This window comes from Elephas maximus, chromosome 2 (genome assembly GCF_024166365.1).
Source record: "Elephas maximus indicus isolate mEleMax1 chromosome 2, mEleMax1 primary haplotype, whole genome shotgun sequence".
Lineage (NCBI taxonomy): Eukaryota > Metazoa > Chordata > Mammalia > Proboscidea > Elephantidae > Elephas > Elephas maximus.
In genome coordinates this window covers 106,566,133-106,710,311 of record NC_064820.1, presented here as the reverse complement: position 1 = coordinate 106,710,311, position 144,179 = coordinate 106,566,133, and the positions used below count along the sequence as shown (strand labels likewise).

The window sequence follows — 144,179 nt, the reverse complement described above, 5'->3', positions numbered from 1 at the left end:
CCAAACTGTATTTTACTAGGACTCAGGATTCTTGAAGGAGCCTACAAGGGTTCTAAGATGATGGAGCATCTCTACTTTTACCTCTTTAGCTTCCTAAGATTCTAAGCAAGCTTTTGTTTGAGCAAGCTTTTGCTAAAAATAAAGTTTTTTTTTTTTTTTTGAAAATCACTACACTACTACATATTGTCCAGAGGGAATATGTAGCTATCCCTCACATACAGTTTAAATATTCTACCAAGAAAATGGTTCAACACCACCTGAACATTTAACAGGTTTCTTAGTAGATGCTATGGTTTTAGGATTTGCTTCTCTTTTTCATGCTTGCAGAATTTTAAAAGTATACTGTCCATGTCTGAAAGCCAAAAAAAGATAACATGTTCCACTTATTGACCTCAAATTCATGTGCTGAAATTACAGGAAAAAAAAAAAAAAAAAAAAAAAAAACTTGGGTAGATAATTTTACTTATCAGCTAAAGACAAATCTACTTACATTCAAAAACATTTCTGGCTAGTTTCTTTTTTGAATATTTTATTGTGTTTCCGGTGAAAATTTACACAGCAAATTAGGTTCCCATTTAACCATCTCTATTTTTAATACAACTTATTGGGAACCCTGGTGGCGTAGTGGTTAAGTGCTACAGCTGCTAACCAAAAGATTGGTAGTTCAAATCTACCAGGCGCTCCTTGGAAACTCTGTGGGGCAGTTTTACTCTGCCCTTTAGGGTCGCTATGGGTCGTAATCGACTCAATGGCAATGGGTACGATATACAATTTGTTCAATGATATTGGTTACATTTCACACAGTGTATCAACTTTCTCATTATTTCCATTCTGATTGTTCTGTTTCCAGTAATCTTGTTTCCTTGGCCCCTTGCCTGCTCCTCTTTGCTTTAGAGTGTTAACTGTTTCATCGCATATAGATGATTTTTTTAAAGAAGCACAGTACTCACAGGTGATACTGTTGATGAGCCAATCTGTTATTTAGCTAAAAGATGACCTCATGGATCAGTTTTGGTTCAAGGTTTAAAGAGTACCTCTGGGTGATAGTTTCAGGGCAGTCTCAACTGATCAGAAAGTCTGGACATTTTAAGAATTTCAGTTCTGTTCCACATTTTGCTCCCATTCTACCAGGATCCACCTATCATGTTCCTGATCAGAACGGTCAGTTGTGGCAGCTGAGCACCACCTAGTTCTGGTCTCGGGGTAGATGAAGGTTTCTGGAGACTATTAGTCCTGTGGACTAGTTTTTTCTCTGAGTCTTTTGTTTCTTTCATTCTCTTTTATTCTGAACTCGTACAGACCAATAGTGGAATTTTTAGATGGACACTCCCAAGCTTAAAGGCCTCAGATGCTACTCATTAAATTAGGACGTAGAACATAAACTTTATGTACTGTATTATGCCAACTCACTTGAGATGTCCAGTGAGACTATGATCATAAGACTTCAGAGCCCCTAAACTAATCCCATGTTTAGTAAGTATCTGTGTTTGTGCCCCCATGTTCTTTATTATATATGTGAATATATATGGCTACATACACTTACACATATATACACCTGCATAGAGATATACAGGCAATCCCTGACTTATGGAGGGGTTCCGTTCTGATGACTCTCTTTTAAGTTGATTCTGATGTAAGTTGAATACCACATTCTTTTTTTAGTTTTCGTTATTATTGCCTTTTACTATCAGTATCTTTATAAATCCAATCTTTGTCTTTAGGGTTGGAAACACTATATATAAACTTCCAGATATATTTTAATACATACATACAAAAAATACACATTATAAAAATTTACTCTGAAACAATGAAAAAGAATTAGGACAATGTTAGCATTTTGTCTGTTGTGATAACAACTCCACTTGTGGAAGGTTCTGGATCATCTAGATTATCCCTGAGAATGTGCATGGTGTTTCTAGTCAGAAAATTAGTGAGAGTTGTTTGTATTATCCTTTTTTCTTCATATATTTAGCAGTAACATCTCACTGCTTCTCAAATCTGCCTATTGACTTTAGCAAAGTCATCAGCATTTGGGTCCATGTTTTCAAGCAACTGAAGCCCCTAATTTAGGAAAAACTAGCAAATTACATGTTGCAACATTCTACATAGTACCTGTTGCTAATGATAAGATGTCCAAAAAAAAAAAAAAAAAAACTGGCAAGTCATAAGTGCGTTGCATCATGACTCGAATACGTGGTAACTTGGGGACAACCTGTATATATCCCCACCCATATGCACAAATATACATACCTGCACACTTGTATACACACATTAATACAAATGTGTTCACACTCCTATTAAGTTGTTGTTGCACCATTGTATATATCCTGGCATTTACCAAAAATGTGTTTTTCTTATGTACAGCTTAGTGACATCATTTGCCTTGGCCCAGCTGTGCACACATCACTCACATTTCCTGTTATATTTCCCACTTCCCAAAATAACAAGTTCTACTACCTAGAGAGTGATCCTTTCCCACCCCACCCCCCACTTATCCCTGGTAACTACTGGTGAATGTTGGTTTCAGTATGTATACCTATTCTTGTCTTTTCATAGAGATCTTACAGTATTTATCCTTTTGTGATTGACTTATTTCACTCAGTGTAATGTCCTCCAGTTTCATACATGCTATATTTCTAGAACTCACTATTATTCTTTATGGCTGCATAGTATTCCATTGTATGTATCAAATTTTGTTTACCCACTCATCTGTTGACTGGCACTTAGGTTGTTTCCATGTTTTTGCTATTGTGAATACTGCTGCAATGAACGTATGTGTACATATGTCTGATTGTGTCTTCAGTATTAGATCTCTAGGGTATATGCTTAGCAATGGGATTGCTGTATCATAAGGTAGCTCTATTTCTAACTTTCTGAGAAAAACACCACACACTATGTTTACCATAGTGGTTGTACCATTTTACAATCCCACCAGCAGCAAGGAAGGCTTTCAATCTCTCCACAACCTTGCTAGCATTTGTTTTTTTTTGATCAATGCTATTTTTGCAGGGGTGAGATTTGGTACCCAACCACAGTTTTGATTTGCATCTAATGGCTAATAATTGCGAGCATCTTTTCATGTGTTTGTTGGCTCCCTGAATGTCGTCTATGGTGAAGTGTCCATATCCTTTGCCCATTCTTTAATTGGACTGTTTGTCTTTTTGTTGTTGAAGTTTTCTATGTATTTTACAGAGTTGACCATCAACAGATATGTCATTCTCATAGATTTTTTCCTAGTCTGTAGGTTCTCTTTGTACTCTTTTGATAAAGTCTTTTGATGGGCATTAAGTATTAAATTTTTAGGAGGTCCCAGTTATTTAATTTGACTTCTGCTGTTCATGCATCAATAGTTGTTTGATAATTTTTTTTTTTTTAATTAGGCCCCATAGTTTTGTCCCTATGTTTTCTTCCAATAACTTTATAGTTTTAGCTTTAATGGATGTTTGATGCATTTTGAGTTACTTTCTGTGTATGGTGTGAGGTTCTGACTAGTTTCTCTAATATTAATCTGAATTGAAAATTGAGAAGTATCATCTCTCGAACACTTCACTTTTTAAATATAAAGTTTTAAAAGTAAAATTGTACCAAAAGGACTAATAAAGATGCCTTCTTTAATTTGCATACTCTAATATTCACTAAACATAAATTTATACTAATATTGAAATTAAAAAGAGCTATATCTCACATTATCATGTCACATTGTTTACATTATCTTTTATTGAATTTATAATTTTTTTTGGTCTTGAATTTGCTTTTTCTTGAAATTAAAGGGCACCATTGAATAACATACAACTTAATGGTTGATTAAAAAATAAGTTTTGAATATTTTGTGTTCAATTTGTGAAATAAATGCTTAATCTCATGACAGAACCACTGGAAAATCAAATGAACCATCTCAATTTGCATGCTTTATAAATGTGGAGCTTATGTTAGTGGTGCTAAATGAAAGAATACCTGTATGTATGCATTTTACTTCAGTAAAATTTTTTTTTCTAAAAAGTTATGTGTAAGGTGAATTTTTGTAAAAGAATATATAATTTCACATCTCTATTTTCTTAATTGTTAAATTATTTTCAATCAGTCATGGTTACTGCCCCCAACATTTCAAGTTTCTCTGTCCTTTATATTCTCTATCCAGTAATTAATGATATGGGTAAATATTTAAATCCCTTATAACTCTCCTGTTATAGCTATAAAACCAAACCCAACCCATTGCAGTCGAGTCGAATCCGACTCATAGCAACCCTATAGGACAAAGCAGAACTGCCCCATAGAGTTTCCAAGGAGCACCTGGTGGATTCGAACTGCTAACCTTTTAGTTAACAGCTGTAGCACTTAACCACTACACCACCAGGGTTTCCGTTATAGCAAATACTGACTGAATGCCCAATATACATGTATTTTTTATAGCTATAGATATATGTATATTGGGCTTTCAGTCAGTATTGATTTTCAAAATGAAAAGAGAAACTTACAACAAATTTGTTACAGATGTACAGTACGAATAGGGTAAATCTTGTTCCAAATGTGCTAATGGCATAAATGGTCATTAGTTTTGTTCTATGGGATTATTTTATTCTGTTTTGATCTTGTATTATTTACGTTCCTAACGGGTTTGATTTTTCTCCACTTTAAAACACCAGACTTAGCACACCAGAGAGAATTTTTAAACCAAAAATTATACAAATCAGATAGCAGTATTCATTCCATTTGTCCCTGTCTCTCAAGGGCCTTTCTGATACTGATTACTGGGATGCTCCCTTAGATTGCCATTAGCTATATCTTCTGGTTATTATCTAGCTACCATTTCACTTTAGGAATGAGGCCAACAAAAGGCAGGGTATACGAGATCAGATGGGACTGGTCTTGAAGGAGTCAAAAAGGCTGCGTTGGCACCTGAAGTGTACAACAGGATTACTAAATGTCACCAAAAGGCAGTTGGGGTAATACGAGTTGGGTGCAGATACTAGAGCAAAGCTCTTTCAAAGTCATTTCAGTAAGTCTACTTCTGTAGGAACTCTGACTTTGTCAGGTCACCTACCGTGGAGCAATAAATGTTGCTGGTAAATATTTAACAACCAACTCTTCAAAATGCAAAGGCCCCAAATTGTAGCATTTGTTTTCTGTGGTAAAATCCCTCCCACCAGCCAGTTTCAAGCTACCAACCTGATTTCAATGAATGTAGAGTTGGGAAGAGATACGCAGCAGCACAGCATTATATAGCATCTCTACCAGAGAGATACAAGAGATGTAAATAAATTCAAGGGCACAGATCAGGGATCATTAAATTTGTTCTGTAAAGGACCAGATAATAAATATTTTCAGATTTGCTCAACTCTGAGCTCATAGTTGCTTGGAAACAGCTATATAAATGAACGGGTATGTCTGTGTTACAATAAGACTTTATTTATGGCCACTTAAAGCTGAATTTTGCAGTTAATTGGCTTAATATTGTTTACTGCTTCTGTTCTACTTCCTAGTTTATTGCATGGTGCTGGGGTGTTAAAAGCTTGCAAGTGCCCACCCAAGGTACAATTGGTTTCTACTGGCACAGTGCTTAACAGCTGCTAACTAAAAGGTTGGCAGTTTGAATCCACCAGCTGCTCCTTGGAAACCCTATGGGGCAGTTCTACTCTGTCCTACAGAGTCAATATGAGTCAGAACCAACTCTACAGCAATAGATCTGGTTTTGGTTTGGAGCAACAGAGCAAGACGCAGAGTCAGGAACAGGAAGGAGGAGGATATGCCTCCATAAATAACCACTTCCTTTGCCATGAGGCCAGAACTGGATGGTGCCCAGCTACTGTTACTGAAATTTTGATCAAAGTTTCTATAGAAGAATCCTGATCAAAGGGAAAATGCAAAGCAGAATTTTGAATTGTCACGGAATCCAGATTTTCTGGAGCCATGAAGGCTGGTGCCCTGGTTGCCCAGTGGTTAAGAGCGCGGCAGTTCGAATCCACCAGCCACTCCTTGGAAACCTTGTGGGGCAGTTCTACTCTGTCCTATAGGTCACCATGAGTCGGAATTGACTAGACAGCACCGGGTTTATAGATATATACAGAAAGAGAGAGAGAAAGTGAGAGATTTAATTCAAGGAAATGGCTCACACAGCTTTGGAGCCTGGCAAGTTCCAAAATCTGCGTGACAGGTATCAGGCTGGAGGCTTCTGCTTACTGATGTGGTTGCAGTAGCTGACGAACCCAAAATCGGCAAGTCAGACGGCAGGCTGCTGGCTCATGTACCAAGCACCAGAGGCCAGAAGATGATGTGTTGGATGCCGGATGGAGAGCAAGAGTGAGCCTTGCTGAAATATCCATTTATACACTGGAGGCAGGCCACACTCCTAGGGAAACTCCACTTTCAACTGATTGGCCACTCATACCAGATATCATCATAGAAGTGATTACATTAAATCAGATCTCATCATGGAAGTGATTGCATTATATTACATTATGGAAGAGCAATCAGTCCAGTGTCTGTCAAACCACTGAGAATCACAGCCTAGTCAAGGTGACATATAGTGTTAACTAGCCCAAGCCCTTCCTATCTTTTCAGTCATATTTCCACCTCTTGCCATTTCTCCTCACCCTTTCTCTTTTCATGCCAAACCAGAGAGATCATGCTTCTTCTCTGATCCATGATGTTGCCACTCTGTCTGGAATAAACTTTTCTTTTTCGGGGTGATTAATTTATTGTCCAAACTGGGACACATTTGAGTGTGAAAGAGGACAGAAACAAGATGGGGCAATGCGCAAAGAGCTGCAAACTCAGGTTTTTGTGATTGTTAGGCACAGCTGAGTCAGTTTCAACTCATAATGACCCTATGTACAACAGAATGAAACACTGCGCGGTCCTGTGCCATCCTTACAACCACTGATGTGCTCGAGCCCATTATTGCAGCCACCGTGTCAATCCATCTCCTTGAGGTTCTTCCTCTTTTTCACTGACCGTCTACTTTAACAAGCATGATGTCCTTCTCCAGGGACTGGTCCTTCCTGATAACATGTCCAAAGTACATGAGACGAAGTCTTGCCATCCTTGCTTCTAAGGAGCATTCTGGTTATACTTCTTTCAAGACAGATTTGTTCATTCTTCTGGCAGTCCATGTTACTCAATATTCTTCATCAACACCATAATTCAAAGGCATCAATTTTTCTTTGGTCTTCTTTATTCATTGCCCACCTATGAAGTGACTGAAAATACCATGGCTTGGGTCAGGTACACTTTAGTCGTCACAGTGACATCTTTGCTTTCTGACATTTGAAAGAGGTCTTTTGCAGTAGATTTGTTCAATGCAATACATCATTTGATTTCCTGACTGCTGCTTCTATGGGCATTCATTCTGGATTCAAGTAAAATGAAAATCCTTGACAACTTCAATCTTTTCTCTGTTTAACATGATGTCACTCATTGGTCCAGTTGTGAGGATTTTGTTTTCTTTATGCTGAGGTGTAATCCATATTGAAGGCTGTAGTCTTTGATCTTCATCAGTAACTGCTTCAGTCTTCTTCACTTTCAGCAAGCAACTTTGGGTCAACTACATATCACAGGTTGTTAATGGGTCTTCCTCCAATCCTGATGCTGCATTCTTCACATAGTCCAGCTTCTCGTATTATTTGCTCAGCCTACAGATTGAATAAGTATGGTGAAAGGACACAACTCTGATGCATACCCTTCCTAATTTTCAACCACGTAGTATCCTTTTGCTCTGTTCAAACAACTGCCTCTTCTTCTACACACAGGTTCCACATGAGCATAATTAAGTGTTCTGGAATTTCTATTCTTTGCAATGTTATCCATAATTTGTTATGATCCACACAGTCAAATACCTTTGCATAGTCAACTAAACATAGGTAAACATCTCTCTGGTGTTCTCTGCTTTCAGCCAACATCCATCTGACAGCAGCAAAAGCATTTCTCATTCCATGTCCTCTTCTGATTCCAGCTTGAATATCTGTAGCATAGTACAATTAAAAATTTACCATTAAACACTTTTAAAAAAACAAAAACTTCACATTTCTTACACTTTGACTCTACCTCTCCTCCTCTGTCTACTCCACTTACCCTGCCTCTATTATTTTTAAATTGCCTATATTAAATATTCTTTTTATATTTCATCTACATTAAAATAGTAATTTAAGGTATAATTTAAAATGGACTTAATTTAAGATTCTAAACTTTATTAGGTTTTTAAAAAAAAAACTAATTAAAACACATGGTCATGAAACCAAATACTTTTGACAGGCTTAAAATTAAAAAAAATATATACACACACACACACACACACACACACATCTTGTGCCTCATCCCTCCTCTCCCCATCTCTGCCCTCTATTTCTCAAAGGCAAACACTTTTCAGCTATTTAGATTGCTTCTTCTGGTAGCAAGCTCCATTTTTCTAGGTAAGATATATTGATAGCTATTTCTCCACATATGTATTTTAGACGTTACCTATTGACTTCTTGTTAAGAGATGGTAGGATTTTTCAGCTAGGATGCCTCAGCTTCTAGTAACACAAATCCCAATTCCTTCTGGTTTAAGAAAGACGACTCTTTAATTTCCACTACCTGAAGCCCAAAATTTATGAAAATCCTCACAGTCAGCTTCATTTAGTGGCTCTGGTTCAATTTCTCTATGGTTCTCTCAGTTCTGTTCTCCTCTGTGTGATGTCTTCATCCTCAAACTGCTTCTTTTATGGTGGCAAAAGAACTATGACAGTTCCTGGTTTCACAATGACATACCCAACATCCAGAGGAAGAAAGAGGTTCACTCTCTGACCTTTCTCATTAGAATAAAGAAACTTCTTTTCCTGAATTCCTTGACCTCTTCTCCTGGCTCTTTACTCCAAACTGTGTCACATGTCCATTCCTTAACCATCCATTAGGACCAAGGGAATGACATGCACTTACTGGCTTAAACTTGCCCATCCATAAATTTATTAATGTGTCAAGAGGAATGGGATTATGGTAATCAGTTTAGATTAATCAAACCAACCTCTGAAGCTGGATTGTATGGCTACCATGTAATGAAGGAAAGGTGAAATGGATGTTAGATCAACAATGCCAACTTACACTATGGGCATGCAACCTCACACACTACTTTTATCTCCTTCTACCACTCCAATAAAGTTATATCACCATATTTAAATCAGTAAGTGTTTATTTCATTATTATGATGAAGATGATGGCACTAGGCTACTATAATTTCCTTTCTATATAACTTTTATGCTTTACTTATAATTTTTAAATCCTGTAAAATTTATTTTTAGCATATCCTTAAATTTCCCAAATGTTTCACATCAGTTTATCAGGGTTCTTATCTTCTAGTGGCAGAGAAAATAATAGATAAGGAAGCGAATAAGGTTAACCCTGAATCATGATCATCTAAAGGAAATAAATGGGGTAACTATAAAAAGTAGGTGAAGAAAGCCCCTTTAGATAAAGTTGTGAAGGCCTCTTTGAGGATGTGCTATCTGGCCTGAGACCTAAAACATGAAAGAAGTATTCCAGGTATAGAAACAACCAGAGCGAAAGCCTGAAAGAAGTAATTGGGCAGGTTTGAGGACAGAAAGGCCAAGTGGCTGCATGAGTGGCGGGGACAATGACAGGGGATATGAATTTAGAGAGTAAGATGGAGTGAGACCATGCAGGCTCTTGTAAGGCCATGGAAAGGAGGGTGGACTTGTTTTCCTAAAGGATGTTAAATAGTGGAGCAATATGATTTATTGTATGTTGTTAATTACTCCCTTTGGTTTCTATGTGGGGACTATATTTGGCGAGTGAGCAGGGCTGAAACACCAAAAACGCCTGTTGCCAATGTGTCATTTCTAACTCATGGAGATTCCATGTGTGTATAAGAGTAGAACTGTGCTTCATAGGGCCAAAGTATGAAAAACAAGCAGGATACTACTGCAGTAGCATAGCAGAAAGATGAATGGCTGTTGTTGTTGTTGGGTGTCATCGAGTTGATTCTGAGCCATAGTGACTATCTTAGTTATCTAGTGCTGCTATAACAGAGATACCGTAAGTGGGTTGCTTTAACAAACAGAAATGTATTCTCTCACAGTCTAGGAGGCTAGAAGTCTAAATTCAGGGTGTCAGCTCCTGGGGGATGCTGTCTCTCTGTCAGCTCTAGGGGAAAGTCCGTGTCATCAATTTCCCTTGGGTCTAGGAGTTTCTCAGCACAGGGACCAAAGGATGTACTTTGCTCCTGGCTCTTGTTTGGTAGTCGGAGGTCCCTCTCCTTTCTGCTCACTGCTCTCTTTTATATCTCAAAAGAGATTGATTTAAGACACAATCCAATCCTGTAGATTGTGTCCTGCCTCATTAACATAACAGAGGTTAGGATTTACAACACAGGAAAATCACATCAGATCACAACCACACAATATAGGGAATCATAGCCTACACAAGTTTTTTTTTTTTAGACAAGTTAACATACATATTTTTGGGGGACACAATTCAAGCTACAACAGTGACCCTGTGTAACAGTAGAACTGCTCCATAGGGTTTTCTTGGCTATAAGCAGATCTTCTCCCAAGGAGTCTTTGGGTGGGTTTGAATCGCCAACCTTTCAGTTAGCATCCAAGTGCTTAGCCATGGCAAGAATAAGGGACATGGCAGTAGAAATAGAAGCAGAGAGTTGGGCATACAGTTTAGAGGAAGGAAAATAAAAAGGACTTGCTGACAGAGTTGATGCCTAGATAGATAGTCAGATAGATAAACAGAAGGTAGATAGACAGATGGAAGCAGTAGTTGTTCAGTGGTAGTCATTTTCCACGTGGGAGATCTGGGTTCAATGCAGGTCAGGCGCAGCTACCATTCATCTCTCAATGGAGACTTGTATGTTGCTATGATGCTAAACAGGTTTTGGTGGAGCTGGCAGACTAGGAAGAAAGGTCTGGTGATTTACTTCTGAAAAATCAGCCAATGAAAACCCTATGGGTCACAATGGTCGGATTCTACTGTGCATGGGGTGGCCATGAGTCAGGGGCCAACTCACTGACAGCTAACAACAGACAGACCAATAACATACAGAATAAAAATCTAAGTGCCAGGAGCATTGGGAAAAGTGCTATTGGTTTTTAACAGAGGGAGAGACGAGAGTATTGGTGTGGTCAGAAGATTCATGGAGCTGAAGCCTTAAAAGATCAAACAGAATTTTTATTATAAGAGGTGGGGAATTCTAGGTAGGGGGGATATATGATCCGCAGAAGAAGGATTAAAAATACATATTCTGGCCTTTGTAACTAAATAACATGTGTAGGAAAGCAGTGGAATAAAGTTGGAAAGCAGAGTATGACAAGTTGTGGAGGATTTTCGATGAGCCAGGCAAAGGAATTTCAACTCTCACTCACCAAATCACTACTGTCACTTTGTAATTAAAAAACGAAAACCGGATAACTTGTGCAAATTTGTGATGTAATAAGTAAGTAGAGGTGAAAGATCTATTTACATTACTGAATTAGACATATATAGCCCTAAAGGAAAAACAGAAATATCAATTTAAAACAATCACATTAATTAGGCAACCAGGGTAAAGCATTAATTAGGGTCATGCATTAGATGGGAGGCCAGCCAGAGGGTTTAGTCTTTTCAATCACAAATTTTAAGTAATCACTTAGTTGGAATAATTTGAAATTAACCATGTCATCTGTAGGCCCCATCCCTACGTCAGGATAAGGCTCAACAATATCTACAGTTCATGCACGTCTTCAGAAGTATCCTCACCACTGGGGCTTGTAGTATTGAGGTTTTTAGGTGAGAGAGCAGGAAAAAGTGCTAATTTATATCAGAATAATTAGTATTTTAGCATTTACCTAGGATTAAGAATTGCTATTGCCAAGAAAATCATCACCATCACAATTGATGATATAAATATTTGTTTTACATATTTTTTGTTTAAATAGATAATATACTCACAGGATTCAGAAAGTGCAACAAGATGTAAAGTGTTACTCCAACCCTTATGCCCCCAAGTTCCTTCTCTGCACAGCCACTACAAGACACCTTGCTTATTTTTAATTTCTTGCGTATCACTCCAGCGTTCCTTTAAGCAGAACTAAATTCAGTCATATATCACCCAAAGGCAATGTTATTTTTATTGAGTTAATTTATACTAGGATTATCCATTACTCTTTTAGAAGCCATTTAGTGCATCATTCTATAAACTTTTCCACTATTCGTGGACATCATTATGGACTGAATTGGGTCCCCCAAAAAATACGTGCTGTAAATCATAACCTCTATGCCTGTGGTTGGAGACCTGGTGGTGCAGTGGTTAAGATCTATGGCTGCTAACCAAAAGGCTGGCAGTTTGAATCCACCAGGCACTCCTTGGAAACCCTGTTGGGCAGTTCTACTTTGCCCTACAGGGCCACCGTGAGTTGGAATTGACTCAAGGCAATGGGTTTGGCTTTTTTTTTTTTTAATGTCTGTGGCTGTACCTCATTTGAGAATGGGTTTTTTTTTTTGTTATAAGACAGAATTAGTGTGGGGCATGTTTTAAATCAATCTCTTTTGGGATATGAGATTAAACAAGCAAAGGAAAGAAAAGAAATGGGGAAAGAGAGCTGGCAAGCCATATGAAGATGGTCTAGGAGCAGAAACTGAAGAGACAGGGACCTTCCTCCAGAGGCAACAGAGAAAGTGGTGTTCTGAATTCAGACTTCTAGCCTTCTAAACTGTGAGAAAATAAATTTTTGTTTGTTAAAGCCAACCACTTGTGGTATTTCCGTTGTAGCAGCACTAGATAATTAAGACAGAATTCAGTACCGAGAAATGGGAGTGCTGCTCTAATAAACACCTAAAATGTGGACGTGGCTTTGGAATTGGGTAATGGGTGCAGGCTGAAGGAGTTTCTGGAAGTGAGGATGGTGAGACACTGTCTCTCACACTTTGGAGATGTTATCAGGAGTGATCAGTCCCTTGAGAAGAACCTCATGATTGGCAGACACTCACTGAAAAAGCTGAAGACCCTCGATGAGATGGACTGATACAGTAGCTGCAACAATGGGCTCAAACATAGCAGTGATTGTAAGGATGGCACAGGACCAGGCTATGTTTTGTTCTGTTGTACGTAAGGTCGTTACTGAGTTGGAACTGACTTGATGTCACCTCACAAACAAACAGTAAAAGCCTAGATTGCCTTGAAGAGATTGTTAGTAGAATTAAGGATGTCAAAGGCAATTCTGGTGAAGGCTCAGAAGGAAGTGAGGAGAGACATAGAGGAAGTCTCCATCATTTTAGAGAATACATACGGTACCAGCGACAGAATGCTGGTAGAAATGTGGAATTTAAATGTGCTTCTGGTGAGACTTTCAAAGAAAATGAACATGGACTGGACAATGGAGGAAGGTGGATCCATTTTATGCAGTGCCAAAGAACTTGTCTTAATACGTTCAAATGTTTGGTAGAAGATAGAACTTGTAAGTGATGAACTAGGTTATCTGGCTGAGGAGATTTCTAAGCAAGATCTTAAAGAAGCTATGTGGTTTCTCCTTGTTGCTTATAGTAAAATGTGAGAGGAAAGAGACAGACTTAAAAATGAACTGTGCAAAATGAAAACAAAACTTAAAAGATTTGAAAAATTCTGTTGTACAAACTAAGGACACGTGTCCTAGAATTTTCACCAAGGATGTGGCTATACAATCTTTTGTTAAAGATATTAAGCCTGTTGAGTCTAACCAACTAGCACAGCAGAAAACCTACCAGCTCAGGCTGAAGGGGACAGAGAAAGAATGAAAGGAAAGAACATTGTTTGCCTCTTAGAATTCTACAGGCAGGGAACACACCAGACAAGCTACATCTGTTGCCCTCCAAGAAAAGAAAAGTACCACCCCTGGAGCAACTCTAAGATCAGCAGAACTGTTGGAAGGAGCATAGGAAGCAGGGCCTTCTTGGTTTCAAAGAGTGAGGCTGTGGTCTTCTGGATCTCAAAAGGTGGGGCCACAGCCTCCTAGGTTTCAAAGAGTCACATCTTTGCCAACTTGATTCAAGTGCAGGGCTGCCATTAAGGTGTGACACAGGGATAGGGCTGCTGCCCAAAGCTGAGGGGATGGGGTTGACATGCCCAAGGGGCAGGACAGGGCCTGCCAGGGCTGAGGAGGTGGGGTTGCCACTCAGATAAACTAGGAGTATGGGACCACCTGAAGCCAAAGGAGCAAAATCGTCATACTTGGAAGGCAGAGCTGAAACCCAGGGCCTAGTGGCCTCCATCCAGAATCCAGAAGGTATGGCCAACACCCAGAGTTAGGAAGGTAGGGCCACCACCCAGATGGTCTCAAAGAATAGAGCATTATTTTCAAATCTTGAGATAATGTAAATTGTTCCTCTGGGTTTCAGACTTGCTTGGAGCCCATTATCTCTTCTTTTCCTCCGATTTCTCCCATTTGTAATGTAAACGTATATCTTGTGCCTGTTCTGCCATTGTATTTTGAAAGCAGATAACTTGTATTCTAGATTTGATAGGTTCTCAGATGAAGAGTTTTGCCCCAGGATGGAATATGCCTAGTATCGCAGCCATATTTGATTTAGATAATTCTGAGGATGAGACTTTGGACTTAAGAGTTGATTTAAGATTTTTGGGGATGATGTGATGGAGTGAATTTGTTTTGCATAAGGCAAGGACATGAATTTTTGGGTGCAAAGGGGTAGAATGTTATGGATTGAATTGTGTCCCCCAAAAATATGTGTTGTAAATCCTAACCTCTATGCCTGTGGTTATAATCTCATTTGGGAATGTGTTGTCTTTGTTATGTTAATAACAGGATTAGTATAGGGTATGTCTTAAGTGAATTTCTTTTGCCATATAAAAGAGGTTAAACAAGCCAGGGAAAGAAGAGAGATGGAGAAGAGAGGTGCCAAGCTACATGAAGACTGCCCAGGAAAGGAAGCTGAAGAGACACAGACATTCCTCCACAGCTGACAGAGAAAGCCTTCCCCTAGAGCCGGCACTTTGAATTCAGACTTCTAGCCTCCTAAACAGTGAGAAAATAAATTTCTATTTTTAAAGCAATCTAATTGTGGTATTTCTGTTATTGCAGCTGTAAATAACTAAGACAGATACCTAAAACATATCCCCCAACCCACTCTCTTTCTTGTAGCAGCTCTACTGAATTTTTTCTCCTATGATATAGTTTTAAAAAGAAGTTTGTTTGAACAGTTTTGAAGATGTCTAATTATACTTATTAATACGTATTGTCATTTAAGACCTCAGCTGCCAACCAAAAGGTCAGCAGCTCAAATCCACCAGCCACTCCTTGGAAACCTATGGGGCAGTTTTACTCTGTCCTATTGGGTCACTATGAGTCGGAATCGACTCAATGGCAATGGGTTTGGTTTTGGTTTTTATTGGGTTGCTATGAGTCAGAATTGACTTGAGGGTAACAGTTTTTTTTTTTAATTAATTTAAATATGAAGATTTATTGTTATTGTTGTTAAGTGCCATCCAGTCGGTTCCAACTCACAGCGACCCTCTGCACAACAGAACGAAACGTGGCGTGATCCTGCAGCATCCTCACAATTGTTCCTATGCTTGAGCCCATTGTTACAACCACTGCATCAATACATCATGAAGACTTATAGGACATCAAATTTTAATAAGGTAATTGTAATATTTTCAAATATACCTGTTTGTTTTGGCTAATTATTTCAGATGAGTCATGTAGGCTCTACCACTTTCTCTGAAAGTTTAGTGACATATATGAAAATCTCCTATTTCATACAATTTTTATTTAAATTTTGCTAATTAGAGTAATATTAAAAGCAGTTGATCTCCAGCAACAAATTATATTAAGACTCTGGAAAATCAAACTGAAAGAAACCTTTTTTTAAAAAAAAGCATTCATGCCACATCATAACTGCTATACCATGTGTCCAACTACAAATTTCAGGGAGCTGAAAAATTAACATCTATGGAGAACTTAACACATGAAAAGAGACTGAGAAGCTCCTAGCTAAATGAATAGTCTTACTTCCTCAAATTAGCGTTAATACAGAAATTAGTACATGAGTGCCCCTCCACTGAATCCTTACTGATTTCTCGCAGTTCCACAAATATACCATGCATACTCTGGCCTTCAGGCTTTTGCCCTTGCTCCTCCTCTATGTGGAACTCCCCTGCCCTTGCCAAATATCTGTAAGCCTCTCTTTTTTACATTATTCAGATGTTGGCTCAGATGTCTATTACCTCATCGAAGAGGCTCTCTTTAATGCTGTTTAAAATCTTGTCTACACTACTTTCTATTCCTCTCAATGTGTGTCTTTGTGTGTGTTTTCCTTCATGGCACTTATCAGTACCTGATGTACATTTATATGTTTACTTTCTGGCTTCCTTCACAGGAATATAAATTACAAAAATTCAAGGACTTTGTTTTGTGCTTGAGTGCTAGATCTCAAATGCCTAAAACAAAAGATATAATACACAGATGGTGTTCGAAATACAGTTTTTGAATAAAACATGTCCTTATTAAACTAAACCTATATTCTTAGTATTATCTGAATCTAGGCTGTCTTAAACTAAAACTGATACAACTATATTCTTTTCAAATGAAGACTTTTTTCTCCTATGTCACAAATTTCAGGGTCAGGAGATGGGGCCAGTGTCTTTCTTGTCCACAGGACTATAAGCTCCTTTGGAGCTAATGTCATCAGCACAACCATTTGGCAAATGCTCTACTGTCATCCAGTCCCAATCACTGTTATTTATTACCAACTTTAGTTACTAGTTTACTACCATATTTTCCTTTTCTAAGCCTACATAGAGTCATTTTTGGTGACTTTCAAAACATATGTACATGACCCACCCGCCATCATAATCTCTTAATTTTTAACCTTGTCACTTCCAAAGACCATTAATAAATCCCTCATTGTTGTTGTTGCTGGTGTTAGGCACCATCGAGTTGGTTCCGACTCATAGCGACCCTATGCACAACAGAATGAAACACTCCCCAGTCCCACCCCATCCTCACAATTGTTATGCTTGAGCCCATTGTTGCAGCCACTGTGTCAATCCACCTCGTTGAGGGTCTTCCTCTTTTCCGCTGGCCCTGTACTCTGCCAAGCATGATGTCCTTCTCCAGGGACTGATCCCTCCTGACAATGTGTCCAAAGTATGTAAGACGCACTCTCACCATCCTTGCTTCTAAGGAGCATTCTGGTTGTACTTCTTCCAAGACAGATTTGTTCATTCTTTTGGCAGTCCATGGTATATTCAATATTCTTCGCCAACACCACAATTCAAAGGCGTCAATTCTTCTTCAGTCTTCCTTATTCATTGTCCAGCTTCCACATGCATATGATACAATTGAAAATACCATGGCTTGGGCCAGGCGCATCTTAGTCTTCAAGGTGACGTCTTTGTTTTTCAACACTTTAAAGAGGTTCTTTGCAGCAGATTTGCCCAATGCAATGCATCTTTTGATTTCTTGACTGCTGCTTTCATGGGTGTTGATTGTGGAGTCAAGTGAAATGAGATCCTTGACAACTTCAATCTTTTCTCCTTTTATCATGATGTTGCTCATTGGTCCAGTTGTGAGGATTGTTTTCTTTATGCTGAGGTGCAATCCATACTGAAGGCTGTGGTCTCTGATCTTCATTAACAAGTACTTCAAGTCCTCTTCATTTTCAGCAAACAAGGTTGTGTCATCTGTGTAACACAGGTGGTTAATGAGTCTTCCTCTAATCCTGACGCCCCATTCTTCTTCATTTAGTCCAGCATCTCAGACTATTTGCTCAGCATACAGATTGAATAGGTATGGTGAAAGGATACAACCCTGACGCACACCTTGCCTGACTTTAAACCACTCAGTATCCCCTTCTTCTCTCTGAACAACTGCCTCTTGATCTAAGTAGAGGTTCCTCACGAGCACAATTAAGTGTTCTGGAATTCCCATTCTTCACAATGTTATCCATAATTCGTTATGATTCACACAGTCGAATGACTTTGCATAGTCAGTAAAACACAGGTAAACATCCTTCTGGTATTCTTTGCTTTCAGCCAGGAGCCATGTGACATCAGCAATGATATCCCTGGTTCCATGTCCTCTTCTGAAAACGGCCTGAATTTCTGGTAATTCTCTGTTGATATACTGCTGCAGCCGCTATTGAATGATCTTCAGCAAAATTTTGCTTATGTGTGATATTAATGATATTGTTCTATAATTTCCACATTCAGTTGGATCACCTAGGTGTAAATACAGATCTCTTCCAGTCAGTTGGCCAGGAAGCTGTCTTCCATATTTCCTGGCATAGACAAGTGAGCGCTTCTAGCACTGAATCTGTTTATGCTATCCTAACTCTAGACCATGTGAGCAAAGATAACTGTGCTACCTCTGAAATATCAACTTTGAGCATCGTATAAGACCACCATCTCCCATCGTTTCATTTCAGCTAATGTGGCAACAAGTCTTCATCCTCCAACCCATAGACTCCACTAGTTTTTCATCATCTGTATTCACTCCCATTTTTACCCAGCTTAGATTTCATGGCTCATTATTGTAATTATTGCTTTTAAAACACAGTCAAATACCCTGGCACCCATCCTTCTCAGCTGAACTCACTTGGCAAAATTGCAAACCTGCTTGAACTCAATTATTTGGTTCTCCGTGCAAAGGCACAAACAACTTAATAAAGAAATATAACTTGCTGACTGGTTTCTCTTTAAATTCATGATCTCAGACTGCAAATGAGCCTTCAAACTAGCAATCCTATAATGCTTCTCAAGGAAGGTCCTCTTCATATTCTCTGATGTAAAACATGTCATGCTTTCCTATTTTCTCACACCCTAGACCCTATCCATTCTCAGCTAATGGTCCTACTCCATAATTCATTACAAATACAGAAAACATCAACAAATATTCAAACCTCTCTGTATCATCTGCACTCACTTTCTGTCTTTTAAAATTGAAAAAGTGTCATTTCTCCTACCATGAGCAATTCCCTCTAATCTCTGACAACCATCTTTTCTCATCTTCTCAATACATTGTTCCTTCAGTTATTCCATCCACTACATATTATCAAGTTTTTACTCACTGCTTATTCATGCCAATCTGCCAACATACTTTAAAAAATACTTGACTTCTTCCATTTACCACCACACACCTCTCTACCCTTTTCACAGCAATACCTTTTACACACTGATACTTTACAAATACACATATAATAAACAATTTGATAACTAGATGATATAGAATGGCTTACAATAAAAACTAGAAGGGGAAAAGGGGAAGTTTTTGCTTAAGGGGCACTGAATTTCCGTTAAGGGTGATGGAAAAAATTGGAAATGGATAGCGGTGATGCTTGCACAACACAACGTTAATTACTGCCAATGAATTGTACATGTAAAAATGTTGAAACAGCAAATGGTTTTATTTATATATATATATATGCAGATTTATTTTTGTTGAGAATATACACAGCAGAATATACACCAATTCAACAATTTCTACATGTGCAATTCAGTGACATTGTTTACGTTGAGTTGTACAACCATTCTCGTTTTTCAGAGTGTTCCTCCCTACTGACATAAAATCATTGCCCCGTTTACTATCGTTTGAGTTGCTTTTGTCAATTTGATCCCACATAGATAGATCTTAAAAGAGCACAATGCTCAAGGCAGACATTCTTTACTAATTACAATAAACTACTGTTAGGCTTTAAAATTTCAGGGGATATTTTTGATTTGAGGTTTAAAGATTATCTCAGGGCAATAGTTTCAGGGGTTCATCCAGGGTTCACAGTTCCAGAAAATCTAGATTCTATGAAAATTTGAAACTCTATTCTGCATTTCCCCCCTTTTGGTCAAGATTCTTCTATAGAATCTTTGATCAAGATGTTCAATAATAGCTGGGCACCATCAGTTCTTCTGGCCTCATGGCAAAGGAGGCAGTTGTTTATGGAGGCAATTAGCCATACATTCCATTTCCTCCTCCTATTCCTGACTCTTCTTTGTTGCTCCAGGCAAATAGAGACCAATTGTTGTGCCTGGGATGGCCACTTGCAAACTTTTAAGACTCCAGGCACTACACAACAAACTCAAAGGTAGAACAGAAGCATTGAACATATTATTAGGCCAATTAACTAGGATGTTCCATGATACCATGTGTCATAGATTAAATTGTGTCCCCCCAAATATGTCAACTTGGCTAGGCCACGGCTCCTAGTATTATGTGATTGTCCACCATCATGTCATCTGATGTGATTCTCCTATGTGTTGTAAATCCTATCACTATGATGTTAATGAGCTGGATTAAGGGCAGTTATGTTGATGAAATCTACAAGATTAGATTGTGTTTTAAGCCAATCTCTTTTAAGACAAAAAGAAAGAAGTGAGGAAAGAGACAGGACCTCATACCATCAGGAAAGAAGCACTGTGAGCATAGTGTGCCCTTTGGACCTGGGGTCCCTGCATTGAGAAGCTCCTAGTCCAGAGGAAGATTGATGACAAGGACCTTCCTCCAGAGCCTACAGAGAGAGTAAGCCTTCCACTGGAGGTGACACCCTGAATTTGGACTTCCAGCCTACTAGACTGTAAGAATAAACTTCTTTTTCTTAAAGCCATCCATTAGTGGTATTTCTGTTACAGCAGCAATAGATGATCAAGACACCATAATCCTAAATCTCAAAAACAAGGAACTTCATTGTGTGAGGTATTTGCTTGTACATATACAGCCTTAGGAGCTGCGTTTTTCTTTCATAAATGTATCACACAACTTCTATCAATTGAACTTTTTACAGGTGTACAACTTATGGACAAGAATTAATCAGCTGTGCAACCCTACCCTTCATCAATACAATTTTTCCATCATGGTAAACCTAACCTCTCCCCACTCCCGCCCAGTCCCTGGTAATCACTAAGAAATTTTGATCTCTATACATTTGCCTGTTGTCTTTCTATATAAGTGAAGTCATACAATATTTGTCCTTTTGTGATTGACTTATTTTACGCAGTATGTCTTCAAGCTTCATCCATATTGTAACAAGTATCAAGACTTCATTACTCTTACTTGGATGTGTAGTATTCCATGGTATGTATGTACCACATTTTGTTTATCCATTCATCTGTTGATGAATATTTAGGTTGTTTCCACCTTTTTGACTACTGTGAATAGTGCTGTAATGAACATTGGTATACAAGTACCTGTTTGAGTCTCTGCTTTCAGGTCTTCTGGGTGTACACCTAGGAGTAAAATTGCTGGATCATATGGTAGTTCTATATTTAATTTTTTGACACAGTTTTCCATAACAGCTGTACCATTTTGCATTCCCACAATGAATAATGGTTCCATTTTTCCCACATCCTTGCTGACATTTGTTAGTTTTTAAATTTTTAATAAATTTTAGCCATCCTAAAAAAGAAATTTTTTTTTTTTTAATGGTAGTGAAACAGTATTTCATTGTGGTTTTGATTTGCATCTCTGTGATGGCTAATGATGTGCAGCATCTTTTCTGTGTTTGGTGTCCATTTGAATGTCCTTTTTGGTGAATGTCTATTCATGAACTTTGCCCATTTTATAACAGGGTTATTTACCTTTTTGTTGTCAAAGTTTTATAAATATTTAGTTATTAGATTCTTATCAGATACCTGGTTTCTAAAGATATTCTCAGTTGGTAGCTTGCCTTTTCATTTTTTTGTAAAGTCTTTGATGAATAGAAGTTTTTAATTTTTATGATGTCCCATTTGTTCATTTTGACTCTGCTGTTTGTGATTTTATTATTAGATAATCCATTGCCAAAAGCTAGGCCTGACAGTATTGCTCCTGCTTGTTCTTCTAAGAATTTTATGGTTTTAGTCTGCACATTAGGTCATTAATCCATTCTGAATTTTGGTTTTTTTTTTTTTTTTTTGGTATAAGGCATGGATCCTGTTTCATTTTTTTCTGCATGTGGAAATCCAATTTTCCCAACATCATGTATTGAAGAGATTATTCCTTCCCCATCGAATGTACTTAGTCCCTTTGTCAAAAATCAACTGACCATAAATGTGTGGGTTCATTTCTGGACTCTCAGATCTATTCCATTTGTCTATGTGTCTACGGATATGCCAGTACCAAGCTGTATTGATTACTGTAGCTGTATGTTTTAATATCAGGAAGTCAGTCCTCCTACTTTGTTCTTCTCATTCAACATTGCCATTCCATATGAAGTTGAAGATTGGTTTTCCCATTTCTGTAAAGAAGCCTGTTGGAATTTTGATCAGGATTGTATTGAATCTATACATTGCTATGCGTAGTACTGACATTTTAACAATATTAAGTCTTCCAATCCATGAACATGAAACAGCTATTTTTGTCTTCTTTAATCTTTCAGCAGTGTTTTATAATTTTCACTGCATAAGTTTTTCACTTCCCTGGTTAAATTCATTCCTAGGTATTCTCTTAGATGCCCTTATAAATGGGATCATTTCCCTAATTGCCCTTTCAAACTGCTCACTGCTGGTGTACAGAAACACAACTGATTTTTGTTTGTCGACTATGTACCCTGCAAATTTGCTAAATTCCTCTATTAGCTCTAGAATACTAAATGTATTCACGATAAATTTTTAAAAACCCACTATCATTACCAATAAAATGTTAAACAAAAACGAATTAGCAGCCATCTCACTCACCCCTCTCCAGTCTCAACTACCCCCATTTCTAGATGTTTATCACCACATTTCCAAACAATGTTTATGTTGTTATTTAATGATTTACAGATATTAGCTATATGGTAAATAGAGACCTCAGCTCAAATCTTGCTACTTCTACATCCAAAATTTATCTTGATCTTCTCTATATCGCCAAAGTTATCCCTCTACTACAATAGCTTCCCAAAAGCCAGAGAGTGAAGAGCCACTTCCACCCAAGCTTCTACTATCCATTCTCTGCACAATTGCTAGAATAATCTTGTAAATAGTATATCAGGTTTTTATGACTTGCAACTGATGTTCTTCTGTGTAAAAACTTTCAATGCCATCCTTTTGTGTTTGGAATTAAACCCAAAATACTTTCCATACCACACAGGCTCTGGATCAAAGGGACCTCTTTGACTGTTTCAACCTAGTATCAACTTGACTTCTCACTCATTATGCTATACTTGTTTCCTTTTTTTTTTTTCAATGTGACAAAATCCCAGTGTCTTTACCTTTGTCCTCTCTCCTGCTCTTCCCATGGTTCTTCATCTCATCCTTCCAGTTACAGCTTAAAGTCATCTCTCAACTCACCCTACCAATCCTCCCATTTAAGTATGTCTCCTTACTCTTTATGACATTACCCTTTCCTTTACAGGATCCGCCCTAATTTGTAATCTTATTTCCTTATTCATCTATCTCCTTCCCCTTCCTCAAACTGGAACGTCAACTCCATGTGAGAAAGACCCTTGTTCATCTTAAATACTGTTTTCCTCATACCTAGCCTGATAGGTAGGCATATATAAAACACCCAAGAAATATTTAAATGCATTTTGCAATTCGTAGTTCGACTGGACCATATACTGCATGCAGCAGGAGTGGGGTAGTAAATAATACACCCCTGAAATCTTACAAGGCTTGAGTTTATTGACCTCTTCCTAGTCAATTTTCCAGAAAATCTGGCTGTATCCAATGTGGGTTCCCTTTTACAAAGTCCTTCAGGGCCACTCCTGAGAAGGGACACTGAAATTCCTCATTTGGGGCAGGGGTACCCACTTCTGACTTGTGCAGATTTCTTTGTAACGGAGAATGCGAGGTGCTTGAGATCCATCTGTGGTCTGAGTGTACTGCAGACTTTGGGTTTTTATGGCTTGCAACTGCTCTACTGTGGAGCGCTGCCTGTCAATTTCCTTTTGGGGAGATTTCTTTCATATTTAGTTAATGGTGAAGATCTTATTAGGTCAGGTTTCTTCTTAAGTTGTCGGTGCTTCTGGACTTGGGTTTCTTAGCATCGGCTGAGACTCTGTTCATCCTTATTGTTCTCTGCTTTTGCCTCAAAGCAAACAAGAGAAAAAGTGGGCATGCCAGCTTGTAGTTTGCCCTTCAGTAATATCTTCAGACACACAGTGCATTCCAATTCTAGTGGCTATTCATAAAAAAAGGCTATTCATAGGTAATGAGAGTGATCATTGCATTTTTGTAAAGTGTGGAAGGGGACGGACAGTGGAAAGTGTTTTGGAGGGAGCTGAGGAATTGGAGTTCCTTAATACATTTATACTTGTCTTAAAGTCTACTCTTATTGCCAACATTCCCCTTTCAATGTAAATTATTCAATGTAAAAACTCTAGTGTTAGAAACACTATGGCAAAAAATTACGTTGTAATTCAATGAACCCCGAGTAGTTTATCTTGATCTGGTCTTCGTATTCTCAGACCATAGGCTATAGGCAGAAACACCTTCAGATAATTGCCAAATCTGTCCAATTTGGAGCCGATTGCCAAATTTGTTCCAATCTACTTTCACCTGTGACCCTTTAGAATTTCTTCTCCAATGTACTTTTCAAGAGTCCACAGATAGTAACCAACACATTCTTTGACATTTTTATATTTGGCTACTAAGTTCTCTAACACTGAATATATAGTCTGAGTTCCAAGACACTATTGCCTTGGCAAAAAAGATTCACCACTACATAACACAAGTTAAAAATCCCTATCTTAGGAGAGAAAAGCTTATATTTTCCCCTACCCCACCTTGATTCAACAAATTTCAGTTTCCCTGAGGTTAGTTATTTGCAACCCAACTCATAGTCAAATGCTGAAGTAGGATTTTCTGTTGTAATTGGCTGAAATCCACTCAATTTGGCTTAAGCAAATACACTAAATTTTATTGTAAGGATAAATTATAGTAGATAATTCAAAGATGGGGAGTAGAGTCAACCAACCCTCTCAAGGGACTGAGACCAGGAACCAGAAAGCTATCAAGAACTAAACCAAAAAAAAAAAAAAAAAAATCCAAACTAAACCCACTGCCTTCGAGTCATTTCCGACTCATAGCAACCGCACAGGACAGAGTAGAACTGCCCCACAGGGTTTTCAAGGAGCAGTTGGTGGATTCGAACTGCCCAGCCTTTTTGATTAGCAGCCAAACCCTCAATCACTGTGCCACCAGGACCCCATCAGGTATCAAAGGAGGTATTATATCTGTGTCTGATGTGTTAGCACTGCTTCATAAGAGCACAGACTCTGGAGTCAAACTCCCTGTATCTGTATTCTAGCTTCAGCACTTACTTTAGGCAAGCTTCTCAGTTTCCTCACTTGAAAGTAGGATTAACAGCATAACACATTTACAGCAGTTAGAACACTGTGGCACAGAGACACAGTAAGTAATCTGTTTGGGATTATTCGTATTCTGCAAACTGGCTCTCTGATTCTCCACAGGCTACTACCAAACAAGGTAGCCCTAGTCTAAAACTTAGTATTTTCTTAGTGTAAGGTATCAGCAGTTTGATAAATTTCTGTCAATCCCAATTCTAAATTCCCAGGACAATCTCACTGGTCCAGATTTGATTCAGTTGTTTACTCTAACTAAAGCTAGAGGCAGTTGGTCACTTAATACCTATATAGCTGCTGAGGCCTACCCCTCAACAGGTGGGCATTTCTCAGTGGTAGGGGATCACGAACCAAGGTTAACATCCAAAAAAAAAGTTTTCTGTACTTCTTTACCCACTGATCCTTTTTTCTTCCATAACCACAAAAAGTCACACAAAAAAGTAACTTGCTTAACCCTTTAGAATTTCTCTTTCCAATGTACTTTTCAAAAGTCCACAGATAGTAACCAACACACTCTGACATTTTTATATTTGGCTACTAACTTCTCTAACACTGATAATATAGTCTGAGTTCCAAGACACTATTGGATATGGATAAAGCTGTGGCTCAAAACTAGATTTGACTGCAAATCCAATATTCCTTTTCACTAAACTGCAATGCACTAGTTTACATTTATTAAAAACATACGTGGTAACTGACCCTGTATTTAATCACTTTAGACACTTAGAAGACTTCAAATGGTCAGGCAGTCCCTGGCTTACGACTATATTCAAGTTACAATGAACTGCACTTATAACTGTCTTTTTTTGGTACACCTTATTATTGTAATATGTACTACATACAATGCTGTAACATGTAATTTACTGATGTTACCATTCTCGTATGTTCAATGTTATGATTTATAAAGATACTGATAACAAAATGCAATAATAATGAACACTAAAATACAAAAAAAAAAAAAAAGGATGAAGTATTCAACTTATGTCAACTGACTTATGGTGGAGTCCTCAGAACGGAACCCTGTCATAAGTGTCGGACTAAGTGTTATTCAAAATTGGATTTCCTGTTTTTTTTTTTTTTTCTAATTTTTTTAAAAATTGAGGTACAGCATACATATGGTAAGGTTCACAAAATTTGAAAGTACAATTCAGTAACTTTTTCATATTATATACCCATATAACCACCTAGATCAAGATACAGAACATTTCCATTACCCCAAAAAGCTCCCTTTTGCCCCTTCCAAGTTAATAACCACCTCCAGAGAACTAACTACTAGCCTGACTTCCATCATCATAGTTTTGCTTGTTCTTGAACTTCCTATAAATGGAATTATACAGTACATACTCTTTTGTATCAACACAATGCCTGTGAGACTCAGCTGTTACTGCGTGTAGAAGTTTACTTTTTATTGCTGGGTAGTATTCCATTATATAAATATACCACATTTTTTTAAAATTTATTCTCTTAATGGACATTTAGGGTGTGTGGTGCTATAATAAACTATAATGAATCAAGCTTCTATGAATATTCTTTAACAAGACATTCATTCCTTTTGAGTGTACACTTAGGAGTGGAACTGCTGAGCTATAAGGTAAGCATAAGTTCAGTTATAATGGATACTGCATATCAATGTTCCAAAGTGGATGTAACCAATTTACCAGCAATGAAAGTTTAATTTGCACTATAAACTTTTTTTTAACAAGGAAAATAATACTGTAGTTTATGTTACACTTTTTAGTTCTACAAAATGTATTTGAAGTTTTTTGCTCTTTTTGCTGGTTTTAAGTAAGTTTGAGTTACTTTAAATTGTGAGGTTAATTGTCATTCATTAGCACCTTTATAAAACCACAACCCTCACTCCTGTTAAGATCTCACTGAAAAATACTACCTAGTCTGCCATCTTCTACAGCAAGATTTCTCACAATTAACATTTAGACCAGTTCTTTTTTGTTGAGGTGCTGTCCAATGCATTGTAAGATCCTTAACAGCATCCCTGGCCTCTACCCACTACATGTCAGTAGCACCCTCTGCCCTACACTGTCACACACACACACAAAAACACACACACATGCACAAATTTCATACTCTCTCCCGTCAAATCCCCTGTAACAGAAGTCTAGACTCACTGATTCCATTTCTTCATCATTTATCATACTCCACTCCAATCTGCCTTCTGGCCCTACTACTTCAAAAAATAGTTTGCTACTGTAAGTGATTATCATGTCACTAAATCCACTGTATAGTATTCAGGCCTCTTTCGCATGGCTTCCCAAAAGCGTTGGACACTATTAATCATTCTTTTCTTGAAGCACTTATTCCTTTGTCCTTCAATTGCACAACACCCTTCTAGCATACCCAGCTCATCTTCTTTTACTGAGTCAAAAATTAACTGAAGTTCTTCACGATGCACCCCTAGGCTGTTTTCTATTTCATGTACATTCAAAATTGTAATTTCTCCCTACACGCTTGACAGTTTTTATTTTCAGTCTAGGTTTCCCTTCTCAGCTTCTGGTTTCTATCCAAAAGGCTCCTCGATGATTGATAGGCATTTGAAACCCAGTAAATTCTAAACCAAACCAATGAACACTCCCCACTCACCTCCAAATATATTACTATTCAAGTGAATATTATCACTATTCAGCTGCAAATGTTCAGCTTCCCTGCTCCTCCTACCCGAGTCCAATCCCATCAAGTTCTGTTGAGTTTCCCTTCCAAGTCTACTTCTCTAAGACACTCCACTATACTACCCTGGTCCATCATGTCATTTCTAACCTTTTTTACTTGCCATAGCCTCCTAACTCACTTAAGAATATTTTATCTAATTTAATCTTCCTCTGATCCTTTTTTGAAACCTACAGCTAGAGAAAATTTTTCAATGTTGTAAATACTTTCATTATCACTCTGCTTAAAACCCTTCGTTAGTTTCCCATTATTCCAAACGTAGAATCTACTCGTTCACCTGGCCTTTGGGTCCTGAACAGACTGGCCTATATGCAGCCTCATCTACCTCGTTGCTTTCTCTGCCAGCGGTATTGTGCTTCTCATAATCCCTGATTTTGTGGCTATGCAACTCATCATCAAAACTACAACATTTTTAAAGTGAAAAGAGTTGTCCTTGGTAAAGTGGGATGTGTTAACATTATCTGAATCCAGAATTTCTGACTACGTTATTTCTTCTAAGTAGAAAGCTTTCCTTATCCCTCTTTTGCCTATCTAATTCACACTAATTATTCAGTCCTCAGATTATGTCATTTCCTTAGAGAAGATTTTTCTGACTAGGGTTCTCATAGCACTATATGCTTCTTCATGCTATTTTTTTCAGTTGCCATTTTACGCTGTTGTTTCCTGCACCAGATTTTAACTGTGTCTGCTTTTGTTCTACTAAAATTCCCCACCTGCACCACAGCACCTAGCAGAATCCTATGGGTTGCAATAAATTCTTACATATTTATTGAGTAAATGTTAATACAATGTGCTGGGGTCACAGAAGATCTCTATGCTCAAGGAGCTCACAAAGTAGAATGGAAACAAATGCTGTAATACAACATGCTGCACTTGAAGAATGCTCAATTTGATGCCCTAAAAGGGAGGCTAGAGAGCTGCCTGACAGTCTTGTAGGGTGTCAGTACAATTGTGTCACGGCACTCAACAATTCTTGATCATTTACAGCAAACCTACCAATCCGTAAGATAAGACAAACTATAACCATTTACAGTGAGACACCTTTCCAATGATCTGAAGAAATGAGATTCAGTGTGGCTAGGGTGTCAAATGTCACTAGGTATAATGGAAGGTGATGCTGAGGTCAGACTCAAAATGCATATACACACACACACACGATATATCTAAAAATGTGTGCGTGTGTACATACATATGTGTGTGCGTATATATATATGTGCATATTTTTTTTTAAGCAGGGGCATGATTTCATTATATTTCAACTCTGAAGGGAGCCTAAAATTTGAGCTAAAGGGAAAATGAATGATATTTGGACAACAATGAATAAGGGATCTGAGGGAAAGGAAGGATGCATCAATTTCATATTTTGAAGTTAGCTACTTAAGCATTTTTTTCCTTAAACTCTGCACACTTAATTTTGTAAGAAGTGGAATCTTTGTATCCACCTCAGTGCCTATTTTATGTTGTACACAGTATCATCTATAAGATATTTCCATTTGAAAGTTCTTACTGTAATTGAGAATTTTTCCCAAATACAGTGCTCATAAACGAGGTGGATGAGCTGGTTGTGGATATCAGGATAATCTGGGAAATTCTTCCAACTACTACCTGGAAACCGGAAATTCTGCATCTATCAGAAAAGATCAGAAATGAGTGTCAGACATGTGTAACTTGAAAAAAAACTTCCTAGGTGACTAACTCCTGCCACTTGTTCTAACCTGGAAACCACATCTCCTCTAATTTTTATGATCATTACAAAAATAGAAACTATACAGTGCATCTTCACTACAAAATAACGCAAGATTTCATGAGATCTATTCATAGAAGACTGCACAGTTAAGTATCGTACTTGGAAAGGTCTTCGTTTGGGGATGATGAAATGAGTAGAGATTCTAGGGTATTTTAACACTGCCCGTATTGCTTAAAGGCTTCTCATATGCAAATCTTCTAGGCATCAAAAACATAATTCGGGAATTAAAATCTCCTCTTGGCATTCAAAACATTAACAGAAAAAGAAGAGTTATTGTATTTATTTTATAAAAAAAAATACATCTCACAATTCTGTTTAGGTGGTTCTCAGCCTATCCCCTCCTAATGATACCCACAGGTAACTAGCCCTCGTAGAGCATATCAGAATAAAGGATCCCCAAAGTGCTGTCCTAGATTTTGTAAAAGTAATTATCTTTCCATATGAAGTTTTGCAAATGGGAAATTAGATAATATAAAAACTTCCCAGTTAATGTTAATTTTCAGAGGTTTTTGCTAGTCGTGTGCTGAGAGTATTAACTGTTTGGCTATTGTTTTTAGTACTAATAGGTAGAGAAAGAGAGGGTTTACACCAACAAAGTGAAACTAAGAATTATGCAGATAACAAACGTCCCACCCCCAATCCTTTTGCCTTATCAGTTGACTTTTTAAAAACTGAACATAGCAAAATTGTTGTAATTTTCCACATTCTAAAATTCTGTGGAGCTATTACGTATACTGGAAACCCTGGTGGCATAGTGGTTAAGTTCTACGGCTGCTAACCAAAGGGTCGGCAGTTCCAATCCACCAGGCGCTCCTTGGAAACTCTATACGACAGTTCTACTCTGTCCTATAGGGTTGCTATGAGTCGGAATTGACTCGAAGGCACTGGGTTTTTTGATTTATTACGTATACTGTTATTTTACCTGAAATGTAAATCTCCATGGTTCAATATTTTATTAAAAATTGGGCAAATTGTTTTCCTGGAAAAAAGTCACTAGAGCTCTTATAAATACCATATCACATCAAATGGCACAATTAGCAGTTAAAAATGGCTTAACATAAGTTTTCAAAAAAAAATAACCATAAAATAAGTCGTTAGAGTAATTCTTTTTCTAACACAATGACAAAATGTAGTAGTTACAATTGGGGACTTAAATCTTCATCTGCTACAGTTGCTGTTTTTCTGGAACTTTTATTTCTTACTTACCATTCTAATAATCTAAGAAAGAAATTAACTCAAGGCACAGAAGTTCTCCTCATTAAGGAACCTTTATCATTTTTTTCAAATAATTAATAATTAAAAAATAAATGTTAATGCAAAAATGGTTGCAGCAATACTTCAACAGAGAACTGCCAGAAATTCAGGTCAGATTCAGAAGAGGGCGTGGAACAAGGCACATCATTACTGATGTCAGATGGATCCTGGCTGAAAGCAGAGAATACCAGAAAGATGTTTACCTGTGTTTTATTGACTATGCAAAGGCATTCGACTGTGTGGATCATACCCAATTATGGGTAACACTGTGAAGAATGGCAATTCCAGAACACTTAATTGTGCTCATTCAAAACCTGTACATATACCGAGAGGCAATCACTCCAACAGAACAAGGGTATACCGTGTGGTTTAAAATCAGGAAAAGTGTGTGTTAGGGTTATAACCTTTCGCCATACTTATTCAATCTATATTCTGAGCGAATAATTCGAGAAGGTGGACTATATAAACAAGAATTCGGCATCAGGATTAGAAGAGTCATTAACAACTTGTGATACGCAGAATACGGAAACCTTACTTGCGGAATCTGAAGAGAATTTGAAGCACTTACTGATGAAGATCAAAAACAGCCTTTGGTATGGATTACATCTCAACATAAAGAAAACAAAAATACTCACAGAGAAAATATTGAAGTTATCACGGATTTCATTTCACTTGGATCCACAATCAATGCCCAGGGAAGCAGCAGTCAAGAAATTAAACGATATATTGCACTGGGCAAATCTACTGCAAAAGACCTCTTCAAAGAGAGTTAAAAAGGGACTAAGGTGCACCTGACCCAAAAAATTTTCAATTGCCTAATATGCACCTGAAAGCTGGACAATGAAAAAGGAGGACTAAAGGATTACGGTGTTGGTGAAGAATACCGAATATACCATGGAGCCAAAGGAACATCACACTTGGGAAAAGGTCAGTGAAAAGGAGGAAGGCCCTCAACAAGATGGACTGACACAGTTGCAGCAACATCGGGCTCAAGCATAAGGACTGTGAGGATGGCACAGGACCAGGCAGTGTTTCATTCTGTTGTACTCAGGGTCGCTATGAGCTGGAACCGACTCTATGGCACCTGACACCATTTTCTTAAAGATTAATATTTAAATTACTACTTAGTTTATAATACTTTTAGGGACTTCGGAAATAGAGATCTAGCTATTCCTCACCCCTCAATAACTAGGAAAGAAGGAAAAAAGAGAGATGGAGCACAGACCATTTTGCAAAGGATGGTAATGTTCCACCTTCTTTCGCTATGCAACGAACAGATAACTATACTTTTTTCTTGATTAGGGATGTGTACTTTTATCATCTTCCCTCCCTCCCCGTGGCTACAACCAATGGGCATATATTTGGAGTTACGTTTGGAGGTCTCTTGGAAGGTTTGAACCAAAACTATTTTAACGACTGATAGACTAAAACTTTGAACATTTTCAGCATGCAAAAATAATTTTGGAAGGGAATGCACTTTACCACAATCAAACTCATTTGACTTGAAAGGTGGGCCTTTATACCAAATAGGATAACTTGAAAAAAAATAAGAAAGTTTTAAAATGAATCTCGAGTGACTCAAGACTGATCTGTCAGCCTGAAAAATTAAATTGTAAGACAATTTTGATAAAAACAACTTTAAAAAACAGTAAAGCAGGACGCCACCATGCTCGAAAAGTGTTTCCTTCAACACATCGAAAGGGCTCTGAGGCCCGCAGTTACAGTTATGAAAGAAACCGTCAACTAAATTGCAGCGCGTTAAACTGCGACAGCTACTAACAACCCTCGAGTTGCTTTTTTTATTACGACTCAGCGCCGTACCCTTCACCCCGCCCTCCAGGGAGAGTCCTAGAAAACAAAGGTTCTAAAGTTGTTTCCCACCACCGCCCCCCGTCCGGAACCAGGCATGGGCCACCCACAAACCAATCACTAAGTGTCAGAGAATGTCAACAACTAAGTCTCTATTTTCTCTCACTCCTCCTTTGCCCCATCCGCACAGTACTTTAGGACCCACAGGGAGTCTCTGTCGCAGGACGCCCGAGCGTAGGAGGCGGTGAAGTGACCGCCGTTGCCCAACAGTCGGGTTCCCAGGCTGCCCGGTGTGACGCAGCAGCCCCCGCCCAGCTCCTCCGGCCGGGCGTTCAGACAGTGCGGGGCGCCCCAGGAAGGACGAGCCGACGCCCGGGCGACCGGACCCCAAGTGCGACGGGTCCCGAAGGGCTCTGCCTCTGTCGCAGCTCGCCAAGCCCCAACGCCGTCTCCAGACTCTCCCCACCCCCGCCCTTTCCCGGTTCCTTCTCAGTCTCTCTGCCGCGACTTCCTTGCGCAACCGTCCCGAGTGACAGCAGCGCCCATACCCGCGCAGAGCGAGCCTGCAGCTCCCACTTCCCGGAATCCAACGCCAGGCCGCTAAGGGCAGGAGCCCGAGAGAGGATCAGCGGGCCACGGCCGGAGCCCGGCGGCCTGCGCGCGATTGGTGTACGCATTCCCTTCAGTGCCCGTGCGCGCACTCGCTCTCCGCCCCGCCTCCACCAATCGCTTTTTCTCTACGCCCCGCGACTCCACAACGTAGTCCCTCCCATCACCCGCGCGCCAGGCGAAGAGGTTCAGCGTGCGCGCGCTCGCCCGCCCGCCGCCCGCCCGCTCGCCTCGCGCTGTAGGGAAGGGGAGTGAGCAGAGGAGCTTACGTCGCGCGGGAGGCGGAGGCGACGGCGACCTCGGTGGCGGCGGCGGCTACGACGGGGACGGTTGCTCTCGCTCGCTTTCTCGGCGTCATGGCGGCTGCCGGGAGCCTATAAGCGACGGGAGCGCGCGCGCGACGGCGGTGGCGGCGACGACTCGTTACTTATCTCTCTGGCTGCCCTCGCCGTTGGTGCTTCAATAATGAATTGATTGTTGGATCCGCTCCGCAGAGGATCGCGCGTTGGTGCTGGGGGCCGGGGCTTCCCCTTCCCCTCTGCGTCCTCCCCCCCTCACGGATTCCTGCTTACCCCGAGACACCCGGAGCTCGAGGACTCGGCGTCGGAGACCGCGGGCCCGGCGCGGGGGAGGCTGCCGACCCGAGCCGGCTCCGTCTGCCCCGCGAGGCCCGCCCGCCCGCCGGTAAGAAAGGGGCCGGCGGGCGGGTCAGGATGTGGCGGGGAGGACGGGAGCCGGAGGGCGGGGGCGGCGCGGTGTCCGGGCGGCGGCCCAGCAGCCCGGCGCCGGGCGAAGGCCGGGGCGGCTCTGCGAGGGCCCACAGCGGCGGCCGGGCTGGGCGCGCGGGGGGCGTGTGAGCGGCGAGAGCCGGCTGGCGGCCGCCGAGCGCATCCTCGCGCGGGGCGGCCGGGCCGGGCCTTCTCGGTTTGAGGCCGGCCGGACCGCCCGGAGAGAGTCGCAGGCACTTGGCCGGTGCGTTGGTCCTGCCGCTACCCGGGTTCCCAGCACGTGGGGATCGGCGGGGAGGGGGAGGGGGCGGTGGCTCCGGCGAGCCCGGGAGGGCGCGGGGCGGGTCTGCGGGAAGTTTGAGGCGGGAAGAGAGACTGTGGGACCGGGATGGAAGCCTTGTGAGAACGCGGGGGGCGGGGGTGGGGGGTGGGCGTTAGGGAGGGAGGCTGATTGGAGCGAAGCTGCGATGGACTGTTGAGGGAAGAGGAAGGTTTTCAAACCCCTGTGGAGTACCGCTTAGAGAACTTGGCAGGAGCAAAGCAACTCTTAAAAGACGGTGCCGAAGAGGAGAATTCAAGCGATTTAACGACCTAGGGAAGAGTCATTGTTGGGACGTGAGGAGCTAGAGAGCTGCGTGCGCTCGGAGCTTTAGAACTTAGGGTTGTGAGAAGGGTCTCAAAAAGGATATAGAGAAGGGAGATGACGGAGAAAAGGAAGTTCCAGTGTACAGAGAAAGCCATTTTGAGGGTCGAAAGAAGAAAAGGAAAGAACAAAAAGGAGTGAACTTTCTTAACGAGGAGAGACTTTCGGAAAGGAGACAATTTGTTAAGAGTACTTAAATTTTTAAGAGTTAACTGTGTAATAGTAAATTGCTTTGAGTAGGGTTGGAATTAATATTTAGCATTAGAAAAAAATGCTGAGTCGCATGGTCACTTTTTAGAGAACCTGTACTTGCGAACACTCTCCTGGACTGTACGTAGTCCCCAGAGAATTAAAAGCCTAATCCACATGCAGAGTTTGTTGTTATTGAGTTGGCGACAGCCTATTTTCCTCCTCTTTTTTGTGGAATGGAAATAATCTCAGGAGTGAATTCTCTTTGCTGAGGTCTGAGGACAGCTCTGCTCTCAGTAGGCTGTCTCGGTACTTTCTGGCTGGGGAAGGATCTGACGTCTCCTTCCCCCGCTTCTTCCTCTCCCTCCCCTGCCGGAGATCTCCTTTGTTTATTCGTAGATGGCTTGTAGGTGACTCTCCAGTGTTGTGCTGAAATCTTGAAAGGTGGAAATGCTGTGGCCTTGTCCTTTATTTCAGCCCAAACTCCTTATTTAAAAATTCAGATACACTGTATAGAAAATCTGTTACCTTTAAAAAAAAAAAAATTCACGGAGTCTCTGCATGTCCAAATGGGAAAAGTAGTATTAAATTTTATCACTCCACTATCAGTTTGCCTGTGAAGGAACATATTTATTTTGACCTGTGCATTTTTTATAAGATTATAATAGTATCATTCTTTGTTCTTCTCATGAGATAATTTTCAAAACTTTCCCTCGCTTGAGTGTATGAAGTTCTTGGTGATAAGAAATGGGACTTGATTTAAAGACAACTACCCCCTTTCACTTGATTTGTTTGACCAAGTATGTAATAAGGTTCTATTTTCGTTCTTGGGGTGCATGTGTTTCACATAGTATCACTTTGCTTTATTGATCTAAATAATGCTACATAGTTGCAGTTTACTTCTAAAGTTTATGAATATTTTAATTTCTGTCAAAAATATATTCCCAGCGGTGCTTAATTCTAGTAAGTAATCAGACATACAGTTAGTGGAAGTCTAGATATTTTAAGTAAAAGACTCCTCTTCTTCCTTACCGTCTTTAGTCAGTTGGTCTTAGGTTTGTGCATGTTCTAAACAGGCTAATTTATCTTTTTTTTACAGGAATTTTTCATACTTTCTTAATGTATTTTCTTCAGGTGAATCAAAACAGTCCCAGGAAATCTGAATATTGAAGAAAATTCATACGCATTTTTGATATTCAAGGAGGAGTCAGTATTTATATTTATCTTTTAAACTGGGAAGATTTATATTTTATTTTAAAACTTCTGATATTTACAATGAATGGACACAGTGATGAAGAAAGTGTTAGAAACAGTAGTGGAGACTCAAGGTAAGCACTTTATTTATTGTGAAACATTTATTATGAAGAGTTTTGAAAACTTGTTTGACACTTTGCTTCTCCCCATAAGCAGCAGTTTTCAGATTCTTCCTCTTAGCTATCCAAACAGTAAAAGGTTTCTAGTGTATCTATTGAAATTTTGTTGATAATACAGATTTTAATTTTTTTTTTTTTTCATTCTGATGTACCAAGAATAGTTTAAATATGGAAAGTTTTGGCGTACGTTTTGGCATACTTAAATCTATTGGAAAGTTTGTATTGTTTGGGTTAGTAATTGAACCTGCAGCAAGTTTTAAAAATTTTTTTAATTTATTTGACTACTTAAAGTTATGTATTATAGAAAATTACTCAGGTCACACTGGGCACATTTCAAGTGCTCAATAGCCACGAATGTTTATGATATTGAACAGCACAGATATAAAACATTTCCATAGTTGCAGAAAGTTCTGTTGGGCAACACTAATATGGACATGTGTTGAGATATTGCTGCAACCCAATTTTTTTTTTTCTGTTTTCTTTTTAAATTGGAGTTTTAATTACCTGTGAATAAGAGTTGTTATTAAGGCCATATCTTTGCAAAGAAGATAGGATTTATGGGAGAAACTATGTTACACTATTTTAATGTGTAAACTCCCTTAAATGAAAAGATCCTAAATTTTTTTGTAGCTCCTAAATTTTGACTTACGTACACAGTAATAGAATACATAGTTATATGGAAACCCTGGTGGCACAGTAGTTAAGAGTTTGGCTGCTAACCAAAAGGTCAGCAGTTCAAATCCACCAGCCGTTCTTTGGAAACCCTATGGGGCAGTTCTCCTCTGTCCCATAGGGTTGCTGTGAGTTGGAATCGAGTCAACGGCAATGGGTTTGGGGTTTTTTTGCAGGGGGGGGTGTATAGTTATATGTACTCATAGTATGTGTAGATTTGGGACATGGACGTTGGAGTCGCACTGCTTAGTTCTACCTTTTATTAGTTATGTGAATTAATCTCTTAGAGTCTGATTTTTACACCTATAAAATGAGGATTGCAGTATTATTTAAAGTTGAAAGTTAAGTGAAATGCTACACGTAAAGGGCCTAAAATAGTTTCTGTTGTAATAAGCACTCAATATTATAATCAACATCATGTTTTATGTAACAGGATAATACGTAACTGAAACATTAAGTACAGTGATGAAGAAATGGGGTGGTAAGAAACAGGGAAGTTTTGGCAGTTACAGGAGAGTTTGTGAAAAAGTGTTGGACAGAAAAAACAGTGGCATGTTTGACCTGTGATTTGGAATTTTCTGTGCGTGCCCCATTTCAATATTCATTTCCATGTCTTTCTAGGTACACATTAGTTGCTTTCACGGACAGACTGTTATCTAGGGATAATAAGTATATCCTATATGTATTTTCTTTAAAAAAAAAAAAAAATAAGGAGCAGTTATGGGAGTAGCATGAATTACTTGAATCAGTATTGGTTTAGGAGTTACAAGATGAGTTAACGTCATTTCTAGGTCTAGTTAACGTTATAACTAGGTCTCTGATGATTTTCTGAAGTGTAAAATGAGAAGGGAAGTGATTGAAGTTTAAACCTACCACTTAATTACAAAGTGTAATAAAGTTTCAGATAGTAAGGGTTTGACTAATATCACCAGAGTTGATAGGTTAAATTAGAAGACCACTGAAAATCAGCTTTGAGTCCCAGATTTCTATAGATATTTGACTTTAGTAGGTGAGTAGAAGAATCCCTTGATTGACAACATTCTTTTATTCATAAATGGGCAATGAAATAGTTCATAGATAGGGGTATCTAGAGGAAACAGGAACCAAGCTACCCATAAAATAGAACATAAGACTCTTGAGAATAAATCTTCTAGTGGAGTATACAGAGAGATCACATGTTACAATCTGACTTACCTGTCAGAGTAACCTTTTATATATTTTGTTGCCCGCAGCCCTGTCTAAAGCAAGGGGAAGTAATATGGCAAATTAATGGGATTTTTTTCAACAAATAACCGTTTTATATACTTGCAAAATAATTTCTGTAATTATTATGTCATTATTTCTATAATTTTATGGCTTCTGAGAAGAGTGATTGTCGGGTTATCTTGTTCTTGGAACTACCTTGAAGTTTGTCTGGAGGAGAGAGACTTGATTTTATTTTGCTTTCGTTTTCTTCCTTGCTGCTGTTTTGCTATGCATTTCCTTTGCCTCTAGTGTCATTGTTACTAATCCTCAATTCCTATCCCCTCCCACAAAGCTTCCATAATGAGGCAGTACAGATAAGGGAAATTGTGCTTCATTTAAAGACTGAGGAGGTGAACTTTATAGATATAGGGATTTCCATGTTTAATAAAACAAAGTTACCATAATTGAGACTATTAATATAGAATAATGAGAGGAGAAATACACTCTGCTTTTAAAATTAATATACATTGTAAATATTTTTTTTACAGAAAAATCGGTATTAATAGGCTAGAATTTTTAAATCTAATTTTGCTTCAGAATTTTTTTTTTTTTAATGGAAGTTGATTACATGAAATGGAATTAAGCAAAATGTCCTTTGGTGTTTTTGATAGGTTAAATTCACAACTAAAAAATGCTTTCTTGATTCTTTTGTGTGGAGAGCTCTCTTTAACCATTGACTGAAAGGAATAAGAATACATGGGAAAATAGGTCTCTTTGTATATGCTGTAACTGATAATTTTGAATCTTATTTACTAAAAAATGTGGGCCAGGATGCACCTGTATAACAGTTTCAGCTCAACACAAAGTTTCATATAACTGAAGTTAGCTTTCTAAAGATAATTCTGTAAGATTTAAAAGCATGAATTCCCAGCTGCATGGATTTGTGTTATTACTTGCAACCAAGTTTTTCAAATCCTGGTTAGACGTATTCTATTTTAAAATTACCTTGGATGATGATTTGCTCCAGGAATAGATTTATGGGTAAAGATCGGAAACACATGGTCATATTTTGCTCAGTTTTGGATGATTGAGGAATGCTTAATACTCAGAAGAATGTCTCTGCATACATGTAGAGACTTTTCAGTAATGTAATGTAAATTTGAGAATTTATTTGAATCACTTTAAATTAAGTAGGCCCAAAAAAAAAAAAAAAAACTTTTTTTTTTATATAGATTATAGAGCCCTGGTGGCGTAGTGGTTAAGAGCTCAGCTGCTAACTGAAAGTTGGCAGTTCAGATCTACCAGCTGCTCCTTGGAAACCCTATGAGGCAGTTCTACTCTGTCCTGGAGAGTCTCCATGAGTTGGAATTGACTCAACAGCAATGGGTTTGCCTTTTTTTTATAATATACATCATGTTTTTGAATAATTCTTACAGAATGGGGGGAAATGGTGATGTGCTATAATGGTATTAACTATTATTTTTCTATAGTTGGCAATGAAGCTTTGTTGACCTGATTATATTTATTTTAAATTCCATTGTAACTTTCTATACCATTAATGGTGCTTGATTTAGTATATTTAAAATACGTATATATGTGCAAATTTTTATTTACACAGAAATTCTATGTAGCACTTGAGTTTCCTTGGCTTGTAGAATGTTTTAGTTATTGTTTTGTACATCAAGAATCTTTGCATATCAACTTTCAAAGTATTTTGGGGAAGTAGTCTTGGGTGGGTAGTGAGAGGATATAGGATCAGTGGAAACATTTTTAATATAAATCTTTTTAGAAATTCACAGGCTTTAAAGGCTTTTAAAAGACTTTGTGAAGCCCTGTAGTATAATTAACCTGTTAAATATAAGAAACACTGAGTCAAGGTTAGTTTGAATACAGACCATGTTTTTCACCATATATCTGAAAGTCAGTATTTAAATTTCAAAACTCTAGGCTAAAAATCATTTTTAGGAAGACAAGAAAATGTGAAATCACAAAGCCTTTTAAAGGCAAGAAATTGAGTTAAGTAAACTGGCTTTTTAAATTTTCTGTGATGTCATTAATTATAGGAAAGTATGACTTCTACATTTCATTTTTTGTCAATCCCTGTTTCTCAGTTCAGCGTGCGCTTTCTTCATCTTTTCCTATTACTTTTTTCTTTCCCCAAACGTCTTGTACATGCTGTACCCATTGCTGTCGAGTCAGTTCCGACTCATAGCAACTCTGTAGGATAGGATAGAACTGCCCCATAGGGTTTCCAAGGCTGTAAGTCTTTACGCAAGCAGACTCCCGCATTTTTCTCCCTCAGATTGGATGGTGGGTTTGAACCAGTAACCTTTCGGTTAGCAGCCAAGCGCTTAACCACTATGCCATCAGAGCTCCTTTCTGTACATGCTACCGAATCCAAAAAATCCAATTCCTTTTTTTTTCTTTTTTAATATTTTATCATGTTTTAGGTGCAGATTGTTCCATGCCGTTGGTTACAGTTTTTACAATGTGTCAGCATTCTCAGTATTTCCATTCTGTTTTTTTGTTTCCATTTATCTGGCTTCTCTTCCCCTCCTTACTGTCTCAGCTTTTGGGTAATTGTTGATAGTTTGGCCTCATATAGTAAATTGTTTAAACGAACACATTACTTATAGGTTATGTTGTTTGTTTAATAAACCAGACTTCTATTTGACTGAAAGGTGACCTGCAGAAATGGGTTCAGTTCCGTGTTCAGAGGGAAAACCATCTCTTTTTTCTCTGAAAATTCAAACTGCTTAGCTGGAGATTTAATAGTAATAGGTATCTCTTTCAGGGCTTTGAACTGATTAGTTCTGGTTTGAACCCTTGCTAAGTATTTGCATTTCTACCTCAAACCAAACTCATAGCCGTCAAGTCTATTCCAACTCGTGGTGACCCCGTAGGACAAAGACTGCCCCATAGGGTTTCCAAGGAGGGCCTGGTGGATTTGAACTGCCAGCCTTTTGGTTAGCAGACATAGCTCTCAAGCACTACGCCACCGGTGTTTCCATTTTTACCCCAGATGCAGCGAATCAGAATCTACATTTTAACAAGCTCTGCTTAAAAAAGAAAAAAACTACTGCTGCTTGTGTAATAAAATTTGAGAACCACTGCTCTACTAGTGGCTCTCAGAATTGGTTCCTAACCAGCAGCATTAACATCCTCTGGGAATTTGTTAGAAATGTAAATTCTCAGCAGGGGTTTGAACCAGAAGGACCAGTTTCAAAGCCCCGATTTGGAGAAAGAGAATCTCTCCGTGGAGAATTTACTAATCACAGAATTTCCTATGATTATGACTAAACTAAGTTACTGTAAAGTACTTCAACTTAATTTTAACCGGGAAGAATAAGGGAATTGTACATGACTTGAGACTTTCAAAGACATATAGGCAAACATTAATGGGAAGTTGCTTCTTTATATACTGCTTCAGTAGTTGCTTATTTAAGATCTAGGTGATAAGCTATATCTGGTACTGATTTGTGTTTAAAATTCAGAGTATTTGTGGTGAGGGGATAAAGAAAAGATGGAGGAAACTTTTTTTGGTTTTAACACATTTTATTATGAAGAATCTAAAAAATATACATAAATAGAAAAGTTTTAACCCCAGTTGTGATCCTTAGACTAGCAGCATTGGCATCAACGGGGAGCTTTTTAGATTGTAGAATCTTGGGCTCAACCCCAGACCTGCTGAATCATAATGTTTATTTTAAGGAGATTCAAAGGTGATTTATATACATATTAAATTTGTGTGTATGTGAAGGACTTACTGATGAATATCGAAGACTACAGCCTTTGGTATGGATTGTACTTCAAAATAAAGAGAACAAAAATCCTCACAACTGGACCAGTAAGCAACATCATGGTGAACAGAGAAAATACTGATGTTTTCAAGGATTTCACTTTACTTGAATCCACAATTAATGCCAATGGAAATACCAGGCAAGAAATTAAAGAGCATATTGCATTGGGAAAATCTGCAGCAAAAGACTCTTTTAAAGTGTTGAAAAGCAAAGATGTCACTTTGAGAACTAAGATGCACCTGACCCAAGCCATGATATTTTCGATTGCCTCATGTGTATGTGGTGGCTGAACAATGAATTAGGAAGATCGAAGGAGAACTGATGCCTTTGAATTGTAGTGTTGGTGAAGGATATTGAATATACCATGGACTGCCAGAAAAATGAACAAATCTGTCTTAGAAGAAGTAGAGCTAGAGAATTGGAAGTGAGAATGGCAAGATTTCATGTCATGTACTTTGGACATGTTATCAGGAGGGACCAGTCCCTGGAGAAGGACATCATGCTTGGTAAAGTAGAGCAACGATTGTGAGCGTGGCGTAGGGCCAGGCAATGCTTCCATCTGTTGTACATAGGATTGCTGTGAGTTGGAACTGGCTCGACCACACCTACCAGCAACAGCAGCAGAGTCACCCGGAGTCATTCAGCATCTTGCTACTTTTTTTTTTTTAATTGATGTGGTCACACATGCTTTTTATTTGCTGGGAACCCTAAGGAACAGCCATGCCAGAAAGAAGCTGGGTGAATTTCTTCTCTCTGCTGTGTGCCCCCAAGTCAATTCCAATTCATAGGGACCGTGTATGACAGGGTCATCTGTAGTCTTCACGGAGGAGCCCTGGTGGTGCAGTGGTTAAAGTGACGAGCTGCTAACAGAAAGTTCAGTGGTTCAAATCCACTAGCCGCTCCGCAGGGGAAGATGCGGCAGTCTGCTTCCATAAGGATTTATAGCCTTGGAAACCCTATGGGGCAGTTCTAAACTGTCATGTAGGGTTGCTGTGAATCATCATTGACTCAACAGCAATAGTTTTTTGGTTAATCTTTACGGAAGCAGATTGCCACATCTTCCTCCCGGCAGCTCTTAGTTTGAACTGCCAACCTTTCTGTTAGCAGTTGAGTGCTTAAGTATTACTCCAGGCCTCCTTTGCATCTCTCTAGAAATAGTAATGATGGCAACTGATGATTATTGAGCTCTTTCTCTGGGCCAGGCATGGTGCACATAGTGCACTGTGCGTTACATGGATTACCACAATTCACTCTCACAAAACTATTGTAACATACACAGGAAGGTGGGTCCCGCTTTTCAGATGAGAAAACTAGTTGTATAGCCATTTTTAAAACCTTTTTTTAAAACTATTAACTAAACTCCAGACTTTACTTGGATTTCATTCTTTTTGTTCTGGGATTCATCTAGGGTACCACATTGCGTTTAGTTGTCAAGCCTCCCCTCTCTCCTCTGATCTGCAAGAGTTTCTAAGTCTTTCCTTTTTTTTCATAACCTTAATAATCGAGGTGTACTAGGCAGGTATCTTATAGAATGTCCCCCAATCTGGGATCATCTGATGTTTTTGTGAGGACTAAACAGAGATTGCGTTTTTGGAAAGAACACTGAAGAGGTGCAGTGTGCTTCTTGTCGCATCATATAGGGAACTTAATACCCATATCACATTACTGATAATGTTAACCTTCATCCCTTGATTAAGGTACTATCTGCCAGGTTTCTCCACTGTGTAGCTCCTGTTTTTCCATGCCCATACTGTGTTCTTTGGAAACAAGTCGCAAAATCTATATAGCTCACTGCCAAGGAGAATAGGTGGGAATTTTGCTCCGGTTCCTAGAAGGGGGAGTATCTGCATATTTTAAATGGAGTTCTGCTGTAAGGAAGATTTGTCTTTTATCCGTCATTTGCTTAACCATGTACTTATATCAGCATGGATGTATGTATATGTATTTTATAGTTGGGATTATAACCCAGTACGTTACTTATTTTGTTGTTCTAGTCTTAGTCACTGCGAGCTCTTTCACCTTGGCTCCTGTGTCCTTTTTACGTGCTCCCATTCTTTTGTTTTTTGAACACGTCCTTACATTCTGGTACTACAAGACGCTCCAAGTTCATCTTGTATTTCCCTTGCCCCAGCCTTAGAATCAGTTGTTTATCCAAGGATCCCTGTTTATTTATTTACTAAAATCAATTAATTAATTTTTTATTTAACAATGTTTTGCTGTGTTTTTGGTAAAACATTACACAAGAAATCAGGTGCCCGTTTAATGATTTCTGTGCATACCGTTGAGTGACATTGTTACGTCTTTCACAGTGTGTCAACATTCTCATCATTTCCATTCTGGTTGTTTCATTTCCCTTAATGCTAGCCTCCCTGCTAACCGCCCCTGCCCCAATCCTCTTTTCTTTATATTAAAGTGTTGACTGACCGTTTGGTCTCATACAGTTTTTTTTTGTAAAGAGCACAGTACTCAAGGGTGTAGCCGTGTTTACTATTTTTGGAAAATGTTATTAGAAACCAAGGTCTGGGAGCTGGGTATGCTAGTCGCTACTCAGGTGTCACGGTTTCTAGGCCTTTTCAGTGGACAGAGCTAGCTAATATATGTATATATACTAAGGGATGCATATACATGTATTTCTGTTGTCCTTTATGTACATACCAAGGTAAACATGAGTTAACATGATATCTCCAATTCTAATCCAGTACAGTCGCCCTTTGGTGTCCTCTGCAGAATTGGTTCCAGGAACCCCTGCAGAAACCAAAATCAAGTCGCTTATGTAAAATGGTATATAATATTTGCATATAACGTATACATATCCTTCTGAATACTTTAAATCATCTGTTAGATTATTTATAATTCTAATACAGTGTACATAGTTGTTTCATCACAATTGAAGACTTGCTCTGGAAGGTAGCCTTTCTCTACTGTGAGTTCCTTGAGCTCTTCTGGGAATGCTGTTGCTGCCTTGGCATCAGCCACTTGTCCGGTGATCCTTTAAGTTCTTGAGGCCGTAGCAGTTTACATAGCTAGCCAGCCATCCCTTACTAGCCTTAAACTTATCCTCGCTGTCCTCAACCCCCTTAAACTTAGCATTTGAGGGATTGCTTTGACCATTTAATTGCTTTTTTGGAGCCATTTTTTCACAAAAATAAAGGTGCACACAAATAGCGAACTAATAAGATGTGAGGCAAACAGCACTCAGTGAGTGCTAGAGAGAGGCTGAGGATCATGAAATGGCAGGAGGCAACAGCAGGGTATGCCTACACATCGATTCATTTGTGTGGAATCAGCATAGTGCTTGGTGCTTGGCAAATTCAAGTATTGCTTTTTGGAACTTTTTTTTTCCCTGAATATTTTCCATCTGTGGTTGGTTGAATCCACAGATGCGGAACCCATGAATACGGAGGGCCAACTGTACTACACTGGGCAAATCTGCTGCAGAAGACCTCTTTAAAGTGTTAGTTAAAAAGCACAGATGTCACCTGGAGGACTTAGGTGTGCCTGACCCAAGCCATGGTGTTTTCATTTGCCTCATGTGCATGTGAAAGCTGGACAACGAATAAGGAAAACCAAAGAAGAATCGATGCCTTTGATTTACGGTGTTCACGAAGAATATTGAATACACAATGGACTTCCAGACGAAGGAACAAATCTGTCTTGTAAAAAGCACAGCCAGTGTGCTCCTTAGAAGCGAGCATGATGAGACTTGGCTTCGTATACTTAGATACGTTATCAGGAGGGACCATTCCCTGGAAAAGGACATCATGCTTGGTAGAGGGTCAGTGAAAAAAAAGAGGAAGACCCTCAACAAGATAGAGCGGCACATTGGCTACAACAACAGGCTCAAGCATAGCATGGATTGTGAGGATGGTGCAGGACCAGTGTTTCGTTCAGTTGTACGTCAGTCAGAACTGACTTGATGGCACCAAACAGTAACATGGTTCATTCTAACCTTCCTTTCTTGCTTATCTGTAACTTTAATCTCTGATTGTCGGAAACCTGCCTCCCACCATCCACTGTCTGCTCACTTAGCCTCGGTATACATGTAAAGCAGTTTCAGAATTTTCAGCTCCTCTGCCCATCAAAAGCATGTACAATGTTTATGTACGGTTTAAAGTTCCTTTTATATTTAGCCTTAACGGTTTTCAGTCAAGACACTGTTTTCCAAAGTTAATCAAGATAATTCCTTTTGTCCCCACCTCATTCAAAGTGGTTATGTCATAAATTTGTAAAGAAGTTAAATTCATTTGTCATGGTCTGCATTTCATCCTGGGATCCCCACTCATCCTGGTTTGTTTTTTTTTTTAAAGCATATATTACATTTACTTTGTGCTGTATTATTCCATGGGTTCTGACAAATGCATAGTCATGTATTTTCCACTCTAGCACCATACAGAACAGTTCCTTCATCTTAAAATTTCCCCTGTCCATCCTAAACCCAGTATCCTAGGTCTACTCAATCAGAATTTTCATTTTAACAGGATTCTCAAGTGATTTTTATGCATATTAAATTCATATGCATATATATGAAGCTATATTCACTTTGAGTCACCAAGCATCTTACTATGTTTTAAAGTTATAAAGTGAACTTCATAAAGTTATAAAGTAAGCCTGTGATAGGTGGGGAGCCCTGGTGGTGCAGTAGCTAAGAGTTTGGCTGCTAGCCAAAAGATCAGCAGTTCGAATCCACAGCCACACCTTGGAAACCGTATGGGGCAGTTCTCTTCTGTCATATAGGGTCGCTATGAGTCAAAATTGACTCAATGGCAACGGGTTTTTTTATGATAGGCAGTAATGGTATAGCCATCATTGGTTAAGTGAGATACTTAAATTCATTGGGCCATACAGGCAAGTAAGGTGAAAGAAAATGTGATGGGCAAATTCTGGAGTAATGTTATAGGCTATATGGGGAGGTTTTCATGGAGCTCTTTAAGTTTTGTAATCTTAATGTTGAGAAATGATGTGGTTTGGGGAGAAAGGAAATAAAAATTGTATATGTATTTTCAATTCTGAAGAGTAACGAAGAGGAAGGTTTTATGAGATCATACTTCCCCAGTAAAGAAGTACTAAAAAAAAACAAAAAGTACCCCAATAAAGAGAATATGCTGGACATCTTAGTTTTCTAGCTCTTTACTCTGAGGTTTATTCAGGGTTATGCTGAAGTTTTTGTATGGCTTAGTCCTAGGTAGAGGAAGGAGAAAAAGGGAAAGCATAGCAGAACATTCAGGGGCACTTTCGCACTATATATGCTTTTTCAGATACTGTCCCATTTGTTGCTGCTTTCATCTTTGAGAAATACATGTATTGAGAGATACCCAGGAGTGTGTATTGCTCACATTAATGGGCTGGTCAGAACCACTGTTTTTAGGGAGAGTCCCCAGGAATCTATTGTACCAGAATCGACTTTAATTTTTTATGTGCAACTAACAAAATTTTGTTTGCAATTTTAAGTATATTATTTGTCATTGTGAAACGAGGCGACTGTTTAGTCAAAAGTGAACTTTAAGTAAACCTTAAACTGCATTCTAAACTTTGGTCTGAATAGATTAAGTAAAGCCTAAATTATCATCGTGATTGAAATAGAGAGACAAATTTTGGCCAAACAACATTGGCTTCTTGCGTTGAATGTCTATGATGTCTCAGAGCTGAGGTATAGACACAGGGATAGTGGGGAGTTAATTTCTTAATAAAAATTACTCCAGTTAGCTATTTCTCAGTTCTCTTATTGTTGAGAAATAACTGTTGTTCAGCAATACAGTTCTCTTTCCCACGTAATATAGTTGACTGGTAAACTACTATGTGATAGTTACTGTGAGGTACTCAAATTTGAGTTCTTTTAAAACTTAGAATCAAAAAAACATAAGCCTTCACCAGTTTTTGTAGTTATCAGGTGGATGTGTAAATGCAGTGAGATACAAAGTGCTGCGGTAGTTCAGAGATAGGAGAAGGAGGTTTGGAACATAAAGACAAATGTTTAACGTTGGCATAAAGTGCAGTATTAGAATGAAGCTGATTTTTAGAGTCATACATATGGAAAGATATTTTCCAGATTTTCTCGAACCTTTTATAGTATTTTATCACTTGTAGTAAAATGGATATTGTTTGTAGTGAGATGGATAATAAATTCTAATACAGTGTAATTTATAGAATTTAAAGATGGATCTGATCTTAGTATTTATGTAGCCGAACCCTTCTCATTTTTCTGAATAACTTGATTTAAGCTAATGTATTTTAAACAGTTGTAATCTGTTAGTCACAATCAAAAAAAATTTTTTTTTATGAAGGAAATAATGTAAAATAGAATACGAAGTATAATATTCCTCTTATAAAGTATTATTTCAGACTTTTTACTTGGGTGTGTATTGGATCATGATGTAAAATGTATTTGTTACATAGGTCATGGTTGAGAAAGTTTGAAAGCCATTGCCTTTGTCCACCCAGTTTCTCATTAGTTCTATGCATTTACTCATTACCTACTACTTTCCAGATGATATTGTCCAGTGGGTAATGGTCTATAAAAATAACGAAAAAAAAAAAGATCCCAACTTAATGAATTCCAGGATCTAGTACGCAGAAGATACAGGCATAATAATATTGGGAAGGAATTATTAATAACACATGAGGAAAATATTGTTAGAAAGAACACAGGCTGGGACAGTGATGTATGCCTGGGGAAATCGGGAAAGGGTAGCTAAAGGATATGATATTTTTGAGTTTTGTCAGATGCTTAATTTAGCCCACTGGCAAGGATACCTTGCCAGAGGTTTAAGAGAGGAGGTATATGTATTCCAGGCAGAAGGAAATATATGTGGAAAGGTATGGAGGCTCAACTCTAAAATCACTTCTTCTGTGAAGCCTTGCCTTTGATTCCATTTCCCCGTCTCCAGTTCCTCAATCTGGAATTGACCCATCTTTATTTATTTGATTCTTATAAGTTTTTCTTTTTCCCATGGTGACGACAACAACCGCCTTGTCCCTAGTAGGAATCCATCCATGCTCGATACTTGTTAGTTGAAGAGCTGAGCAAGTAAATTCAAATTAAATATGCAAGTAGCCTGTTCTTTCAAAAATGTTTGCCACACAGCCATTATTACAGTGTAAGTTAGAGAAGCAGTTAAGGTGCTCTACCAGAGACCTCTAAACGCAAGTACTCACGTAAAATTCTTTTTTGCTTTCATGTAATAGCCTAAAGCGGGAAAGTGAATTCTGTCTTTTGCGGTTATCCAGGTACGCGTCCATTGGGTCAGCCCTGCCATCTTTAACATAAGGCTTCTAATGCTTCAGTTGTTGCCATTTCTAGCCAGCAAGAGCAAGATGGGAATGTGGAGGGTTTAAGGCAAACCACTTCTTTTTAAGGTTATGACAGAAATATCCATCCCATTGGCCAAAACTGTTCACATGGTCACATCTAGCTAAAAGAGAAACTGGGAAATCTAATCTTTAGCTAGGTAGGCATGTACTAACCAAATCTAGCTGGAGGGAGATCTACTACTAAAAGGCAAAAGAAAATTGATAAGTCGGGGTTTTGGGGAAGGGACAATGAATAAATAGCTTTTTCTGTCATGGATGTTAAGGAATATTCTTTTCAAATTAATTCACTGCAATTGTTCTAGGAAATTAGTGGCTTTTATTCTTACGAATTTTCAGTTCTCCACGTACACTTGTTGTCATAGTGTTGTTTTACTGCTTTCTTCACTTAGCCTTCTTGAGCCTCTGTTTGTTTGTTTGTAAAATAAAAATGAACAAATTAAATGAGAACTGAATGTCTGGCATGTTATCATTTCATCATCATCATGTCTTCTTTTCCCCCGTTAAGTAATTTTATTTTGAAAAATTCAGCGTAAGTATAGGTTTTATCCGTAGAGATTTTATGTATTTATGCTTTTAATTGTGGCAGTTCAAAGAACACCCAAAGCAAACTTTGAAGTAATGGTTCTGATCTTGGACTCAGGAGAACAATGATTTTTTTTTTTTTTTTTTTTTTTTATCTCTAGTAGCTCTCTATTGCAGACTCCTACTATATGTTAGGCAGTATGCCTTACATCTTTTTTAATCTTCACAGTAATCCTGTTTTTTATTACGTCCATGTTGCAGAAACCAGAGGCTCATCTAATGCATATACGGGCACAAATATAGTTACAGTGAGAAGAAAGGTTAGAGATAGAAAATAATTCATGGTTGAATTTGAGAACACTGTTAGTCCTGGATCTCCCCCACAAGTGTCTGTACAAAAATTCTTTCAAAAGCTCCCACAAAGAAGCCCTTTTGAATACATTGATGCTTAAGCAGTAGTTAAAGGGGAGAGAAGGGACAGACATAGAGTGAGAATTTTGTGCAGTATGCTCATTCTTTAGAATAAATAAAATTATTTGATTTGTATATGTGTAGCTCTATTTGCAAGGAGCCCTAGTGGCACAGTGGTTAAAGCACTTGGCTGCTAACCAAAAGGTCATTGGTTTGAACCCACCAGCCGCTCTGCGGGAGAAAGACGTGGCTCTATTTGCCAGGTATGTAGTACTGTACTAAAATATTTCAGCGGAAAGTTTATCTTCTGTCAGGGTATCCTGTAGTATCCCCTTTCCTCTTCCCGAAATCTACTCCCTCTAAGTACTGCTACCAGTTTTTGAAAAAGTAGGGAAATGAGATGAACAAGAAAGAAAATCTTTTTGTGCTAGTAACAAAAGAAGTAAACAATGGGTACATTAATTAATAGAATTAAGATGAGAAATCATAGCTCCGAAGCTTTGGTACAGGTAGCCCAATTTACATGTAGTACACGTAAGCAGTCTTTTTTTATTCTTTAGTGCTGCCATTTTGAGATGTTCTTTTCATACCCCTTCACTACCCTCACAGCCACTCCACACATCACTTCCTTGACTTTTTCATTCTACTTCAAGGTTTATTAGAGTAAGTTTCTTCTATTGGTGATCTGGTGGTAGGGAAAACAGCTACTTTTTGCTACCATTTTCTTAGAAAGTCATTTATTATTGTGTACGTTTTTCCTTTAAGTTCCATTGTAAACTAGTTCCCGGTTCCTGTGATTACAAAAGCGAGGAATACCTGAAGATTATTTTTTCCTCTGCTATAGGAGAATCTTGGTTTATTTCCTTGAGAACCCATTGTTTTCAAGCATACAGTATAGGTCTTAATGTATTAATTCACAAATTTGTTTTCAGTTTATTATGTCAAGTGCAGTGCTAGAGATTAGGGATACAGTTGTTACGTGGAACACCTCCTGCATTCATACGAGCTTATGTTAAGCATGTATTATGTGCCAGACACTGTGTTAAGTGCTTACTTTATATTTGCATTTATTACCTATGAAATACAGGTACTGTTATGATCCCTGTTTTATAAATGAGGAACATGTTGTATGGAGTGATAGCAAGGGAGAGTTTAATCAAATACTTAGTTAAGTCTGGTATGGTACTCCAAAGTGTATTAAGTGCTATGAAGGAAATGTGTATCCCCTATGAGTATTGGTGAGAAGCCTTACGAGGTCTAGGAAAAGCTCAACTTGAGAAGTGAAGGAGGAGTGGAGTAGAAGTACTAGGGGAGAAGTTGGAGTGGAAATAGATAAGCTTTCCAGGTAGAGAGAACTGCTTGTACCAAGGCTGAGAAGTGGGAAAGAACATGACAAATTCAAGGGCTGAAAGAAAGCAGGGAGGCTGTAGGAGGCAGAGAAGGAGATGGGAGACTAATTTGAGATGAAGTAGAGGTAGGTAGAGGTCAATCTTAGTCATCTTATCCCCAAAACAACAGACAGCCAATAAACAAACAACAACAAAAAAAAACCCGTGCCGTGGAGTTGATTCCGACTAATAGCGACCCTATAGGACAGAGTAGAACTGCCCCATAGAGTTTCCAAGGAGCACCTCACGGATTTGAACTGCTGACCCTTTGGTTAGCAGCCATAGCACTTAGCTACTACGCCACCAGGGTTTCCAGACAGCCAATAAAAAAAAAAAAAAAGCTTTAAAATCAGCCTTAGTGCAGACTTCCCCACAGGGTTTAATAAGTCTGGGATGGAGCCCACCAATAACCGGTTGTTGATTTGATTTCCACTCATGGGGACCCCATTGTGTGAGAGAACTGTGCTTCCTAAGGTTTTCTATGGCTGATCTTTCAGAAGTCACGAGGCCTTTCTTCTGTATTGCCTCTGGGTAGACTCAAAACACCAACCTTTAGGTTAGCAGCAGAACTTTAATTGATCTTGCTACCTAGGACTCCAAAGGATGGGGCCCAGGAATACGCAGTTAAATTAGGGGATGATGGTAATCTTAGTGTGGACTAGAATTTGAGAAGCAAATTCCTCTAAGCTAAGCCATAGGTATATATATGTAGTATTTCAGTTACGTGGAACTTGTGAAGGGTGAACTATTGAAGATAATGATATTAAAACTCTTAAAAATTTAACCTTAGAAGTAAAAAATGAATTTCATTTTTCTCATTGAACGGAGTATTAATTTTTTTTCTTCAGATCACTCAAGTTATTAAGAAGATTGATTTACAGTAACTTTAGGATTACTGGAAAATAACATTGGCCTCTTTACCAAAAGAAGCTATGCAGATGTGAATTTTGCACACTGAGATTTATTTTTCCACTCTTTTCATGCTTTAAGTTGCAAACTTTGAAGGAAAAGCAGGAGGGCAAAACAGGGAGCTCCTCCTAGCTGAGTCAGCCCCCTTAAACAGCCTTCTAGGAAGTACAGTACACTTCTGCTTATGTCTCATTTGTAAGAACTTAAGCTTGTGGCACACTTAGCTGCAGGAGGTTTGCATTATCCACTCTTTTATACTAGGTAGCCATAACATTTGGATTTCTGTTTTTAAGGAAGTAAGAAGACATGTTGAAGTAGCCAACTAGCATTTTCTAAGGCAATTGTTATATACATTTGGCATTTAATTTCCTTAATATTTATCTTTACCTTTTCCGGTCTCTTGAGGAAAAGTTTTATGTAGTTCTCCTATTTCTACCTGCCTATTTTGCCCATTTCCTTGATTGATAGTGTATATTTTTATTCTTCCTATCACTTAGTGTTTACTTACTTGCCTGTTGTATTCATTTGACTTCTGTGGCTTTAAATTTCCTCATCTTTGTACCTTTTACTATCTGCAAATGAGATTTCATAACAATGACTATTAATGAAGGAAGCTTGTAGTATTGAAAAAATATTTTTTATTAACTTTTTTATTTTGAATTAGTTTCAGATTTCAGGGAAGTTTTAAGAATAATACCAAGAAATTCTTTGTCTTTTGCCCAGATTCACTAATTTTTAGCTTTTGCCACGTTTGTCTGTTACCATTCGTTCCTTATAGCACATTATGTATATAAAAATATATATACATGGTATATATTTAATACATATTTATTTTTTGTGAATCATCTCAGAATAGTTTGTAAAATATGCTCCTTTACATACCAGTACCTCAGTATTGTGTTTCCTAAAACAAAGCTACTCTCTTACATAAGCACCGTATAGTTGTTAAACTCAGGAAATTTTTTATCGGTACCATACTTTAATCTTCAATTTGTAGTCCAGTTTCGACAATCCTAATTATTTTTTACTACAGAGTCCAGTCTAAGTTACTACACTCGACTGTTGTGTGCTCTTTAACCTGGAACAGTACCTCTTTCTTTGTCTTTTGTGTATTGACATTTTTAAAGACGAAGGCCAGTTATTTTATAGAACATTTCTCAATTTTGAGTTGTTCACTTATTATCAGATCCAAGTTATCTCCTATCCTATGCATCCCCAACCAGAGTATTGTGTTAAATGATACATCGTTCTCAGAGGTATCACATTTAGAGGCTCATAATGCCTGTCTGCCTCCTGCTGGTGATGTTCATTTTGCTCATCAGGGCAAAGTGTCTGATTTCTCCACTATAGTTTCTCATTTTCCCGTTACAACACATAAGCAGTTTGTGAAGAGATACACAAAGCCATACAGATATTTTGCTTATCAAACCCTCCCCCTCGATTTAGCATCCATTGATGATTCTTGACTGGATCAGTATTTTCTATGGTGATTGCAAAATGGTAATTTTCTACCACTGCTACCCTGTCCACATTTATCAGTTGGCAGTCTACTCTAAGGAAGAACCCTCTTCCATTTGTCTGCCTGTTTGTCTGTCTGTTTACCTATCTGCCTACCTACCTACTTAACCTGTTTATCATCAGCATGGACTCCTGGATTTCTTTTTTATTTAATGGGTAACCTTTACTGTCTTTATGTCAGATTTGGCCAGTAGAAGTCCCTTCAGGGTATCTCCTGTGTCTTTTTTTTTTTTTTCTCTTTGTCCTTTTGACATGCTTCTTCCGTATTTTCTTTCCTTTTTTTTTTAAATATATTTTCTTACTTTTTGGCACAACAAGACAGTTTAGGCTCATCTCGTACCTTCTCTTTCTCAACCCTAACAAAACCAGAAAACCAAACCCATTGCTGTCGAGTCAATTCCAACTCATAGTGATTCTGTAGGACAGAGAAACTACCCGATAGGGTTTCCATGGAGCGGCTGGTGGATTCGAACTGCCGACCTTTTGGTTAGTAGCTGAGCTCTTAAGCAGATTCAGGTGTTTTTTCAAAGAGCTCTAGTTTCTTACCTTGCTGATTAGAAACCCACCCCTGTTTATATTTCTAATACTGTCGTAGTTATCTAGTGCTGCTGGAACAGAGATACCACAAGTAGACGGCTTTAACAAAGAAGAATTTATTCTCTCACAGTCTGGTAGGGTACAAGTCCAAATTCAGGGTGTCAGCTCCAGGGGAAGGCTTTCTGGAGGAAAGTCTGTGCCATCAAGCTTCCCTTGGCCTAGGAGCTTCTCTGTGCAGGAACCTCAGGTCCAAAGGACACACTCTGCTCTTGGCGCTGCCTCCTTGCTGATATGATGTCTCTGTGTCTCTCTGCTCACTTCTCTCTTTTATATCTCCAAAGAGATTGGCTTAAGACACTGTCTGATCTTGTAGATCTCATCAGTATAACTGCCACTAATCCATCTCATTACATCATAATGATAGGATTTACAACACATAGGGAAATCACATCAGACGACAAAATAGTAGACAGTCATACTAGTCTGAGAATCATGACCTGGTCAAGTTGACAGATATTTTTGGGGAAACACAATTTAATCCATGACAAGTAAAAACCAAACCCAGTGCCGTCGAGTCGATTCCGACTCATAGCGACCCTATAGCACAGAGTAGAAATGCCCCATAGAGTTTCCAAGGAACGCCTGGCAGGTTCAAACTGCCGACCCTTTGGGTAGCAGCCATAGCACTTACTCACTATACCATAAGGGTTTCCCCATGATAAATACCCAAAATAGAAACATTACAATAATAACCCTTTGCCAGTAGGCTAGCCTCAGGCTGTTTGCCCTGATTTCCATCAAAATGATCCCTTCCTAAAGAATATAAAAGGAAAGATTCCTGCTTTTTTAAAATTTTTGATTTGTTAAGCAGTTTTGACTACCTGGAGGAGCCTTAGGATAGCAAATGGTTAATACTCTTCCCTCTAACCAAAAAGTTGGAGGTTCGAATCCACCCAATACAGCTTCATTGCCATCAAGTCGAATGCTGACTCGTAGCAACCCTATAGGGCAGTAGAACTGCTGTATAGCATTTCCAAGGCTGTAAATCTACATGGGAAACCCTGGTGGCGTAGTGGTTAAATGCTACGGCTGCTAACCAAAAGGTTGGCAGTTCGAATCTGCCAGGCGCTCCTTGGAAACTCTATGGGGCAGTTCTACTCCGTCCTATAGGGTCGCCATGAGTCGGAATTGACTCGACAGCAGTGGGTTTGGGTTTTTTAAATCTATGTGAAAAGAGACTGCCACATCTTCCTCCCGTGGAGCGGCTGATGGGTTCAAACGGCCACCCTTTCGGTTAGCAGCAGAGTGCTTAACTGTTATGCCACCAGGGCTACTAGTCCACCCAAAGACGCCTCAAAAGAAAGGCCTGATGATCTACTTCTGAAAAATCAGCCATTGAAAACCCTATTGAGCACAGTTCCACTCTGACAAATGTGGAGTTTTATGAGTCTAAATTGACTCAACAGCACCTGCTTGGTTTGTTGATAGGTTGATTGATTGGATCCATCTTGAATGACTAAACAAGATATAATTAAGAATACAGGCCCATAATGGTCCCCAGAATTTCGTTGTTCATCCATCTACTTTTCAAGTATTTATTGAACACTCACTTGTGTAAGGTACTATGCCGGGAACTTTGGAAAAAAACATACAGTGCTTTCAAGATGTTTTTGGTCAGTTGAAGAGACACTCTGTGCTTTAACTCTTCTAACCAATTAGTTCAACCACTCTTCCTTCTAAATGTTCCCAGATTACTCTATCAGGCTTGATTGTATCTTCAGTGCTCCTCATAGCACCTGGATCAAATATCTTAAACGTAGCCCAGAATAGTATTTATTGGTTTACGTGACTGTCTCCTTATACCAGCTTACTTCTTTAGTGGCGAAGACGTTTGTCTTTCCCCTCTGTCTCCCCAGTTCCAAACACATAGTAGTACTGAGTAATGTTTTTTTAATAAATGAAAGTCTTGTTTTGTTTTGTTTTTTTACCTAGTGAGTTGAAAGAGAAGTAAAATTGTGTGTCAGGATGAAATACCTTCTCTAATACTCTTGCTGAAATTTCTCTCAAGGGACTCAAGTAAAATTTGTTGTTGTTAGATGCCATCAGGTCAATTTCAGCTTTTAACGACCACATTCAACAGCATAGAACTGCCCCATAGAGTTTTCTAGGTTGTAATCTTTACGGGAGCAAATTGCAAGGTCTGTTTCCCTTGGAGCTGCTGGGTAGGTTCAGGTTGCCAGCCTTTTGGTTTGTAGTCAAGCGTTTAACTGTTGAACCACCAGGGTTCTTTAAGTAAGTTAAAAAAATGAATAAATAATACTATGCTGTTTTTATGAGGCAGTTCAGTGGTAGAATTCTCAGTTTCCATGCAGAAGACCCAGGTTTGATTTCTGGCCAGTGCGCCTCATTCTACTACCTGTCTATCAGCGGAGACTTGCGTGTTGAACAATAAGCAGAGCTTCGAGATCAAGATAGGCTAGGAAGAAAGGCTTGGTGAACTTCTGAAAATCAGCCAGTGAAAACCTTGTAGATCACAACGATCCGCCCTGCAGCCGATCATGCGGCTGGCCCAGGAGTAGGCAGTGTTTAGTTCCATTGTGCATGGGGTTCCCGTGAGTTGGGGGCTGATTTGATGGCAGCTAATAACAACAGTGCTTCTTTTGGATATCAGAACCATGTGACCAGAGAGTAGGAAAAAATAGTGACAAAGATGATCTTGGTATCATAGCTTCTCAGAAAATTTAGTAAATTTTTATTTACTAAAACTTTATGTAGAAAAACATTTATTACATTAGATTCCTTGATTTAAAAACATAGATATGCTTGTCGACATTTATTTAAGCTAAACACTGTAATTTATATCTAACTTCGAGAATCAAAAGTCTTCCAGCAAACTTTTGTTTCTGTGCTTCCATGCAGAAACTATTAGCTCCTCCTCGGCATTCATCAATTCTTCCTAGTTGCCCTTTCACTCAGTTTCTGACATGGCCATTCCTATCTTGTCACACAGCCTCTTAGTAGTTGTCTCTGCCCCTTTTAGGCATGCCCCATATGGTTTCCTGTGGTAAAAATCTGTTACTAAGTTGTAATCCAGTCTCTTAATGGCTGTCATTACTCATTGCCCCTCTTGGCCATGCCTCATATGGTTACCCATGGTCAAAACTTCAACCTCTTGATGGTGCCTGGCTACAACCCATGACTGCCCTGACAGGGAACACAACAGAGAACCCCTGAGGGAGCAGGAGAGCAGTGGGATGCAGACCCCAAATTCTTGTAAAAAGGCCAGACTTAATGGTCTGACTAAGACTAGAAGGGCCCCAGAGGTCATGAACCCCAGACCACCTGTTAGCCCAAGACAGGAACCATTTCCAAAGCCAACTTTTCAGACAGGGATTGGACTGGACCATGGGATAGAAAATGATACCAGTGAAGAGTGAGCTTCTTGGATCAAGTAGACACGTGAGACTATGTGGGCAGCTTCTGTCTGGAGAGGAGATGAGAGGACAGAGGGGGTCAGAAGCTGCCCAAATGGATATGAAAATAGAGAGTGGAGAGGAGGAGTGTGCTGTCTCATTAGGGGGAGAGCAACCTAGGAGTATATAGCAAGATGTATATAAATTTTTGTATGAGAGACAGACTGACTTGATTTGTAAACTTTCACTTAAAGCACAGTAAAAATTTAAAAAAAAAAAACAAACTTTTCCCGCGCTGAAGCACTAGAAACTTTAAAACTGACCAGAAAGTCCACAGCACAAGCAGACCCCAAGACCCCACCTTGCTTGCCATTCAGAAACCTTTTCCACAGTTCAAACTTATTGTTACCTTGTTCCCAGGTACCAAAAAAAAGAAAAACTATAAACTCCTTGTCTGGCAATTGGGGAGTAGCATTTCTTCTAAATTTGCAGTCTATTTTCATGGCATAATATCTCCATCTTGTGGCATTTCTGAAAATTACAGCAGGAAGACATGAAGCTTTTGTTTTTACTATATATAGCAAAATGTATATATATAATTTATATGTATATATATAGTTTATATATACATAAACTGTATTACCTACTGTTTCTCATAAAACCGAATGAAATTAGGTCAAAAGCTGAGTACCATGTGTACTAAGTACTTAATACCTCGATTTTCAACAGTTCAAAAGTAAACAGCATGTAAAAAATGGCCTTGGGGGGTAATATTAATTTGCATAATCAACTGTTTAGTCCATACCATTTATAGACTAACCTGGAATGAAAATTAGTAATTGAAGAAAAAAGATAACTTCTCAGTGAGCTGTTAATTACTTTTACATTTGTGTATAGAGGTTAGGAAAGATTGTGAGAAACTGCTATTATTTCAGATTTATTACTGTGGAATCATGAGATGTTTAAATGATTTTCCCAGAGAAGTAGTCTTACTGATCTCTTTGTAGTAAATTATAATTTATTATAACTTATTTAATAAACTGCGTTCCCCTAGAATGCTAGAACAGAGATAAAAACGTTAAAGCAAGTAGAAACTACAAATAAGTTCCTTTTTTTCCACCTGGTACTGTGAGAATTTTCAACACGTTTTAACCCTTTCTTGACACAGTTCCTACTTTGTAATTACTATAGCTTAATAGCCCTTTAAGAGTAGGGACCCGTCTTAAACCTTTCATCTTCCAAAGTTTATAACCCAGGATCCTGTACTTGGTAGATTTCGTTCAGTGCCTTGAGGATGGCAGTCTTACTGCTTATGTTTTAGTCAGTACTGTATTAAATTTATCAACTATGTCAGATATTACTGTAGATTAACCAACATTGATTGCTTTTACTGTTTGGCCATAGACAGAGTTGAAATAAAGAAAGAAACAAGGTTTAATGATTTGAAGCTTTCTTCTGAGTCTTAGGAAAAGTTAAATTCCTAATGAATTTTGTTTATTTTCAAATTTTAGCCAGTCGGATGATGATTCTGGGTCAGCTTCAGGCTCTGGATCTGGTTCGAGCTCTGGAAGCAGTAGTGATGGAAGCAGTAGCCAGTCAGGTAGCAGTGACTCTGACTCTGGATCTGAATCAGGCAGTCAGTCAGAGTCTGAGTCAGACACTTCCCGAGAAAACAAAGTTCAAGCAAAACCACCAAAAGTTGATGGAACTGAGGTAAAAAATAAAATAGCCAATGAAAGATAGGTTTCTTGTGTTACTTCGGAAAAATTTATAGCATTTCTTTATACCATTCTTAATCTAACTTTTAGAAAAGACATTTTAAACATTAAAAATTTACTTTTAGTCATTCTTACTCAAATTGTGGTTAAATATCAGAATTAATTGGCTTGAGTGTACAGTCTGAAATTATAAAGCAGCAAGTATAAAAAAAAGCGTGTATATACATACACACCAAAATGAAACCAAACATATTGCCATCAAGCCAATTCCATACATACATATATACATACAACATTTTGCCTTTCTCTGGGAATTGAGTTTCATAATATTCAGTGTTTCATAGATAAAAAGTAAAGGCTTTATAATGTCCATGTGTTAATCTTACATGATTTCCGTTTTCAAGATCTTCTGAGGATATACTTTATTGTTAGTAGCTGGAAAATTTAGTGGAACTCTGCTTCAGCACAGATGCTAGGTAGACTAAGCTAAGGACCATTCTCTTTGAAATAAGCTGCTATACGATATACTAAAATTTTTCTATACCTCATAATAGTATACAGCAGTATTGTCCCAGGGTGGTGCATACAGTTAATGTGCTTGGCTGCTAACCAAACGGCTGGAGGTTCAAGTCTACTCAGAGGCTTCTCAAACGAAGGGCCTGGCAATTTGCTTTCAAAAATTCAGCCATTGAAAACCCTGTGGAGCAGTTTTACTCTGACACATATGGGGTCATCATGAATTGGAATTGACTTAATGGCAACTGGTTCGAGTTACTCAGAGAACCAGCCCATGATGAGATAAGACACTTGGGCTACAATATGTAAATCAACACACTGATTCTTTCATGGAGAAAAATCTTGCTACCAAAATGTAAAATAAAAGCCAGCTGAACTAAAACATTGCTTGGTGACATAATTGATTTTCATTTTGACTCAAGCTCTTCATCCCCACCTCACACCGATTTAAACAATAGTAACCACACTTTGAGTAGCAATGTTACAGCATGTTATCACTTTGTCAGAATAATACTCAACACCAAAGAGAATATTGACTAATATCGTCTATCTGTGAAGCTCAGCACATTGTAAATGTTTTTATATACAATGAAAACTCACCATTTTAATTATATTTCAGTGCATTGTATTATATATAATAAATAAGGAAAATAGTCTTAATTTAAAATTATTATTTGGAGCAGTTCTTTTCAGTAAATTAACTTTTTTTTGTTGTTTTCTCAATACCAATTCGTATTTCTATTATAGTTTTGGAAATCTAGTCCCAGTATTCTGGCTGTTCAGAGATCTGCAATGCTCAAGAAGCAGCAGCAACAGCAGCAGCAACGTCGAGCTTCATCTGATAGTGGATCAGAAGAGGTCAGTTTTGACTGTGAGATAGTCTTTTGAAATTAGACATGATGCCTTATTTAAATAAATAGGTAGTTATGAAGTTATTAAAAACAGTAAGTGCTTTGAGTGACTAGCTAGGGTAGGAAATAACTATAACTTTGAAATACTGACAAGTTTTTATGCAATAATTCCACTTTTGGGGGCTAATCGAAAATACGCAATGAGGAATTTGTATATATTTGCTCATCACAGCAAAATTAGAAATAAACTAAATGGGAAACATTACAGAAATAATTAAACCTGAGATATACATACACATCTATATCCACAACACACATATGATGGAAAGAATATTATACCATTAAATCTTTTGCATACAATATGAACACAATTATCAACATAGAATATTTTTTAAAGATTAGACTACAGCTACAAACGGTGTAGTTCCTTCGTGCATGCAAACATAGAAATGCACATGTGTTTGCATCAAAGCACTCAGGAAAGAACTATATCAAAAACTATCTAATGGGGAAGAAAAATATTATTTCAAAATTTGGCATACCAACAAGGACCCTGTCCTAGCTGTCTAGTGCTGCTGTAACAGAAATACCACAAGCAGATGGCTTTAACAAAGAGAAGTTTATTCTCTCACAGTCCAGTAGGCTAGAAGTCTGAATTCAGGGAGCCAACTCCAGGGGTAAACTTTCTCTCTCTTTCGGCTGTGGAGGAAGGTCCCTTGGGCTGGGGGCATCTCAGCACAGGAACCTCAGCTCTAGACTCTGCTGCTTTCTTGGTATGAGGGTTCCAACTCTCTGATTGCTTCCCTTTCCAGGGAAACTGCCATTTACATTGGATCAGGGATGTGGCCTGAGCAATGGTGTTACATCGCACCCTAATCCTGTTTAACCACAGGCAGAGATTGTGATTTATAACACACAGGAAAATCACAAAATGGAGGACAACCACACATGGCCTAACCAAGTTGACACATATTTTGGGGGGGACACAATTCAATCCGTTACAGACCCCTTATCGTGTCCATACCAGGCAAATACGGTTTCAGAGATGGTAGATTTTAAGGCTTTATACAAAATAATGACATTGTAATACTTACGTAATATCTCTATCTTAATTTGCAATAAACAAGTTATCAAATTAATTACTCTAAGCTAATTAATGGTGTAAATATAACAGAATGGAAGAAAAAAAGTATTACAGTTACTGTTATTAAAGTGAATGTTAAATAGTTTAGCAAATAAAACTTTGATAATGGTTAAATTCTAATCATTAATGACACTGTGTTTATTTTTCTCTGCAGGAGTCCTCTAGCAGTGAAGATTCTGATGACTCATCAAGTGAGATCAAAAGGAAAAAGCATAAAGAGTATGTCATTTTGTTTGAGTGACTTTTTTCATATCAGGAAAATCCTAATTCTTTTGTATTTTCTTCCCTTGTGCAAATTGTAACTAAAAGTAGACATTCTGTAAATTCCTGGCTCATGGCATCTTACTAGGTTATTTTGTCTTTGTCTTTGACAACTTGAAATTGTATCACCTATTTCCTATCATCTTCTCAATCTTATGTATTTTGAAATTTTAAAGATGTGCTTAGTTATTATATCAGAATATGTTAATAATTTAGGAAACAGGAGTAGAGGGGTGACTGAGTGATTCTGTCAGTTTATGTTGTTAGCTATCCTTACTGCGCATCAGTATACGAAATTTGCATTATCTCTAGAACCCCTTTAGAAATTCACTACAATTTCCTGAAGATCATGACCAAGAAGGCGTTAAGAATACTTCTCATTCTCAATTCATACATTTAGGTGGCCTATTTTTGTTGTTTACTTTTGTTTTTTTTCTTCTTACTTCAAAAACATGATTCCATTGTCATGGCTCTCGTTTTTCTGTTTGTCTTTTATGTTCTACACTTTCTCTTTGGTATATCTGGGTTTGGATTTATTGTTTATCCTACAGGACTCATGGGTCTTTAATGAGGAGATTCCTATCTTTTAGTTTCTGAAAATTCTTTCATTGTACCTTTGAATATTTTTTTCTTACTCTAAATCTTCCTGGCTTTCCTATTAAATAGGTAAATTTTAGATCATCCGTTGTGTCCTCCATGTCTCCTATTGTATCATGTTCTTTTATTCCTTTTTTCCTATGTTGTATGCTGGTTGATTTCCTCACATCTGTCTTCTAGTTTACTAAATTTTTAACTACCGTGTCTCATCAGCTATTTAACTCTTCTACTGAGGTATTAATTTCTAAACTTAGCATTGATACAAGCAAAGAATATTTTTTAAAAAATGAGTAATTTGAGATGATGGATAGATTTATTCATATACTGAAATTATAATTTATAATTTGTTATGATTAAAATGAAGACTTTTTCATAGATGCTGCCTATTTGCTACTTGCAGTAACTCTGAAAATATCTCAAGATAAAAAGGAATTTGCTTCTCTGTTGTTTTTATATAAACCAGATTCTATCATACGTGCTTCCTTATGAAACCACTAATGTAGTGATACTTGATACAAGAGATGGAGGGCAATGGAACAGAAGCAGTAGCTGTGAAAACAGGAGCTAGTATATATAAGAACTTAAAGTTTTTAGTTTTTCATTCGAGCTTTATGTTATAACAAAATACTGACATGTACATTTGGTATTTTTAACCTGCCTGTAATTGGGAATGAAATAAACTAGAGTAATAAATGTAGGCAGTCATTGAATGTTGGTTGAGATGAAAAAATTATCTTTGCATTTGTCTCTACTGTATTTTAAGTTTTTTATCCCCCCCCCGAATGAACTACTTTTAAAATCAATTTTTAAAGGTATGTTTTTAAAAATTGTATTCTTCAGAAAATTAAAATGAAAGGGATCAGAATCTCTTTTTGTTTTTTTTCCTTTGGAGAGGAGAAATACAATAAACGATGAAAAAAATTAAAACCCTGTGACTCTTTAAATTAGCATAATGTTTTCATCCACAGTGAAACTCAGAAACATTTATTGCAGTTCATTGAGGTACACCTAAATGATTAACACCACTCTGGAGTTATGGGAGAAATCTGTGAAAAATATTTTCCAGAGTTTTTCTTATTGTACAGACAGTTACTATTTAGTATAGATGAAAATATATAAAGAGAGAGCCCTGGTGGCACAGTGGTTAAGAGCTCGGCTGCTAACCAAAAGATCAGCAATTCAAATCCATCAGCCACTCCTTGGAAACCCTGTGGAGCAGTTCTGCTCTGTCCTATAGGGTCATTATGAGTCAGAATTGACTTGATGGCAGTGGGTTTGGTTTTTTGGTTTTATATATATATATATTCTTTTTTTTTTTTTTTTTAATACAGTGAAGATTGGCAAATGTCTGGTTCAGGATCTCCATCTCAGTCTGGTTCAGATTCAGAATCTGAGGAAGAAAGAGACAAAAGCAGTTGTGATGAAACGGAATCTGATTATGAGCCAAAAAACAAAGTCAAGAGCAGAAAACCTCAAAATAGGTAAATATAGTATATTCTCACTTTGAAGCTGAAAATTGTAGATTGCAGGAGGTAGTCATTCTTTTCGTGTATACTTTTTCACATCTTGCTTTATGCCAGTGTTTCTGTAAAACACCTGTATTTTCCTCTTCCATTTCCTAGAACAAAGTCAAAAAATGGGAAGAAGATTCCTGGACAAAAAAAGAGACAGATTGATTCATCTGAGGATGATGATGATGAAGAAGATTATGATAATGACAAAAGAAGTTCCCGTCGCCAGGCAACTGTCAATGTTAGCTATAAAGAAGATGAAGAAATGAAAACAGATTCTGATGACTTACTCGAAGTTTGTGGAGAAGATGTTCCTCAACCTGAAGAAGAAGAGTTTGAAACAATAGAAAGGTTTATGGATTGTCGAATTGGAAGAAAAGGAGGTATTTTTTTAAACAAACATACTTATTTTTTGACTATTTAAATAATATTCATCAGAATAAATAATTTCTTGACAGTTTTTCAGTTTTGAAAGCCAAGAGGGTGGGTTTTCTTTTGTTCTACTTGTTTGCTTAAAAAAACACACTTTGCTTAATTTTACTGTCTTCTTCCAGAAAGTATCCACCTGATCCCTTTCCATATATTATGGAAAACTAAGAAAATTTCTAACTTGTGTATAGTTGAGTTTCCTATTTGAAAACTTCCAATTTCACAAATTGGTTTTTGAAAATTTTTTTTTCTTCTTCTCTAAAATGTAGCAGTGGCGGTAGTAGTATCATCAGAACCTATCTAACTTCATAGGGGATGATAAGAATCACCATCAGCTCAAAGCTGATTCCCATGAGGTGAAGGTCAACCATACCTCCACTTTGCAGTCTTTTTACCAATTCTAACACAAGCTGTCCCTCTCATGTCACTCTCTACTTTTCTTCTGGTTTTGATAATCCATTGCCATGGCCACACAGAATTCACAGACCATACTTACAGTTAAGTGATTTATTAAGGAACAGGGTACAACTTCGGATTAGGATCAACAGTCTACATACATCTCAGGACCAGGAAGCATGTAGGCAAAGTCTCCCTTCTTCACTGCAGAACAGCTCTTTTAGCTCCTCTTGGCTGTGTAGGCCCCCACTCAGCCCCCTCAGGACAAGCTCCTCTTGGCCTTGTTGTCTGTTGCCACTAGCTCTGCCAATGGACCTCTTACGGGCCTATCACCATCTTCAGTGTTACACCCCTTGACCCTTGTTATAGCTCTTTTAGGAGGTTTCTTGCCCCTGCTCTCCCTTTCTGCTGCTTCTGTCTTCCTTCTGCTTCTCTTTCTGTCTCAAAAATCTCTGGGGCTGGTTGCTTAAATGTACAAACTCATTATCAATTTCAAGGCATGGTACTCCCACTAGGGCCACAAACTGAGAAATCCACTTTTGGTAGGCCACAGACACTTCATTTGCATAGTAGGATACAACTCACCTTATTTGCATAGCCCACTGAGCAGTCCCTGTGAGATACATACCAATCACAGGGTAGGCTGCAGCCCAGGACTGGATACAAATGTATCAAACCAAATAGTTTACAGCTCACCCTGGAAATGCCAATCAACCTAGCAAAAGGAACAAACACTCTAGGGTAGGAAACTAGGGCGCAAAGGTAACCCTCAGAGCCTAGGGGAAAAATCTCAAGCTGTTTTTCCAAAGAACCAAGGCAAAAGGCCACACAAAAGAACTCATTTCACCACACCTTCTATCTCAAATATGTAGGCTATTTTTATTTTGAAATGTTTTTAAAGATGACTTTTTTATTATTTTAATTTCCAGTCAGTGATTTCCCAAACATCAGTTATCATAATGTTTCTATAATTTTTCTATTATCCTAGATGTGCCACTGTCTTCTAGTTTTGGTTTTTCCTAATTTTAAAACTGAGGGGACAAAATTAGGTAATTTATTAAAGTCTTTGCAGTTCTAAATGTCTGATTGTAAAGTTTTTCAAAGATGGAGTTTTTTTTTTAATATATGTGTTATATAACTTTCCATAAATTCCTGTACCCTGCTATTCATGTAATTACTTGAGAGAGTACATCTTTTTGTGTTAATATACTTGAGTTTTTCTATTTTAAGGTGATAATCCTAATACAGAATTACAAGGAAAGACTTGTGCTTTGCTTTCAGCTACTGGTGCTACAACAACCATCTATGCAGTTGAAGCAGATGGTGACCCAAATGCAGGATTTGAAAAAAACAAGGAACCGGGAGAAATCCAGTATTTAATTAAATGGAAAGGATGGTCCCATATCCATAATACTTGGGAGACAGAAGAAACCCTTAAGCAGCAGAATGTTAGAGGAATGAAAAAATTGGATAATTATAAGAAAAAAGATCAGGAAACAAAAAGATGGTAAATGTGCTTTATACCGTAGTAAGCTTTTTTTTTTTTTTTTACTGATAAAAAATACATAGTCAAGATTCAAATGACAGTCTAATACAGTTATTTATCTATCGGACTATTCACCTCAAATTAAAACTCTTAGGGGTAGCCATATCTAAACCTCTTCTTGATAACATGTAGAATGTCTTATAGATTATAAATTAAAAATTTTGGGGTTAAATAATGATGTTTTGCTTTATTTCTGTTTCAGTTTCTTCATTCTTCAAACTTGGCTCACATAAGTGGCACAATGGGAGGTTTTGTGCTACAGATAGTGTTTTAGGGAATTGGTGATTTAGGGGAGATTTTGAAGTATTTCTGGATTAATGAGTGTAATCTTTCAGGTTAAAAAATGCATCTCCAGAAGATGTGGAATATTATAATTGCCAGCAAGAACTTACAGATGATCTACACAAACAGTATCAAATAGTGGAGCGAATAATTGGTTAGTAATAAACAATCCAACTTTTACCGTTTTACTCTTGAAATCATCTGAAAAAATTAATTTATTGCTTACACATCAAACACAGTAGCTTGTTCTTACTAGAGTATTATAGACAGTAAGTTTTACTTGTTTAATCTTTAAGAGTTATTCCTATGATAAGATTATATGTAAAAGAAGTGAAGTAAGTACCCAATTTATTTTACAGCTCATTCCAATCAAAAATCAGCAGCTGGTTATCCTGATTATTATTGCAAATGGCAGGGCCTTCCATACTCAGAGTGCAGCTGGGAAGATGGAGCTCTCATTTCCAAAAAGTTTCAAGCATGTATAGATGAGTATTTTAGCAGAAATCAATCAAAAACCACTCCTTTTAAAGATTGTAAAGTGAGTATTTGACATTCTTAATTATTGAAAATGTATTTATGCATTATAAGTATTATAAGCCCAAATAGAGAGTTGGGGCCTTATTTCAGATAGGCTAATGGAGAGTACTGCTTGGTTGGTAAATCTTACAGGAAATGATTTTCCTGTAATTGCTGTGTGATTATTCTTAAGCGTGGCACTGTCTTTTGGCCTTGGTGAGTAGAATTAGGTCAGAAAGATAAATTGGTGGTGGTGGTGGTGGGGAGTGGGGTGGGGGGAACAAATAGTGAAAATACTTTGAAAACCAGACTTACAAACTTGGTTTAAAAGGTAGTTGATATTTTCTTTGAAAATAGGAGAGGAAGGATAAATCTGTAAGCAAGTATCTACGCTGCTCTGCCTAATAGTACAAGGTCTTCTTACTATACCTAAAGTTTTTACCATAGTTTTGAGACCTATATGCTACTAGAACTTCTTTTCTTATTACAAGATTCGATTAAATTCATATGGTAATACATAAATCAGGATTGAAGGGAAAGCTAAGCCAGTTTCATGGTTTTATTTCCAGGTCAGTGGTTACCAATGACTTTAATATATCTTTTGCCTGTGGTGGTAGGATATCTAAGGGACCCATGTATTTCAGCAGTAACTTAGTTACCTGTATCTTTTTTTTTTTGTCCAAATAGAGAAGGCAAAATATTTTGTTCTACTTTCTTATTACAGTTACTGAAAACATTTTTTTTTTGGACTGGATTCTCAGCTATATTTTGAGTCATTGAATCTCTGAAGTTGATGATTTAAGTTGAAAATTTCAAAATTTACGGCGAAAGCCATTTCCATCTCTTAAGAGATCTTAAGATCATTCCTTATGTTTAATAATTCTACATGTTAATATTTATTTCTACTAAAGGTATTAAAACAAAGGCCAAGGTTTGTAGCCCTGAAGAAGCAACCATCCTATATTGGAGGACATGAGGGTTTAGAATTAAGAGATTATCAGCTGAATGGTTTAAATTGGCTTGCTCATTCTTGGTGCAAGTAAGTATATTTTGAATCTTCTATTTAATTTGAGAGGGTAAGAATTTCACAAATAGAGGATTTAGAATGAAAATACAGTTGTAAAAATTTACACTAAAAGAAGAATAAGACCTTTTTGCATTTGATATGGAAGTTTTTGTATTTCTTAGTATATATAAACAATATTATACATACTAGGAAAAAAATCCAGTGGAATTTGAGATTAACCTGTTTGACTGTTGCTGTGCTTAAATGCTTTTATTAAACTTAAAATAATAATGTATATACATTCTCACCCCGCACTGCACTATTTGTCTTCCTCCTAGTTATTTCTAATTCCTGTTTAGAACCACTACTTCTTTCTGTCTTGTGGGGCTGTCAGCCCTGGTGGCCTAGTAGTTAAGAGCTCGACTGCTAACCAAAAGGTCAGCAGTTCGAATCCAACACCCGCTCCTTGGAAACCCTATGGGGCAGTTCTGCTATGTCCTATAGGGTCACTACGAGTCGGAATCAACTCAACAGCAACTGGTTTGGGTTTGTTATGACCCTCACACTACTCTTGGAAATGATACCCAAATATAGATGACTCAGGTGCAGTTTTCTTTTTTCTAAAACTCTACCGTAGCTGTGGGTTTTTTTTTTTTTAATTATGTATTTCCTTCCTTCACCGCTCCCACATACTTCGTACTTATTTAGTATAGTTGGACTTGACAGCTAATAGATGGGTTGTGTTCTCAGCATTATAATTGATTAAAGACATTATTGTTGATCTTTAAATCTATTCTGGCTTAAAACAGTGAGCCCAGCTTATTTTTTCTAAACCATTGGTGATTTATTAAATAGCTCTTTGCTAGGGGCCTTTACATTTATTATTTATAGTAATGAAAGTGGCATTTGTGTATAATACTGATCAGATTGATTTTATTTAAATGTTTATATACATTTGTACATGTTTTATGTAAAAGGGTTTCTTTGTGAATTTGAATCTTCATTGCATTCATAATTTTTTTTAACTTTCTAGAGGAAATAGTTGCATACTTGCTGATGAAATGGGCCTTGGAAAAACAATACAGACAATCTCATTTCTGAATTATTTGTTTCACGAACATCAGTTATACGGACCTTTTCTGTTAGTAGTTCCACTCTCTACTCTCACTTCCTGGCAAAGGGAGATTCAGACATGGGCATCTCAAATGAATGCTGTGGTTTATTTAGGTGACATTAACAGCAGAAATATGGTAAGTTGTTTTCCCTACAAATTTAGAAATCTAGCCATATTTGAACAGATATTTCATTTGTCTTTAAATATCTCAGTCTCTACCATAATACCTGTCACAAAGTAAGTGCAAGTTTAACTGCACATTTAACTGGCTATAATAAGAATCAATATTTGGTTTAGTGTTACTTTTTATATATGTATTTTAACTTTTTAATGCAAGTTTCTAATATACATGGAAGCAGACAGAAGAGTGTAATATAAACCCCCATGTACCCATTCTCCAGCATCAGTTTATACCCCATGGCCAGTTTTGTTTTATCTGTACTTCAACACAATACCCCCCTCCCAGTTATTGTGACGCAAACCCCAGACATCATTATTTCTTCCATAAATGTCATGTTATTAAATGAATTATCACTTGTGTTTTGTTAAAAAAAAAAAAAAAACTTTCTTCAGTGAAAAGTGCATACTAAAAACATGTTTAATTTTATTTAAAGAAAGTTTTGATATGCTTTTGTACTTACTTTATGTGTTCAGTAAGAACCACATAGCATGTTAGACTATATAGAGTTAACAGATTTATTGCATAACATATATAAGGTATATGTGTATGTTGAATGGATTTTTATTTTATTTTAGATATTCAAATAAAAGTATAATTTGCCTTAATGTTTGTCTTATAATTTCTCGGTAGATAAGAACACATGAATGGATGCATCCCCAGACTAAGAGGTTAAAATTTAATATACTGTTAACAACTTATGAAATTTTATTGAAGGATAAGGTATGTAGTACCTATTTTTTTCGGGGGGGGCTGGTGTATCAGTTTTTCTTTTACCATATGTTGTGGAGAGGATGAGAGGACAATTTAAATTAGGGGCCCACAGCTATAGCCGGTAGGCCAAACCCAATCTATGTTTTATGGACCTTGTGCTAAGAATGGTTTTTACATTTTTAAATGGTTATAAAACAAACTGAAGAATATGTGACAGATACCATGTATTGGCCTGGAAAGCCTAAAATATTTATCACCTGGCCTTTACAGAAAAAGTTTGCTACTTCCTGACTTTTAAATGATACTGTTACTATAATTTTTAATGAATTTTCTGTTGAATTCATTAAAATGTGTGCTCTTTAAAGAGTGAAACATGCCTAACAGTTAAGTTAGCACTATGTGAAAAACTGTGCTAAATGCTTTATAGCTATTTTCTCATTTAATTCTCCCATCTATTTTATAAGATATTTTGCTATCCCTACTTTATTGAAAAGAAAAATCAAGGCTCAAAGAGGTTAATGACCTTGCTAAGGTCATGTAGCTATTAAAACAGGCCTGTCTTAAGTTAAAGACTCAAGTTTATGTATAAAAACCAAACCAAAACTGTTGCCATCGAGTCAATTCTGACTCATAGTAGTGACCCTGTGTTGTTGTTAGGGGCCATTGAGTCGGTTTTGACTCATAGTGACCCTATGTACAACAGAACGAAACACTGCGCCGTCCTGTGCCATCCTCACAGTCGTCGTTATGCTTGAGTTCACTGTTGCAGCCACTGTGTCAGTCCATCTCACTGAGGGTCTTCCTCTCTTTCATTGACCCTCTGCTTTACCAAGCATGATGTCCTTCAGGGACTGATCCATCCTGATAACTTGTCCAAAGTACATGAGATGAAAGTCTCACTATGCTTGTAGTAAACCTGTAGAGATCATACAAGTCCATAAACGGATTACAGTAGATTATATTACACTTGAAGTAAGATACTGTTCCAAATATGTTTTCCCCAAATTCACATTAACAGAGTCCTCTATTCTGTTTTCTAGAAACTCTGTTTTGCATGTTATTACTTTGACTTGAGGATTCCGATAAATCTTGAAATAATATATAGTTTTTTTATTTGAAAATTAGACATAAGTTTATTTTTAATTTTAAGTTGCTTCACTTTAGAATAATTTGTGTTCAGCTCAAATGGGAAGGCTATTTTTCTCTGAAAATATTAACTGTGTTATTCTCTTCATTTTAAGGCATTCCTTGGAGGTCTGAATTGGGCATTTATAGGTGTAGATGAAGCACATCGATTAAAGAATGATGACTCCCTTCTGTATAAAACTTTAATAGACTTTAAGTCCAATCACCGTCTCCTTATCACTGGAACTCCTCTACAAAACTCCCTCAAAGAGCTGTGGTCTTTGCTACATTTCATTATGCCAGAAAAGTAAGACAAATTTTGAGATATGTAATTGTAATCATAATTTTGTGTGCTAATGTTGAGGAGGGAAGTAATTAGTGTAGGTAATAAGATTTATTGCCCTGAAACATTGGGTCACAGGTTATTGAGAAGTAGGTGGGGAGGAACTGGGGTGGAATATTTGATTTTTGTGAATAAGCCATGTGTGATGAGTTTCAACAGTTGATTTGCCTGTGTTCAAAATGTTCCCTTCTTTTAAAAACTGAAAAAACGAGTCATTCATAGTAGCAGTAACAACAAGAGCAAGGTGCTGGTAATCCCATTTTCTAAATGAGAAAAACTAGATTAGACACAGTTAAATAACTCGTTCAAAATCACATACATATTCTCTGTTAATAGATTCAGAACTTTAGAAATATATTTTTTGAAAAATACTTTGGTGGTCATTACTCCCATACTTGAAAATACATCATCTTCATTTATCTCATGAAGAATTAATAACTTTTATAAAACTGTTGCTTATATTTTATCTCATTTTAAAATACATATATCATGAATTTCTTAGAAAGGAAAGCTTGTAGTAGTAGCATAGAAGTTACAGAAATTGAATTTTACTTAGCTAATTTTTTCCCCCCAAAAATCTATATTTTGTTTACATATGGCCCTTTTGTTCGTCTCTTCACCCTCTTGGTGAAGGAAGGAGTCCCACCCAAGGGTTCTGGTGATGGCCAAACACATGACACCTAATACTGGGCAGGTGAGATTTACAGCAGTTTGTTATTCACGTGTACTCACAGCCTGGGAATGGAACACACTGTGTGCCATGGGGGTTGCTCTTGGTAGCAGAATGAACAAGCAGGGGCAGAGACTTTGTAGTAACAAGTGGATGAAGTGTCCCCTGGTTCTCGCAGAAGGATATGATTGGCTTGTTTCAATAATTTCGTGGACTGGCAGGAAAGTAAAAAACCTATTAGGCTTGGGACCAAGTGGTGTGCAGCTGATCTGATAGTGGAACTAACCAGTTTAGGAGCCTTTCCCAATGGGTAGGAAACATACCTGGTGAGAATAGGGGAACTCAGGGTTTAGACTTTGGGGCTCTCTAAGTCTCAGAGATGTCAAGGCAGCACAAAGAATTTTAGGCCCTATAATACAATGACTGACCTGAAAAATCTCATTAGGCAGTTTAACTCTTTTCAGTAATTCTTCTGTTTTCTTAAATTTTAAAGGTTTTCTTCCTGGGAAGATTTTGAAGAAGAACACGGCAAAGGGAGAGAGTATGGTTATGCCAGTCTCCACAAGGAGCTTGAGCCATTCCTATTACGCAGAGTTAAGAAAGATGTGGAAAAATCTCTTCCTGCCAAGGTTGAACAGATTTTACGAATGGAAATGAGTGCTTTACAGAAACAATATTACAAGTAAGCTATACATAGAGCACATTCTGAACATATAATTCTAAACCCCCCTCTGTCCTTGTCCTCATAACACCCCTCCCCCCAAGGTCTTAGAGCAGTACAATTTGTTGAATTTTGGAACAAGTTTATTTTACACCAGAATGGGGCACAGAGATTTAATGGCTTACATAAGACTAAATTTTTCATCTTCTTGCTCACCGTTAATGACTGTCCTCCATACTGTACTCTGTTACTTTGTAGAGGGTTCTTTTAAGTGTTAGGATTTCTGCGAGACTAAGATATTATTATGTAATTTTTACCGTTATATGCTGATAGAGAGGGAGGTCAGAAGAAAAAAACTTAAAATTTTAGGCCCCTCTGCTTTTTAAAAAATAGTAATAGGTTATAACTTGTATAAACTATGTATGCTAACTCTAGTAACATTTCTCAAAAAGTTAAAAATGAGTATGTCTTCATATTGATTTAAACATTTAATTACATAAATACACTGCCACATGCATTTTAATTCTGAGAAAATTATATTTTATAGTTAGCTCTGTTAAATGCCAAACATTTAAAAAATACATGTACTGTGTAATTTGTAGATCTTTATTATGGAAAATTTCAAATGGAAACCCTGGTGGCATAGTGGTTAAGAGCTACGGCTGCTAATCAAAAGGTTGGCAGTTCGAATCCACCAGGCACTCTTTGGAGACTGTGTCTTGTAGGGTCACGGTGAGTCAGGATTGACTCAGAGGCAACAGATTTGGTTTTTTGGTATTATGGAAAATTTCAAACATGTGCAAAAATTGGATAATATAATAAACTCCCATGTCCCCATCACTCAGGGAAATTTTCAACTCATGGCCAATCTTATTGCTTCCCTACCCCTTACCGTTTTGAGACAAGTTAGATGTAAAATTGTTTTATCCATAAATATAATAATTCCTTAATATCAATGTTAATGTTTTCCCTCATTGTCTCAAACATCTTTGTTTTAAGATTCCTTGAACCAAGATTGAAATAAGGTCCATATATGGCAATTGTAGATGCTCTACTCTTTTTCTTTTTCCCTTAAAATTTATTTGACAAAACAGACTTGTCTTGTAGAATTTCCCCACAATCTAGATTTTGCAATTTGCGTTCTTCGAGTGTAGTTTAACATGTCATTTGGATTTCCTATAAGTTGGTACGTAGATCCAGATGCTTATTCAGATTCAATTTTAAACCCTGGCTACCTCCTATGCCATTGATTATTGTCCGTGTTGGGTACCATTTTACATTCTGTTCTGGTTTTAAGGGAATGCTAAATAACGTGGTAAAAAATAATGAAAGGACATGTGCACTAGATAGTTGGCCCTTTCAAACCACTTGCAATACTAACCTTGTAGAAAGAATGAAAATAAAAGGTGGTAGAAGAGAAAACAGGTCATGGTAAGAGAAAGAGTTATATATAGTTTGAAGCCAAACAGTACCACCAAAAAAAATTGCTCTAAGTTGCGTATGTATTGTGTAATTATAATTTAGAAAAGGCAGTGGCTAAAGCAAGTATCCTCATGAGGTTTCTTTTAGGTCTGTGCAAAATTTAATTAGCTATCTAATACGTGAAATTCGTACTTCTGAATAAGAAAGTTTAGATGATACAGTTGACCATCTTTTTCTCACAATACCGTCTACTTACTCTGTTACATTAAGCTTTTTCTATGTATAGTTATGGTTCAGATAACAATATATGTGTTTTCAGTCTAATGAAGGAGCCCTAGTGGTGCAGTGATTAAGCACTTGGCTGCTAACCAAAAGGTTAGCAGTTTGAACCCACCAACCGCTATGTGAAAGAAAGATGTGGCAGTCTGCTTCATTTAAAAAAAAAAAAAAATTACAGCCTTGGAAACCCAGTGTGGCAGTTCTGCTCTATCCTACAGGGTCACTGTGAGTTGGAATCAACTCAATGGCAAAAGGTTTGGTTTGGTTTTGGTGTAAGTCTGATGAACAAGATTTGGTCCATTGTGTATCCATTGCAAATTTCATAATAATGTAATTTTACTTTGGTGCTAGATTGTTTTTTATGGTTTTAGAATTAACTTTGTTTTGCTAAACATTATTTTCATGATTTTTGTTTGTTGTTCTTTTTTTAAGATGGATTTTAACTAGAAATTACAAAGCCCTCAGTAAAGGTTCCAAGGGCAGTACCTCAGGCTTTTTGAACATTATGATGGAGCTAAAGAAATGTTGTAACCATTGCTACCTCATTAAACCACCAGATAATAATGAATTCTATAATAAACAGGAGGCCTTACAAGTAAGAATTTTTAAATATTGTTAGTTTGTGGTAAAGCAGAATTCTACAAGTTTTTATTTTAGTTATAAATGAAAATGGCACAGTGCTTTAATATATTATCTAGAAGTTCTTTTCGGTTAATGGTGCACTAAAATAATCATCTGTTTTTGTCTTTATAAAAATCTTTTAAAATTATAATTTGTCAAATTGATTAATTTAATCAATTTTCTAAGAATTTTTCTAACCGTGGACTGTAGTAATTTTCTGGCAAAAATTCGTTAGCATACTCTTAATCGTGAAAAGGAAAAATTTCAATATTGGGATTGCACGTCACTGATAGCGATTATCCGGAATTTGAGGTATGGCAAATGGTAGTCAGGAAGACATCTTGACTTTGGGTTTTACCCTTCTCATTAGTTCCGGAAGATAGATTAGAAAGGTGAAGGCACAACTGCTATCCAGCTACAGCAGTGCAGTGAAGTGCTAGGACCAGTGATTTTAGTACATGTAAATTAGAGGACACTGTGTACTCTTCAGACTTTTGGCTGCTTAGCTGCTGCTGCCTCTAGGGTATCTGTTTTTCAACTAAGATTTTTAGAGAAAGAGTGTAATAACTAGCAAATAAAGTGAAACAGTAACGTTTTTGTTCCTGAAAATACAAAAACCTAGGCGCTGAATGGCTAGCAAAGCTTTAGCTTAAGTCATAGAACAAAATGGAAAAGGGCCTAGAGAATTTTAAAAACTGAAATAAGCTCTTTCCAACATTATGGAAATTTAAAACCTCAGTTTAAAATAGTTAAAGCAACTGAAGTGTTAAATGGAGCACTTGTTTCATTTCATTGGTTCTTTTAACATGTTACAACAGTTATGATTTATTGTTTCCTTAGCACTTAATCCGAAGTAGTGGAAAATTGATCCTTCTCGACAAGCTGTTAATTCGCCTAAGAGAACGAGGCAATAGAGTTCTTATTTTTTCTCAAATGGTGCGGATGTTAGATATACTTGCAGAATATTTGAAATATCGTCAATTCCCATTTCAAGTAAGCATTAATTTTGTCTTTGTTATTGATTTAAAATTTCATTTAATTCCTGAGCATGTTCTACAAAATAATCTTTGAAATTATTTTATAAATGAAGTGCAGATTTTATATAAGCCATACTTTTCAAGAATTACACCTGCTAAAAAAAATTCTGCTACTTGTTATCGTTCCCATTTTTCTTTCTTGACTTTTTATTTAGCAGCAAAGCAATTTTTCTTTTCTCTAATTTTTATTTTCTTTTAATTCTGTATTTCTCTTTTTTTCTATGCTTGCTTTATATTTTTAAAACTGGACGGAAACCTAATGCACAATAAAAATTTACCAAAAAAAAAAAAAAACACTGGACTAAGGTAGAATTTCAGTGATGTAACAAATCTAAAAGGGCAACTTCATATATTGGGCTTTAGTCTGAGGAAGGAAAATAGAAGAATAGAGCCCCTCCCTGCCCCCCCCCCCCCACACTGCCTCCACCAGAGGAACAGAAAGAGCAGTTCTTGGGAATGCTACAAAGACCGCTGCAGATTCTGATGATTGATGTGTTCGTAGTTCTTCTAATGCATAGGTGGTTGAATAAAACTAGATGACTTCAGGGAAGTTACCAAAGAACAAAATGGACTTATGCTGCATTTATTTAGAATTATAACGATGGGGTCAGCACACATAATTCTTGTTCAGTTGGCGTTTACAACCTGATGTGGGAGATATATTAGTCAAGTAACTGCAAATATAACTTTATAACTCCGGCGAGTGCTGCAGAAGACAAATGTTTAGTGATATGAACATGATAAATACGTATGTAGTTATTTGGAGGAAAAAGAAAAAATATCATTATTTGAGGTTTCTTGGTTTGCTTTTAAACAGATTGTTATATGTACATGGTCAAACAAAAAATAGTGTTTGAGTGCCAGTTACCTGTCCCAGTCCCTTCGTGTTCCACATTACTTTCAGAGAGAATAATTTTTTACTTTCTTTTGGTTAGAACATGCCTCAATAAATAATATACCACTAGTTTTAATGTTTTTAGCTAATTATAATTTCCGTATTTGTGAAAAAACCTTTTTTTTTTCTATTTTAGATATTTTGTTTCCCTACTTGGTATAATAGGTGACAATTCAGACCAATTTCCATTGACCATTTCACTTAGACCAACACCACTGAGAATAAATTATTTAAAATGTTCTTTTTCATATTTAGTTAATAATTTATGTAATAACCAAGAAAACATCAACATATAGCTTCCCAAAATATTAGTTTAATGCATCAGTTTAATGCATGGATCATAGTAGGCAAGTTGTTTCTAGCCTATAACCATTTAATAATTAAGAAGTTACTATAATTAAAATGAAAATAATAAGTAGTATTTACTAGGCACTCAGTATATGCAAGGTTCTTAGTGCTTTCCTATGTTCTTTGAATTATCTATATAAATGAGATACTACCATTACATCCATTTTACCGAGGCAGGTGGAAACTGACATGAAGAGAAGTCAAATCCTTTGCCCGGGTCACCCAGTGAATAAGATACTCAAACATAGGTTGCTTGAATGGAACCCATGATGCTCTTAACCAGTGATTCTTAAACTTCACTGTACATCAGAATCAACTGGAGGGTTTTTGCTGGACTCCCTGCAGTTTGTGATTCAGGAGGTCTGGGGTGGAGAATTGCCAGCAAGTTCTCAAGTAGCATTGGTGGCTGTTGGTCCAGTAACCACACTTTGAAAAACACTGTACCTTATCAGTGTTTTTTAAACTGGATTTTGACCTCTTAATGTTTTTGAAAATCAGTTTAATGAGTCTTAGCAACATTAAAAAAAAAGAAATATAAAATATGAAAGTATATCACAGTACATCAAAAACTTGTATCATGTTTATAAATAAGCATATCCTCTTAACATGTGAAACACATTTCTTACAATGGATCTCAGGCAGAAAATTGTAATAGCCAGTGCTCTAATCTCCTTTTGTATTACTCATTTTATCCAAATGTTGATGTTTTAATAAGTATTTGACTTTTTCCATTGACAGTTACCTAGTTCTGCCATAACACAAATGTCACAAATGAGTGGTTTTAAAAAACAGAAGTTTATTTTTTTTAAAGTTCTGGAGGCTGAAGGTTAGAATCAGGGTCTTGGCCATGCCCATTCCTTCAGCAAGCCTTCTTCTAGTTCTGGTGTCTACTGATGATCCTTGGCATTCCTTTGGTTATAGATGACCCTCACATGTCGTCTCTTTTCCCGTGTGTGTTTCTGTGTCTGTGTTTTTATAACTTAGAAGCAAATAGGTTTAGGATCTACCCCACACTGGTGTGACATCAATTGATTGATTCATTATATTACATTAGATGGCATTTTGGAAGGTTATTACATTGCATTACATGTAATGCAATGGAAGAAACTGTACTAAGACCAGCTGACTTAAACACTCCATAACAGCACTTAGACTAGTGTTCAGCCAGACAACCAAAAGGAACCAAAAGCCTAACCAAATTGTCATAAAATTAGCCATCACAACAGGATTCACATTTGCTCTGAACTTTTCATTGTTGGTATTCCTACAATAAGTCAAAATACTTGCTGTTGGAGAAATTGTCTTCATGATTAAGTACATGGACTCTGGCCGTGGAATGCCTGAGCATGGGCCCTGGCATAATTTATTTTACTGCCTAAGTATATTTTTGGTTTTTTGTTTTTAAGGATATTCTACTCATATAGTCTTAGTGAAGGGCATGCCACACTCTCATACTCATTTCATAATTGCTTTTAATTGACTCTTATATACATATTTTAATGTGTTTTATTTTAGAGATTAGATGGATCAATAAAAGGGGAGCTGAGAAAACAGGCTCTGGATCATTTTAATGCTGAAGGATCAGAGGTATGAATGCTTTAAAAAATGTGAATTGTTTTGTTTTAGTTATAATTGTAGCTTAATAAAGAGTCTTATTTTTGCTAGCCCATTTTAAACTGAAAATGAGATTTTTTAATTACTGTTATATCTTAAATCAGAAACCCTGGTGGCGTAATGGTTAAGTGCTACACCTGCTAACCAGGAGGTGAGCAGTTTGAATCCACCAGGCGCTCCTTGGAAACTTTATGGGGCAGTTCTCTGTCCTGTAATTTTTTTTTTTTCCTATTCTGTCCTGTAGGGTCACTGTGAGTCAGAATCGACTCAACGGCAGTTAAAGCTGAAGAAATCTACATTTTACTATTTTAGCATAGAACAGAATAAATGAGCCCATTTTCATTTAGGATTCTTTTGTGTATGTGCCTTTTACTTTTTAAAGAGAGAAAATCTGCAGATGCAGTTGAGGCCACATCCCGCTCATATTCCACCCCCTCTCATTTCACTAGAAGTAACCACTGTATTGAATTTGCTGTTAGTTATTCCCATGTTTATTTGCATTTTGGAATCCTTTCTTGTTGATCAGTTTAGGCAGAGGTTAACCACTGTATTGAATTTGCTGTTAGTTATTCCTATGTTTATTTGCATTTTGGAATCCTTTCTTGTTGATCAGTTTAGGCAGAGGTTTATATATTAGTTACGTTTTTAAACTACCTTTTAGTTTTATTTGTGAATTGCTTTTAAAATTCAGGAAATTAATTGTAAAATCTTTTTCATTTTTGTTATTCACAATCATAGTTTAGAAGACTTTCAAATCTTGCTTGTTTGTAATTCCTTACAGGATTTCTGCTTTTTGCTTTCCACAAGAGCTGGAGGCCTAGGAATTAACTTAGCCTCTGCTGACACTGTTGTTATATTTGATTCTGATTGGAATCCACAAAATGATCTTCAGGCACAGGCTAGAGCTCATCGAATTGGGCAGAAGAAACAGGTATTCTTAATTTGCTCTTTTGAAATATTCTTTATAATCAGTGTTTGGAAGTGATTTTGGTTTATCTTATGAAAATTGTTGGAACGTGGTCTAATAGATGAATACTGAGGAGAACTCGGTTTACCAAAATCACCTGGGGAGTCTGACAGAACTAAGAATACTATGCCTAAATAGAATTGTGCACTCCTTTTTGAGCATATATTTAATTTACTAGTGTAGAGTGTAATGTTTTTCATTCAGTATAAAACTTTAAAATGACTTCATTTGCTTATTTTAACTCTTGAGGGAATTTTTGATTGCCACAATGCTAGCTTTCTGTTAACAGGTATTTTGTCCATGTATTTACAGTACTCTGCATAAAAAAAGTCTTACTTTATAGTTTAGTTAAAACAGTCTGGGGAAAATGAAAATTATTCATTTTAAAAATAATTTATTTCAGTGTGTGTGATTATACTACAGTGTAAAGAATAACTTTAGATTTGAGAGAATAAGAGTAGTACTCATTCTCCATAAGAGGTGCAGAAGAAGGAAAGAACAGAGGTATGTCTGTGTACAGGAGAATAAAGTTTTTTATTAGGTAATAACAGTTATTTTTACATTATAAAAAAGAAATAACTTGAACTGAAGTAGGGATAACATGCCAAGATAAATTGCACGATGGTGAAGAGGAGAAAGTGAGGAAGTATGATATTCTCGTAAGTGAGCTGGGCATAATATATATATATATGTGAAGAGTCAAAATATCCCTGTGTTGTGACATGGGATAGGGAATAGTGATTAATTACACTGAACAGGCATCTCATATATTAAAATTTCAACAAGACCTACATTCTGTCTATATACTACTTAAAAACTTTCACCACCATATTTTCCAATAGGTGGTAGGAAGCAAAGGATAGATTGGGGAAAAAATTGGTAAGGCAAGACACTAGAGACATGGCAGACCTCTTGGAACAATATCTGAATAAAGTTGTAAAATAATGCAAATGCAGATTTCTTACTGTGCTTGAAAACATGTAAATATGAATTGCATTTTTATTATTCATGAGATACGTTCTTCATTATTATTAATGAAATACAGGAAAATTCCTATGCTTCATGTGCCTGTTATTTTAGTGACATTTGGTTCTAAATCTGACAAAAGGAGTCTCATACCTCCTGTTGAATAATTGCATACAGTAACTACAGATGAAGACTGATATAGATGGATTTTATCGGCAATGCCAGTACAACAAGCGTTTAGAAATGATAAGATTCAAATAAAACAGTAGTCATTTTATCTACTGATTTACATGGTAGTTGAAATTCTGAAAAAAATCAGTGTGTATTGAAAACTTGCAAAAATGCTTTGTGTTTATATTAATAGAATTTAGACTCAATTTAGAATTATGACCACTTGAAAGACACAGGATAATTCTTCATTTTTCTAGAATATCCAGTTTAATGCAGAGCGTCTAATACCCCAAGTCCCTGCACACTAAATGCTGGCAGAGCCACTTAATCATTGTGAAAACTAAAAATATCCCCACAGATTTCCCGAATATCCCTATATGGTGGTACTTTTTCATAGAGAACTACTGGCCTTGAGAAATAAGGCAAGATTACCTCATATCAATTCTTTCCAATTTTGGAAAGCTTTGTTTTATAATAGGGCTTCTTCACCGGCTTTTGGGGAGTGGATCTTAGAAATTTGGGTTATACAGAGTGATGAAAACATTAATCAGAACTGAGAGAAATGAGCATAAGGTAGTCAAAAGTTTGCCTTTTTTTTTTCTTTTACCCCAGATATTTTAAAAATTGTTATCACTTCTTTATAAAAACAATAAAGAAGTAAAATCTTTTAATCGAGATGTAAGAAGGCAGGACATAGTGTCAAAATAAATCTTTTTTTTTTTTTTAATTTTTATTTACTTTATTGTTTCTAAGAATATACACAGGAAAATATAACACCAATTCAGCAGTTTCTACATCTGCAATTCAGTGACTGGTTACATTTTTCGACTTGTGCAGCCATTCTCACCCTCCTCTTCTGAGTTGTTCCTCCCCCATTGACATCAACTGACTGCCCCCTAACATTTCTATCTAATCTTTGGAGTTGCTGTTGTCAATTTGATCCCATATAGATAGTTCTTAAAAGAGCATAATGCTCAAGGCAGACATTTTTTAATAGTTAAAAAAAATTTTTTTTTTTTTAATTGTTTGGCTTTTAGAAGAATTCAGGGGATATTTTTGTTTAAGGTTTAAAGATTATCTCAGAGCAATAGTTTCAGGAGTTCATCCAACCTTCATGACTCCAGGAAGCCTGGAGTTCATGAGAACTTGAAATTCTTTTCTATATTTTGAAATTCTGTTCTATCTTTCTCCCATTTTGATCAGGAATTTTCTATGGAATCTTTGATCAAAATATTCAGTAATGGTAGCTAGGCACCATCCAGTTCTTCTGGTCTAATGGCAAAGGAGGCAGTTGTTCATGGAGGCAATTACCAACGCGTTGCATATCTTCCTCTCATTCCTGACACTGCTGTGTTTCTGCAGGTGAAGAGAGACCACTCGTTGTGCCTCGGATAGCTGCTTGCAAACTTTTAAGTCCCCAGGCACGGTGCAACAAACTAGGGGATAGAACTGAACACTAAACATGTTACTAGGCCAGTTAACTGAGATAGCCCATGAGGGTTTTTGTTGTAGATAAGCAGCCTCAGCAGCTACTTTTTTTTTTTTTTAAAATCATTGATAAGTCTTTTCAATTAGAGAAGTTTAGCTTTGAACATATTACTATATTTTTTAATTTTTATTTTGCTTTTGACCAGTGAAAACTTAATGCACTACAGTCTGCGTACCAGTGTTTGGAACTACAAGTTCATAAAACAAAATTTTTTTTTTTGCTGTGATTTATGTTTAATCATACATACATTCTTTTACAGGTGAATATTTATCGTCTAGTTACAAAGGGGTCAGTGGAAGAGGATATTCTTGAAAGAGCCAAAAAGAAAATGGTTTTAGATCATCTCGTGATTCAAAGAATGGACACAACTGGGAAGACAGTACTACACACAGGTTCTGCCCCTTCAAGGTAGTTACTTTACTATTAAAAAAAAGTCATTTTATAGTCACACTGAACTCATTTTTTTGAAATGTTATATCACTCTAAGCAGGTGACTGAAGTGAGTGGTATATTTGGTATTGTAATTTTTTTTTTTTTTTTTTTAAATCCCTGGACTAATTTCTAGTCAGAAAGCATATATAATCAATACCTGGTTTCACCAGCCTGTTTTTATGGTCTTGTACAAAATCCCTTTTAAATTTTAGGTTTTAGGTTCATTAGTTTTTTGACTAATACCTACCTGTTACAAAGGTGATGATACGTCAACAATTAACAAAAGTTCTATGTAAATGTTATATTTTTAACTGTCCAGTACTTTTTGTTCTTCCTGTTTTCAGTTCTACTCCTTTTAATAAAGAAGAGTTATCAGCCATTTTAAAGTTTGGTGCCGAAGAACTTTTTAAAGAACCTGAGGGAGAAGAACAAGAGCCCCAGGTAAGAAGAACGTGCCTCAGAATGTATGTCATCTGTTTGATAGAAGGGAGGGGACTATAAAGATTTCTTTCTAATTACAGGAAATGGATATAGATGAAATCTTGAAGAGGGCTGAAACTCATGAAAATGAACCAGGCCCATTAACTGTTGGAGATGAATTACTTTCCCAGTTCAAGGTAGATTTAAAAAAATTTTTTTTTAATAATCATATAAATTTCAGAGCTAAAGTTTATTGAGCTTATTTTTTTTAAGCATAATTAGCAGAATAATTTTTAAACAAATGTGTTTCTTAACATTTTTTCTTAAATTTCACTGTTGTGTACAAAAAGCTTTCTCCCTTGTTCTAACATATCAGTAGTAACCTCATTTGGAAGGGATAAAATCATTTATGAACAGTTACATTTAGTGGGGAAAGGGAGGTGTTACTTTCTAATTAGCACCTAGAATGGTGCTGGACCAGTAGCATGTCCTCATATATTTCGATAAATAAATGAATGCCTATGATCTCTCTGATTTAGATTTTTACTACTGATGGCTTTAGCTGATTTTTATTGAAGCAGATTTTGACATTAAGCGTTATCACAACTAAGAAAATTCAGATAAATCAACCAGAGTAAGCACAATAAGCTCCTAGATATTAACAGTTATAAATATACCTGGGTTGGTAAGTGCTAAAGAGTTGCAAGGAGCCTTGAACTGATGTAAGTCAACTAATTGCATGGAGTAAGTTGAATGCCAGTTATTTAAAGAAGCCAGTTCTTCTTTATCCTGTTTTTCATAAGCTGAAGTTTTTAAGGATCAATTCATGTCATTTGTTTCTTCAAAAAATATTTATTGAGCCCCTTCAATGTGCCTCACACAGGGACACAACAATGAACAAAAAGTTTTATAATTTGAATGGATTACTCAGGCTACTGTGTGAAGGACAGACTAGAATAGCAAGAATTGAAGCAGGGAGATAGATGAGAAGGCGGTATTATTAACCCTGGCTTCTGAAACTGGCACCAACTCTGGATATGGCTAAATGAACACTGTTTTCCTATATATAAAGTTATACTGTTGTTGTTAGTTGCCATGGAGTTGATTCCCATTTATGACGGAACCCATGTGTTAAAACAGTAAAGCCGTGCTGCACAGCATTTCTTGGCTATAATCTTAACTGAAGCAGATGGGTAGGCCTTTTCTTCCATGATACTGCTGGGTGTGTTTGAACCACCAACCTTTAATTAGCAGTAGAGCACAAACCATTTGTACCACCTAGAGACCAGTCCTCACAATAGTGTGCTGTTACTGTCTTATTTTTTTAAGAAATGAGGAAACTAGGGTGTAGGGAGCCTAAGTCATTTAAGGTCACAAAGAGCTCCTTGTCTCTGTCAGTAGCTCTTTAGGTACTGTTTTTATAATCATAAAAGTGAAAATATTGGATTGTTCTACAGCACTTGGTAGTTGTTGGACTTGTCTGGTAATTCCTGCAGAAATATAAATTAATACTTGTTAATAGTGTAAATTGCTTTTTTTTTTCTTGTTTTTGTCCTGTTAACTTCCTCTAGTTTTGTTTAGTTATAATTTTTTGTTGAGCAGTAAAGTAAATGAGTATCATTCTTGGAAAAGGATTCTAAGAAGTCATTTGGTCTGATCTACTTTGACCTAATGACGAAATGGATCTAGATAGTTAAGCAGTCATATTTAGTTTAGTCCACAATTCAGTATCCTGAGAATTTTAAAATTTCACTGTCTTGTTCTGGCATGCTCTCTTCTTCCCCCTAAAAAAATAAAAATATAATTACAGTTTTTACAGTGCTCATTAAAATTTCCCTAATTTGTCAGGTTGCCAACTTTTCAAATATGGATGAGGATGACATTGAGTTGGAACCTGAAAGAAATTCAAAGAATTGGGAGGAAATCATTCCAGAAGATCAAAGAAGACGATTAGAAGAGGAAGAAAGGCAAAAGGAACTTGAAGAAATTTACATGCTGCCAAGAATGAGAAATTGTGCAAAACAGGTAACTTTTTAATTAAAACATTTTCTGTAATGTTATTGACCTTTGAAATGTTTTTTTTTTTGTTGTTCATGACAGATATGAGTCTATAGTTTCTTTGAAGTGTTTTCGTCAGAATTAATAATGAGTTGGGAAATGTTCTCTCTTCTGTTTTGGGAACAGTTTTGTATAAAATTGGTACTGTTTCTTCTTTATATGTTTAGTAAAATTCACCAATAAAGTGAATTGGACTTGGAGTTTTCTTATTGGAAAGATTTTTAACTACACTTTCTTATAGATATATATAGAATTGCCCTAGGTGTTCTTCTTGAGTGAGCTTTGATAATTTGTTCCTTTTAAGGAATTTGTCCATTTTATCTAAGTTGTCACATTTATGAGTGTAAAGTTTTTCATGTCTGTAGTATGTTTAATGAAAACCCTCTTTAATTCCTAATATTGGTAGTTTTTTCTTGATTATTCTAGTTAGAGGTTTACCAATATTCATCTTTTTTAAAGAACCAACTTTTGATCTTTTTTTTCCTTCTGTTTTCGGTTTCATGGATTTCTTCTACTTGCTTTTAGTTTAATTTGCTCTTTGGTTTCTTAAAGTGGAAGTTTAAATAATTGCTTTGAGACTTTTCTTTTCTCATGTTATCATTTTTAATGGTATAAATTTTCCTCTAAGTGCTGCTTTACCTGACTGTCACAAATTTTTTGTATATAATGTTATCATTTTTATTTACTTCAGAATAATTCATAATTTCATTTTTGACTTCCTTTTTGACCCAAAGTTTTTTAGAAGTGTATTGATAATTTCCAGATATTTGGGAGAGTTTCCAAGTATCTTTGTTTTCAATTTCTAGTTTAATTCTGTTATGGCTTAAGAGCATACTTTGTATGATTTGGTTTTTTAAACATTTATTGATACTTATTTTAATGCCCAAATGAATAAAACAACAGTAATGGTACCATGCCAAGCTATGCTGGAGTCTGCAGCAAAAGGAAAAATCGACAATACTAGATTTTTGTTTTTTGGGGGGGATTAATTTTGTTTTTTTTTTTTAATATTATAAAGGATTGTCTTGATAACTTGAGTTTTTTAGCATCTCCTTAAATTTTGAGCCTGATAGAAATGAAACACTTTCCTCACTCTGCTCCTGGTCCTACTGCTCCTTGCCCAGGAGTAGAGAATCCCACCCCCCTCTGTTTTCTTTTCCTACAACCATATTTGGTCATCTTCTGTACCCTCAGTTCAGTAGGTGAGAAGGGTCTGGCAGGGCATCCTGCCTATGCTCACAAAGTTCACTGCTCCCTTTCTCCAGGCCTTTACCATGGAGGAAAGCTTTCTCCAATCTCTTGCTCTGCTCCCAGTCTTTCTCATGAGCACCAGGTGGAGATTTTTGGAGAAGAGCCTAAGAATGGGCACAAATTCCCCGTGTGTCTTGGCTCCAGGGATCCTATACTCTCATATTATCCCACACTTAGCCTTTACCAAATTTTACCTGAATTCCTCTTACCTGCTTGTGTGGCACTTGATGGGCTACCATTTGTACTCTGCACAGGTGAGCCACTGTTCAGGTCCTATCTCTCCATGCAGGCTCCTGTCTTTCCTAATATTTTAGACTACTTGGTTACTTCATGATTGTGGCTCTCGTGCATTTAAGAAAAGTTGTGACTTTGTAGGTTTATCCAATTTTTTCTTGTTGTTAAGGTGGGATTAATCTCCTTCCAGCTTTATACATCCCAACAGAAGTAGAACCAAAGAATGTGTGTTTGACCTGGAAGTGACTATATATGTAGTTTTTTTAGTTAATGTTTGTTTATTTCTGCATTTCCCAAAATGGTTTCCTTTTGTTGTGCATGGGAAACACAGCATTATATTAGATCTTGAGAAAGGATGAAAGAAAGGTAGAAACAGTAAAAACTAAATACCATCCTTGGCTTCAATTAGCTTCCAGCATAGTAGGGGTGCGAACATGTACTAAGACCTTGGGGAAACCTCAGAGAGTTACAGAAAATAGGTTTTTCGATGTTATCCAGTAAAGAACTAATGGATGTTGCAAATAGGCTTTTATGTGGGTTCAACTGGTATTTTTTTGTTTCCAGTTTCTGATCAGCCTGATTGGAATACTAATAAGTGGATATTTAGAAGGAGAACAGAAAGAAAATGGCACATAGCCTGTCCACCCAGAGATACCACTAGTAATAATATTACTATGGTATTCATTATTCCCATCTTTTTTTATGCATATCATTTACTAAATTAAATTGAACTCGTTATTTTATAACTTTATTTTCCCCCTTTGACAAATATATCATGAATGTTATTTATTCTAGAAGAGCATATTTGATGGCTTCTCAGTGTTTGTATAGATTATCCAGCTCTTTTTTTTTTTTTGAGAGAGACATGAACATTTTTTTTTTATGGTATAATCAACTGTTAGTGTTCTTTCACATGTCTGATCTTCTTAGGGAAAAAGCCTGTGCCTAGAAGTGATGTTGCTAGGCCAGATGCCAAGTGCACTCTCCCAGTTTACATACTCCATCAGAGGTGAATGAGTGGCCATTTTTCTGTACCATTACCAATACTAACTATTATTGCTTAGCTAGTCTTTGCCAACTTGATGGATAAAAAGTAATTGAACCTGATTATTATCTTAATTTATATGTTTTTTGAATTACCAGGGAAACTGTAAAACTTTCATGATGTTTGTCATTTGATTAATTGCTTCAGTAGTAATCTTTCTCATTTTTACAAAAGGCTGTTTTTTTCTGATTTATAAGAGTACGTTAAATATTTAATTCTATTAATTACCCCTTGTCATTACTATGTCATTTTTCTCTGTTTTGTTTGCTTTTTAATTTTGTTTATAGAATATTTTGATATATAGAATAATTTTTAATTTGCTAATTCTGTTTTCATACTGTTCTTCTTTGCTTTTGTGTTAGAAATACTTTCTTTGCCCTGATATTGTGTAAATCTTTTATTTTTCAAATTCCAGATCAGTTTCAATGGAAGTGAAGGGAGACGCAGTAGAAGTAGGAGATACTCTGGATCTGATAGTGATTCAATCTCAGAAAGGAAAAGACCAAAGAAACGTGGAAGACCAAGGACTATCCCTCGGGAGAATATTAAAGGATTTAGTGATGCTGAAATTAGGCGGTAAGATATGACTTAAGACCATTTTCCTTCAACTTTTCTTTTTTTAGAGGGTGAAACTTAAATATAAAATTTCTATCATTTTCAAAGATCAAGATAAAAGTTTTAGAGGAGGCAAATATATGATATTTCAGTAGGAATTTGTGTGATTCTGCTTTTGGTTATTCATAATAACCCTGAAAAAACAAGTTTGGCATCTAACCTTTCCATGTTAATTATTTATTCATAATTTAGACTGGTGAATTTTATTTTTGGTTTTATTATGTGGTTCAGAATAATTGCCCTTTTGAATAGCGAAGATATATTTTGATACTTTAGGTTTTACGTAGTGAAAAATTCTCATGCATTTATGAATCTCACACGTAACTGTTTATGTGGGAATAATTTAGTTTCATGTTTTCCTAGTTTCTTAACACTGAGTTGATTTGCTTTTTGAAAGTAACCATGTTGAAAGAATTTCTGATATATCCAAGTAGGAATCGAGGTAAGATTGACCATGCAGGGTAAATTTGAAATATCTTCTCAAAATATATTTGTTTATATACATTTCTTTAAGGGGAATGGGATGACGGTCTTGCTTTTGTTTATGTAATATTTCACATGTGAAATTTGTGAAAAGGTTATTCATTTTTGTATTTTAAAAGTTTGATGTTTCTTTAAAGCCATTGTAACTCTTTTCTTTTAAATCATAAACTTGACTGATAAAGTTCTTTCTCATTCTTTCTACCAGTTAACTACATAACATTGTTAGCTTTTGTTAAGGTTGCTTTTTATGACTACCTGAGTTGCTGGACTCTGTCTTTAGTTGAAGAGGCATTTCAACTTCTACTTTTCCTGGATATTTTTCCTCATCCATCAACTGCTTAGGTAGCTTTGTTCTTAAGTAAAACTTTTGTTTTCCCCTTTTGCCATACTACCACGCATCTGATTAAAGCTATTCAGTAAACCTTGATCTATACTTGGAATGTAAGGAGGTGTCATATGATTGACAATTATTCTGGAGACACTTCCTATGGTAACTTTGGACTTTTTTTTTTTTTTTTTTGTCTTGTGGAAATAATTTCTGAAATAAAATTTAGCATCTATTGTTTTATTTATGTTGGTTTCTGAACTTAGCATCATGCTGGGTGTTAAAATAGCCTAATGTTATTTGTCATATCTTAATGTTTTAACATTTTTGCTTTTAGCAGTTTATTCGTTTTTGTTAGTACAGTGACTTGAATGAATTTGTACACAAATAAGTATTCTTTTATTTCTGTATACATTATAAATATACATATTTTTTTAGCAGCTAGTGAAGCCTATATTTAAAACAAAATTGTTTCCTGTTAGGTTTATCAAGAGTTACAAGAAGTTTGGTGGCCCTCTGGAAAGGTAAATTCATTTGTCATTCTCATAGAATTACAGGATGTGTTATATGCTCTCTGCTTTATTTATTTATTCTAACATTCAGTTGAGCTGCTTTGTTAAATGCTTTCAGCGGGCATTTACAACATTATAGAAAGCCAGTTTCACATTGATATTTTAAAAAGATTTTGTGCTATCCTTAGTTCTTTTTAGTCATTAAGATTTTCTTATCCCCTATAAATTGTCAGTAAAACACTATATTTAATTTGCACTTTAATAAGACACTTTCACATGTTTTATCTCATTCATCACAAACTTACAAAATAGCATGAGCAGATTCATCCTTTAAGGCCATGTTACCAGAACTCTAGTCTCCTTACTTCAAGGTCAGTTCTGTTTTCCCTAATTAGGGAAATTTCCCTAGTTACAGGTTTATTTTATATAAATTGTATTGTGATTCAAGTTGTTAAGACAAGTTTTTTTTTTTGAAGTTATATGTTCACCCCAATTAGGGTTGGTTACTTGAATACTCTTTCTCCTTTGTTGTGGCCAAACCACTGTCTGAATATAGAGCAACATAGACCCAGATTAGTTTAATTCTGTTTTTTTTCCCCCCTCAAAAATATAAATAAATAAAACTCTTAAAATAGGGAAATTTTCAGTTTTATTTTGAAATGACTTAATGAAACACAATGAAATCTTGCCATAGTATTTTAGATGAGGAAGAAATGACTTGAATATTAATCATTGTACATTTTATCTATTCAATTCATAGTAATAAAAAATTAATAGATCTTTACTCTTATATTATCCTTTTCATTTCTAATTATCCTGAACTTTTAACTACTTTTTGATAGTAAGATTTGATGAGTTATGAAAAGCTTTTGTAGAATTGGCATGTCATATTCAAATTTGAAGCACACCAACTGACAATAATGAATTGGTTAACTTTTTTTTAATCCTCGAATGTATAAATGGATGATTTCTTTACTACATCTTCCTATTTTTTATGTATTTGATGCCAGTTTTGTGAACTAGAACTTGAGGATATACAGTATATAGTGACTTTTCGAGCTTGAGATAGAGGAAAGCTTAATCTATCTTAAATTGCACAGCTTATCTGTTATTTACCTGAAAATTGAATTATTTCATTACAGATTAGATGCAATTGCTCGAGATGCTGAACTAGTTGATAAGTCAGAGACAGACCTCAGACGCCTGGGAGAATTGGTACATAATGGTTGCATTAAAGCTTTAAAGGATAGTTCTTCAGGGACAGAACGAACAGGTAATATATTAAAATGTGACTTAAGTTATTAGAGAGTGGTTTAAAGAGAGATAAATATAAGTTTCAGAATAACACTTTCCTTGAGTTGCTGTTGTTATTTGCCCTTAAGTCAGTTCCAACTCATGTTGACCCCATGTGTGCAGAGTAGAATGGCTCCCTTGGAATTTTTTTGGCTATAATCTTAACGGAAGCAGATTGCCAGGCCTTTTCTTCCCTGGTACTACTAGGTGGATTTGATCCACTAACCTTTAGATAGCAGTCAAGCACAAAACAAATTGATCCACTTAGGGACCTCTTCGTTGAGTTAGATAGGTATTATATCTTCAGTTACTTATTGATCTCGTCCCAAAAGATGCTTTACAAAACAAAGCAAGGCCATTCCTGGGAAATAGAGAACAGAATTGTATTATTAAAGGCAGTAGTATCTATTGTTACGAGTCCTTGGAATATACTGGTTGGGAGGTAACTTCAGGAATTACTGCTAACAGAACTACATTTTTAGTATAGATTACTGGAAGAAGATAATGTAAATGTACAAATTATTTCATTGTGCTTATTTCACAATTCGCCTACCTAAATGAAAATATTTAGATAAGATTTATAATCAGATACACTGAAAAAAAAAAAAGTATTTTAACTGTTATTTAGAGGCTGATGATATTACTAGATTCATCTTATGTAATTGATAGAACACTTAATTACATGAAATAACTTTTTGTGACTTCAGATCTCCTAGATTATAATCACTAGTATGTACTGGAAAATCTTTCAGTGAAATTTAAAGTTTGCCAGTAAGCCTCCCCTTAATATAAATAATTAAAAAATATATATATATATATAAATAATTAATACTTATTAATTTAAATAATACTTTAGTATAAGTAATAACGAATTGCTTTGTGTTTTCTAGAATTAATATATCTTATACTTCGTAATATTCTTTTTTAAAAAAATTTAAGGCGGTAGGCTCGGAAAAGTGAAGGGTCCAACATTCCGAATATCAGGAGTACAGGTGAACGCCAAGCTAGTCATCTCCCATGAAGAAGAGTTAATACCATTGCACAAGTCCATTCCTTCAGATCCAGAGGAAAGAAAGCAGTGAGTTTTTTAGTTTCTCCAGTGTAAAACTTTTTTGTTGTTAAATAGTTTGTGAATGTAAATGTGCGTTAAAAATTTTTTTTTTTTACTTTTTTATGATGCCATTAGCTAGTTTGAAGCAGATGTTTTTAAAAACTAAATAAAGCATAGTATTTTGAAGTTCTAATGACTCAAATGTGTTTTCCAAAATTAGTTTTTAATAAGGTAACTATAAACATAACTTGACAGTGGTTATTAACTTTAATAGGTATACTATCCCATGCCATACAAAGGCAGCTCATTTTGATATAGACTGGGGCAAAGAAGATGATTCCAATTTGTTAATTGGTATATACGAATATGGATATGGAAGCTGGGAAATGATTAAAATGGATCCTGACCTCAGTTTAACACACAAGGTACTTTTATATTTTTTTGTTCTGTTGACCACTGACATTGAGTTTAATTTAACCTAATTTTTGCTTTTAAATTATGGTGGAGATAAACTCTGGGAGTCAGGCAACCATGACTCTAGCTAGCCATGTGACCTTGGCTTCTTTGGAAGCTGGTTTTCATGAAGGGATTGAATTTAAATCATCTCTGAGAATCACTTTACCTCTAAAATTATATTTTTATTATTAAGGCATAGATTTTTTTTTATAATTTTTTTTAATATCAAACAATGTTTAGAATTTTTGGTGGTTTTGATGCTATTATGCTAGTTAAAATTATTTCTTGGCCTAAAATGGAAAAAACATTGACAGCATTTTATTATCATTTTAATTATTTATTTTTTATATTTTTACATCTTCACTTGACAGAGTGGGAACCCATAGATGCTTTGTCATTTGCTACTGTGAAGCTGTCTTAGGATTCTCTATAGAAACAGAGCCACTGAGACATATACATATATGGAGAGAGGGAAAAATTTACTTCAAGGGCTTAGTTCACACAATTGTGGGGACTGGCAAGTCCAAAATCTATAGGTCAGATGAAAAGAGACTTCTGTTCTGGCCATCTACTTCCAAAGAATCAACCATTGAAAACCTGTGGAGTGTAGTTCTACTCTGACACATACGGGGTCACCGTGAGCTGAAATCAGCTTGACAACAACTGGTTTTTTGTGGTTCTCATTGTTTTTAAAATGGAATATACTGTTACTGAGAGAGGGAGGGAATCCAAAAGTATTTTAACAGTTAATAACATAGGATAATATTAAAACCAAAACCAAACCTACTGCCATCAAGTCAATTCTGACTCAGCGATGCTTTAGGACAGAGTAGAACTGCCCCATAGGGTTTCTAAGGCCGTAAATCTTTACAGAAACAGACTGCCACGTGTTTCTCCATGGAGTGGCTAGTGAATTCCAACTGTTTACCTTTTGGTTAGCAGCCGAGCACTTAACCACTGTTCTACCAGGGCTCCTTTGGATGATGTTAGTGGTTGTATATTTGAAAGAAATTTGTAACCTCACACTTCCAGTTCTCATTTTGAAAGGTAATAAGGATTTTTTTTTTAATTAACTTTTATTAAGCTTCAAGTGAACGTTTACAAATCCAATCAGTCTGTCACATATAAGTTTACATACATCTTACTCCCTACTCCCACTTGCTCTCCCCCTATTGAGTCAGCCCTTTCAGTCTCTCCTTTCGTGACAATTTTGCCAGCTTCCCTCTCTCTCTATCCTCCCATCCCCCCTCCAGACAAGAGTTGCCAACACACTGTCAAGTGTCCACCTGATTTAATTAGCTCACTCTTCATCAGCATCTCTCTCCCCCCCACTGACCAGTCCCTTTCGTGTTTGATGAGTTGTCTTCGGGGATGGTTCCTGTCCTGTGCCAACAGAAGGTCTGGGGAGCATTGCCGCCGGGATTCCTCTAGTATCAGTCAGACCATTAAGTATGGTCTTTTTATGAGAATTTGGGGTGTGCATCCCACTGATCTCCTGCTCCCTCAGGAGTTCTCTGTTGTGCTCCCTGTCAGGGCAGTCATCGGTTGTGGCTGGGCACCAGCTAGTTCTTCTGGTCTCAGGATGATGTAGGTCTCTGGTTCATGTGGCCCTTTCTGTCTTTTGGGCTCTTAGTTGTCGTGTGACCTTGGTGTTCTTCATTTTCCTTTGCTCCAGGTGGGTTGAGACCAATTCTTGCATCTTAGATGGCCGCTTGTTAGCATTTAAGACCCCAGATGCCACATTTCAAAGTGGAATGCAGAATGTTTTCATAATAGAATTATTTTGCCAATTGACTTAGAAGTCCCCTCAAACCATGTTCCCCAGACCCCCGCCCCTGCTCCGCTGACCTTTGAAGCATTCATTTTATCCCGGAAACTTCTTTGCTTTTGGTCCAGTCCAATTGAGCTGACCTTCCATGTATTGAGTGTTGTCTTTCCCTTCACCCAAAGCAGTTCTTATCTACTGATTAATCAATAAAAAACCCTCTCCCTCCCTCCCTCCCTCCCCGCTTCGTAACCACAAAAGTATGTGTTCTCAGTTTTTACTATTTCTCAAGATCTTATAATAGTGGTCTTATACAATATTTGTCCTTTTGCCTCTGACTCATTTCGCTCAGCATAATGCCTTCCAGGTTCCTCCATGTTATGAAATGTTTCACAGATTCGTCACTGTTCTTTATCGATGTGTAGTATTCCATTGTGTGAATATACCACAATTTATTTACCCATTCATCCGTTGACGGACACCTTGGTTGCTTCCAGCTTTTTGCTATTGTAAACAGAGCTGCAATAAACATGGGTGTGCATATATCTGTTTGTGTGAAGGCTCTTGTATCTCTAGGGTATATTCCGAGGAGTGGGATTTCTGGGTTGTATGGTAGTTCTATTTCTAACTGTTTAAGATAACGCCAGATAGATTTCCAAAGTGGTTGTACCATTTTACATTCCCACCAGCAGTGTGTAAGAGTTCCAGTCTCTCGGCAGCCTCTCTAACATTTATTATTTTGTGTTTTTTGGATTAATACCAGCCTTGTTGGTGTGAGATGGAATCTCATCGTAGTTTTAATTTGCATTTCTCTAATGGCTAATGATCGGGAGCATTTTCTCATGTATCTGTTGGCTGCCTGAATATCTTCTTTAGTGAAATGTGTGTTCATATCCTTTGCCCACTTCTTGATTGGGTTGTTTGTCTTTTTGTGGTTGAGTTTTGACAGAATCATGTAGATTTTAGAGATCAGGTGCTGGTCTGAGATGTCCTAGCTGAAAATTCTTTCCCAGTCTGTAGGTGGTCTTTTTACTCTGTTGGTGGAGTCTTTAGATGAGCATAGGTGTTTGATTTTTAGGAGCTCCCAGTTATCTGGTTTCTCTTCATCATTTTTGGTAATGTTTTGTATTCTGTTTATGCCTTGTATTAGGGCTCCTAGGGTTGTCCCTATTTTTTCTTCCATGATCTTTATCGTTTTAGTGTTTATGTTTAGGTCTTTGATCCACTTGGAGTTAGTTTTTGTGCATGGTGTGAGGTATGGGTCCTGTTTCATTCTTTTGCAAATGGATATCCAGTTATGCCAGCACCATTTGTTAAAAAGACTATCTTTTCCCCAATTAACTGACACTGGTCCTTTGTCAAATATCAGCTGCTCATCCGTGGATGGATTTATATCTGAGTTCTCAATTCTGTTCCATTGGTCTATGTGCCTGTTGTTGTACCAGTACCAGGCTGTTTTGACTACTGTGGCTGTATAATAGGTTCTGAAATTAGGTAGAGTGAGGCCTCCCACTTTCTTCTTCTTTTTCAGTAATGCTTTGCTTATCCGGGGCTTCTTTCCCTTCCATATGAAATTGGTGATTTGTTTCTCTATCCCCTTAAAATATCACATTGGAATTTGGATCGGAAGCGCGTTATATGTATAGATGGCTTTTGGTAGAATAGACGTTTTTACTATGTTAAGTCTTCCTATCCATGAGCAAGGTATGTTTTTCCACTTAAGTATGTCCTTTGAATTTCTTGTAGTAGAGCTTTGTAGTTTTCTTTGTATAGGTCTTTTACATCCTTGGTAAGATTTATTCCTAAGTATTTTGTCTTCTTGGGGGCTACTGTGAATGGTATTGATTTGGTTATTTCCTCTTCGGTGTTCTTTTTGTTGATGTAGAGGAATCCAGGTGATTTTTGTATGTTTATTTTATAACCTGAGACTCTGCCAAACTCTTCTATTAGTTTCAGTAGTTTTCTGGAGGATTCCTTAGGGTTTTCTGTGTATATGATCATGTCATCTGCAAATAGTGGTAACTTTACTTCCTCCTTGCCAATCCGGATACCCTTAATTTCTTTGTCTAGCCTAATTGCCCTGGCTAGGACTTCAAGTACGATGTTGAATAAGAGCGGTGATAAAGGGCATCCTTGTCTGGTTCCCGTTCTCAAGGGAAATGCTTTCAGGTTCTCTCCATTTAGAGTGATGTTGGCTGTTGGCTTTGTATACATGCCCTTTATTATGTTGAGGAATTTTCCTTCAATTCCTATTTGGGTAAGAGTTTTTATCATAAATGGGTGTTGGACTTGTGTCAAATGCCTTTTCTGCATCAATTGATAAGATCATGTGGTTTTTATCTTTTGTTTTATTTATGTGATGGATTACATTAATGGTTTTTCTGATATTAAACCAGCCTTGCATACCTGGTATAAATCCCACTTGATCATGGTGAATTATTTTTTTGATGTGTTGTTGGATTCTGTTGGTTAGAATTTTGTTGAGGATTTTTGCATCTATGTTCATGAGGGATATAGGTCTATAATTTTCTTTTTTTGTAATGTCTTTACCTGGTTTTGGTATCAGGGAGATGGTGGCTTCCTAGAATGAGTTGGGTAGTATTCCGTGATTTTCTATGCTTTGAAATACCTTCAGTAGTAGTGGTGTTAACTTCTCTGAAAGTTTGATAGAACTCTGCAGTGAAGCCGTCCGGGCCAGGGCTTTTTTTTTTTGTTGAAAGTTTTTTGATTACTGTTTCAATCTGTTTTTTTGTTATGGGTCTATTTAGTTGTTCTACTTCTGAATGTGTTAGTTTAGGTAGGTAGTGTTTTTCCAAGAATTCATCCATTTCTTTTAGGTTTTCAAATTTGTTAGAGTACAATTTTTCGTAGTAATCTGAAATGATTCTTTTAATTTCATTTGGTTCTGTTGTGATGTGGTCCTTCTCGTCTCTTATTCGGGTTATTTGTTTCCTTTCTTGTATTTCTTTAGTCAGTCTAGCCAATGGTTTATCAATTTTGTTAATTTTTTCAAAGAACCAGCTTTTGGCTTTGTTAATTCTTTCAGTTGTTTTTCTGTTCTCTAATTCATTTAGTTCAGCTCTAATTTTTATTATTTGTTTTCTTCTGGTGCCTGATGGGTTCTTTTGTTGCTCACTTTCTATTTGTTCAAGTTGTAGGGACAGTTCTCTGATTTTGGCTCTTTCTTCTTTTTGTATGTGTGCATTTATCGATATAAATTGGCCTCTGAGCACTGCTTTTGCTGTGTCCCAGAGGTTTTGATAGGAAGTATTTTCATTCTCGTTGCATTCTATGAATTTCCTTATTCCCTTCTTGATGTCTTCTATAACCCAGTCTTTTTTCAGGAGGGTATTATTCATTTTCCAGGTATTTGATTTCTTTTCCCTAGTTTTTCTGTTATTGATTTCTAGTTTTATTGCCTTGTGGTCTGAGAAAATGCTTTGTAATATTTCGATGTTTTGGACTCTGCAAAGGTTTGTTTTATGACCTAATATGTGGTCTATTCTAGAGAATGTTCCATGTGTGCTAGAAAAAAAAAGTATACTTTGCAGCAGTTGGGTGGAGAGTTCTGTATAAGTCAATGAGGTCAAGTTGGTTGATTGTTGTAAGTAGGTCTTCCGTGTCTCTATTGAGCTTCTTACTGGATGTCCTGTCCTTCTCCGAAAGTGGTGTGTTGAAGTCTCCTACTATAATTGTGGAGGTGTCTATCTCACTTTTCAATTCTGTTAAAATTTGATTTATGTATCTTGTAGCCCTGTCATTGGGTGCATAAATATTTAATATGGTTATGTCTTCCTGATCAGTTGTCCCTTTTATCATTATATAGTGTCCTTCTTTATCCTTTGTGGTGGATTTAAGTCTAAAGTCTATTTTGTCAAATTAATATTGCTACTCCTCTTCTTTTTTGCTTATTGTTTGCTTGATATATTTTTTTCCATCCTTTGAGTTTTAGTTTGTTTGTGTCTCTAAGTCTAAGGTGTGTCTCTTGTAGGCAGCATATAGATGGATCGTGGTTCTTTATCCAGTCCATGACTCTCTGTCTCTTTATTGGTGCATTTAGTCCATTTACATTCAGCGTAATTATAGATAAATAAGTTTTTAGTGCTGTCATTTTGATGCCTTTTCATGTGTGTTGTTGGCCATTTCATTTTTCCACATACTTTTTTGTGCTGAGACGTTTTTCTTAGTAAATTGTGAGATCCTCATTTTCATATTGTTTGACTTTATGTTAGTTGAGTCGTTACGTTGTTCTTGGCTTTTATCTTGAGTTATGGAGTTGTTATACCTTTTTGTGGTTACCTTATTATTTACCCCTATTTTTCTAAGTAAAACCCTAACTTGTATCATTCTATATCGCCTTGTATCACTCTCCATCTGGCAGTTCAATGCCTCCTGTATTTAGTCCCTCTTTTTGATTATTGTGATCTTTTACCTATTGACTTCCATGATTCCCTGTTATGTGTATTATTTTATTTGTTTATTTATTTTAATTAATCTTAATTTGTTTTTGTGATTTCCCTATTTGAGTTGATATCAGGACGTTCTGTTTTGTGACCTTGTATTGTGGTGGTACCTGATATTATTGATTTTCTGACCAAACAATATCCTTTAGTATTTCTTGTAGCTTTGGTTCGGTTTTTGTAAATTCTCTAAACTTATGTTTATCTGTAAATATCTTAATTTCGCCTTCATATTTCAGAGAGAGTTTTGCTGGATATATGATCCTTGACTGGCAGTTTTTCTCCTTCAGTGCTCTGTATATGTCATCCCATTCCGTTTTTGCCTGCATGGTTTCTGCTGAGTAGTCTGAACTTATTCTTATTGATTCTCCCTTGAAGGAAACCTTTCTTTTCTCCCTGGCTGGTTTTAAAATTTTCTCTTTATCTTTGGTTTTGGCAAGTTTGATGATAATATGTCTTGGTGTTTTTCTTTTTGGATCAATCTTAAATGGGGTTCGATGAGCATCTTGGATAGATATCCTTTCGTCTTTCATGATGTCAGGGAAGTTTTCTGTCAGGAGTTCTTCAACTATTTTCTCTGTGTTTTCTGTCCCCCCTCCCTGTTCTGGGACTCCAATCACTCGCAAGTTATCCTTCTTGATAGAGTCCCACATGATTCTTGGGGTTTCTTCATTTTTTTTAATTCTTTTATCTGATTTTTTTTCAGCTATGTTGGTGTTGATTCCCTGGTCCTCCAGATGTCCCAGTCTGCATTCTAATTGCTCGAGTCTGCTCCTCTGACTTCCTATTGCATTGTCTAATTCTGTAATTTTATTGTTAATCTTTTGGATTTCTACATGCTGTCTCTCTATGGATTCTTGCAACTTATTAATTTTTCCACTATGTTCTTGAATAATCTTTTTGAGTTCTTCAACAGTTTTATCAGTGTGTTCCTTGGCTTTTTCTGCAGTTTGCCTTATTTCGTTTGTGATGTCTTGAAGCATTCTGTAAATTAGTTTTTTATATTCTGTATCTGATAATTCCAGGATTGTATCTTCATTTGGGAAAGATTTTGATTCTTTTGTTTTGGGGGGTTGGAGAAGCTGTCATGATCTGCTTCTTTATGTGGTTTGATATGGACTGCTGTCTCCGAGCCATCACTGGGAAACTAGTTTTTCCAGAAAATCCGCTAAAAAAAAAATGCAGTCAGATCCCTATCAGAGTTCTCCCTCTGGCTCAGGCTATTCGGATGTTAATGAAGCCGCCTGACTGGTGCGCTGGCTCCAGGCTCTGAAAACAATCGCTGCCTCCCCGTATTTGTTCGTTTTCCGTCTCTAAATCTGTGTTGTTCAGAGTTCATAGATTGTTATGTATGTGATCGATTCACTTGTTTTTCCGAGTCTTTGTTGCAAGAGGGATCCGCGGTAGCGTCCACCTAGTCCACCGTATTGGCCCCGACTCCGGATTTTTTTAATAGTTGTTTACAATTCATTCCTAGAAAAACTAGATTTGTGGTTATGGTATAGGGATTTTAAAAAATTATTTTTCGCTGTGATTTGTTTACTCATATAAATTTTTCAAGTTGTTACTTGTGAGTGAATTCTGTATTTTTGAATGGCTATTCATTTTTAGCGAATACATTTTTCATGTTATGAATAACAGACTGAAAAAATTGATTTTCAGATTCTCCCAGATGATCCTGATAAAAAACCACAAGCAAAGCAGTTGCAGACACGCGCAGACTACCTCATCAAATTACTTAGTAAAGATCTTGCAAGAAAAGAAGCTCAGAGACTTTCTGGCACAGTAAGTTAGAATCCAGATATTTGAGATCTGTTTACTTTTCAGTAAAATAAATCTAGTGTATTGAATACCCTAGATGTATGTAGTTAGCATGAGCTTATAAGTGTATTTCTCTGTAATTTTGTAGTTTTATTTGAATATAGTAATAGGAAATTATCTGGACATACGTGTTAAAACTAGCGAGTCCTATCTATCAGAAGTGAAATCTTATACTTTTCATAAATCTTTCAGAAGTTATTTCTAGTATTTGGACAGGGAATGGGAGAAATTTGATATTTAGAGAGTGCAGTACTTTTTTGAGAGATCAAACCTGCATTAATGTTTTATTTGGAGGCATTGGAGAGCTTAAGACCAACGTCAAAGGTCACTGAGCTTAATTATAAGGGACTCCAAAAATGCAGGAAAAAGACACTAAAAGGGAGGTCATGGGAAACTAAAGCTACCTTGAAAGTTTGCCTGTAATCGTAATGTCAGTAACTATGTATGTACCACTAGGTTAAATATTTAAGTATTTAAAAAATTAAATACTATCTCTGATAGTATTGTATTTACTTAGAGGTAATATTAACCTGGGAGGATGGAAATTTTATTTCTATTTCTATGTAATCCTCTATTAAAGGAATAATTAATTATAGTTGGTTAATATCATTCATATTAATACTGTATTTGATTCATTACATTACATCAACTTTGTATGTTTTCCTAAGGTTGGTGCAGTTTATTACCGACAGCCTAAGGAGTGGGTAAAAATAGGAGTTCTTCTAGATTTTTAGGTTTAGTATTGATGAAATTTTTAATGGACTCAATAGAATTGGTTAAAACAAACAATTATTTTTAGGGAGGTTCAAAGAGAAGAAAAGCAAGAGCTAAGAAGAATAAAGCAATGAAGTCTATAAAAGTGAAAGAAGAAATAAAGAGTGATTCTTCCCCCCTGCCCTCAGAAAAGTCTGATGACGATGACGATAAGGTATGAATGGGTTTTAGGAAAACAGCCTTTCCTATGGAAAGGGAACGTGACATGTTTTAGTAATTACTTTACATTTAAAACTTGAACTAAGGCCTAAAGTTTACTTTTAGGTAGCGAAGTTCTTTATGACTCATTATATAGTCTCATTTATACAACAGAATTTTACCTATTCAATAGGAGTATTATATATCTCTAGAGGGATAGAGCAAAGGTCCTTCCTTTTTCAAACAATTGCCAATTGAGTGAGCTTCTGTCCCCTTTAATTTTTTTAGGAGTTTTGAATGGGACTGGCTTACCTTAATTTATAGGAAGGTAAGCATTAAATGGATCATAATTAATGGGATTCTGAATTATTCCTTTCGGAATCCACATACATGCAATCCATGGTCATACCAAGAGAAAAAGAAATTACCACATACATGCAATCCATAGTCACACCAAGAGAAAAAAAAAATTAAGTCTGCATCAAGATTTGGTTAGTAATATATTGGCCATACTTGCACTTTTCAGAATGAGGTCACTTCTGTGAAACATCCAAATAAAAAAGTTAAAACAGAAAGAGACAGTGAAGAAAAACATCAGCCAGATGTTTGTATAAAGAAGGAACCAGAAGAAAAAAGGGAAGCAAAAGAAAAGGAGAATAAAAGAGAACTTAAAAGGGAGATAAAAGAAAAAGAGGATAAGAAAGATATAAAGGAAAAAGATTTTAAAGAAAAAAGAGAAACCAAAGTAAAAGAAGCTATGCAGAAAGAAAAAGACATAAAGGAAGAAAAGGTATGCAAATCATAATATAAAATTTAGAAAGTGAAAAATCAGCATATTTACACTTAAGGAGAACAAATTTTCAGACCAAATTAGTCTAAATAACTGAGTACTTTAACAGTATTATGGGTGTCTAAGTAGTAGAGGAGAAAAATAGTTTTGAACACTTTTAAATGTCTTTCCCACAGGGTAACATTATAGAATAGCTTTATTTTTTGGCCTCCCCATATAAAATTAGGAAAAAAACAAAATAGTGAAGAGTATTCAGTTAGAATAAGCACTTGTAGAAAAATGAAACAAATAGTTATTTTCTACAAGTGTTAATCGTTGTCGTTGGGTTTTTTGTTGTTGTTGTTTTTGTTTTATTATGTCTTTGTCTTCAGTTGAGTGAATGCAAGTCTGATAGCAAGGAAAGATCTAAAAAAACTTCAACATCAGATACTCCAGTTCATATCACTGCGAGTGGTGAACCAGTTCCCATAGCTGAAGAATCTGAAGAGCTGGATCAGAAGACATTCAGCATTGTAAGTAGATTTTCTGATTATTGCTATTAATTCAGATAAAATTTTATTTAAATTGCAATTTCATCTTTTGGAGTTTGTGGTTTAGAATTTGTAATTTGAATATGATAATACTGCATTTCCCACTGATAAAAGCAATAGTTTTAAATTTTGAAAGATGTCTTAAATTTAGAATTAACCTTAAAAAAACTTCTTAATAAGTTAAAGACTTTAAAGAGTGGGAGATATAGGGAATACTCAGAGCGAATTTATTTCTCTAGCTGTAGGGTTTTAAACTTTTGAATTCCTGGGTCTATTGTCTATATATAATAGTGCTTCTTAACTATGGTAAAGGAATAGTCCCCCTCCCTCGTCTTTCACAGACCAATATTTTTGTAAAATGACAGTAAAAATGAAAAGTGAAATTATGAAAAAATACATACAAAATGCAAGTCCGGTGTTTTATTACTGGATTCAGTAGACTTAAATTTACACTCTTGTTTGCCAGCTCAACTTTTCACAGGTATATAGCCGAATATTGTAATTGCTGTCAATAAGTTGTACATCTGTAAAAAGTTGAACTGACAAAAGTTGTGTGATAGATATATTTATGTTTATAACCAAATCCCCTCCCCCCCCCCAAAAAAAGTGACTGTGGAGGCTGGTTATGTACAACCAAAAATCACATGGGATTTGGTTCCTTGCTTTGGAGGTTTAGGGTCTTAGTTTCATGGGACATCACAGTTACTTGGCGTAATAACATGTTTAGTGCTTCTGTTCTACCTCCTAGTTCATTGCGTAGTGCCTGGGGTCTTAAAAGCATGCAAGCTGCCATCCAAGGTCCGACAGTTTATTTGCCTGGAGCAACAGAGGAGCAAAGAGAGTCAGGAATAGGAGGATGCTATGGAACTTGTGGCTTATTGCCCTCGAGAACAATTGCCTCCTTTGCCGCAAGACTAAAACTGGATGGTGCCCAGCTACCATTACTGAACATTTTGATCAAAGGTTCTATAGAAGAATCCTGATCAAAAGGAGAAACATGCAGAACAGAATTTCAAATTCTCATGGAATCCAGACTTCCTGGAGCTATGGGGGTTGGATGAACCCTTGAAACTATTGCCATGAGATAATCTTTAAAATTTAAAACAAAAAAATCCCTGAAGTCTTCCTAAAACCAAAGAATACCAACCAAAAAACCAAACCCAGTGCCGCCGAGTTGATTCCGACTCGTAGCAACCCTATAGGACAGAGTAGAACTGTCCCATAGACTTTCCAAGGAGTGCCTGGCGGATTCGAACTGCTGACCATTTGGTTAGCAGCCATAGCACTTAACCACTACACCACAAAGGGTTTCCAAAACCAAACAATAGTTTAGCTTAATTAGTAAAAAATGTCTGCCTTGAGCATTGTGCTCTTTTAAGAGCTGTCTATATGGAATCACAGTGACCATAGCAACTCAAAAGACTAGATAGAACTTTAGGGGGCAGTGAGTTTATGTTAATGAGGATGGTTGTACAACTCAAAGAATATAGTCAGTGTCAAGGAACTATACATGTAGAAACAGTTAAGATGGTGTATGTTTTGCTGTATATACTCAGCAACAAAAAAAATAAAAAAAGTTGCACTGGCAAATTGCCATAGTTTCTAAACATTCAATTTAAGTACCTATTTTATTGTGGACTGGCATAGGTCTGTGGACCACATTTTTAGTAGTACTGGTCTAAAATAGACTGGTTCTACATGTTATCATGTTTTCATATTCCTTAAAATAAAGGAGACCCTTTTTTTGCCCAAGAATATGATCTCAAACTTACTGAATATAATCAGAAACTGATAAACTTATCTTAGTTGTGAAATTATTTGTGGTATAAATTTTGAGGAAAGCTTTAGACTAGGTTGCATTGTGGGGAAGTACGTATAGTGGTTGAGAATAGTAGCTCTGAAGTCAGAATACTGCTATTAGGAAAATTAGTATGAAGATTAAATGAGTTGGTACATGTAAAGGTTTCAGAACAGTGCTTGGCATATTGGAAATGCTTGAAAATTGGTAATAGTTGTGGTAGAGGTTGTTACTGATTTCATACATGCCAGCAGACTGATGACTGAAAAGTTCAATAGTTATATAGTAGAATCTGGAAGGAGTAATAATTTTTGGGAGAACAAGCTGAATGAGATGAGACAGGTAAGAAACTACCAAAATTGAACAGCCAACAGAAAGCATAGAGACAGATAAATGATGCTAAAAATTTGAGAGGAAATTAAAGATATTTGCTTAAAAAAAAAAAAGGCACCAGACCTCGCCAAATTCTAGCTTTAACTATGAAACCAAACCCACTGCTGTCAAGTCGATTTCCAGCTCACAGGATAGAACTGCCCCATAGAGTTTTCAAGGCTATAAATCTTTATGGAACCCAACTGCCACGTCTTTCTCCCGTGGAGCAGCTGGTGGATTTAAACCACTGACCTTTCAGTTAGCAGCAGTTAACCATGGTTTCTCTTAAAAAATAAATGCTGTTTGTATCAACTTAAATACATTGTCTGATGTTGACCCATCCCAATATTCCTGGAACTAAACTAATGTGCTGCTTGTGAATTTAATTATTGTTAAATTTAAGCTTGTTTTTGCATTTATATCCATAAATGAAATTTATGTAGTGTTTGCCTCTTTAGTTATGTCTTTATTTTGGCTTTGGTATAAGGTTATAGTTTTTATTACGTGAATTGGACTTCGATTGATTTTTCATGTCATTCTTTTATTAATGTGCCAGTGGAGTGTAGACAACGAAAAGGTTGTTCTATATCAACTGTTCTCTACCCCCTGATGCCCAAAATATGATAGTAGCAAAAGTCATATTAACCACTTTGTTTTGTCCCAAAAGTTTAGAAGAATAGTTTATATATCTTGCTATATTGATTTTGATAGTTTTGGCAGTATATTTTATTATATAAAAATCTTGACTTTTTCTTTAATACTTTATATTGCAGTGAATGTAAGGTATTAAATTATACTCTGAAATATTTTACTATCTTTTAATATTCTGTACATAAAAAGTTGTTAATTGTTAATTGCTGTCAAGTCCATTGTGACTCCTGGAGACCCTATGTGTGTGCAGAGAACTGCTCCATAGGGTTTAAAGCTGTGACCTTTCGGAAGCAGATCTCCACGCCTGTCTTCCAAGGTGTGTCTGGGTAGGTTTGAACTGCCAGCCTTTCAGCTAGTAGCTGAGCACTTAGCCATTTGCACCACACAGAGACTCTTTGTATAAAAAGTAACCTTTTTTTAAATACCTTTTATACCCCCCCCCCAAAAAAAAAGGTATAAAAAACAGTTTTTTGGAGGGATGGGGCACCAGCTAGGTAAAACCCAAAGCTTTTACTTAACACAAAGACCGATAAAGTAACACTAAGTCTGATTTTAAATGATAATGAAAAGCTGTTTTTCTGACAACATCTGAAGGGGGAGGTCCTAACATTTAAGAGAAGAAAATGGTTCTTCATTGATGGAATTCTCACTTTCCATGGGGGAGACCTGGGTTTGATTCCTAGCCAGTGTACCTCAAGTGGAGCCATCACTTGTCTGTCAGTGGAGGCTTGTGTATTGCTATGATGCTGAACACGTTTCTGCAGAGCTTCCAAACTAAGATGGATTAGGAAGAAAGGCCTAGTGACCTACTGCCAAAAATCAGCCAATGAAAACCCTTTGGAGAACAACTGTCTGATAGGCAACATTTCCTTCCTTAGTGCATGGGGTCACCATGAGTTGGGGCCAACTCAATGGCAGTTAACAACAGAAAATATTTCAGATCTGTAAGTTGGTATTTAATACTTATTTTGGCAAAGTAAATATCACTGAAAGAGGTAGATCTTGTGGAATTTAAGTATTTAACATATGTATTTATATGCTTATTTTCCCATTTAAAGTGTAAAGAAAGAATGAGGCCTGTCAAAGCAGCTTTGAAACAACTTGATAGGCCTGAGAAAGGTCTTTCAGAAAGAGAACAACTGGAACATACTAGACAGTGTTTAATAAAAATTGGAGACCATATCACGGAATGTCTGAAAGAGTATACAAATCCTGAACAAATTAAGCAGTGGCGAAAGTAAGTGATACGCTTTTCAGGAAGTGTTAAATTCTGTAACTGTGTAATTCTGTAACTATTTTCACTTATATTTTAGCATATTTTCCTACTTCTGGAGTTAAGGTAATAACATGTTAAAGAGGTAACCTGAAAGTGACTTTAGTTTTCTTTTCTTTTTAATCTTAAAGCTTTTTATTCATGAATGATTACTTATATTCATCATGATAAACTGGAATGTGATTATCTCTGCCTTTAAATAGAAATAGTGAAAGTTTTTTTATTAAAATTCAAATCGTATTTTATTTTAAAAATTCATTGCAGTTGACCAAAGTATTCTCGGTGATATATTTAGAAATTGGTGTGCCAAACAAATAGATTTATCGTTATATAAATTTAGCAGTTCGTCTTCTGGGTATATTATAAAGTCTCATAAAACTTAATACCATCAAGCGGTATAAAACGCAGATACCTGTTTATCCTTTAGAAGCAGCATCAACGCAATTATCTCAGAATTGTAAATCTGAGCTGCTCTGTTAGTTTACAGACCAGCTCACTTAATGGTTAACAGACGGGATCAGAGTTAAAGCACACTACTAGACAAGAGACAAGAAAAAAGTAAAATGGGTACTCAATAGTCACTTACCATCTGTATTTTGTAAGAAGCCTGCTGACTTCTTTGCTATACGCAGTGCAGCTACACATCAAAACAAGTGTAATGAAATGTTCCTAGGGGACTGATAATTTGAGGATGGTGCAGGTCCGAGTAGTGTTATTCTTTTGTACATAGAGTCACTATGAGTTGGAACCTACTTGGTGGCTCCTAACGACAATAATGATTAGACTAAGGTGAAAAAGAAATCCAATCCTTCTCTTCTTAAACGCATCCAAGATCCACTGATACCAAAGGAAAATATTTAATTGTGTATCACATATCTATTTTTTAAAAACCTTACCATTAGTATTTTAGATTTTTGTGGTTTTGAAGAGGCAGAGTGTCTACTTCACTTGCTCTCTAGATTAGAAATAAACATCTCATTGAAATTACTTAGCAACTAATACAGATAAATGCTATTTCAGATTTAGTTTATTAGGAAAGAAGGGAAAAACAAAGAAGAGAGATATATAGCCAGGAGACTTACTTCCTGTTTTGTCTGCCCCTTTCTTACCATCAAAGACTCTTAATACCTCTTCCCTTTCTCCAACTGCGCAAATTGTCTTTTTGTCTTCCCCTGTTTAGCTCTCATCAACCTTGACTTCATATTTCTTGGTGTTCATCCTGCCACCATTGTCTCTGGATCAGATTCCCTTAAGGGGAGAGGGGCAAATAAAAAACACTAACAGAGGCATGTTCCAGAAAGCAGATTAGCATTTGCTGTGCTCTGAATGCTGTCTCAAAGAAAGAAAGGTTATTAAAAAAAAAAAAATGCTGAAGCAAAGAATTCATTCCTCTGCATTAAAATGTATCATTAAACTGCTGAAACTTCCCTTGAAAGAACGCAGCTACATCTATTAAGTATATAAAATGAAAGAAGGTAAAAGACCTGATCCATAATTAAAAAAAAAAAAAAAACCCATTGCTGTCAAGTGAATTCCAACTGATGGAAACACCATTGGACTGAGTAAAACTGTCCCATAGGGTTTCCAAGGAGCACCTAGTGGATTCGAGCTGCCAGCCTTTTGGTTAGCAGCTGAGCTCTTAACCCCATAGTGTCACCAGGGCTAGAAATCTGAAAAAGGACAAATATTGTATGATCTCACTTATATAAAAAGACACAAGAACAGGTGAATATTTGGAGAGTAAAGTTTCTTAGTGGATGCCAGGGGTGGAAGGGGGAATGGGAGGTTATTGCTTATGGATTACTGAGTTTTGGTTTACAGGGATGGCAAAATCAAATTGATTAAGGGTAGGGCTGCACAGCTCATTAGTGTAATTCTTGTAAGTTGTACACCTGTAAAAAGTTGAATTAGCAAAAATTGTGTGATTGATATGTTTACAGTAATGACAAAAAAAAGAAAAAGTAGCTGCTTGTATACAACCAAACACCTCATGGAATTTGGTTCCTTGGTTTGGAGATTGAGTTACTGTTTGATGCGATATTCCAGTTATTGGCCTAATAATGTGTTTAGTGCTTCTATTCTACCTCTTAGTTTGTTGCATAGTGCCTGGGGTCTTAAAAACTTGCAAGTGGCTATTCAAGGTACAATATTAAATACTATCTTTGTAATTAAATTACAAATAGTGGTCTCTATTTGTCTGGAGCAAAAGAGGAAGAAGGAAAGTCAGAAGAGGAGGAAAAAATGAAATGGGTGGCTAATTGCCTCCAGGAACAACTGCCTCCTTTGCCATGAGAAGCAGAAGAACCAAATGGTGCCCCCGGACCATCCTCACAATCATTGCTATGTTTGAGCCCATTTTTACAGCCATTGTGTCAGTCCATCTCCTTGAGGGTCTTCCTCTTATTCGCTGACCCTCAACTTTATCAAGCATGATGTCTTTCTCCAGGGACTGATCCCTCCTGAAAACATGTCCAAAGTATATGAAGCTAAGTCTCATCATCCTTGCTTCTGAGGAGCATTCTGGCTGTACTTTTTCCAAGACAGATTTGTTTGTTTTTCTGGCAGTCTGTGGTATATTTGGTATTCTTCACCAACACCATAATTCAAGGGCATCATTTTTTCTTTGGTCTTCCTTATTCATTGTCCAGCTTTCTCATGCAAATGAGGTGATGGGAAATACCATAGCTTGTGTCAGATGCACCTTAGTGCTTAGAGTGACATCTTTAATTTTTAACATTTTAGAGAGGTCTTTTGCAGCAGAATTGCCCAATGCAATAACTTAGCTTTTGATTTCTTGACTGCGGCTTCCATGGGTGTTGATTGTTAATCCAAGTAAAATGAAATCCTTGACAACTTCAATATTTTCTCCATTTATCATGCTGTTGCTAATGGTCTGTTTGTGAAGATTTTGCTTTTCTTTATGTTGAAGTGTAATTCATACTGAAGGCTGTAGATTTTACTTTATAATAAATAATATACCTGTAGTATACTCTGTAGAGTTTAAAATATAGTACTTTGTGTATTTCTGTGTCTTCTGGTGACTATTATCCTGGCATAGGATTTTTAACAGTTGAAAGATACGCTGATTCTCCTTTCGTTAGCTGGAGTAACTAGAATATTTTATATTTCAGCTATTTTATATGCTAGTAGAACCCTATGAACAATACTGGTATTTTAATTTTTTTAATGCTCTTTTAAGGTCATACTTAAAGGATTTGACTACAGTAGATATTAATTACAAAGATATTATTTAATATTTTTAGTAATTACTTAATTTCCCAATTGCTACCCAATAATATAATTTTCTAGAATGTATTTAAAGAATTATCTTTCATAGTTTTACATTAGCTATTTTCATTCTTTCATTGAAAATTGATAATATGGGGTAATGTATTCTAGTTCTTTTTTTTTTTTTTTTGACCATGGCTTACCTACACGACTCTATAATACAACTGTCCATTGGGAAAAGAACTCAGACATTTAAAAAAAACATATTGGAAGTGGGAAGAGATGAAGAGAATTTCCTGGGATATTGATAATAGCCTATATACGTTGATGTGGATTTGGGTTAGACATTTTATCAATTTGTAAAACTTGGTGAATGTGCATTTTATCGTATGTAAATTCTATATTACAAGAAAAAAAACATTGAACTCTATCTAGTTAATGATCCGTCCATTGTCATCAAGTCAATTCCGACTCATAGCAACCCTATAGGACAGAGTAGAACTGCCCCATAGGGTTTCCAAGGAGTACCTGGTGGATTCAGACTGCCAACCTTTTAGTTAGCAGCCATAGCTCTTAACCACTAAGCCACCAGGGTTTCTAGTTAATGATATTCATGCTGAAATATCTAGGGGGAGATATACTAATGTCTCCCAAGAATTATAGTCACAATGTTCCTTAGAAGTGAGGATGCGAGACTTCATCTCATGTACCTGGGACATGTTACCATGAGGGACCAGTCCCTGGAGAAGGGCATCATACTTTGTAAAGTAGAGGGTTAGCGAAAAAGAGGAAGACCCTCAACAAAATGAATTGACACAGTAGCTGCAAAAATGGGCTCAAACATAGCAGTGATTGTGAGGATGACACAGGACTAGGCGATGTTGCATTCTGTTGTACGTGGGGTTGCTGTGAGTCAGAACTGATTCGATGGCACCTACCAACAACATACTAACGTGTGGATTTTACTTTAAAACCCATTAAATAAGAATAGAGAATGGATATACGGAATGATGTGTGATAAAGCAAGCAGAGTTAAATGTTAACTAGGTACTAGGTATATGTATGGTCATTGTGAAATTTTTTCATCTTATATGTTTGAAGTTTTTCATAATATTAATTTGAAACAAAGTTATGTATGGTACATATTATGAAAGTATCCATTAGTTAAGAATAGCTTAATAATACCACATTGTTGTTGCTCTAGTTTATTTAAATAGCACAATTTCGTAGGCTATGAAATATCACTGTAGAAGCAAATTTTGAGATTGATTTAGATATAAAATTGTGGATGTTTGCTATTTAAACTGCAGTGCATTTTTATAGGCTAGTTTTTGTAAAATTATTAGTAATTCCTCTACTCTGTTTATAAATTCATACTTTTAACATGTTTACTAAGAAACTAATTTATAGTTTATGAAAAAATTATAAATATGTTAAAACATTACTAATACTTCAGCAGGGACAGATAGACTTCAACTCAAATGTCACTGATTGTCAGTGGCTACCAAGAAAGTTGTGTTGAGAGAGATTCAGAGGTATATCTGAATTCATCGTAAAAGTGTACTAATTACTAATATCTGCCTTGGATGAGAAAAGCAGCCTAGAGAAAACATCCTGTCCCTGCTTTATAGTGTCTGGTCGTGTTACTCTCATTACCATGATTAAATGACATATACATTTTAATGCATTATTTAAAATCATTCTTTCACAAACTCACTCCATATTAACTGATGGTACCTCTACTCAAACTGCTACTATACCTTGTTCCCTGTATGCATAACCTTGTTCACAGGGATATGGGTCTTTTCCTGTTAGTTTATATCTCATTGGTACATTTCAAATTAGTATTGATAACTAATTTTCAGTCCAGAGATTATAAAATGAAGGAATTGGAAGGGAATTAAGAATTATGTTTAGTTTCATTGGAGCCTTATGTGTATGTGAAGTTTTAATAAATACTAGGAAAAATCTCCTTAGGCTTTGTTTCATAGATGTCTGGGTGTGTGTATATGTGTGTTTCTGTCTTAAGGGAAGAGACTCAGGGAGAAAACTAAATATTTTCTATCAGACTAATATGACTTTTTTCCTTCTAGAAACCTGTGGATTTTTGTATCTAAGTTTACTGAATTTGATGCAAGAAAATTACACAAATTATATAAGCATGCTATTAAAAAACGGCAGGAATCTCAGGTAAATTAATGCATCTTTTGTATTTTCCTTAATTTATTTCTTTAAAATAATGAGGCATTCTTCCTTATAGAAGAGTTCAATTAATAAATGTAGAAGAAATTAGGGATGTAGAAAATCACCATTAGAACACCACAATCATAATTGTTGCAGGTAAGATCCACCAATGGAAGCTAAAATTAGTGGGCAAAAATGAAGATATTGGCATAATGTAAAAGTATCTCCTCCAAGATGCTTATTAACTACAAAGGGAAAAATAACTTATACAGGAGAAACCTGGTTGATAGCCACCTTAACCAGGTCATCAAGGTTAATGTCACCAGTTATAAGACATATTGACATCATTGAACCCCGATACGATGCACTGAGAAAGACATGTCACTTAGGTGGTATTCTTGCCCAAAATGCAGAACATTAATCATAAGAAAATGTCAGACAACCTCAGATTGAGGGACATTCTCCAAAATAACTATCTGATCATCTTCAAACATATCAAGGTCAGTCCCATCCCATCTGGAGCAAAGGAGAATGAAGAAAAACAAAGACACAAGGAAAATAGTAGCCCAAAGGACTAAAGGACCACATGAACCAGAGATGCCACCAGCCTGAAACCAGAAGAACTAGATGGTGCCCAGCTGCCACCAACAACTGCTCTGAGAAAGATCACAACAGAGTGTCATGGACAGAACGGGAGAAAAATACAGAACAGAATTCAAATTCATGAAGAGAGACTTACCAGCCCTACAGAAACTGGGGGAACCCCCCAATACTGTGGCCGCTGGACATTCTGCTAACCCAGAACTGAAACCATTCCCAAAGCCCACTCTTCAGACAAAGATTAGACAGACCTATAAAAATAAATAAATAAAACATGTGAGGAATGTGCTTCCTTTTTTTTTTTTTTTTTTTTTCCTTTAATTGTGCTTTAGGTGAAAATTACAGCTCAGGTTAATTTTCTCATATAAAAATTTATACACATATTGTGAACCTAGTTGCAGTCTCTATAATGCACCCCTCTCCACCCCACGTTTCCCATGCCCATTCAACCAGCTCCTATCCTTTTCTGCCTTCTCAAATCCCGCCTCCGGACAGGGGCTGCCCATTTAGTGTAGTGCATCTACTTAAACTAAGAAGCACACTCTTCATCGGTATTTTATGTTTTATAGTCCAGTTTAATCTTTGAAGAGTTGTTTTTGGGAATGGTTTTAGTTCTGGGTTAACAGAGAGTGCAGGGGCCATGTCTTCTGTGGTTCCTCCAGTCTCAGGCCATTAAGTCTGGTCTTTTTACATGAACTTGAGTTTTACACAGCATTTTTCTCCTGCCCCTTCAGGTACTCTCTGTTGTGTTTCTTGTCAGGGCGGTCATTGGTGGTAACGAGTACCATCTAGTTCTTCGGGTCTCAGGCTGATGGAGTCTCTGGTTTATGTGGCCCTTTTGTCTCTTGGGCTAACATTTTCCTTATGTCTTTGGGGTCCTTCATTCTCCTTTGCTCCAGGTGGGTTGGGACCAATTGATGCATCTTAGATGGCTGCTCACAAGCTTTTAAGACCTCAGATACCACTCACCAAAGTGGGATGCAGAACATTTTCTTAACTTTATTATGTCATTTGACCGAGATGTCCCCCAAAATCGTGGTCCCCAGACTCTTGCCTCTGTTACCCTGTCCCTCGAAGTATTTGTTGTGTTCAGAAAACTTCTTAGCTTCTGGTGTGGTCCAGTTGTGCTGACTTCCCCTGTATCGTGTGTTGTCCTTCCCTTCAGCTAAGATAATTTTTGTCTACTATCTAGTTAGTAAATTCACCTTTCCCTCTCTCCCCACCCTTGTAACCATCAAAGAATGTTTTCACCTGTGCTTAAACCTTTTCTTAAGTTCTTTTAATAGTGGTCTCATATAATATTTGTCCTTTTGCAGCTAATTTCACTCAGCATAATGCCTTCCGGATTTGTCCATGTTGTAAGACGTTTCACAGATTCACTGTTGTTCTTTATCGTTGTGTAGTATTCCATTGTGTGAATATACCATCATTTGTTTATTTGTTTATCTATTCATTTGAATCGGTATTACATTCTATCTGTAGATTGCTTTGGATAGAATTGACATTTTCACGATGTTGAGTCTTCCTGTTCGTGAGCATGGCATGTTTTTCCATGTATATGTAGGTCTCTTGGTTTCTGGCAGTAGTGTTTTGTAGTCTTCTTTGTATAGATATAGATCTTTTATGTCTCTGGTTAGATTTATTCCTAAATGTTTTGTCTTCTTTGGGGTTATTGTAAATGGTATTGATTTGGTGATTTCCTCTTCGAAGTTCTCTTTGTTGGTGTAGAGGAATCCAACTAATTTTTGTATGTTTATCTTGTGTATTGATACTTTGCTGAAATCTTCTGTTAGCTCCAGTAGTTGTGGATTTCTTGGGGTTTTCTGTGTATAAGATCATATTGTCTGCAAATACAGATACTTTTACTTCTTCCTTACCAATTTGGATGCTTTTTATTTCTTCTTCTAGCCTAATTGCTCTGGCTAGGACCTCCAGCACAATGTTGAATAAGAGTGGTGATAAAGGGCATCTTTGTCTAGTTCCCCTTCTTACGGGGAATGTTTTCAGACTCTCTCCATTTAGGATGATACTGGCTTTTGGCTTTGTATAAATGCCCTTTATTATATGGAGGAATTTCCCTTCTGTTTCTATTTTGCTGAGAGTTTTTATCATGAATGGGTGTTGGACTTTGTCATATGCCTTTTCTACATTAATTTATAAGATCATGTGGTTCTTGTCTTCTGTTTCATTTATGTGGTGGAGTACATTGATTGTTTTTCTAATGTTGAACCGTCCCTGCATACCTGGTATAAATCTCAGTTGGTTACGGTGAATTATTTTTTTTGATATGTTGTTGAAGTTTATTGGCTAAAATTTTGTTAAGGATTTTTGCATCTATGTTCATGAGGAATATTGGTCTGTAGTTTTCTTTTTTTGTGGTGTCTTTACTTGGTGTTGGTATCAGGGTTATTATGCTGGCTTCATAGAAATGAGTTTGGGAGTGTTCCATCCTTTCTGTGCTCTGAAATACTTTTAGTAGTAGTGGTGTAGACTCTTCTTTGAAAGCTTGGTAGAATTCTCCAGTGAAACTGTCAAGGCCAGGTTTTTTTTGTTTTTTTTTTTTTTTTATTGCTGGGAGTTTTTTAATTACCTTTTTAGTCTCTTCTTTTGTTATTGGTTTATTTAGTTGTTCTACCCCTGTTTGTGTTAGTTTAGGTAGATAGTGTGTTTCTAGAAATTTGTCCATTTCCTCTAGATTTTCAAATTTGTTAAAGTACAGTTTTTCATAGTATTGTGTTATGATTCTTTTAATTTTAGTTGGGTCTGTTGTGATATCACCCATCTCATTTCTTCTTTGGGTTATTTGCCTACTCTCCTGTTTTTCTTTTGTCAGTTTGGCCAGTGGTTTATCGATTTTGTTAAACTTTTCAAAGAACCAGTTTTTGGTCTCGTTAACTCTTTCAATTGTTTTTCTATTCTCTATTTCTGCTCTAATTTTTTTTATTCCCTTTCTTCTGGTGCCTGAAGTCTTCTTTTGTTGCTCCCTATTTATTGGGAGTTGTAGGGTTAATGTTTTGATTTTGGCCCTTTTTTCTTTTTGGATGTGTGCATATATTGCTATAAATTGACTTCTGAGCAGTGCTTTTGCTGTGTCCCAGAGGCTCTGGTAGATTGTGTTTTCATTCTCATTTCATTCTGAGAATTTTATTCCGTCCTTGATTTCTTCTGTAACTCGGTAGTCTTTTCGCAAGGTGTTACTCAGTTTCCATGTGTTTGATTTTTTTTTTCCTTGCTTTTTCTGTTTTTAATTTCTACTCTTACATCTTTATGGTCAGAACAGATGCTTTGTTATATTTCGATGTTTTGGATTCTGTTAAGACTTGCTTTGTTGCCTAATACGTTGTCCGTTCTGGAGAATGTTCGATGTGCGTTGGAAAAGAAAGTGTACTTGGCTGCAGTTGGTGGAGTGTTCTCTATATGTCTGTGAGATCAGTTTGGTTGATTGTGGCATTTAGATCTTCCATGTCTTTATTGAGCTTCTTTCTGCATGTTCTGTCCTTCACTGAAAGTGGTGTGCTGAAGTCTGCTATCTCCTACTATTATTGTGGAGCTGTCTGTGTCTCTTTTCAGTGCTGTTAGAGTTTGTTTTATGTATTTTGGAGCCCTGTCGTCGTGTGCATAAATATTATGTCCTCCTAGTGTAATGACCCTTTAATCATTATATAGTGTCCCTCCTTATCCTTTGTGGTAGATTTTGCTTTAAAGTCTGTTTTGTCAGAGGTTAATATCGCCACTCCTGTTCTTTTTTGATTGTTGTTTGCTTGATATATTTTTTGGTTTGTGTCATTAAGTCTAAGCTGTGTCTCTTGGAGGCAGCATATAGACGGATCATATTTTTAAATCCATTCTGCAACCCTGTCTGTTTATTGGTGCATTTAGTCCATTTACATTCAGCATAATTACTGATAGTTATGAGTTTAGTGCTGTCATTTTGATGTATTTTTGTGTGTGTGTTGACAGTTCCTTTGTTCCGCTTAACTTTCTGTGCTGTGTCGTTTTTTCTTTGTGTATTTTCTTTTTATCTTTTTCATTGTTGCTGATTTTGTATTCGCTGAATTTTTGTGTTTTCGTTTTTATTTTGTGTGTAGGGTTATTTCTTTCGTGGCTACCTTAATATTTACCTCTATTTTTTTAAGTTTAAGCCAATCTTTTATTTCTTGATATCACCTTGACTTCCTCTCCATATGAAAGTTCTATGACTACATTATTTAGTCCCTTTTTTTTTTTTGTTTTAAATATTGTCATCTTTTACATATTGATGTCTCTCTTTCCCTGTTTTCAGTGTTTTAGCTTTGATTTATTTTTGTGACTTCTCTGTCTGGGTTGACATGTAGTTGTTCTGTCCTGTGTTTTAGTCTGGGTTATTACTGATGTTATTGATGAGGAACGTGCTTCTTAATTCAATCAAATATGTGAGACCAAATGTGCAGCTTCTGTCCAAAAGCAAGACAACAAGAAAGCTGGAAGGGGCAGGAACTAGAAGAATGGACACATGGGAACTGGGGTAGAAAGGGGGAGCATGTTGTCACATTGTGGGGATTGCAGCCAGTGTCACAAAACAATATGTGCATGAACTTTGGAATGAGAAATTAACTTGAGCTATTAACTTTCACCTAAAGTACAATAGAATTATTTATATATGTATACATCAAGGTCATGGAAAACAAGATAGACTAAGGAACTATCACAGATTGGAGACAACTAAGGTGACATGACAACTAAATGTAATATAGGGTTTTAGGTTGGATATTAGGACACAATTGAAGGACATGAGTGGGGGAAAATGAGAAATCTAACTGAAGTTTATAATTCAGTTAATAGTATTGTACCAGTGTTTATTACTTGGTCTTGATCATTATGCTATGGTTATGTAAGATATCAACATTAGGAGAAGCTGAGTGAAGGGTATATGGGAACTCTTAGTACTATTTTTGCAACTTGTCTGTAGGTGTAAACTTTTTTTCAAAATCATATCATTTAAAAGTTATGAGACAAACACTTTTCCTGTAAAAAAGGATTTGTAAATCTTACATTTATACATTCTACACCTTGTGTAATATCTTTGTTCAGTATCAGGATTTTCTTTTTAAGGATTTTTTTATGTTTTGTAAGCATATTTGAAGCCACTTATAAAAGATTCTGAAAACCCTGGTGGTGTAGTGGTTAAGTACTACAGCTGCTAACCAAAGGGTCAGCAGTTCGAATCTACCAGGCACTCTTTGGAAACTCTGTGGGGCAGTTCTACTCTGTCCTAGGGTCATTATGAGTCAGAATTGACTCGGCGGCAGTGGGTTTGGTTTTTTTGGTACAAAAGATTCTTACATATGTGCATTTATTTTAGCAAAACAGTGACCAGAACAGCATCTTGAATGCTCACATGATTAGAAATCCAGGTATGTAAACCTCACTAGTTGTTTTGGAGAAGAAATATTTTAGAAAGGTTTTTTTCCTCTTTTTGGTTTTAAGTAAACCGAGTTATAAAATGGGTTCTTAAGTTGTTTTTATTTAAAAGTATCTTTATACAATGAAGTTACTGTGATTCTAATACAAACCTACATATTATATCAAATCTATTATCTTAAAAGTCCTTTTTAGCTTATTATGAACTTCCATAAGTTATTCAGCCTGTTGCTAGTTTCTTGGAATTGTAGAGTGATTATTAAAATGAGTGTGTATTTTTTGTTATTCAAAATAATAACATATTCTTTTCATACAAAAGTATGGTCAGTCTGTCTGAGAAGGAAAGGGCTCATAGTTTTCAATTGTGATTCTTCACATTCAGGAATCAGGTAACACTTTCTAACTTAGTACTGCTTTTATAGACCATTTCTAAATGCCTTAGCTGCCTATATCTGGGGTCTGATTTTGTTTTGGTAGGAGTTGAAACTAGAGTTTTTTTAAATCAACCTGAAAAGTTGTTTTTATCACTCTTTTTTTAAGTCATTAACAAATGTTGGGCCTTTTTCTAACAGATGTGGAAAGATTAAAAGAGAACACAAATCATGATGATAGCAGCAGGGACAGTTACTCATCTGATAGACATCTGATATCTCAGTATCACGATCATCACAAAGACCGACATCAGGGAGATTCTTACAAAAAGAGTGATTCCAGGAAAAGGCCCTATTCTTCTTTTAGTAATGGTAAAGATCATCGTGATTGGGATCACTATAAACAAGACAGCAGGTAAACTTGACAGCCACTTTTGAAGTTCTGCTTCTGTGTGTCTTTCTCCTTTTGATTGTGTTTGACCTGTCAGCCAATTCAGTCTTCAATCAAAACATGTCTTACATGAAGCATAGGGTACTTCTTTTGTTAATATTAAGAACTAAACTTCTGTATAAAATGGTTTTTCAAATTATAAATTTAAAATCAAAACATGCATTAAGAGATGAAAGTCACTGTGAGAAATTATAAAATTAAAGTTGAATTCATCATTGTTGATTTTGGAGAATATTTGCTCAAATACTCTTCAGAATGTAATGGGGTAAAATAAACCTGGACAGAATATGGTTAAAATTAGTTGGGGAGAATTCTGCATTCCATATTTTAAAAAAAACCATGAGGGGAAAATTATGTGAACACGCCTCATTAAGGCCAAACTTAACCCCTTTAATCTGGGATAGTCCTGAAACCAGGATTTTGTTTGTTTTGTTTTAGTTTTATAAAGCCTTTCAGTAGTAAGCAACCTGAAAATAATAACGCCAGCAGAATATCTTATGAAGTTACCGGTAAAGGAATATTTTCATTAGTTAATGATGGTTACTAAAAGCAAACATGAAAACTTAGAATAAAAGATGAGAAGTAAAGAAATTAGAAGACCTTTGTTTGAATATTAATTGTGCTTACTGCAGTTAATTTCTTCTCCCTGAGAAGCACTGTCACAGTCTGAACACATCAGTTGTACAACAGCTATTAATGTTAGGAAGGGGCAACTGATGGAGGGGGAAAGCCACATTTGTAGTAGTATATATTTAAAATTTCACAGACTTGCAGAACATGATTTATATTTGTTTATAGTAGTAGCTTTCAGTCAACAACAAAGAAAACATTAAATTATGTTCAGTGTATTTTATTTGAAAGGGCAAACATTTTAGAAACTGTCACATTTATTTATGTGTAAATTTCTAAATAATCATTTATGAGTCAAGTCTTATTAAAATTAGTCAAAATTGAGGAAACCTTTAATAGACATAGCCAACCAATGAAAATTCTCCTTTATGAGTTATTTCATAGATTGCATTCTAGAGGCTTTTATTTTATGTGCTCAGGGGCGTAAGGACATTTGAAGCGTATTCTGGATATTTGAAATCATTTTAAATCTAACTTCCAGGTAATAAAGATGCATTAATACTAATACACAGAATACAAAGTAGCAACTGCTCTAAAATGGGCATGTGAAATTGGATGCTATCAGAGGTGCTTGCTCTGTATTGTTCACTTTAGTTTTGTGAGTCTGTTGTTCCCGAGGCATCTGGAGATATTTTCCAGTGGTTTTTAAGCTTATTCATTAAGTTTTATAATGAAACACTGAGCTTGTATACAATTAAAAAAGATGTTTTTAAGCATTTTTGTGGTTTTTTTAAAATACATTTTATTTGGAAACATTTTAGTTTACATTATTAATTTGACTAAAATTCCTAATTTCTCTTTTATTAGATACTACAACGATAGAGAGAAACACAGAAAACTGGATGATCACAGGAGTAGAGATCACAGATCAAATTTGGAAGGAAGTTTCAAAGATAGACCTCATTCTGATCATCGTTCTCATGCAGACCATCGGTTACACTCAGACCACCGGTCAAGTTCTGAATACACACACCATAAATCTACCAGGGATTATAGGTACCACTCAGATTGGCAAATGGACCACAGAGCTTCCAGTAGTGGCCCTAGGTCACCACTAGATCAGAGGTCTCCGTATGGCTCCAGATCTCCGTTTGAACACTCAGTTGAACACAAAAGTACTCCTGAGCATACCTGGAGTAGTCGGAAAACATAACAAAAACTGATACTTTGTCTTTCTGGACTTTTAGCCATATATCATAAACCAACACAGTAATTGCCTTACATGACTTGAAAGATATAAACAGATCTTCTATCAGTAGCAGTATTGTTACTTCTTTCCAGGATGCAAGGTCTATTATCCCAACAGAAGAGAAAATATTTTTATATTTAAGGATTATGCTGCACTGTACTACAAATATTGTGGTACTTTTTTTTTTTTTCTTTCTTTTTTAAAGAAATGGAAAATGTTTACTATTACAGGGACCTCAACACTGCCCTCCCATATAGGCTGGATAAAACTGTTTTTAAGTCAGTGATTTTTGACTGACCTCCATTTAAATTATGTTTGTATATGAACTGTACACTCTGACCTGTGATCATGTTTCAGGAAGGAATGAAAGAGAGTTCTTTTCTTAATAAAGAAAAAACACTCAAGGACTTTGTTCACTTTCCAAAGCTACTTGTTTACATTGTACACTGCGACCACCTTGCCGCTTTTCATCACAAGCTTGAATATTTAAATTCTGTACTTATATCTGTAAAATAGCCAGGAATTTCCTGTTTGTGATCTATTATGCCTTTTTACAAAAAAAAAAAAAATGGCTGTAAATTATTGTAAATGGATTAAATGAGCTTTCCTTACTTCCTTTCCCTTCTCAGGCTTTTTTTGACTGTTCCTTTCCCTACCAACTCAGGCCTTCTTATCATTAAAAAAAAAAAAAAAATCAGTGTAATAACACTTTTTAATGATTTGTCTTGATGGAATCATTGTTTAGAATGTAAAAATGGGGAAAGGGGCCACTTAATTCCATTAATCCTCCTTTTATATTGAATATTTTATTAGATACATGTTAACTCTTCCTCTTTTTTTTTTTCTCTTTTTTAGTCGATTGTGCTTATAGTAACAAAATGGTGAGTTGGTATGTAAAATCCAAATTGCATGCTCTGGAAACATTTTTTTCAGATGCATTTGGTTTAAAAGGGTAGGTATATGAACACTTTCAGAATCCAGAACAGCCGAAAGTTATTGTAAAATCCATTTGTTTTCCCTTTTCATGTGGGCAATAATGTCAAATGTGCTATGCAGCCAGGTAACCTTTTAGATAAACTTGATTGACTTTTAATATAAACTGTTACAATGCACACTGATTGTATATAAAAACCTTATATATGGCAAATTAAATTTAAGAAAAAGGATATGTGGGCTCCTGTAATTTTCTGCTGCATTCTTATTCCCTCGAGCACTTAACTTTTTTTTTTTTTAAATAACACTTAGCTTCCAGAAAAAGGATATTTTGGTAAGCAGTTCAGTATTCTTAATATGTAGCACTACAGCGTAATCTGTTTTAAAGACTGTATGAATCTTTCTGTGAAGTAACACGTATTTCATATAAGTCATTGTTGGACTCTCTGGCTTCCTGCAAATATTATTTTAGAATGCCTTATATTTAATTCACAGATTTTTATTTTGTTATATTAAGTGGGAATTTTTGAATAATATGGAATACATTCCTGGATGTATGCTGTGATGTAAAAATATGAATTTTTGAATTTTAACTTTGACAAATATGAATATAAGAATATATTCCTATATGTGTCCCTGTTAATTAGCTGTGGGAGCAATCTACAGAAACTTGTCCATCAGTGCAATATATTTTTAAATATTTTCCTTTAATGAGATCTAAAGTTTATACTGTGTGTATAAAACAAAGCTCTACTTTTTTTTTTTTAACAGTGCTTTTTCAGAAGAGAAAAATGATGAACTGTTTCTTTTCTGGTATATGAAATAACGTGAGGGAATAACTCAGTTTCTAAACATCTAATTTATAATTAAATATAAAGGTGATGAAACAACTTAGTGCTGCACTTTTTTTAAGCTTGTTCACTTTTCTCCACATGTAGTATAAATGATTTCACAAGATAGCATTTGACTAAGGATTATAATAATGAAATCTTAATAGTAACACAATAAATTGGCTAGGGTTGGCATTTTTATTCACTACCTTGTAGCTGGAACATTTTCTTTATATCTTACTGTGCAAATTTCATAGTGGGCTCCTGTAATTTGAAATATATAAAAAATAAATTTTATTTTTTATCTCAAACACTGCAGTTTTTGAAATGGGCTCTTTACAGTGCTACATTTAGTTGAATATTTCAGTCTTCCAATGAGTTGAGTTGAATGAAAATCTAAAACTAACATTTATTAATTTATGGAAAATGTTCATTTGTAAGAAGTCATCAATTATGTAGAAAAGGAACAAGCCATCAATTTATTAAGACACAAAGGAGAACATGAGTACATAGCTGTAACAGGGAACATTATAAATTAGCTTATTTTTTGTCTTTTACATGCTCATCCTGCTTCATTATTTTTATCCATTTGTGTTTAATTTTTCAAGGATGAAAGTATTCATAGTACTGTACCAATTAACTCTCCACTTTAATATACAATAAATGATTCTTCCTAAAAGTAATGGCCTGTTTGCTTTAAAGAAAGTATTCTTTGTGTAGGATATTTTAGAAAATAGTTTTCAGACTGGGAACTGAGTTTGAATGATTCATTACTTTCAGAGTGAGTGATTTAATGAAATGAGAAGCTTTACAATTTCAGAAAATGTGTAAGATTACATTTATGAAAATTCCTCTTGTAATTTGTTTTTGTACGTTAATAAAGGTTTGAGTACATATGTGCTGATTCACATACATTATCACTCATTTTCATGAGGCTTAGCAAGAACCATAGGGATAAATTGATTGGTTCTATATCTTTGCACCACACAATTCTTGTTTCAGACTAGAAAATGGTCTTTGGACTATAACTAATAACCATGTAGCTTTATAACTACAACAGGTAAGGGGGTTTGGCAAAAGCACCTGATTTATAAACTTGGGTGTTTTTTAGACTTCTGTATATCCATCTGAAACAAACTGGTAAATGGGTTAAAATTTAAGTAGCTCATTACTTAGCCAGTAATGCAAGTAGTATTTTTAAATATTCTGAGTTGGTATATTTAAGCATATTAATATAAATCCCCCCATCAAACAGGTTAAATTCCAGACTTGCAAATAAAACTACGTATTATTGTGATACTTTATACAAGATTCGTGATGGGTGGAGGCAACAATATGGCAAGAACAGTATCTTGAGACAGTGTCAAATTCTGTATTAAAATTATTTTTATTTTGTGCTTTTAAGTGAAAGTTTACAAATTAAATCAGTCTCATACAAAAATCTATATACACCTTGCTGTGTACTCCTAGTTGGTCTCCCACTAATGAGACAGCACATTCCTCCTCTCCACCCTGTATTCCCGTGTCCATTCACCCAGCTTATGTCCCCTCTGCCTTCTCATCTTCCATCCAGACAGGAGCTGCCCACATAGTCTCATGTGTCTAATTGCACTAAGAAGTTCACTCCTCACCCGTATCATTTTCTATCTTATAGTCCAATCCAATCCGTGTCTGAAGAGATGGCTTTGGGAATGGTTCCAGTCTTGGGCTAACAAGAAGGTCTGGGAACCATGACCTCCGGGGTCCTTCTAGTCTCGGTCTGGTCTTTTTTACAAGAATTTGAGGTCAGCATCCCACTGCTCTCCTGCTCCGTCAGGGATTCTCTATTGTGTTCCCTGTCAGGGCAGTCATCAGTTGTAGCCAGGCAGCATCTAGTTCTTCTGGTCTCAGGTTGATGTAATCTCTGATTTATGTGGCCCTTTCTGTCTCTTGGGTTCATAATTACCTTGTGTCTTTGGTGTTCTTACACGTTCGTTTGCTCCAGGTGGGTTGAGACCAATTGTTACATCTTAGATGGCTGCTTGCCAGCATTTATGACACCAAACCTCACCAAAGTGGGATGCAGAATGTTTTCTTAATAGATTTTATGCCAATTGACCTAGATGTCCCCTGAAACCTTGGTCCCCAGACCCCCGCCCCTGCTACTCCGGCCTTCAAAGCATTCGGTTTATTCAAGAAACTGCTTTTGGTTTAGTCCAGTTGTGCTGACCTCTTCTGTATTGTGTGTTGTCTTTCCCTTCACCTAAGATAGTTCTTGTCTACTATGTAGTGAATACCCCTTTCCCTCCCTCCCTCTTCACCCTCATAACCATCAAAGAATATTTTTTTCTGTGTTTAAACTATATCTTGAGTTCTTATAGTAGTGGTCTCATACAGTATTTGTCCTTTTGCAACTAATTTCACTCAGCATAATGCCCTCCAGATTCCTCCATGTTATGAAATGTTTCACGGATTCATCATTGTTCTTTATCAATGTGCAGTATTCCATTGTGTGAATATACCATAATTTACCCATTCAGCTGTTAATGGGTACCTTGGTTGCTTCCATCTTCTTGCTGTTGTAAACAGTGCTGCAGTGAGCGTGGGTGTGCATGTATCTGCTCATGTAAAGGCTCATTTCTCTAGGATATATTTCAAGGAGTGGGATTGCTGGATCATAATGGTAGTTCTATTTCTAGCTTTTTGAAGTAGCACCAAATTGATTTCCAAAGTAGTTGTACCATTTAACATTCCCACCAGCAGTGTTTAAGTGTTCCAGTCTCTCCACAACCTCTCCAGCATTTATTATTTTGTGTTTTTTGAATTAATGCCAGCCTTGTTGGAGTGAGATGGTATCTCATTGTAGTTTTGATTTGCATTTCTCTAATGACTGATGATTGTGAGCATTTCCTCATGTGTCTGTTAGCTGCCTGAATGTCTTCTTTGGTGAAGTGCTTGTTCATATCCTTTGCCCATTTTTTAATTGGGTTGTCTTTTTGTAGTTGAGTTTTTGCAGTATCATGTAGATTTTAGAGATTAGATGCTGATTGGAAATGTCATAGCCAAAAACGTTTTCCCAGTCTGTAAGTAATCTTCCTACTCTTTTGGTGAAATCTTTGGATGAGCATAGGTGTTTGATTTTTAGAAGCTCCCAGTTATCTAGTTTCTCTTCTGGTGCTTGTGCATTGTTAGTAATGTTTTGTATACTGTTTATGCCATGTATTAGGGCTCCTAGCATTGTCCCTATTTTTTCTTCCATGATCTTTATCATTTTAGATTTTATATTTAGGTCTTCTATCCATTTTGGGTTAATTTTTGTGTATGATAGGAGGTATGGGTCTTGTTTCATTTTTTTGCGGGTAGATATCCAGTTATTCCAGTACCATTTGTTAAACAGACTGTCTTTTCCCCATTTAACTGACTTTGGGCTTTTGTTAAGTATCAGCTGCTCGTATGTGGATGGATTTATGTCTGTATTCTCAGTTCCGTTCCATTGGTCTATGTATCCGTTGTACCAGTACCAGGCTGTTTTGACTACTGTGGTGGTATAATATGATCTAAAATCAGGTGCATTAAAACTCTTAAAACATCCAATTTTAGATCTTTGAAAGAAAATAATTCAACTGAAATTGTCTTTTCTCCCCCCGATGACTAGTAATTGATCTTGTAGAATGTACTTATTATATTTTCCTTTTTTTAAAAGAATCTCACAGCTTGATTTTATTAGAGGAAATCTTTGGATTCTTTCATAAAGAAAGACCTTGAGATAGGAAATTTTAGCTATGTTAAAGGGTGAAAAATGAGATTACTTGTAAAAGTAGGATTAAAAAACTACTTTTCAGAGTTTGCAAAATGCATACACAAATTCTCCAATGGGGCTGTATGTGTTTGGTTTTCTACTCTCAACAGCCATTTTCCACCTTGCCCTTTAGTTTAAAGAGAAATTATCCAACTTTTATTTGAAATAGTTCAAAACCCCTAAATCAATGAGGTGCTTTTAATCCCATGTTTTATTCTAAAGTTGGGTTTTGATCTAAATGTTCAACTTATTAGGTATAAAAAAAAAAAGTAAACCCAACTAATGATAATCTTACTAAAGAGCTAAGGGTAATGATTCTGTTGATGATGTACATACTTTATCTGGCAGAATATGTGGGTTGTGTTGTTATATCATTGTGGGCTGCTATAAATTAGTATCCAAATTGTAAAGTAAGCTTTGGAATTGGACAGCAACTTGTTTTTTTCCTGTTTGTTTTTTTGTTTGTTTAAATTGTGCTTTAGGTCAAAGTTCACAACGCAAGATAATTTGTCATTCAAAAATTTATACACGTTTTGTGACATTGGTTGCAATCCTCACAATGTGACATTCCTGGTTCCCCTTGTGCATTCATCCAGTTCCTGTCCAGTCCTGCCCTTGGACAGGAAGGAGCTGCCCATTTGGTCTCATGTATTTGACTGAACCAAGAAGCATGTTCCTCAAGTGTGTCATTTTTCGTTTTATAGACCTGTCTAATCCTTGTGTGAAAAGTGGGTTTCAGAAATGACTTCAATTCTGGGTTATCAGAGCATCCAGGGGCCATAGTTTCAGTGGTACCCCCGTTTACTTTTCAAATCTTTAGTGTGCTGCAGTTTCTCTGTATTGAGTCTTGGTGTGGTAGGTTTTTTTTTTTTTTTCCCTGCTCAAGTTGCCTCTCTTTTATTTTCTGGAAATCCTATGGTATTGCGGTGCTATGACTTTTAATTTCTGTCCTTTGTCTCAACAGCTTTACTATCTTTCCTTCCCTTTCCATTTGTGTGTGGAATATCTTTAGCTCCAACTACTCCCCTGAACTCATCTCCACTCATAGCCAATAGGCATCTAATCTCAAAATATGCAAAACTAAGCTCAACTCTTCTCCACCAATGACATTAAAAAAAAAAAACAACGTTCTATAGTTTTTCCAGCTTATTAAATTTTTCATTATGTTCCTGAATAATCTTTTTAATTTCTTCAGTTGCTTTATCTGTGTGTTCCTTGGCTTGTTCTGCCTATTGCCTCATTTCCTTCCTGATGCCTTGAAGGGTTCTGTATATTAATCTTTTGTATTCTGCCTCTGGTAATTCCAGGAAGGCACTTTCATCTAGAAGATCCCTGGATTCTTTGAGAGTTTGTTGAGGCGATCATGGTCTGTTTCTTTATGTGACTTGATAGACTTGTCTCTGAGCCATCTATAAGTTATCGTATTAGTTTATTTTATGTTTGCTTATGGTGTCGTAGCTTCTTGCTTTCTTTTGTTTTGATATGCCCAAATGGGTTGCTTAAGTGAGCTAGCTTATTTCCACCTTTGAAACTCTGACATCCTGTCCACAGATGGCTAGAACTGTTACCAGGTCTATCAGTCTAGGAGTCCATTCAGTTTTCTTGTATGAATTCAGCTCAGGTGTCCAGGGAGCTGATCATCAAGTGTGTGGTACAGACTCTATCCTACAGTCTTAGAGGAGGGGCAGGGGTGATTGGTGTAGTTACCGGTTTCTGGTTGCAGCAGGGGGTCACACTCTGAACAAGGCAGGGGGCTGAGAATCATCCCCCATGTGTCTCTGAGGAAAGCACACCCCTGTTCCCCAGATGGGTTGCTTGAGTGAGCTAGCTTGATTATTTCTACCTTTGGAACTCTGACATCCTGTCACCAGACAGCTAGAGCTATTATCAGGTCTATCAGTCTAGCAGTCCATTCAGTTTTCTTGTATGAATTCAGCTCAGGTGTTCAGGGAGCTGATCATCAAGTGTGTGGTACAGACTCTGTCCTACAGTCTTAGAGGAGGGGCAGGGGTGATTGGTGTAGTTACCGGTTTCTGGTTGCAGCAGGGGGTCACACTCTGAACAAGGCAGGGGGCTGAGAATCATCCCCCATGTGTCTCTGAGGAAAGCGCCCCCCCCCCCCGTTCCCCAGACCGTGCAGGTGGATGGGTTCTGCAGACGGACCATGGGCGCCCAATGTTTTTGGTTGTAAGGACCGGGAGGTACCAGTTATCCTTGGACCCCTGTCGCAGGTGGCTAGGTGACCTGAAAGGAGCTACCAGTCATTAGTCCCCAGATGTGGATAGGTGAGGACCCTGTTTAATAGGCAAAGCAAGGTCAAACATCAAATACCCACCTCTCTGCCGCACAGCTGAAATGGTTGGAGTCTGCCAACAAGGGCCTTTTCTCCTGAAATAGGCCCACACAGGTTCATGCAGAGGGGAAAGGTACTCAAAGTCCACGGACCGTTTATGCCTGGACATGAGTCGTTTCTGTCCTGAGCTCCCCCTGTTAGCAGAGCTGGCAAATAATTGCAAATTTATTCTTTCTCCAAGTCCAGGAGGATGGCTCTAGGTGCTCAACAGGGCCTATCTCAGGCCCAGGGAATTCAGCCGCTGAAGCTGGCTTGGGGGTGCGGGGGTGCGGTAAAGTATACGCAAGTACTTAGCTTTTGCCGAGAGTGCCGTTCTTCTCAGGTTCCGGAGGTGTGAGTAGGCTGTGCGGCTGGCTGCTTCTCCCTGAGGAAACTGCGGCCAAATGCTAGTACCAGCCCGCCGCTGCCGCCGCCACTCCCAGAATGGCACCTGAGGGCTCCCCGGGATTCAAGACTGGTAACTCCTCTGCTCTTCTGAACTGTCTCTTCCGCCCCCTGCCCCTCTGTTCGTTTTCTAAGCTTGCCTTTGATGCTCAAGGCTCCTAGCTTTGACATAAATATACTCGTTTCACTTGTTTTTTCAGGTCTTTGTTGTAAAGAGGGCTCGCCAGAAGTGTCTATTCCGCCATCTTGGCTCTGCCCAAATGTTCTATAATTTTTGATAAATGAATGCAATCAGCATTCTTGGCACTCTTGCTCTCTCTCTGACTTATCTATCATACTTTTCCTCTAGCAATTTCTATTATTTTTGCTTCACCCATTCTATCCTCATTGCCGTTCTTAGAATACATCAAAGAATACTTGGCATTACTGTTTTCTCTTCCAAGAGTGCTTTACCCATGGTATGTACGGAGCTTGTTCCCTGATGTAATTCAGGACTGAACTCAAATGTCAGCTTAGAATGTCCAGATTAGCACTCTCCATTTTTTATATCCCTTATATTTTTTCTCCTAGCACTTATCACTAATTTACCAAATTAGTCAATAACTAATTATCATTAGGAGCCCTGGTGGCGCAGTGGTTAAGAGTTTGGCTTCTAACCAAAAGGTCGGCAGTTTGAATCCACCAGCCAATCCTTGGAAGCCCTATGGGGCAGTTCTATTCTCTCCTGTACGGTCGCTATGAGTCGGAATCAATTCCATGGCAATGAATTTTTTGGGTAATTGTCATTGACAGCCTCACTGCTAGAATGCAAGTTCCATTAAGACAGGGACTTTATTTTGTTCACTGCTGTATCCCGAGCACCTAAAACAGTGCCTCATATATCAGTTGTATTATTTTCTTTATTTTGGAGTCTTTCTCAGAAATGCTACACCCCATAAATGACCAGCATTACCAAACTGGCCACTGCTACCTGATCTGTTAGTATTATTGGAGACTTTTGTATGCTTTATCAGTATATCATGATTACTAGAGTTAGTTTAAGGGCCCCTGGTGGTGCAGTGGTTAAAGTGATTGACTGCAAACTGAAAGGTAGATGTTTGAAACCACTTGCTGCTCGTCAGAAGAAAAATGTGGCAGTCTGCTTCTACGGAGATTTACAGCCTTGGAAACCCTGTGCGGTCGCTATAGGTGAGAAACAACTCCACGACAGTGGGTTTGATTTGTTTTTTTCTTAGAGTTTGTTATTGTCCTCCAGTTTTTCAACCTGACAGATTGGTAATCACCTGAGGCATTTGTGAAGTACTAGACACCTAAGTCTCATTTCTAGTTATTAAAAGCTGCAAAGAAAGGCCCAGTAGTGTGGTTCTAGGGGTTTTAGTATTTATTAACTTGAAACAATTAATGCAGAAGTTAATTCCACTGTTATAATATACTTACATATAAATGAAATTGGTTCCTGTAAGTTATGGCTGTGTAGACAATACCCTTTTAATGATACGTTACAAAGGGGTATGCAGAGAAATGGCATGTAATAGTAAAATATAAACTATTTTGATTTGTCTCTTTTCCCTCTAATTTTTGAAAGGACATTTTTTTTTAATTTTTATTGTGCTTTAAGTGCAAGTTTACAAATCAAGTCAGTCATACAAAAATTTATGTACATCTTGCTATATACTCCTAATTGCTCTCCCCCTAATGAGACAGCACACTCCTTCCCTCCACTCTATTTTCGTGTCCATTCAGCCAGCTTCTGACCCCCTCTACTCTCTCACCTCCCCTCCAGACAGGAGATGCCAACATAGTCTCATGTGTCTTCTTGATCCAAAGAGCAAGGACATATATTTTTATGTGGCATGAAACACTGTCTTTTCCTATTCAAGTAAAGGAAAGAATGCAACTTGTAAAGAGACAACCGCAAGAGAAATGTTACATTTCTAATGTTTTGTTAGTAAACTAGCAAAACCTTCCTTCTCTGGATGGTGCTTGGTATTTTTTTTCCCAATAAAAAGTTTTTAAGTCATGTTTAAGTTCAATCCACCCTTTCTAGGTGTACAGTTTGATGAGTTTTAGCATATTATACAGTTGTGTAACCACCAACATGTTGTTGGGTGCTATTGAGTTGGTTCCAACATACATAGCCATCCAATGTACAACAGAACAAAACATTGCCTGGTCCTGTGCCATCCTCACAACTGTTTATACATTGTTATGCTTGAGCCCATTGCTGTAGCCACTGTGTCATTTCATCATGTTGAGGGTCTTCCTCTTATTCATTAACCCTCTACTTTACCAAGCATGATGTCCTTCTCCAGGGACTGGTCCCTCCTGATAACACATCCAAAATACACGAGGCAAAGTCTCGCCATCCGTGCTTCTAAGGAGTATTCTTGCTATATAAGGAGTATTCTTGCTATATTTCTTCCAAGACAGATATGTTCGTTATTCTGGCAGTCCATGTTATATTCAATATTCTTTGCCAGCACCATAATTCAAATGCATCAGTTCTTCTTCGGTCTTTCAGCTTTTGCATGCTCATGAGGCTATGGAAAATACCATGGCTTGGGTCAGGCGCACCTTAGTCTTCAAGGTGAAATCTTTGCTTTTTAACACTTTAAAGAGGTCTTTTGCAGCAGATTTACCCAATTCCATACATCATTTGATTTCTTGACTGCTGCTTCTGTGGGTATTGCTCATGGATCCAAGTAAAATGACATCTTTGACAATTCAATATTTTCTTTGTTTATCATGATGTTGCTTATTAGTCCAGTATGAGGGTTTTTGTTTAATGTTGAAGTGTAATCCATACTGAACAAATGTTTTCAAACCATCAACATAATGATTGAAAACATTTCCATCACTCCAAAAAATTCTCTCACGCTCCTTTGTAATTGATCCCTGTCTCCCCACACCCAACCCTCTACACTGATTTGTCCCTATAGTTTTACCTTTTCCAGAATGTTATTTAAACAAAATCATACAGGTAGTTGACTTTGGAGCCTGGCTTTCACTTAACGTGATGCTTTCGAGATTCATTCATGGTTTTACATTTATTAGTAGTTCATTCCTTTTTATTGCTTAGTAGTATTCTTTGTATGGGTGTACTACAACTTGTTCATTTACCAACTTTATAAACTTTTGGGTTGTTTCCAGTCTTTTGACTGTTATGAATAAGACCCTGTAAGCGTGCATGTACAGGTTTCGGGATAGATATATGTTTTTATTTTTCTTGGGTAAATACCTTGGAGTGGCATTGCTGGGTTGTATGGTGTTTTACATTATTTAAAAAAAAAACTGCCAAACTTTTTAAAGTGGATGTATGATTTTACATTCCACCAGCTATCTATGAGAGTTCTTTTTACTCTGTATCCTTGTGAGCACTGTATTGTCAGTTTTTTAAATTTTTAGTATTTCTGATGTGTACAGTGCTCTCATTGTGATTTTAATTTGCATTTCCTTAATGACTAATGATATTCAGCATCTTTTCATGTGTTAATTTGCCATCCTTATTTCTTCTTTGAAGTGTCTGTTCAGATTTTTTCCAATTTAAATTGAATTTCTTCAGATGTAAGAGTTTAGTATATCTATCAGATGAACTTTACAAGTATTTTTTCCCACTCTATGGTTGCCTTTTCATTTTCGTGTGTCTTGAAATGTAGAAGTTTTAAATTTTTTATAACATCCAGTTTATCAATTTTTTCTCTTTTGGTTATTTATGTATGTGTACAGAAATCATTGCCTGACCTGAGGTTACAACGGTTTTTCTTCTTGAAATAGTATACTTTTAGGAATACTTTTACGTCTATAATCCACATCAAGTTGGTTTTTGTATGTGGTGTGAAGGATGGATCGAAGCTGTTTGTTTTTATTTATTTTTACATATGGATATTCAATTGTCCCAACACCATTAGTTGAAAAGACTGTCATTTTTCCACTGAATTTCTATTGCATCTTCATTGAAAATCAGTTTCCCTTATATGTATGAATATGTTTCTGGGCTCTCTATTTTGTCTCACTAATTTACATTTCTTAGGTCAATGGCACACTCTTGATTACTATAGCTTTTTAGTAAATACTGAAATTAGGTACTGTGAGTCCTAATTTTGTTCTTTTTCAAAACTGTTTTGGCTATTCTAAATTTCTTTGCTTTTCCACATACGTTTTAGCATTAGTTTGTCAATTTCTACCAAATAACCTGCTGAGATTTTGATTGAGATTGTGTTAACTCTATAATCGATTTGGGGAATATTGACACTTAACAATATTGAGGCTTCCAACTTATGAACACAGTCTATACTCCTTCAGGTCTTTAAGTTCTCTCATTATTTTGTTGCAGTTTTTCAATGTACAACTTTACACACATATTATTAAATTTGTCAGCATTTCATGTATTGTAAATGATTTGTTCCTTCACAATCTTTACACCTTTTTTCTTGCCTTAATGTACTTTCTAAGGTCTGTAGTATAATATTGGTAAGAATGAACATCTTTACCCTACTTCCATCTGTGGGAGTGGGTGGAGTGGGAGGGAGGTAAGAATTCAGTCTTTCACTATTGAGTATGATATTAGTCATAGGGTTTTTAGATGAACTTTATCTTGTTATGGGAGTTCCCTTCTATTCCTAGTTTGCTGAAAATTAAAAAAAAAAAAGTGCCATTTGTATTTTATTCTTAACCGTAAGTACTTATTAATGGGATATGTGTACCTGTTGCACAACTTCTCAAATCTTAAAATCAGACTGGAGACCACCACTCTCATTACCTGTTCCAGATTGATTATCTCACAGTACTTGCTTGTTATCAAACAAAGCATCAAAAAACTTTGTAATGTAGTGGGATTTAATGCTGAAACAACTATCTCAAGCTAGTAGCTCATGCTGTTTTAGACAGATGGACACTATCATCCTGTTTCCCTTGAAACCCTGTTGCTTCTCTGCATTTATAAACCGCAGTGGTAGCCCATGTTCAGCCTTTCAGAATTCATTAAAATTTAGCTTTTTCATTAAAATTTATTTTTACCTGCCTTATGCACACTTGCTCTTCTTGCCATACTGTCCCACATATACAGTTTATGTGTATATCACCTCCTCTTGGAGGGACTTGTAGCACTTTGGAATTCACTTGTTTGCCTAGTGACCTAAGCTCTTTTATGGGTTCAAGAAAAAGTATAGTTTTATAGATTATTCAGCATTTTTCTTGTTAGTATGAGAGGAATCTTATGGCTAGCTATGTCCTAAAGAGAAGGAAAATTCTTGAATGAGTTTTGGTGGGTTTTCTTTTTTTTAGTCAAAATATTGAGGTATAATACACACACACACAGCAAAATGCATTCATCATAACTGTACAGTTTGATGAGGTTTGGCAAATGCACAGGGAAACATAATCATGATAGAGAATATTTCCATCATACCAAAAATTTCCATTGTGCCCCTTCTCAGTCAATTCCCATTCTAGAACTGTGGCCCAGGAAACCACTCATTGACCTTTCTATCACTATAGATTCATTTCTATTAGAGTTCCAAAATGGAATCATATAGTATGTCCTCTTTGACTTCTTTTGCCCAACATAATGTTGATATATGTTTCATGTATCAGTAGTTCATTTCTTTTTATTGCTGTGTAATATTCCACTGTAGCTATTCTACTCATTTAATGAATAAGTTGTTTCCAGCTTGTGGCTAATATGAATAAAAGTTTTATGAACATTCATTTACAAGTTGTTTTGTGCATATGTTTTTCTTTCAGGTAAATTCTTTGGAAATGAATTTCTGGTTCATATAGTAAGTGCATGGTGAACTTTATAAGAAACTGTCAAACTTTTTCAAGGTGGCTTACCATTTTACAATACATGAGAGTTCCAATTCTTTCACATCCTTGCTCTCACTTGTTTTGGTCTTTTTTTTTTTTTTTTAAGCTGTTATAATAGCTGTGTAATGGTGTCAAATTATGGTTTTAATTTGCATTTTCTTGATGACTGATAATATTGGGCTTTTTTTCATGTGCTTTTTTGGCTATGTATATGTCTTATGTGAAGTACCTGTAAAATATTTTACCCATTTTGTAATTGGATTGTTAGTGTTCCTATTACTGAGTGTAAGCATTTGTTAATATATCCTGGATACCAGTCCTTTGTAAGATAGGTATAGTGAGAATATTTTCTCCCAATCTGTGGCCTACCTTTTCTTTTTCTTAACAGTATCTATTAAAGAGCAGAAAATTTTAATTTTGATGAAGTCCATATTCTCTTTTTTTCTTAATATTCCATGCTTTTTGTATTCCATCTAAGAAAACTTTGTTTATCCTAAAGTCACAAAGATTTGTGTGTGTGTGTGTTTTCTTGAGAAGTGTTATAGTTTTTATGTCTAGAACATTGTTCCATTTCAAGTTAATTTTTAGCTTTTATGTCTAGGTCATTGTTCCATTTCGAGTCAATTTTTATGTATGATATGAGGTAAGAGGAAACCCTGGTGACATAGTGGTTAAGTGCTACAGCTGCTTACCATGAGGTCAGCAGTTCAAATCTGCCAGGCGCTGCTTGGAAACTCTATGGGGCAGTTCTATTCTGTCCTGTAGGGTCGCTATGAGTCGGAATCAACTCGATGGCAGAGGGTTTTTTGGTTTATGAGGTAAGAGTGGGGATTCATTTTTCCCCCATGTGAATATCCAGTTACTCCAGCATAATTTGCTGAAAAGAGTGTCCTTGCCCTTCAAATTACTTTGGGCACTTTGAAAATACCATTTGATCACATGCATGTGTATGTCTTTTTAGACATTCTATTCTGTTGATTTATATGTCTACCCCATGCCAAAATCAAATGGTCTTGATTGCTATAGCTTTATAGTAATTCTTGAAGTCAGTAAGAGCCCTCCAACTGTGCTTTTTTCAATTGTTTTGGCTATTCTAGATCCTTTGTAATCCTTTGTACATTTAGAATCAGCTTGTAAATTTCTACCAAAAAAATAATGTTAGAATTTTTATTGAAATAGTGTTGAATCTATAGATAAATTTGGAGAGAATTGGAATCTTAAAATTATTGAAACTTTGGATTCATGAACATGGTTGTTGCTGTTGTTAGGTGCCATCTGATTGGCTGTGACTCTTAGCGACCCATGCACAACAGAATGAAATGTTGTCCAGTCCTGCACCATTATCACAATCACTGCTATGTCTGAGCCTATTGTCGCAGCCACTGTGTCAGTCCATCTCCTTGAGGATCTTCCTCTTTTTCACTGACTCTCTAATTCCCAAGCATGATATCTTTCTCTAGCGACTGGTCCCTCCTGATAACAAGTCCAAAGTAAGTGAGACAAAGTCTCACTATCTTTACTTCTAAGGAGCATTCTGACTGTACTTCTTCCAAAACGAATTTGTTCGTTCTTCTGGAAGTCCATGATATATTCAGTATTCTTCACTAACACTCTAATTCAAATGCATCAGTTCTTCATTCTATACTTTAGGCAAATTGGTGTCCTTCCCACAAGCAAAAACATTCCAACAGTCTTAAATGATCTCCAAGTCGAAAATCTCATCTTCTGAATCATCTAAATCAAATATGGGTGAGACTTTAGGTGTAGTCCATCCTGGGACAAAATTCCTCTTCATCTGTTAACCTGTGAAATCTAGAATACAAGTTATCTGCTTCTAGTGTACAACAGTGCAACAGGCACAAGGCAGACATTTCCATTACAAATGGGAAAAATTGAAGGGAAAGAACAGGTTCATGGGCACCAAGCAAGTCTAAAACCCAGCAGAACAAATTAGCTCTCAAGGCTTGAAAATACTCCTCTGTTCTTGGGGACCTTCTGGGCCTTCCAGACTCTGGGTGTATGCCATGCTTTCTGCATTCTGGGTGGAGATGCCTCAGCTCTGGGCTTCAGCCCTGCCTTCCAGGCCTACTGGGACAGTAAATCTGCTCTCTTGGCTTGGCTTTTGGTGACTCCACTCTCCTAGTCCCTCAGAATGGTGACCTCATGCCCTTTGCCTCATCAGGCTCCTTTCTCCTACTCCTTGGGCATGGCACCCTGACCCCCTCAGCTTTGGGTGGTGGCACCATCCTCTTGGTTCACCTGAAAAGTTACCTCACACTCCAGAACCAAGTTGGTGAAGTTCTGACTCTTTGAAACCTAGAAGGCCTCGGCTCCACCCTTTAAAACCTAGGAAGTTATGGCTCCACCCTTTGAAACCTAGGAGGCCTTGGCTCCACCCTTTGAAACCCAGGAGACCGTGGCTTCACCCTTTGAAACTGAGGCAGTCCTGCTTTTTATGCTCCTTCCAACAGTTCAGCTGGTCTCCAAACTGCTCCGGGATGGTCCTTTTCTTTTCTTGGAGGACAACAGTTGTAGTTCCTTTGGCCTTTTTTCCAGCCTGTAGAATTCTAGAGGCAGACAGCTTTCCTTCCTTTTGTCCTGCCTGTGTTCCCCTTATTTGAAGCTGATGGGTTTTCTGCAGGAGTGGTTTGTTAGAACCATCAGTTACAAGTTCAAACTCTTAAACGAAAGATTGTGTAGCCATTGTCCTTGGTGAAAGTTCTAGGACACGTGTCCTTAGTTTGTACAACAGAATTTTCCAAATCTTTAAGTTCTGTTTTCATTTTTCCCAGTTCATTTTTAAGTCCATCTCTTTCCTCTCACATTTTACCATAAGCAACAAGGAGAAGCCATAAGACCCCTCTAAGATCTTGCTTAGAAATATCTTCATTCAAATATCCACATTCATCACTTACAAGTTCTACGTTGAAGCAAACATTTGAACATAATTCAGATAAGTTCTTTGCCACTTCATAAAAAGCACCACTCCTTCTCCCTGTCCCATCACATGTTCATCATTTTCTTTGAAAGCCTCACCAGAACCACATTTAATGTCCACATGTCTAGCAATATTCTGTTGATGATGTCATATGTATTCTCTAAGATGATAGTTCTTTCTTATCCCTCACCAGGCTTGCCTTTGATGTCCATAATTCTACCAACAGTCTCTTCAAGGCAATCTAGGCCTTTACTATTATGTACGTTAAACTCTTCCACCCTCCACTTACTGTCCTAATCCAAGACCACTTCCATATATCAGGTATTTGTTAGAGCAGCACCCTACTTTCTGGTACCAAATTCTGTCTTAGTTACCTACTGCTGCTATCACAGAAATAACACAAGCATATGGCATTAATGAACAGAAATTTATTTTTTCAGAGTTTAGGAGACTAGAAGTCTGGATTCAGGGTACTGACACTAGAGAAGGCTCTTTCTCTGCTTTGGGGAAGATCCTTCTCTCTTTTCAGCTCCTATTTCTTGGCTTCTTGGTGATCTTCATGTGGCATGGCATCTATCTTTCCCCATCTCTTCTTGCTTGCTTAACCTCTTTTATATCACAAAAGGAATTGACATAAAACACACCCTACACTAATACTGCCTCATTAACATAGCAAAGAAAACCCATTCCCAAAGGGAATTATAACCACAGGTAGAGGGGTTAGGGTTTACAACACATATTTTTGGTGGACAATATTCAATCCATAATACTCAACATCTAAGAAAGAGAGAAGGGAGAGGAGGTTTGACGAAGAGGAAAAAGGGTGAAATGTTTCCTTTGGATAATGGAAAAGGAAACAGAAACATACATATGATGGCATTGCTATGACTGAGTAAATCAATAACGACAAACATACTCCAATAATTGATTTCCTTGTGCCTATATTCTGCAGCCTCCAAGTAGACGCGATTATCTTTCAAATGTATATAATAGTAATAATTATAGTTGATTGATATTATGTTGGGCACCTTACCTATGTGCTTTTCCAGTGTTAACTGGGACATGCACCTGTGAGGTCAATATTTTAACCATTTTACTGTTTTGGGAACTGACCAAGATAAGTTAATTTTCCCAAGATTATAGCTAGTGATTGGTGGGGATAAAATTCAGATATAATTCTTTCAAATTTTACTACCTTCATGCTCTTGCTACTATGCCACACTTTCTCTATAATGCACATTCTAGTTACTGTCAGCATCAGGGCATGAAGTTCCTGGGGGCAGAGATGGGCAAGGAGACAGGGTGCTGTGGGGAGACCTGTGCAGAAGTAAATCTCCACAATTGCACTGAGAACAAAGCAAACCTGAAGGCCAATTTTCATTCAGCTGATGGACTATCTACATAATGTCTCTGGACTCTTGAATACTGTCTGGATGTCACTGAAAAGCAGATCATTACTGTTCAAAAATCATCTTGTTTGATCAACACCAAATAACAATCACTAAAGCCAGAAAAGTTGATTTTTATAACCCATTGAGTTGTCCAGTCCTAGTTTTCAAATCCTTTCAATTTCATAAAACTTATGAGAATATGTGGGATGTGGCCATCTCTACAAGTTTTTGCTATTTGCTTAATGTAACGAAAAGGAAATAATTCCCATGCTTTCAAAATGCTACATGTCCAAATTCATACTTCATGTGTTCCTGACCGTTTTAACCACCAGAGGGGAGTGTGAATGCATCCATTAAACTGAACCACAGAAAAGATGTCTATTTTTGAGAAGCGTTCTGCAAAATTTTTGCTGTCAGACTTCCTAAAATAATTTTTAAGATTATTTATACCCTTTCGTGTGTTGACTCTAAATTTTTTCAAAATAAGGACATACTTCTTTGTATAACAAAGGATATAATTTCTGGTATATTTTATGTATTGTTTTTTTTTTTCTTTCACATAAAGCACAATTTTTTTAAAAAAAAGAATGATATAGCTCATTTTCTTAAGTTTTTGCATACCTTCCTGTGAGCTTTTATTTATTTGTAATGAATTAAGGAAGGCACTTCATTTGAATGCTAGAGTATGTACTCCTTTTTTTTTTTTAATTGTACTTTAGATGAAGGTTTACAAACAAACAAGCTTCTCATTAAGCAGTTAGTACACATATTGTTTTGTGACATTGGTGACCATATAATATGTATTGATATTTTAAAATAAAGTTTATATCATCTTTTCCGCATATTCAAAGGTATTTAAACACCATAGTAATTTGAAACCCACTATCAATTGTTTAAAATTATGTGGCCAAGCTTTCTCTGGTAATGGGAATTTTGCATTTTCTATTTTCTCCTTAACTTGTATATAAATTCTACTTCTACCATAAAATACATCCTTGCAGCTCTTTTTTGTTCATCCTCTCATACTTCTCTGCAACAAAAATATGTTAATAAATTGAAGTATATTTTTAAAAATACATGTAACCACAAGGCTCTAATTATTAGTTATTATGCAATTAATCAAAACAATGTAAATGTATTATAAGTATTGATAAATGATTATTAAACCTAAAAAGTAAAGTTCTATTTGAAATGCAGATATTAATGAGATGGATGGGGTATATCTATTTTAAAGAATATGACAGAATTCCACATCAGTTTTATTACTCTGACATATAAATATTATATAAATAATCATCATATAAATAAATAGATGGGACAGAAGCAGTTTTGTTCAGGCAATATCACAAAATTCTTTGAGCTCCTTCCATACTTTATGTGAAAAGTCACATAGTGATTGATCATCAAGAGATATTGTAATGATCTACTAGCTGACCACTGGGTTAGATCCTCCTGTTTGGTTGTAAGGAAGAATTCAAAACTACTTGATTTGCAAAATGATTGCTACCCATTCGTGAGAGCCATTCACTTGCTTAAGCATTCTTTTGAATAGTTCCATGGTAAGACACCATGGTAAGAAGCCAGTGTTTTCGTTCTGTTGTGCATAGGGTAGTCATGAGTTGAATCCAACTCAACAGCACCTAACAACAACAACAATGGTAAGACTAGGGATAGGCGAGGGGTATGAAGTTCATCTGTAACTTGGGAGAAGAGCAGTAATGAAAAGGGAGTGGGCAAGGAAAACCAGCATGATCCTCAACCCCAGAGATGACATCAGACAGATCGATTTTAAGATGTACCACATAAGAAACATGAGCTTCTGGAAACGGATTCCCTTAGAACTAATCATGCAGGCATAGGTCTTGGAAAGTCTTCCTTGGAGGCCCATTGGGAGAGCATTATCCTAAAGACAACATTTAGTTGTCCTTAACAACTAAAAGACTGTTCTCATCTCTAGACCTTTGAAATCAACTGTGCTGAAGATTGAACAATGGAAAGCCAAAATTTGGTTTTTATCTGAATAAACATATTATTTGAAGGATCAAGGAAGAAATTTCTCCAGATCAATGTGTTTATTAGTCCATGTTTCCTTCTAATTTTTGTTCGTATCCTTGTAGATGTGATTTTGTATTCTACATTTTAACATTTTGAATTACACTTTTTGTTTAAATTAATCATGCACATAATAGAAAGACCTAGATACCACCACAAAGCTTTTATGAAAAAGAGCATCCATTACTTCACCCACCTCACCCTCACCATTATCTACCTCTCTTTTTTTAACTATCTTGGTTGGTCTTTATGGCTGTAACCATCATATCGCTACAAAAAAATACGTACATAGCTACTTCTCAATCTTACTGTTTTAGGCATTACCTATTAATTTCTCTAATGAAAGATAAGGATTTAGTTCAATTTCACTTCCATCTGCCCCACAGAGTTCCCATGTCCCTATCTTCTCTGGGAAAAAAAAAAAAAAAACCAAACCCATTGCCATGAAGTCGATTCACTGTGTAAATACAACTTTAATAAGAACAAGGTTCAATTTTCATTATGTTGTTTATATAAACATCGTGCGCTTGCACAACATTTTGTTTTCCTCAGAATTTGTGTTCTTCGTTTACTTAATTCTCCATGTGGAATCCCTGGATGGTGCAAATGGTTAATATGCTCAGGGGTTAACTTAAAAGTTGGAGGGTTGAATCCAGCCAGAGGTGCCTTGGAAGAAAGGCCTGACAATCTACTTCTGAAAAATCAGCCATTGAAAACCCTATGGAGCACAGTCGCCATGAGTCCAAATCGACACAACAGCAAGTTATTTTCTCTGTACTTTAGTTGCCGAGTTTCCCTTAGTTGTGTAACTCTCCATGTTCAGACTGTGTAAATCTCCAAATCAATATGCTCAAGCACATTAGGTGCTTTATCAATTTCATCTTCTTTAAGAAGTCTCTTCCAAACCCATCTGACCTTTTCCATTCGGGATTGGTGCGCCTTGCCTGGTATACAGCTGTAGCCTTGGTATCTACCTTCACCTCATCAGAGGGATTCACTTAGCTTCTCTCCTGTGCTGGATCCACTGGTTTCTGGATCCCACATATTCCTCTCTCAAGGTTTATTCCCTTAATTTGGTGCAGCATATTCTCCAGTAGCATTCTGAGAAAAGGTGAGTAGGAATTAAGTTTTCAAGAGTGTATTTCTCGAAATGTGTCTTTTTCTAACCTCAGGCTTAACTGGTAATTTGACAGGCTTTAAAATTCTAGATGGGAAAACATGTTTCTTTTTTTCTAATCAATGTGCTTTTTAAAATATGATACTTTCCAATCCTTGTCCATATTTATGGGTTTTTTTTTTTTAACCCATTGTGATAGGCACTCACAATTTTGATCCAGAAATTCATTAAGATCATATAAACTTCCACCTTTGGGAGAACTGTTGAAATGAAAAAAAGCTCAAAGTCTTTAAAAAATAAATAGAATTGCAATAAATAAAGACTTGTCCATTGAATTACCTTTGCAGTCATTTCTCTGGACTTCCCACACACTAACTTTTCACTCAGGTACTGGTCTCCTTACCGCCCAAAACATCCCCTGATTTTCACACTTCTGTGCCTTTGCTTCTACCTGTCCTTCAAGTTCCAGTTGATTTCCCATTCATTTTCCATGAAATTTTCACCATTTACTTCTAAAAGAAGTTATTTATTCAAACTGCCAGTGGCTGTGGACCACTATATATGCAAAGTTGAGCCAGCAATTTTTAGGCAAATCAAGAAACCTGTATTCATCACAATTAAAAAAAAAGAAAAACAAATATTTAAAACATTGATGACCTTTGTTTCAAACCATAGAGAAGAATGACAGTATGTGCAG

The 144,179-nt window shown here is 36.6% G+C and overlaps 1 protein-coding gene across 3 annotated transcripts; it reads left to right on the top strand.

Annotated features, from left to right (window-relative positions):
• Positions 1-33,540: 33,540 nt before the first annotated feature.
• On the top strand, positions 33,541-123,067 carry CHD1 (chromodomain helicase DNA binding protein 1). Of its 3 annotated transcripts, XM_049871417.1 has the most exons (37): positions 33,541-34,002; positions 36,013-36,206; positions 59,426-59,627; positions 60,896-61,006; positions 62,298-62,362; positions 64,333-64,482; positions 64,624-64,895; positions 66,619-66,844; positions 67,219-67,319; positions 67,525-67,703; positions 68,593-68,720; positions 69,721-69,937; positions 70,613-70,702; positions 71,935-72,125; positions 73,325-73,513; positions 75,626-75,788; positions 76,655-76,807; positions 79,610-79,681; positions 80,490-80,639; positions 83,561-83,709; positions 84,078-84,174; positions 84,255-84,350; positions 86,002-86,178; positions 89,157-89,317; positions 90,647-90,688; positions 91,819-91,949; positions 92,909-93,047; positions 93,295-93,445; positions 101,364-101,486; positions 102,322-102,450; positions 102,961-103,224; positions 103,596-103,736; positions 107,634-107,812; positions 113,170-113,266; positions 119,202-119,253; positions 119,833-120,046; positions 121,520-123,067. In XM_049871417.1, the coding sequence occupies exons 2-37, from the start codon at positions 36,154-36,156 to the stop codon at positions 121,863-121,865; spliced, it is 5,400 nt and encodes a 1,799-aa protein (XP_049727374.1). In that variant the 5' UTR covers positions 33,541-34,002; positions 36,013-36,153; the 3' UTR covers positions 121,866-123,067. The 3 variants fall into 3 exon arrangements, with proteins under 3 accessions (XP_049727374.1, XP_049727375.1, XP_049727380.1); XM_049871418.1 differs by lacking the exon at positions 102,961-103,224; XM_049871423.1 differs by lacking the exons at positions 119,833-120,046; positions 121,520-123,067 and having other exon boundaries at positions 113,761-119,248.
• The last annotated feature ends 21,112 nt before the right edge of the window (positions 123,068-144,179 follow it).

Coding starts and splice junctions, on each gene's coding strand:
- CHD1 (XM_049871417.1), top strand. CDS start 36,154: ATGAATGGACACAGTGATGAAGAAAGTGTTAGAAACAGTAGTGGAGAC. Junction 68,721..69,720: donor CTTGCTCATTCTTGGTGCAA/GTAAGTATATTT, acceptor TTAACTTTCTAG/AGGAAATAGTTGCATACTTG. Junction 79,682..80,489: donor TTAATGCTGAAGGATCAGAG/GTATGAATGCTT, acceptor AATTCCTTACAG/GATTTCTGCTTTTTGCTTTC.